At 42.4% G+C, this 144,179-nt stretch overlaps 1 protein-coding gene across 1 annotated transcript; it reads right to left on the reverse strand.

The window, feature by feature from the left end:
* Positions 1 to 1,349: 1,349 nt before the first annotated feature.
* On the reverse strand, positions 1,350 to 66,128 carry HAPLN1 (hyaluronan and proteoglycan link protein 1). Its single transcript, XM_054652589.2, is given in 8 exon segments — positions 1,350 to 1,848; positions 9,731 to 10,033; positions 21,211 to 21,585; positions 35,609 to 35,734; positions 65,894 to 65,974; positions 65,977 to 66,005; positions 66,038 to 66,074; positions 66,077 to 66,128. Coding segments are annotated over 8 exon segments (1,293 nt in total). The 3' UTR covers positions 1,350 to 1,558.
* Between the last annotated feature and the right edge of the window lie 78,051 nt (positions 66,129 to 144,179).

Consider the following 144,179-nt stretch of genomic DNA (forward strand, 5'->3'; position numbering starts at 1 on the left):
ATCCAAAGTGAGTTTGCATTGGAAATCCCAAATTCCCTCAAACTGGTACTTAGGGAGGACCTAGTGCTTTAGGCAGCTCTGAAAATCCTAGGCACCATGCATAGTGAATGTTTTTCTCTGACACTGGCAGATTTAGGTAAACATCTTCCACCTAGACCACTGCAGATTTAGTGAAAAGAAGTATTTCAATAGCTTTATTTTCTCTTAACTCTAAGGAGGACTAACTAAATAATTCAGGGCTAGCGATACTATATTATCTCACTGATAGTTTAAAAAACAGATGTATTTTTTTAGATACAAATTAGATGAAAGGAAATGAAGTGTTTTTTTCCTTTTTCTCTTCTGAAACTTAATGGCTGGTTTCAGATTTTTTCTAATAGTCTAAGACTTCACCATTTTAAATATTTTTTTTTCTAATTTTTGTTTCTTGTGATGTGTAAATAGCTAAGAAATATTAAATACTGTAATGTTCTTTAATTAAGACAATAACATTTCAAAGGCTAATGTAAAATCAAGCTGCTAAAGTTTACAATTTCTCTGTCCAGCAGTTCATTTATACAACTGCCCTGAGTAGATGCTATTATGCTGCTTAGCAAATGGCCTTTAAGAGTTTAAAAATAGCTCAGTAAAGCTACTCAAAGGTAATACAACACTTCTCAGGCATCTTTAATTGGAGAGAAGAAGAAAAGAAGAGTTTTCTCGTCAGTTAATTGTTCACTCAATGATTTATACACAACAAAAACACAATTGAAATGTTCAGGAGAACTAATTGTGCTTCTTCCTATGCATGGGACCATGAGCTTATTTTTCAGAAAGGCAAGGTTTGAAATTGTAAAACTAGTCCTATTTTTGTGGACTGTTTTAGCTGCTTTTGTTAAAGTCTCTGTTGTTCCCATGTGAACCAGTGAAAACAGTTATTTGCTAACATATATTGTTGTGAGATTTCTTTCCGAAACCTCACTGATCCCCTTTAACAAAAAGATTGTTTTATTTTAAAATTCCTGTCATAATCAATTTGCAGTGTTTCTCAAACTGGTACAAATATGTAAAATCTGTGCTTTTAAAAGCTTCTGCTTTGAGTAGCCTTACACTCCATAATTGTGCCCTAGCAATTGTCAAGCTCTATTGCATGCCCCATTCATGAAAATTATAATTTTTTTGGGATGACATAGCTTAAAGAATTTGAATCTAAAAAGTTCCTTACCTAGAGCTCCCATTAAATTATATTAATTTAAAATATCTATGGAAAGATATTTTCACAAAAAAAAAAAAGAACAAAACAAAAAAAACCCCTAAAAAAGCAAAACACTAAAACAAAACAAAACCCAAAACCAAACCGACGGGTTTGGGGGAGGGAGTGTCTACGAAAATGACTCTTTACAGTAAGTAAAAGAGGTTTATCACAGTTTTGGCAGCTTGCATGAGTTCATACCAAAAAAAAAAACCCCAAAAACCCAAAAAAGAACCAAAAAAAAACCCAAAAAAAGACATCTTTCACACTTGAAAAAAAAATACCAAACCAAACCCAGGAAAGCTTTCAGGCTCTAGGCGTGCCCTCTCAGTTGTAGGCCCTGAAGCAGTAGACCCCGTAGAGCTTGTGCTTCTTGTCGGGGAAGCCGACGAAGCGCACGGCGGCCTCGCTGGGGCTGCAGCGCTTGCGCGGCCGCGAGATGGGGTAGCGCACGCTGCCGTCCGCCAGCCAGCCCGCGTCGCAGCGGTCGTAGCCCAGCAGCTTCCAGGCCGCGAAGATCTGCCCCACCTTGGCGATCTGGGAGCCGTCCTTCAGGCAGGCCTGCACGGCCTCGTCGTAGGTCAGCTTGGTGGGGTGGATCAGGTAGTAGAAGCGGCCTGGGGAGAAAGGGGGAACACGGAGTTGTTAGTGGTGTGGAGGTTGGGCGTCGGCGGTGCTGGAGGTGTTTTGCGGGCTTAAATCTTGAAAGTCTTAAATCAAAGGATCATGGGGAATCACAGAATTCCAGGTTGGAAGAGACCATCAGGTTCATTGAATCCAACCACAGAATGACCAGGTTGGAAGAGACCTTGAAGATCATCGAGTCCAACCACAGAATTCCAGGCTGGAAGAGACTTTCAAGTTCATTGAGTCCAACCACAGAATGACGAGGTCGGAAGAGACCTTGAAGATCACCAAGTCCAACCACAGAATGACCACACTGGAAGAGACCTTCAACATCATTGACCCCAACCACAGAATGACCAGGTTGGAAGAGACCTTCAAGATCATTGAGTCCAGCTGAGCCCCAACACCTCACCTAACCCCTGGCACCCAGTGCCACATCCAGGCTTTTTTTAAACACACCCAGGGATGGGGACTCCAACACCTCCCTGGGCAGCCATTCCAGAACTTTATCAGCCTTTCTGTAAAAATGTTTCCTATTATCCACCCTATATTTCCATTGGAGAATCTTGAGACTGTCCTCTCTGGTTCTGTCAGTGCTGCCTGGAGAAAGAGACCAACCCCACGTGACCACAACTTCCTTTCAGGTGATTCTGTGACCTCAATGGTGTTGCCTAAAGAGTTTTACTTTTTATGCAATTTCATACACTTTTCATACATACACAGCTCTGTGTACCAGTTATACAGCTCCTGGTATTTTTCCTACCCTTCCTCTAAGATTTTAGAGTAATAAGCTGACCTTTTAGCACATTCCTGAATTACTTCTTGGTCTTATTGTCAAGTAGAGAACCTATAAGAAGACATAACAGGAATTGGGGCATAGAAGCCCTTGCACCAAAACCCAAGGGGCAACTGAATCTCCGATTGGATGTATCTCTTAGATAATTAATTAACCTTATAAAAACTGTAGAAATTCAATACCATTGTGCCCATAGCACAATGTGACTATGGATACACCTGGAAGCTTCCAATAAGGAACTTCTTTTTTACCTTCTTTTATCTTTTTTATTTTTTTTCCATTTTAATACTGTGGCAAGGCTTTTTTTCTGCTTTGATTTCAGGCAACAATACAATAACTCTGACTTTTGAGGAAAAATGGAGATATTCTGTTGAAGGATCATGTGAACATGTGGTTAATCTGGGTCTGTGCCAGTTGGATGTTGTGTTGTTGAAAATATTGTGATTTTTTTGGTATGAATTGATAAGTATCAGGACAAAAAAAAAAAAAATCCTTACTCAAAAAACAGCCCAGGTACAGAAAACAGACTATTTGAACAAGAAAAAAAAACCCCAAAACCAAAGACCCAAAAAACCCCACCAAAAAAAAAAAAAAAGGCCATGCTACATTTATTCATTTATTTCTTCTAATATCAAAGGATGGCCTCTCCACCTGAAGTCACATTCAGCATTAAGTGATAGCATTTTAGGGGAGGGCAGCTGCAGGTAACACATGCTCTTTTGCTCTCTGACAAGGTGGTGACCTTGTCTCTGATTAAATACAAGCAAAAAAAAAGATTTTTTTTTAAATTTTTTTTTTTTTTTGTGAGAAAGCCAAGGTATCCAACAGCTTCTCAGAAGGATAGCTTGAGCCTGTGGTGGAGCAAAATTATGTCTGTTGTGAGTCTTCACCAGCAGTTCTGCAGCTCTGTTTCTCTTTAGGGAATCAAAGGGAATATCCTCACCACAACACGAGACCGAGCTGATAGTGCTGCTGAGAAAAATGTTCCCTGTCTCAAGGTAATGAAAATATACGCCAGAAAATAAAACCCAAAAAGCAAAGTCTACCCGACTAATCCATACGCAGCGATAGTATTGGTATTGATTCCATTCATCAAGGCAATAAACATTCGTTGTGAGCATTTCATTCATTGTACTTGGGGTTATTTATCATCACTGCTTTGACAGCCAAATGGACTGCAGAAGAATCGTGTTTCTTTGAAGGCATTCAGTAATTTCCAAATAAATTCACAACATTTCCAATCTGCCTGCTCCTGAAGAGGAGAGTTAGGTGAAAAAAAGGAATTTTTTTCTTTATTCTTCTGGGCACCTTCTAATTCCAGAGCACATTCTTTACTGATTAATTAAGAATGTACTCCAACACAATATCCACTTTCTGCCTCACAAAAATCAGGTAGATACACAGAACTATGCCTAGGATGAGATTGCTTTCTTGGTGAAGAAAAAGTGCTGAGCAAGTTAAGAGTTATATCAGCTTCATATTCCTGCACAAATCAAACAGGATTTTCTTTTTCTAAATGAAGGAAAGTCAGGTCAGATCATGATACAAAGGTAATTGAATTAACCCTGTCTAAAGGTTGGAAATTGGATATCAAGACAACAACATTTTAAAAAAAGGAATTTACATTGCAGCTGCAGTGGAAAAGAGACTTTTAAAAAAATTCATTGATGTCAGAGACAATACCTACATAATTTCCATAACTCCGAAATTCTAAAATTTCCATAATTTCCAAAACTCTTGAGAACAGGTAATCATCCCTTTGTAGAACACTTTTTAAAACTCTGTTTTGGCAAGCTGAGAGCATTTACAACGTGCTGCTAAAGGGAATGTTTACTAAATGGAATCCTGTTACTGATACAACTCTTAAGAGGTTTCCCCAAAGCAAACAGGCTTTCTGATTTAGGGGAACAGGGGTTTGGACTGATACTGGGTAAACTTCACCTAGTTTGTGAGTTCCTCTTCAAGCCATATGTCAATGGAATGTAATTTCCTAGGGATTTGCAGTAAGGTCAGGCATTTGACATATGACATCAATAATAAAAAACTCCTATACTCTGCTCCTCCCTCAATCGAGAGAAATTTAATAGTAAACCCCGCAGGGGTGCAATGTGTATCCAGAATGTCTGATTGCATAAAATTCCATTAATAAACTCTGTGCAGTTTTCCCCCCCATATTAGTTGGGAAGGGTTCCTGACTGTTCAGTCTCAGAATTTGTTTAATTGATGTGGAAGGGCAGGGAGGAATTTTCTGTCTCTCTCTCATTAGTGCCGGGTGGTTGGGTCACCTCCACAGAGGATCCTGCCTGATTTGACTCCTCACACCCAAACCGTGGGGCAGAGGGTTTGTGCAAACCTGCCCAAACCCCATCTATAACAACTATTTTAAGATTTTGTGTGTAACAGAACAGCTGAAAGAGGAAAACTCCAGCCACTGACCTACACACCCCACACCCTTGTGACTGTGGAATTTTGAGGGATGAATCACACTTGGAGATTTCTTCAAGCTTAGTGTTCAATTGAGAGGCTTATTAGTAAGTTTCTCTTATTTAAAAATAAAAAAAAAAAGGAGAGAAATATTTAAGACCTGGTAAATATTTTGACATCCAGTGATCCTCTCAAATAACTGATTTTGAATTAAGTATGTGAGGAAAAAATAAATTTAAACACACCAATACCAGTAATGACTCTGGTGAGTCAGAAGCAACCACTGCTAATAAAGGGCGTGTGATTTTATTTTGGGTTCAATTTCTCTCTTTGGAACAGTTGCTAAATGTTCCCAGTGATAAAATACTCTGAAATAGTCAAATGAACAGTCAGCATTATTCAGGCAGGACTTTCCACAGCTTTCTCCCATTTAAATGGCAGAGGTGGCTTGCTTGTCTCATGCACTGCTGTGATCAACAGGTGGCTCACAGCTGTGCTTTTAACATGCTCTCAAAAATGTATTCCTCGTGTTCTTAACTCTGTTAAAACAAGATTTTTACTTGATTCTCCTGGAGCTGATGAAAGATCAATTGTGCACTATGGTTCTGTGGAAAAGGTATATAACAAAATGCATGTTATTGAGGGGAAAGTGTGATGCAAGCTGTACTTGTACTTTATTTTCTTTTAAAATGCTTCATTATAGAGGACCTGATAAGTACATGTACATTTAGCTCTTTTAGCACTTTTCAGTGCAAAAGATTCTCAGGGATTTTCCTTAAAAAAAAAAAAAGAACTGTTGTCCTTCAGAAGACCTTTGAAAAGAAATAAAGAATAACCACTCAGCTCTTCCATTATACATTCCTTGGTTTATGGCTGTTAGGCTCAGTGGGGAAGATTGTAACAAAAGGATTTATCTGCATTTATTTCCCCAAATTGATCATCTGGAGAGATTGCATAGGGGAGGAGCATTTTCATTCCTTGGGACAAGGGAAGGAGAGAAATTTGAGTGATCTGCAGCCCTGGAAAAACTTTGGATCAGCTCAGCTTTTATAAAGATGTCATGGACTAAAGTGGTTTCCATTGGGCAGGACAAATGAAGGAGAAATTTGCTCTGAGAGAGCAAAGCTGAGCCCTCAGACACCAGGAAATTTCAATGTGGAATTTTCAAATTTAGGTTAGAACCCTCCCCACTCGTGTACACTCATTTTCAATAGACTTTATCAGCACAAGGAATGTAAAAACAGATTGGGAAACATATTGCCATCCAGTGCAGGCAGAAAATGTTTTGTTATCTCAAAATGTTTTGATGGATTTCTCAGACAGCATCAGGTCTTTGCTTTGTTTTATGAAACACATGGCTATATATATCTTTATAAACTGGTAGATTGCTGGTACAATTAGATATAAAAGGTATGAAATGATTTCATGTTCTTGGGTGCAAAACATGAACAAATCTCGTGTGAACCAACAGAAAGATTTGAGTATAAATCAGTAAAAAACAGGCAGAACAAAATGTGTGTTGTATTTGCCTTATTCTATGAAAAGTCATCATGGAGGGTAATTTCATAAAGTAACAAGATTATTTGATATTACTTGAGCTTTGCTCAAGCTATTTCCTTGTGCAGGTAACAGAAAAGCATGTAAATGTTTTTTCTAATGGTATAATGCCTTCATTTTTAGCCATTATTTTTTGTGTATCCAGGTCATCACAGTTGGGATCCAATAATTCCACAGGGAAAACACTGAACCTGGATTTGGATTCACTGCACTGATGATTGCATTTTAATTTTTTTACCCAAATGGCTAAATACCATGGCTTTTACCCTTCTTCTTCAGGTAAAAATCAAGATATTTTTCTTTTACAGCTGAATTATTTGAAATTGAACCTTTTTTTAATAATCTCTGAGATCATAATATATTTGGGGATTTTTTTTTCCCCTACAGAGAAACCATTTAGAAGGTATCTAAACCTGACTCTTTTTTTATAGAAGCTCCCACAACTTTTTTTTTTTTTTTTTGCTTTAAATTCTCCCTATCCTTCCCTGCTCCTGTGGCCCTTGGAATTTTCCCATCTCCATTACATAAAGTTGAAGGCTCCTCTGTTTCCTACTATCAGGAGACTCCAGCAGCCACTGGGAATGCGCCGTGTCCCAACCACCTCTCATTTTCCTTGGCTGTTCCTGAGCTGAGAGAATCAATATTGGGTCTTGAAGTAATAGGGGTTTGTTGTTTTTGTTGGGGTTTTTTTTTCCCTTTTCATGTTTTTTTCTTTTTTTTTTCTTTTTTTATTTCTTCTGAGTTTTGGTGTTTTGTTTTTGGTAGGTTTTTTTTTCTTTTTCTTTTCTTTTTTTTTTTTTTTCCAGTGGATTTTTTTTCTTTTCTTTCTGTTTGGTTTGGTTTGGTTTTTGTTGGGTTTTTTTTTTTGTTTGTTGTGGGGTTTTTTTGTGCCTTAAGCCACTATCTTTGCCAAATGCTCACCCCAGCCTGGTGGCAAATTGTGCAATTTTCACCTTTTCCCTCTGCAGTGAGAGAGCCAACATATGCCATTAAATACACTTTATCCAAAATGCTGTGCTGAGAACAGGAGAGCTGGCAGAGTGTCTGGGTTAATTATGGTTATGGGGGTGAGCCTGGGACAAGGAGCAGTGGAGAACACGGCAGGGACATGTGAGGAAAATGTAATCTGGTGAGTTAAGGGAGTGGAAGCTGAGAGAAGCAGAAATCTGGATTTTCAGCTGATGTCATGAGTGACATTTGACACTGAATTGTGGGGATATCTATATCTATATATCTATATCTATATCTATAATCTATATCTATATCTATACCTATATCTACACCATCTATATCTCTCTATATATCTATAATGTATATCTTTATATCATCTGTATCCATATATCTATATATCTATATATCTATATATCTATATATCTATATATCTATATACTTATATATCTATGTATCCATATATCATCTATATATCTATATCTATCAATCTACACTTTCTCTTTCTCTCTCTCTCTCTCTTTTTCTAATATTTATCTTAGTCAGTACTTATTATTTTTTCTTTTCCCCAGAAATTATGCGTTTTCTTCCTTAAAAGATGCTGCTGCTCAGCACCTGGTGTGTAAAAGGGTGGGGAACACTGAGCAGCAGTCACAAGGTTTCATTTTGCAAGGGCTGGAAAAAAGTGCAGCTATCACATTTTAATTATTGCTGTTTGATTATTTAATACCCTGGTGATATTTCTACAGCACAGGGTTAAATCTGTATAGAAAAGATGAGTTCATACAGGATTTCAGCTCAGATAAACGAAGCAAGAAAAATTGAGCCAGCTTTTAATGGGATGAAGCAGTATGATAAAGAAATCAGCCAAACTTTTGTTTCAGATCACTTTGAACCAAATGTAATACTGTCGGCTTGAGGATTTGTTTGGGTTTTCCTGTTGTATTTTTTTTTTGGTGGGGGTTTTATTCTTGTGTGTATTTTTTTTGTTTTCTGGTGGCTTTTTTTGTTTGGGTTTTTTTTTCTGTTTTTTTTTGTTTTGTTTTGTTTTGTTTTTATTTTTTGATTTTTATTTGGGAGGGTACCTTTTTTCGTTTGCTTTTGTTCTTTTTTTTTTTTTTTTTTTTTTTGGATGGGTCTTTTTCTGTGGAGGGTGGTGCAGACTTAGCACTGGAGCACATCTTCTGAAACCAAGGCTTATGTTTATTTTTTGCTCTGCTGTAGGCCAAAACTGCTTCACTGTGGCTGAGCAATCTGTGCATAAGTATAAAAAGGACACACTCCATGGTCTGAGTGGGCTGCAAGCCAAACCTGTGCAGAGTTATGTAGGAATTATCCACAAGCAGGATGCTGTAGAGGATTGGATGCATTCACAAGCAATGCTTTCTAAATGTTTTCCTGACACTAGGTAAACCCTGAAACGATAGCAAGCTGAGACTGGGTCCTTTAATTTCATTTCATACCTAAAAAAAATATATCAACTAACAGCAAGAAAAAAAGCTTGCAGTTGCTAAAGTAAGGTATACAGAAGTCCAACCTCAGAGCAAAAGTGATCAGTGACTTGGCAGTGTACTAAGATTAGAAATCTAAATTATGAATAAATCTAGAAATAGGTCTGCTGATAAGGAACTATTAGTCATATTAGACCTGGTACATGAGCAGGAGCTACTGGACATGGCAGAATAGGTGCAGTGATGATCAAAATTTTGTTTTGCTGACAGATTTTAGCAGGAGCAGAATTATTGGCTTCAACAGGAAACCTTAATTAATGAACTGCAGGTTCAAAGGCCGAACTGAATTAAACTGGTTACACGCCAGCATTAAAAGGGTGTGTAGAAATTTTGATGGGGTATGTATAAAGGGTATGTATAAATTTTCAAGGGGTGAAAGGGGAGACATTAGAAAATCCTGCCAGTACAAGTCCTGAGTTGTAAAAACTATCTATGTGGCCATGTGGCAAACACGACTTTACTCCGCGCGCATACCGTTGGAAATCCCACAATTATTTCATTACCTTGATTATTTCATTCCTAGCATCTTCCAGGTTTAACACGAGCTTTGACAAACCAAGCACCCTTTCCTACCCCCGGAGCACCTTGCCTAAGCACAGCCATTTTACGAGGGAAAGGCCAAGGAAACGCTCTCACCGTTGAAGTTGGACGTGAAGCAGAAGACGTCGTAGCGGCTCTTGTCCTTGTCCCAGAAGCCGTAATTCCTGACCCCGGGCACAGTGTTCCTGCCCCCACAGGGCTCCCTGGGCTTGGTGATGGGGTACTGCACGGAGCCATCGCTGAGCCAGCCGGCGTTGCACCAGTCCAGCCCCGACCTCCAGGCGTCGTAGAGCTGGTCGAAGGAGGCCATCACCGAGTCCTGCTCCGCGCACGCCCGCTGCGCCTCGTGGAAGTTCAGGTTGTACCGCCCCAGCCGCGGGGAGTAGGGGAACACCACACCTGGGGCAGGGGGAGAGGAGAGTTACCAGGCACTGAGACTGAGGCATAAAGTTTAAAGAAGTTAGGGATTTTATAGGAGCTGAGGTTTTCGTTGGAGATAAGCTTTATTGGAGTTAATCAAAAATAAATGGGTAGGCCTTCATGGGTGGTTATTAGTTAACTACTAACCCTTAACTTCATGAAGTTAAGAGTTAGTAGTAAACTAATAATTGATTGCTTGTCAACACAATGTTTAGCTAGCTAGGTTAATAATGAAGAATATAGAAACTGATAAATAGCTTTTAGGAACATAAGACAATTTTAGGCTTCCTCTGTTCTGAAACCAATTGAAGATGGCAATGGGAGGTCTACCAAGGGTTCATTTGTCATATTTGCATTGAAAAGGTAGAAAGGTCAGAACGAGGAAGACTTCATTTACTTCCTCATTTTGGGACCCCTCCCCATGAAAGGGACCACCGACCCATTTCAAGGAACAAACTACGCATACTTAATAGCTTTTGAACTAATTACCATATGAAGCGAGGAATGAGATGTACCAAAGTGATGAATATGCATTTGTATTTTGGGTCTTCAGTAGTTGTACAGATAAAAGGACTCTGTAATCACCTGTAAATCACAGTGTGTATTTGGGAGCTATCCTGCACGCTGCCTGGGCATTGCAATAAACATTAACTTTTCTAACTTTAAACTGTCAGAGAGTCTTTGTCCGTCACAGTTGGATATCGCTGCTAGATCAATATCCATATTTTTAATAAATCAAGGTGGCAGGGAGAAGGGGAACAGCTTTGGCAGCCAGCAGGAGGAGGAGTAAAGGGGAGCTAAAGGTTGGATCCTCAATGTGTGGCAGTGTTGATTTTTTTTTGGTGGAAAAACGCCCCATTGGCAGCACAGCAGCTCTGGTTTTGGGAAGAGGTGTCACTGTCATATTTTCTGAAAAATCCCTTTGCCCAGGATTTCTTCTCCTGGGAAGCTGAGGAGCCTCAGAAAAAAATGAAAACAATAATTATCTGATTTGCTTCTCCTGTGTTTTGCTGCTTTGGAATGTGGTTGGAGATTGTTCATCCAACAGGTGCATGTTTGATTGGTTTCATGTGAATTGTTTTGACTTAATGACCAATCACCAACAGCTGTGTCGGGTCTCCGGAAGCAGTCACAAGTTTTCATGATCATTCTTTGAAACCTTCTTGTAACGTTTCTCTATTCTTTAGTATAATTTTAGTATAGTACTCTTATAATATAATATAATAAATATAATAAATATAATAAATATAATTAATATAATATAATATAATATAATATAATATAATATAATATAATATAATATAATAATAAATTAGCCTTCTAAGAACGTGGAGTCAGATTCATCAATTCCTCCTTTGTCCTGGGGACCCAGCAAATGCCACAAAGAGGTTAGGGCTGCTTGCTGCCTTACCTCTTCCGCTGTGCCAAGGAAAATTTGGGTCAGATGTTACAAAGAAATTCTTCACTGAAAGAGGGACTGGGCACTGGAATGGGCTGCCCAGGGAGGTGGTGGAGTCACCATCCCTGGGTTGGCTTGAAAAAGACTGGATGTGGCACTGGGTTGCCAGGGTTTAGTTGATGAGGAGGTGTTGGGTCATGGGTTGGACTAGATGGTCTTAAAGGTCTTTTCCAACCTGGCTCATCTTGTGATTCTGTGATTAATTCTGTGATTCTGTGCTGCCTTACCTATCAGGACCATCTCCCCATGGCCTCATCCCCTTCCCAATGGGAATCCTGCCAGGTCTGCTTGCTGCTCCCACCTGCACCTTGCTGTCACCAAGGTGGTCTCAGTGCCCTACTCTCACCATGCTTAAGGAGGAGCAGAGCTAGCTGGAATTATGCAACTACATGTTTTTCATGGAAAATTTCCATTTATCCATTGTAAGGTCAATTTCTCATTTTAAAAAGAGTCAATTAAACCCTAGCATAGCTTTACTTTCTGAATTTGTTTGTTTGTTTGGGGCTGTTTTTCTTTGCTTATTTAAATTTTGTTTGTTTGGGTGATTGTTTCTTTGTTTTGCTTTGTTTTGGGTTTTTTTTTTTTAGTTTGTTTTGTTGGGTTTTTTTGGTGGTTTTTTTTTGCTTTTTTTTTTGGTGTATGTTTTTGTTTGTTTCTTTGTTGGTTTGGTGGGGTTTTTTTTTAGTGTGGAATGGGAATAGGGGAGTTCCTGGTAGCAATTCAGAAAGAAGACATTGTTGAATTGAATAGCTGAATTTCTATGAATTATTTCTTTTGAGTCACAGACATTACAATGAAATGTTTTGATCTACATAAAAGAGTGTTGTGTTCTTTGCATGAGCTCTTGCCAAGATTTCCTGAGATGTTCAGGACAATTGCTTTTTGTTTGCACTTTTTGTGGGGTTTTTTCGGGTGGCTTTTCTTTTTAAAAATTTTTTAAATTTCACATTATTCCAGGAATAATGTCTGCCTTAACAACAGTGTTTCAAGGCTAATCTGGTAGGAGGCTCAATTTTAGCATCCTGAGGTTTTAAAGCAGGAGCAGCTATGGGGAAATGAAATCAGTGAAGTTGTGTGGGAGACTTTTCTGCTGGTTTCGGGCTCCTCACAGAGGACAGGTTTCCCCTGGCACAGATGGTGGCACTGCCCTGGTGGGAAGCCATGTGTGTCACCACCTCCCCTCTCTGCCCCTGCAGCAGTGATGGCTCACCCTGGGACAGGGTCACTGTGCAGGGAGCATGGCCCTGCCAAATGCTCTGTCCCCACCAGGGGACAAGGACACAGCCTTGTCCCCAAGCCCTGTCTGGTGCTCATCCCTGCCCAGACAGGGTCAGCAGAGAGACCTCACGACAGAGGACATCCAAGAGGGGCTGGGAAACCTGGGGACACCTCCAGGATGGTTTCAAAAGTGACGTCTAATCACAGTCACTGCCCTTACCTGACACTTTTTTCTTTAAATTTTTCTTCTGCTTGTTTTGTGGAAAATATCAGAAATTAAACATTGTTCCTTGGAGCATGAAAGACATTTCAGAAAGCACTGAAGAACCACCTCCCCATGTGGGTTTGATAAAACAAGAACAGAGAGACTTGAAACAAAAGTTTGGATCAGACCACCCTAATCTTTGGCAGGGCTTGGAAACTTAACCCAGACCTAAATTTTACAGTTGGCTTTAGCCCAATCTCATAATAAGCCGAAATAAAGTGGTATTAGAGAAGATCCAGCTCAGAATGTTTAAACTCAGACATCTCTGCAGAACTAAGTGCTGTAGGACTCAGGGGGACTGAAGACAAGATAACACATGAGCCAATAACTTTGCACTGGTATAAATATCCACCTTCCTTTTTACTTTTTTTCCTGCTGTTGGATCCTCTTGCCTACAACAATTTCTTTGTCCTCAGGGCAGTGCAGAATAGGATAGAGAAATTACCCTGTGGTCAAGCAAGGCAGTCACCATGTGATGAAGCCACTCTTCTTTCAGAACATTCTAAACCATTTCTGTATCTATTCCACCAGTTTCCTAAAGTCCCCTTGCTTCCTCTTCTCTCCCTCACCCTTCTGTCGTCCAAGTGTTATTTTTGTTTAACAAAATCTTTGCTATTACTAAACCTCAGTGACTTGGTCCAAGAAAATAAAGCATGCAAATGTAAACTTGGCAGGGTAATAATAAACAGTGTTTTGCTCTGCTTCATCAATTAGCTGGAGAGTCTGCTTCAGTTCTTTCCTTTTGTAAATCCGTTGTTAAAGGGCTTTTCTGTTATGTGACGTTCTGAACTGCAGTGTATGAATGTAATGTAACACGTGTGTTAAATTCAGCTTCATAAACAAGACACAAGAAGATATTTCCTATTTTTCTGGATTTCTGTTTTTCCTTCATCATATCTTTGTTAAAAAAATTCCATTCCTCGTCAATGCTAATGGATTGAAATATTATTTGGTATAATAAAAATTTAGCAAATTCAATAGGAATCCAAGCCCTTTTACTTTATTAGAAATCTAATACTTATTATGTTTTTCAGAACTGCATTTCCCCAGACAACAGACTCCTTTTCCAGTACATGTGTTTGATTTGCATATACATTAAAAAAACACCCTACAAGTAGGAAAGATCAAGATATAAACTTACATACTTCTAAAAACTGAGCAGCAACTAGTTGATAACTATTTAAACAGATTCGATTCCTTGAGGTTTCCAAAATCACTTTTCAAAAGGGGCTAAACTGTGTATGTAAATGTGTTGCAAATCTGAGTTTGACAGTTTGGGACATAATGTTTTTATAACATAAATATGCACTAAACTGTAATATTAGCTTTGGGCTATATTGGAGCGGACTGCATAGAAGCTGATTTTTTGTTGGAGTTCATCTGCAGTACAAGCCTGGAACTGATTAGCATTAATTTCACCCTGCAGCTGGGGGTGGCCAGGGCTGATTTTGCTGAGGAAAATGTACTGGGTTTGTGCTTTGTGCAGCTTTGAATTACCTTGCAATTTTGTTAAAGTTTTTTTCCCTTCACTTCCCTATCAAACCTTGCTGAAATTCACAGTGAGAGCTCGATGTTCATCTCCCTTTCCTTTGACACTTTAGCAGTGCTGATCTTCAGTTAATGGCAGGGCGTCTTCCTCAGTCCTGGACCTTACAAACCCATCAAGGTATAATCCATCCCATCTGTTCCTGAATGGACAAAAAGCTGTCCTGAGGCTCCTTGCTGTTCCCAAAGCACAGGCTGAGCCTCAATTTCTGACTCCAGCCCCGTGCTCTGCCACTAGACAAAACACCCGCTCCCAAACCTTAACAAATTCAGCTTAAAAAACCTCCAGCCTCAGAAGGTTAAAATCTGGTTACTTTGTGGGAAGGCAGAGCTGAGGAGCCTTAGCTTGACCTTGGTGATTCCAATCCCTAGCCATGTGGAGGCTGGGTGGGGATATTAATTTCCATTATAAGGAATCATGGCGTGGCTGCTCTCCCAAAATCCACGATTCTCTGGAAAAGGTTCTGCCCCAGGGAAAGACCTCCTTGCTCCCAAAAGAGACAGGAAGAGCCTGAGACACATCAGCTCAGCAGAGAATGAGTCTGTCAGTGAGAAACCAGGGGATGCATGCACCTGTGACCAAGCAACTGCAGTTTGGAAAATGAATCCTGTAAAGGAAATTGGGATTCCTACCAAAAATAGATGTGTTATATATCCTCCTCACAGCATCCTACCAGTATGTCTATGGATTTCTCATTCAAGTGAGCAAATGTCCAACTCTTCTCCACTTGCTGTGTTTTTTCTGGGACTGTATTTGTCTTATTTGTCTTATTTCAGAGTCTTTTATGTACCCCTTACACGAGCCCCTAAAATTCAGGGCAAGTGAATGCACTTCACACACACTGTCAGGGCAAGGAGCTGGAGCACTTACCCAGGGCAACAAGGTGAGGAAACAACCTCAGAAAGTTCAACCCCTGTCATGATTGATGAGTGTTAATTAAGCCAGCACCACACACAATTAGCTGTTTCAAGAGTATTGACACGTGGAAACAGAATAACACAAATTTCTGTTGATCCACATGGGAAAAAAAAAAAAAAAGGTTTTTTCACAGCCAGTAAAGAAATAGGATTTCTTAAGTTTTAGCCTAAACTGAACAGTAATTTTTCTCACAGCCAGTGCAAACATGGGGCAACAGTGGATTTGGTCTTTTCTGTTCTGTAGGGCACAGTTTTGTACTGGCAGGTTCATACACTCAATGGCAAAATTTTCCTTGCTGGATTCCTAAAATTCCATAAAAACTGGTGACCCCCCCCCATTTTCACAGAGTCTCCACCTCCATTTTCCTGCCTGTCAGAACTTTCAGATGTCTGATCATCCAGCCACTGGCTGTCAATGTCAGGTATCAATCTCCCTAAAAATAAAACTCAGCCCTGAAATATTGTCCCTCCAGCATCCCATAACTGTCAGTGGGGTTGCTTACTTCTAACCAATAAAAACATAATAAAATACACTGATCTGGCCCAGGGTAGATTATTCCCTTGTATTTCTACAGCCTTTACAAAAAATTTGGGGACTGTTGCCTTTCTCTGCTCTTCTTAGCGTAATTACTCCAAATTTTTTTTGACCCTTTACTTTTGACACTTTACTTTTACAATTTCTGCCAATTTCTTTTAACTTTTTGTTTCACCTGCATCATTCAAGGACCATTTCTTGGAGCATGTGCAACCACAGCTCTGTCTGCAAAGCCCTGCCACAGAAGGAATTACATTGGTCTGCCATGAGTTACTCTTGACAGCTCCTCTTCGGTTTTTGTTCCAGGCACCCACAAAAAGTGTGTCCTACAAAATCAGCTTTTCAGAGAGTAGAACAGATCATCACACAGAGGATATTAGAAATATGTGGGGTTTTTTTTGGTTTATGTATGGATGGAACAGCAGCACACAGAGGAAACAAATATGACATTTTTAGTCTAAATCTGATTTCTCCTGCTCTGGAGAGCACAGAGCTGATTTCCTGTTGGTTTCAACTCTGCATTCCCCATTGCTTACATCCAATCCAGCTGAAGACCAAACGAACAGATTAAAAAATTATTGTTTTGACAGTTTGAAAAAATTTGTTTACATGAAGCTTATGGATCTGCTTGAGCCATTTTGAACTAAAGAGTCTGGTTTTGAAAGGGATGCCTGTTTTTGGGGGTTTTTTTTGTTTTTTTTTTTTTTTTCTTTCTTGGACCTAAAGGCCAACATATATCAGAGCAAGAACATGAATACTGGTGGTTTCTGGTTCTTGGGGAGCCACATGAAGAGTTAGCTTCTATCTAGAAGCTGCTTTCTACAGAGGCTTTTAATGATTTTACCCAGATCTTCAAATTCCCAGTAGCGTTGGATGTAAAAGTTAATTATTTTAGAGCCTTTATAGTGTTGCAAAGTTACTGTGCTCAACTCTCACCTCCCTTTGAAGAGAGTAACTATTTTTAAAAAAAATATTTATTTATTAAAAATAATTAATTCATTTATTTTTAAAAATATTTAATTATTTAAAAATTACTTAATTATTTAAAAATGACTTAATTTGATAAAACCCTACCTTTGTCTGTTTAGCATTGTCCCACTGTCTCTGCCACCCCTGCCCTGTCTCTCCTGCAGGGAGGGCACACAAAACCTGTGCCTGAGCAGCACCTGAGGGCTGGAGCCTGGGAGGCCAAACCCACAGACCTGGAGCAGAGAGATTCATCACACTGCCAGGTATTCATGAGAAAATAAACTAGCAAAGCGCAAACATAAAGAAAATTTAGTGTGGGACCGTGAAAAGCTGCCGTAAATAAAATTTAATGTGAGCTGAGAATTCTTTTTTTTTTTTTTTTTTTTTTTGCTCACGACTCGGACAACAATATCTGGCTGCTGTCAGAGTCCTTTTAATATATCAGGCTTTTGACTTGAGGGCACTGAACAAAGAGTGTAAAACTCATGATCCATATTTTATGGCAGGAGGAGAGTAGGGCCATTTCAGAGAGAGATGGCTTTGGTGAAGAGGTTGGTTCTCCATAAAGAATATTCTGCTTTTCTCAGTACTTGACACTTCTTGCTGAGCCCCGACCAACCCTGACCAGCCCTCAGGCCAGTCCTGGTGCTTCAGGCTGAAAATCAGGACGTGATTTAGGACATGAACAGATCCTAAAGCTGGTGGTTGTGGAAAAACTGCAGTGGGTTCCAGTTCTGAGCTTTAGCTGGCACTCAGCACAATCTCTCTTGGTCTAGAGAAAAAATGCTGTGGTTCCCAATTAATAAAAATGAAGAAAACAAATCACAAAAATGTAAGGTATGTAACAAATTCAGACTGACTCTAGCTTCAGATTTTTTCAAAGCTAAAAGTGCCCAGTTATTATGAATGTTTTATTTAATAACAGCCCTGAGAGGCCTTTAAGGCTGGAAAAAATAAAATGCTATCACAGTGGGAGAAGAAAAAAGGTCCGTGGAGGTCAAGAATTTTGGTATTGATACAGGCCCATGGGTTTTGCACAGGGAGCCATCAGCTGCTTTGCACTGCTCTTGGGCATTCCTGGGTGTAAATGGCTTTTTCCTGCTGCCAATTAACATCCTTGAGGCCACCAGCTCAGTGGACATCAGGCTGCTGATGCAAATCACTCCCACTGTGAGATTAACCTGATTATTTGCACCAGACTGTAGAATGTTGGAATGGGCTGATATACTTTAATTTTTGTCCAAATATTGTGGGTTTTTTTTTTCTTCCCCGGTCTCTTCTGCTTTGCACAAATACATGAAATGAAAATTAATGCCAGAACTACATAAAGCTGCAAGGGTGTTGAAAAAGTAAGCACAGGGCCATGCAAACAGAGGAATATATTCTATCAGTTATAAATCTCCACTGTAATATTATTATATTTTAGTACATATCTTTTTATTAGGAAATTTCAGTGTGCCATGGACACAGAATTACTGGATTTAGGGAACACAGGCAGCCCTGGCACTGAAACTCTCACCACTCTTATCTTACTTGAAATGTTACATTTTACCATGCGGTTTTGCAAAGAAATTGTTCCTTCCAGTTTAAGAAACACCACTCCACAATGTCAGAAATGAACATTACACCTGTCCCATGTGCGGCAAAAATCACTGAAAAACCATTGTTCCTTAGGTTAGCCAGACACTGATTAAAATATATAAACTTTCATTTGAGAGCAGGTTGGAACACACTTGGCTGAGGAAATATGATTCCTCCTCTACTTATGAATTGCCTTATTTTGGAGGAGGGACCCTGACCTTGCATCCAAGGCTGGTGCTGTATTACGAAACAGTAAGAAAGGTAGAAAATCTCCTTTTTTAAAACAAATCCCCCTTGTGTTTACTGCATGCAGCAAAGAAATGGCTCCTCACTGCTTTCTCACTGCAGCTTTAATCCAAAAATGAATTTCAGGCACGGATTTCTGCACGTGCACAAGCATTTGTACCAAGCTTCAGGCAAACTTGCTCTGCTCCCACGTCCATCAGCATCTCCCCTTCCCAGGCACAGCAGGAAGCACTCACAGCTTTTCACAGCAGAAAAATAATGAACTTTTGCTGCAGAGGAAGCAAGAGCCTGGGCAGGTGGGGAGAGCTGTTTCACTCAGGTAGAGCTGAGCCTGCCAAGAGGAATTTTCTCCCTTCAAGGGCTGAGCAGAGCCTGCCCCAGTGGAGGGGAGGCTGAACACATGAGAGTTTGGGGTCAGCAGAGAAAACCAAAGATTTTTATCCTCCAGCTGATTTCTGTCTTCACTCATAACTGCTTTAGAGAACTGAAGCTAAACATGTAAGTGTCCAGTTCTCTTTATCTCATAAGTTTGAAAAGAACAGGGTCCATTCTTGTTAAAGATGAATTATGTGGGGTGGAACAACCTACTTGCACTACCCCACTGGCATGGAAACTGGGCAGGGTTTTCCTGCAATCCAAAAGGGGAAGTTTCTGTGGCCTCCAGCCAGCAATGAAAGAATAGATGTAAAGAAGTAAAATAAGCCCATTATGTTTTCTTGGTTCCAAGAACCACTCAGACATTCTTATTGTGCAGGGCAGCTGTATCCTTTTTCCCTTTTTCCCCTTTTCCCCTTTTCCCCTTTTCCCCTTTTCCCCTTTTCCTTTTCCTTTTCCTTTTCCTTTTCCTTTTCCTTTTCCTTTTCCTTTTCCTTTTCCTTTTCCTTTTCCTTTTCCTTCCTTCCTTCCTTCCTTCCTTCCTTCCTTCCTTCCTTCCTTCCTTCCTTCCTTCCTTCCTTCCTTCCTTCCTTCCTTCCTTCCTTCCTTCCTTCCTTCCTTCCTTCCTTCCGCCACTTCCTTCCTTCCTTCCGCCACTTCCTTCCTTCCTTCCGCCACTTCCTTCCTTCCTTCCGCCACTTCCTTCCTTCCTTCCTTCCTTCCGCCACTTCCTTCCTTCCTTCCTTCCTTCCGCCACTTCCTTCCTTCCGCCACTTCCTTCCTTCCTTCCGCCACTTCCTTCCTTCCTTCCTTCCTTCCTTCCTTCCTTCCTTCCTTCCTTCCTTCCTTCCTTCCTTCCTTCCTTCCTTCCTTCCTTCCTTCCTTCCTTCCTTCCTTCCTTCCTTCCTTCCTTCCTTCCTTCCTTCCTTCCTTCCTTCCTTCTTTTCCTCCTTTTCCCTTTTATTTTCTGCTTTTTCATTTCCTTTTCTCCTTCTGCTTTCCTCCTTTCTCCCTTTCTCCATTTTCCCTTTCCTTTTTTCCTCCTTTTTTTGTTTCCACCCCTTTCCCCACTTTCTCTTTTCCTCTTTTTCTCTCTTTTTTTTTTTTTTCTTTTCCCTCTCCCTCTCTCAGGGTCCCTCTGGCATACACTTGCTGGTGAGTGTTAGAGTATGTGATATGTCCTCATGAAACTTTTTGTTTACCTCTGTGTTCAGTGCAGTACTTTGGGAAAAAAAAAGAAAGGGTCGAACACTATTTTACGTGTATTGGAACACATAAAATGTATCTGAATTGCATAAGAGGTAAGGGAAGCTGAAATTTTGTCCTCTTTAAACCTGTTTCATTACTTTTTAACTCTACTGTTTTCAAGAATAGTGCTGAAGAAAATGACTAGCACTACATGTAGGAATGGCAGACAAAGTAAAGAACTAATTTATCTGATTATAAGGCTGGAAAAATGCAAACCCACTGTCTCTGGGTAACTACTGTAACTTTTTTTATCCTTAAAAGAAGATTTGCATTCGCTTGATCATCTAAAATATCCCAAAGTTTCGTAAAATTAACGTTGGGGGTGAATTTGATATAATTTCACCTAGGTAAAAAGATGCAGCTGCCTATGCAAAATGACAGGAGAAAATCAAAAACACATGGAACTCCCAACACTGTATTTGCTCATCCTTTCTTGGCTCCTCTCACACCAGGTCTGGCTGGAATTTGGATACGCCGTAGGCCAGCGTAAGTTATAGTAGCCCGGACGATGTTCCAATTTATGATTGTGGTCAGGCCAAGATTCCCCAGAGCACAATGAATCCTGCTTCCTCAGCTTGCTGTTATCACTGATAACACACAAAACCAGTGGTGACACACTCAGTGGTAACACAAAATCAGAGTGATAAGACAAAATCAGTGATAACATCACCAATAACGCAATGTCAGCGATAATGCATCATCTGATAACATAACATCAGCAGGAGGGAAAAAAACCCCCAGGAATTCCCTAACACCACATCAATCCCACTCAAGGCACGTCCCAGGCTGTCACCTACCTTCCAAATTGAGGGTCACCACTGCCGTGTCATCCTCCAGCCCCTCGATCACCTCGCACTTGTACCTGCCGTAGTCCTCCAGCCTGATGTTGGTGATGACGAGCGAGGCGTCGTTCTCGCTGCTCTCCCGCAGGGACACCCTGCCCTGGTAGCCCCCGTAGCTCTTCCTGTGGTGCCCCATGGCCACAAACACGTCCACCTCCTTGAGGTAATCGTAGGTGAGTTTGGTCCACTTGACGCGGATTTTGTGTGTTCCTGAGCCGGCAGCAGTGGAGGAGTGCTCGTGGTAGAATTTGCACGGCAGCGTCACGTTGCCGCCACGGTGGGAGAAGATCTTGGCTTGCTCTGCTACCACCAGGAGACGGGGCCCGTTTTCTGTGGGATTTAAGGAGGAAAAGGTAAAAAAAACCAAGCAACAAAAAACCAACACCTGCTGTGGTGGTGTTCGCAGGGGTGCCAGGACGAGGGAAGAGATGAGGATCTTGCCTCCGTGTTTCAGAAGGCTGATTTATTATTTTATGATATATATTGTATTAAAAGAAAATGATATACTAAGACTATACTAAAAGAAAAGAGAAAAGAGACATCAGAAGGCTAGGAAAAGAAAAGAATAGAATGATAATAAAATCGAGGTGTTCGCAGGGGTCCCAGGATGAGGAAAGGGATGAAGGTCTTGTCTCCGTGTTTCAGAAGGCTGATTTATTATTTTATGATATATATTGCATTAAAAGAAAATTATATACTGAGATTATACTAAAGGAAAAGAGACATCAGAAAGCTGAAAGTGAAAGAAAAGAATAGAATGATAACAAAATCTTGTGACTGCTCACAGCCTCGACACAGGTGGTTGTGATTGGCCATTAATTAAAAACAATTCACATGCTGGGTAAACAATTCTCCAAATCACATTCCAGAGCAGCAAAACATGGAGAAGCTGAAGCTTCCCAGCTTCTCAGGAGAAAAGATCCTAACAAAAGGATTTTTTCATAAAATATATCTGTGACAACCCACTCTCCAAGAATTGGTTTGCAGTCTTCCTTTTACAGAATGGGTCAATCTGTGGGTGTCTTAAGTTTTAGTTTTTATATTTTTCAGATTTTGTGCTGCTTTAGTGTGTAGCTCTGAGCTTCATGTTTAGTGTTAGCAAGTTCTCCTCCCAGGGTAGGGAGGAAAAGGAAAACGATTCCTTGAACTTGTTTTTTCCTTTTCCTCGGAAAAGGAAAACAATTCCTTTTCCAGCTTGACCAAAGACAACAGTTACAAGCTCCTGGCCCAAAAATTATAAACAACAGTAAATTGAAGAGAGAAAAACAAGGGCTAAAAAGGAGAAAAACATGGGCTAAAGCTGGAATTGGACAATGAACTGCAAGAGGCAAATGGAGCAGAACTGATCCCAGGGACAGAGCTCGTGCCCGGCCGTGCATTTTGGGGCCATTTTGGTTCATCTTGGGTGCAGCCCTGGCTGGGCTCTTGTGCTGCCCAAGGTGGATCCATTGAGATCTTTTTAATAAATCTCCACTTTATTCTTTAGCTCTGTCCAGCCTCTACTCTTGATCAGCCTTCACCGGCTGTAGCTGCAGGATCACTACCCTGCAATCATTTTGGACCTGTTCAGTATAAGGTTTATAAACCAGTTATAAATAATTATTTGTTATTATTATTTAATTATGATAGCAAAATATTAAAAATTATAATATATATATTAAATATTCTAATTTATTATTTAATTATTTGTGCACAAAGCATCTCAGTGCCCCTCACACAGGCAGAGACTGTCCTACACTCATGAAGAGTGAGTTGTGTAAATAGATTTACAGAGTTGTATTGCTGATGAATGAATGCCATCACCCATAAAGGGCTCCAACACACATTCCCATATTTTCCTTGTTCAAGAATTGTATATCAATGCTTCATTTTTTATTTTCATAATTCAGTTTTTCTGGAGGAATTCTGCTTATTCAGGCAGCAGCACACAGAGCTCCTCACAGTCTGGGATGCAGAGAATCCCACTCACAAAGCAGAAAAACCATCAATGCACCAAATGGTATTATTTATACTGACATGAAAAGTGTCAGCAAAATTCTAAAGTAGATATTTTAGGCATTTTTATCTGTATTTTATTCTAACTTTTGAGTGTAAGTTCCTCTTCTGACCAGAGTAAGGAAGTCCAGTAAAATCTGTTCCTCCGCTGCCCACCCTCTTCATCATCCCAATGTGGTTTTTTCCTCCTTAAAACTTGTCACTGCTTTATCTTTTATATTTTGATCACACTTTTCATGCAAACCTGTATGTGACTGCCTGTCTCCTCCCCTCCTCACCCCAGGTTTCCCACTTTCCTTCCCTCTAGCAGCAGATGTTGCCCTGTGAAATAATTTTGCTTAGGACAGTCGGCTGGGGCAGGTGCTCTCTTCCAGCCCTGAGTCTTTGGGGATTTTACAGGCTGTGCTGCCTTGGGAAAACCCTGGGAAATGCAGATTTCATGTGCTAGTCAGCAGACGTACCCAAAAGTGAGAGTTTTGCCTCCTTTCAGTACCTCCTGCCTCGTTCCTCATGCGAAGTTTGCAAAACTGGCTGAGCAAGCTCAGCGCTCCCATTGGGTTTGCTGTCCTTGACCCCTGAGACAGTGACCAAAACCCCCAATAAATCACCAACCTCCTTCTGCACTCACAAGCTGTGAAAAGAGACTTTGCAGCCCCCTGTGCATGTTCAGCAGGTCGATGTGGCTGCCCAAAATTGCGATTCCCGCTCTGAACCTCAACCTGGCTCTCTCTGAATCCAGCAAAAGCTGTGGGTGAGCTCCCAAAAAAAACACAGAGGCTGCTGAGAGGGTGGCCCTGTGAAGGCTAGCAGCAATTTTCTGGGTTAGTTCAGACAGAACTGATGAAAAAATGTCATCAGCCAGGGAGATGTGGGTGGCTGGAGGAGGGAAGGACTGGGATGGATGCGGCGTGTCTATCCCACCCCTCCAGCCGTCTGTCCACAGCACTGCAGGAATCTGTGGTGTGCCCACAGCATGAGGGGCCTTCAGGGAGATTCTTTTGGATCCCTCCAGACAGTCCCAGGCTTCTGAGGCCTGGTGACAGGTCTGTGGTTAAAGGAAATATCTGCCCAAACTGCAGGCTCAGCTGGATTTCCCTCTCTGCTCACGGCTGCGCTGAGCTGCACCCCAGGGAATGCAGGATTTTGTGTTTTTGCAAACACAAAACGAGGGTGGTAATTGCAAAGACAAACTTGCTGAGTGCAAACGTGCATCTGCTTGGGGAAAACAGGTATCCCAAAGGTGCAGCTCTTTGCTGGGAGGTGCTGTGCCCAAAGCATTGCTGCTCTCTGCACTGGTCAGGGCTCCAGCTTCCTCGAGAATGAGCAAATTTGAGTGCTGTGAGGTGTTTTGCCAGGGTGAGAGACCTTCCTGCCTGGTGAAAAAACAAAGCTGCAGGGGAGGTCGCCTACAGCCCCTTTTAAATGATGTTCTTTTTCACTGCCCTCCTTTCCAGAGGCTCAGGGATGCTCCAATAATCCATTCCCGAGGAGAGCATCCAAGGAGAGAGGTGATCTGAGGCAAGGCACCATGGAAAGCTTTACCAGCAGTTTCCACAGGAGGAGGAGGAGGAGGAGGAAAGTGAAGACAGCCAGCACAGTTAGTCTGCAAATGTTCCTGTTTCCTTTGGGGACAAAGACGTTCCACAGTGCTCTGTCCACCTTGGGAGGAGAAATGTTATGCTTTGGGGTGGTTATTACCAAGAAATCTGACTCAGGGCTCAGCTATGTTGGGCTTTCAGTACTGAAATAGGTTAATAAATGTTTAGCAGAAAGGGCTGGGAGGCTGTGACTCAGGCTGTTAATGCTCACTCTTTCTAACAACTGTGGCTGTGCCAGCAGGGCCTGGAGGCTTGCCCAGAGCACTGTCACCTCTGACTCCAGCAGCAGCACCCTAATTTGGGGATGTTCCTCCCTGCTGGCTGCCTCCCACCTCCTCTGGCCCTCTGCAGCCGCCGCGAGCTGAGTCTGAGCAGGTGTAAAGAGATAGAGGGGATGGTAGCCTGGGAAAGGAAAAAGGAAAGGGAAAAGGAAAGGAAAAAAAAGGAAAGGGAAAGGGAAAAAAATGTAAGGGAAAAGGAAATGGAAAGGAAAGGGAAAAGGAAAGAAAAAAAAAGGAAGAGAAAGGGGAAAGGAAACAGGAAAGGGGAAAAGGAAAGGGGAAAGGGAAAAAAGGAAAGGGAAAAGAAAAGGGAAAAGAAAAGGGGAAAAAAGGAAAGGGAAGAGGAAAGGAAAAAGAGGAGAAAGGAAAAGGGAAAGGAAAGGGGAAAGGGAAGGAAAGGGAAGAAAAAGGGGAGGGAGGGAAAGAAAAGTTCAGGAAGAAGTTCAGGAAGGTCAGGAAAAGGAAAAGGAAAAGGAAAAGGAAAAGGAAAGGGAAAAGGAAAAGGAAAAGGAAAGTTCTGGGAAGGGAAGGAGAGGAGAGAGGAAAGGAAAGGAAAGGAAAGGAAAGGAAAGGAAAGGAAAGGAAAGGAAAGGAAAGGAAAGGAAAGGAAAGGAAAGGAAAGGAAAGGAAAGGAAAGGAAAGGAAAGGAAAGGAAAGGAAAGGAAAGGAAAGGAAAGGAAAGGAAAGGAAAGGAAAGGAAAGGAAAGGAAAGGAAAGGAAAGGAAAGGAAAGGAAAGGAAAGGAAAGGAAAGGAAAGGAAAGGAAAGGAAAGGAAAGGAAAGGAAAGGAAAAGGATGGCTTTTCTCATCCTGGAATATCGCCTTTGACCCTGGAGGTTCCAAGAGAGATGTGACTCTTGAAATGTGCCTCCACTCCCAAGTTTTCCAAAATCCAGTTCTTTTTTTTTCAGAAAATGGGGTGATGTGCCCTTCTCACTGGAACGACAGTGAGGCAGAAATGACATTGCTGCTGCTGCTGCTTCTCCCAGATCTGGGAGAGGAGGAAGAAGGATCTCTGCCTTTTGAGGAAAAGCAGATGTCAGGCTGGGGAATGAGGCACAGCTTAGGCAGCAGGGAGACTTGGGACTGAAAATGAGATGACAGGGGTTTGGCAAGAGGCCTAGAGGTCTTCATTATCCAGCAGCCAGTGAAAGCCAGAGCCAAATCTACCTAAACTGAACATTTTTGGGAGTGTGGCACAATGAATGGTCCCGCTCTTCCAGGAGCTGACAAATTTAAAAAAAAAACCCAAGCCCCCAAGAAACCAAACAGAGGGCAAAGCAGAATCCCTTCATTTAAAATATGTGATTGTCTGTGGTTTTACTGCTGAGCTCAAATAAGCAATGCATTCTTCTTCCTGGGTTGTCTTAGTGAAACAAGGACTGATCTCTTGTGAAACAGCGATGGGAGATGGAGGAAACACTGGTTTGAAGGGTTTTAGCTCCCTGGCTGCTCCCCTCATGGGCATTCTGACAAGGCTGGTCCTTGTAAATAAAATTATTTCTGTCTCTAAATGGCAGGAATATCTGGAAGGTGATTGCAAGAAGGAGAAAGGACGGGACACCCAGGTGTGGTCATTTGAGGGGGATGACACTTCCCCAGAACTGCTCCCTTCAGAAATGCCATCAGAGAACTTGTGAGGTGAGCAGACAAACAGCTGTGAACTCTGAAACCCCTGGATTAGAGAGGGTTTGACCCTCGTTGAGGAGTTGTCCTTGCAAACAGCACAGTTTGCATCGTGGCTGGGGACAAGGCAGCTCAGGTGTGCCACTCCTGAGCCTCAGGTGGTGCAAGAGCAGAGATGGGCAGCTCCCAGCTGCTCCTTCTGCTGGGGACAGAGGTGGCAACACCCTGGTGGCTGCCTCTGGGGGTGGGAATCCACAAAATCAGAGGGTTTTGGGAGAGCAGCAGAAGGCAGGCCCCAGAGACAGCAGAGCTGGGATTGGAGCTGAGCAGCAGCCATGAGATTGGTCAGCAGAAAAATTATGTAAAAAGTAGAAAGGCGACGACAAATAGAGCAATGGTCTGTGTATTAATGCTTGTCTAGAATAAATCCCTAAGCTACAGAAAAGTTTATCTAGCAAGATATTAGGAAGGTTGAAGCTTCATAATGGAGCTCTGTGCATTGTGTTTCAAGGCTCACAAGCAGGTATTGTATTTGAAATAAGCAGGCATTGTTTAACCACAGGTACCTGTGCTTATACTGATTGGACAGAACTACTGTCAATATAGAATATTTACTGTACAGATATAAACACTGTCAATGTGCTTTTGCTTTGTGGGATTGGGCAAAAAACTCCTAGAGTGAGTTGTGACATTGAGTTCTGTGTCTGCTGCCTGGGATGTGAGCTGGTGGCATCTTCCCATTGCCATGGCCATGGAATGAGGCTGATGCTGGGAAATCAAACAGCTCCAGGCACGTTCCCAGCAGCCCTGTCCTGTTTGGGGTTTGTACACAGACCCCGGCTGGTGATATCTGGACTCAGCTCCAAGGGCAGAACTGGGAGGACAAAGATTTCCCAGGTGGGGCTTTCCACCCTTCCAGGCACATTTTGCATGGTCAGGCAGGCAGCAGCCAAGCTGTTAGCACAGAACCAGGCCCCACTGGTGACTAATTTGCAGCATTTTTTTCCCACTCCTGCTTCCCTGCTGTTGATTCTGACAGATTGTGGCCTTTTGCTAATCCTCTTGGAGCAGTTGGAAGGATGGCAAAGGCAGCACAGGGCACAGAGCTTGTCCAGGACAGAGCACAACTCTGGGAGCAGCTTTCCCCAGGCTGCAGGGAAAGGCTGCTGAGCAGAAACCAAAACTCACTCAAAAAGTTGATTTTGGGGCTGGCTTTGCTGTATCTCAGCGGTGCCAAATCTGGTATGAGCTGCAAGGGAAAGGATATTTTGCTACTTTAAATGAAAAGGCACAGGCTGAGCACCTGTTCTGTCCTCCTCCTCATCCTCCTCATCCTCCTCATCCTCCTCCTCCTCATCCTCCTCATCCTCCTCTCTGCTCCCCCAGCCTGAGAGCTGCACAATGAGCACTCCTGCTCTGGTGGTCATTGCTTTGTCCATTCCTAGCCCTGGTGTTGGTCCCATTTCAAGGTGCCCATTTCAAGGACAGCAAGGGGGATTTGCTCTGCTGGAGCTCTCACTTCAGCCTCACCTGCTGCCTTATTGGTTTAGCTCCAAATTTTACTGCTGGGCATGTTTTAAGGTTTTGTTTGTCATTTTGGTTGTGGTCTGATTGTTGTGTTGTGTTGTGATATTTTGGGGCTTTTTTGTTTTTTTTTTTTTTTTCATGTTTGTTTTTTGTTTGGTTGGTTGGGTTTTTTGTGTTTTGGGTTGTTTCTTGGAGTTTGTTTTGTTTTGGTTTTTGTCTTTTGTTTGGTTTTTTTTGTGTTTTGGGTTTTTTGTGGGTTTTTTTGTTGTTTTTGTTTTCTTTTTTGTTTGTTTGCTTTGGTGGATTTTTTATTTTGGAGCTTTTTTGGGGTTTTTAATGTTTTTTTTTTTGGTTTTTTTTGTTTGTTTGTTTTTTGGGGTTTTTTGGTTTTGGTTTGTTTTTTTTTTTTTTTGTTTGGTTTGGTTTTGGTTTTTGTGTTTTTTTGCCTCTCTTTTGGCGTGTTTTAACTAAACTTTTGCCGTGGGGTTTTCTCCTGGCTTCCTTTTCTTATTTTCCTCCCTTAACTGGGTTCTGCACACCAGGACGGTGGCAAGCCAGGCTTGGGAGGGGGCTAAGAACACAATGTGGGGCAGAGAGGATGAGTCACTCCACAACCCTTGGCAAACACCTTTGTCTGCTTTGTCCACCAGGAGTATCCACAGTCCTATGCTGAGCTGGCCACAAAAATCGATTATTCCAGCATTTTCATGGAGTGCCTTGCAAAGTGACAGTGGAGGAAAAGATGTGCATTTTTACAGACAGGAAAAACAAAATCATAAGCCATTGTGATGGCTTTATAGAAGTGTTTTTGTCAGATAAATTCATGTATTCCCTAAATGTTCCACACTTTTAGCAAGCCCCTAGCTTAATATTATCCTGTGCCATTATGTTTTAAATGAACAGAGTTTTTTCTGGCTTACCTGTAGTGTTTCCAGGGATTTGAGCTCATGCTAAAATATCCTCACTCTTCCCACAGCAGTGGCAAGTTGTTACGCTCAATTTTTTTTTAAATCTAAAATGCTACTTAAAGTTAATAAATATTTTCTGTGACAAAAATGGTTCCAGTTTTCTGTAATATGTAGAGGAGTGCAGTATTGATGAACTCTTATATGGGTGTATCACTCAAAGAATACTGAGGGAAAACATGAGGGAGAATCACACACATGTTTTGCACATAGCGCACATTTTTTCTATTTGTATTTTAACTAATTGCCTTTTTCCTTCTGCTTTTGGGGGGGGAAAAATCTAAAGTCTTTTATATATCATCTGCAGGAGTGGTAAAATATGTTTGTTTTTTTTTTTTTTTGGCTCAAGATCTAATGCAGTTTTGCTGTGTCATGAGAAAGAAAAGACAAGGATCCACCTCCCTCTGAAGAGACAGGACAGAACACCCCCAACACACTTTTAAGTTTTGATATAAAACTGGTAAGAGAAATGCTAGATAAATCTTATTTAGAAGCTTCAGATTCCAAATAATAGTACAGCTAAAAAATAGTAAAGCTGGTTTATATATAACAGAAAAGAAATCAGTCTTTGTAAAAAAGACATTACCAGGCGGAGATAAAACATTTTTCAGCTGATTCCATCTCCTCAGCTTGGGGAAGGAATTGTTAAAGAGGACATATTAACTCAGGTTTAGGTTTCTAGGAGACCTGAGAGCACATAAAACCATCAGGGAAATAACAAACTTCATCTCTCCTAAATTATTGCCTCAAATAACTTCTAAGTGTGTTTTGCTTGGGTGTAGATAAATTTCATGGAGATCAGGTGTCGCAGAGCAGAGCAGAACAGAAATCAAGGCAAAGTCTCTGCTCTCCTTCCTCACAGAAGTAAATCTTCATGGGTGGCATGAGGACTGTTTGACAAAACCAAAATATCACACAGAAACTGCATGGAGCCCTTCCAGTCCCTTAATCACCCCCAAATGCTATTTATAAATGTGGAATTCCACTGACGTAACCAGCAAAGGCAAATTAATGATTTAAATTCATGTTCCACGTCAACCCTTCTGTAATTATATATTTTTTTAATAACCCAGATAACCTGGCGCTCATCAGTTAAGGTCTGCTCCAGAAGATGCAGGTCCAGGGTGCCTTCAAATAAAGAATATTTTTGTTTTCATGGGTTTTTTTTGGTTTTAGTATTTTTGGGGGGTTGGGTTTGGTTTTTTGTTTTTTGTGGGTTTTTTTTTTTGTTTGTTTGTTTTTTGGGATTTTTTTTTTGTTGTTGTTGATTTCTGTGGAATTTCTGGAGGTGGAATTTCTGCTCTCTCCTGACTTTTCTATCCCCTGCAGTTGCAACAGGCCATGATCTGAGGAGGGAAGCAGGTTGTGTGGAAATCAAAGGAAAAGCTTTGACTTTGTGGAAATCAAAGAAAATTGCAAGAAGAGACAGGAAAATGCGTCGTAGCACCATCAAAATTGTCCTGAATGGCAAAAACAAAAGGGCAAGAAAAAAAAACCCATAACAACAAAAAAAAGCCAAACATAAAGCAGAAAACACAAAGGCAAGGAAATGGAAAGAAATGTCAGTGTCATGGAAAATGGAAAAATGCAGAAAGGTGGAAAGAAGTCAAAAGTCAAGTGGAAAAGCATGAAAAGCATGAAGATAATCAAGATTATCTTGAGCAGATAAGAAATAAATTAAGAGGTGAGATGAGCAGTGCATTTAATCTTTTATGAGGTTTTTGACTGGCCCAGAAACTCTGTTAAGATTCTTACTCTCTGTTGGTGCTGACTTGGTTAGAAGGAAAAGAAGTGGACTGCAAATAAAACCCATTATACTGCAGAAAGAGCTGGACAAAGATTTCCCCTGCTTTTGTTATTGGTTAACTGATTTGGCTCATTTGTGTGTGCTTAGGGGTTTTTTGTTGTTTGTTTGTTTGCTCCAATTTTGCAGCATTAAAAAGTTTTCTGTTTGTTCCTTGCTGAAATATTTTTTGGGAATGCATAAATAAATCTGTGCAGGGATCTTGACAGGCAAAGGGGTGCATACTTTCACCTCAAACACACCAAAATGAATGAATATGAATATGAATTTCTTATGTTCAGAGGAAAGCTAAAATGTTAAATTTGATGCTCCACAAACCAAATTTTCTGTTCCCATCTCTGCTTTTTCTTGTGCTTCTACAGCCTGAACAAGCTGGAATAGTGTTAAAGGTTTGGCTCTCTTTAGGTAATTAACTCAGGAATTACTGTGGTGGCTTAGTCAACTCTGATTATTTTTCAGAGCAGCTACACCCAGGGGAGAGCCTGTATTTTTTTGGATAACTTATCTCTGAGGGGAGCCCTGTAATTTTTTTGGATAATCAGGGTCAGTGGGCAGCACCACGAGCAGCTCAGGGAGATGGACAAAATGAGCACTGAAAGGAGCCATCCTCTCTCAAAACTCAGGGAGACTTTGCAGGTGTTCAGGAGAAAAATCTGAGTTTCTAATTGCATTTCTGTGCTGGGGGAAATGTTGTTTTCTCGTGGGTGTCCATGTGGTGTGGGGACGCTTCAGCCCCATTTTTACACTCACCAGATTATTTCATTTGTGGCTGTGGGTTTTTCTGAAGAGTGAAACAACTGGTGTCTCCCTGAGGCACTCGGGGTTTTTCTGGGATGTGGGGTTTCTGGGGTTTTTATTTTTTTTATCCCCAAAAGTGAGACTGGAATGACAAACTGGAATGACAGGAAGGGGAGAGGGTCAAGCAGCCTGGATAAAAGAGCAAAACCATGAAATCCACCACAGGCTTCAGCAAAGAAAATAAAGCCACAGAATACACAAAATTCAGCTTTTCATACAAAATATAAATTTTATAAATTGATGAATTTTGTGCGTAGCGGAATAAAACCCAAGGAGAAAGAAAATGCATTAAAAAAGCAACTGGGACAGAGGAAATAAGCTGAAAACTAGGCAGGTAAAACTGTCTTGCAGTTGTTTAAGTTGTGACTTAAGTCCAAATTAACTGTATTAACCAACAAGGAGATAAACCAAGAGCTGGAACAGACACTGTCAGCAGAGCTGCTGATGAAACCAGTAAATAATTTCTAGAAAAAGCATGAAATATTTAAAAGTGAACACAGACACAGAGCTATGTATGTTGCAGTGTTAGAGGTTGGGAAAGTGTTTAGTAGAAATAGAGAAAACTCTCTTTTCCAGAGAGTGGACACTTGAAAGGCAGAGCTCTGTGTCCTTGAAAGCAAAGTATAATTTCAGAACAATAACAAATTTATGAAACACTGTTTGTTCTGGTTGACAAGTATTGAGTTTGAGGGGGCTGTCAGGAGATTTCACACTGATGGAGGGGCAGAAAATTGGAGCACCCAGACCTGCTGGCACTGCTGTGGCCTCACCTGTCACTTTAGGACAGTACCTAAAGTGTTTCTGGACAGCAGGAAAACAACAAATTCACGTAAAGAGAGTAATTAAACCATTACCCAGTTAATCAGTCTGACCTCAACAGCAAACAGGACTTTAGAACAAATTTGGAAGGAAAGCTTTTGAACAACAGGAATAGGGTCAGTACTAGAAAGAGGGATGAGGTTAAGCAGAAATTTGCCAAAGAAAGTCAGAGTAATCTGATATCAGGTATGTAACAAAAACAAATGTATAAGGCTGAGGAATGTGAGGTATCATTTGCTTGGAGCTTAGGGAGTTGAATGATGTGAAAAAAAATGTATAAAAAAGGCCAGTGAATTGCCTTCAGTACAACTGCTCTTATATTTTCACTAATTTTATCTTATAAGGAATTGTGACTTTTGGATAAATAAAATTTTCACATGGCTTATCAAGCAGCACTGAAGGGAGAAGAGTGGGCATTTAAAATATTTGAAGAGAGAAGGGTGGAAAAATTAGGATGACACTTAAAGCTGAATGCAAAACTCAGCTTTTTGTGGTCTAGTATGAAAAATTCTTGATACAGAGCTTGTAGATGTTAATTTCAGGTGGCAGGGAGGGAGACAGACTGCTAAATACTGTCTATCACCACAGACTATTGATCAGCACTGCAGCACAGCTGGGAGCAGCAGATTTGTTCTCCAAGGTCTGGAGAACAAAGCATGGACACTGGAAAACAGAAACACTGAGGCCAAATGAGGATTTTTATCTGGAATAAAATAAATATTTATCTGGAATAAAGTCCTGGATGGATGCACTCAGGGAGTGAAAATTCAGATGAGAATCAGTGCAAAGAGGAAACCCTGATATTAACAGGTGGCAATATCCAATTAGGACAGTAATCAGGAGGTGATACACTTGGAGAAGGATTTGAAGAATCACACTCAAATGGTAGCTGTGGGGATATGGTGTTATTGATGCTTTAAAGTGAACCTCAAAGAAGAAAAAAAAAATATTATTGGAAGCCAAAGAATAGCAGCGTTAGAAGAATAAGACCATAAAATGTACTTGGAGGATTAGGAGGGTGTTTTCCATGTCAGAAAAGTAGGGTGCAGAACCCTTTTGCAGTGAGAAGACCTGAAACCCAGTTTTTCAACAGATAAAACTCAGCCTACAGGAGATTACACGATGTAAAGAATGGGGAATATAACACAGTTTGCTTCTCTGCCTCAGTAAATCCCTTTCACACCTTCTGTAATTCCAAGGCATTCCCAGGCAGAGTTTAGCCACACATCTCCTGGATTTCAGCTGTGGAGAGGGATGCTGGGTTTTGTTAATGTGATTAAAAACACCTGAACATCTTCTACAGCATTCCCTGATCTCCAGCCATCTCCAGGTATAGATTTTTTAATATTTTTAATTTTTTTTTTTTTTTCAGCACTGGGCAGAGAGGGATCCCAGCCCTGGTGGGGCTCCACAATGCAGAGAGGAATGGCAAAAATCAGAAGCAGAAATGCCACATCCCCAGCAGTCTCACTCCCTTTGATTTGTGGTTCTGTGCATTTCAGAGCCTGAACCAGCTTGTGAGGAGAGGGTTTGTGATACAACTCAAATTTACATCTTTATCCAGCTCTCCTTCAAGGAATAAACTCTTGAGGTACAGGTGAGTTTTCACAGGGAGGGAGAAGGGTTCACCTGGGAGCTTCTGTCAGCTTTGAACTGTTTGACATGCATGACTCCTGAATTACACTAAAGTGCTGGATATCGCACTAACTTCATTTTCCAAAAAACTCAAGCTCAGAGACAAAAAGCTGCATTGCACAAGGGAAGGCAAAATATGTGTTTATTACACATGGACATCTGATTCGAAATTTGCCCTGGGAAACAAGTAACATGAAGATCTATCACTCAGAGCAGTGATAGATGCTCATTTTACATTTGATAACACATTCCTCTGACCTTCATCCTCAGAGGGAGAGCAGCTGTCTGCTACTCCCTGCCTGACCTTGACAATCCCTGCTTTAATAGGTACAGGGTGCCTTTAACTTCTCTGCCTCTCCTGTGAACTCCTGAGCATTCAGCCCTTCCTGGTACCCTGCCCTAGCTTGGTAATTTATATTTACACAAACAGCACGATTTTCTGGCTGTTGAGAGAAATAAATCAAACTTTAAAAAAGAGAGAGGGGGAGTGAGGGAGAGAGGAGGGGCAGTAATTCTGCATTCCTTAATTTTGCAAAATTAATTTTAGCCAGGCTCGGGGGAGGCAGGGGTGAAGGCAGGAGAATCCCTGCTCATTCTGCCTGTCCTTACTGCATAAACCCCCTGATTTTTCTTGTGCAGGATAACCCTGAAGGACTGAAGCTGGGACTGGAAAAACAGCTGCATTGTGCTGCAGGCTCAAATCCTGCCACAGCTATAATCTCTGGGACTCAAACAGGATTCTGCAGAAGGCCAGGATAATATTTAGTGTGAATTAAAGGTATGAGGAAAGGCACATTTCTTTCACGGTAAGTTACATTTTTTATTTTTTTTTACCGGTTTATGTTGCCCAGTTATGGTCTCTGATGTGCTGAGCCTTTTTAAATGAACCACAGCAATAAATATCTGTGCTGTGGAGAGCTCTGTATGGCAGACCTCTTAAAATCAAATCTATTCTACAATAAACTGAAGTATTTCAACCCACTGCAGTTGTTTATTACTTTAGGATGCATGCCTTTTCTCTTTGTCTTAAATCATGCTGTACTTTACTCACTACCTTTGCAAGGTTGTGACTAAGTGCTATTAAACAGTGCAACTTTCTTTTTTTTTTTTTACTTTTCTTAGGAGAAATAACAATGCAACAGAACCAGAAAAGAAAACATTTGGTCAGCAGCAATACAAGTATTTTAAAAACAGTGTGACAGCGTAAAAATAAAATAAAAAAAAGTTAAATAAGGATCATTAAGCACATTATTCTGTTTCCCTCAGCAATATGAAGATATTGGTATTTTCTCACTTATTTCCTTACCTTGAATATGAACAATTCGTTCATGCTCCAGACTTGAGTTGCCAGGATGAGGTTCAGCCCCACAGGCAGAGATCAGCACCAGAAAGAGGAGAGTCTTCATCTTTACAGCCAAAAGAATCTTCTTCACTGTAAGGGCATCACACACAAGAAGAGGATTGTGAATTTTAGGAAACCTTTTACAGTGTTGCACTGCTCAACTTGTTAGAGCAGTGATCTTAGGAGGTTTTGTTGTTTTTTTGGTTTTTTTTTTTTTTTTTTGTTAATGTATGGAACCCACTCAGCTGGCAGAAGTTACAACAGCTGCTAATCTTTTTGGCATCAATATTGGACCACTTTATTGTGGACTTTAACTAAGTGAAACTACAAATCCATATTTAACTCTGCCTATGCAGAAATGCAACAAGAAAAAAAAAAATAAAAAGAAAGTGCACAGACCAATATTCCTAAACCAAACTCCTTGCAAGACCTCACATAAGCAGTACCTGCGCTTCAAAAGAGGTTCTGGTGTACTTTTGATTTTCAAGACCTACTCTATTTCTGGTCTGCAAATACAATTAAAACAATCAAAGCTCTATCACTGTATCTATATCCACTGCATGATGCAATCTGCTGGTGACAGGTTCTCAAGATTAAAACAATCTTCTTGTAGGTTTTGGCATTTCAGTCAAGTCTGCAGCTTAACTTAGCAGTCAGGGTGGCAAATCTGCTCGAGCTAAGCAGCAAAGATGACAAAACATTTATTAGGCTGACTAAGGAAGATCAATTTTACTTCAGATCCACTTACCATTAAAAAAAAACAAACAAAAACAACTGAACACACAATGAAATGGTTGAAACCATGCACAAAGTAGGTTAGAGTTGAAAATGCTACCACTGCAGCTGCCCTGATTGATTTTTCATTCATTTCCACCCAGAATGCTGACGCACTGGCTGAGTGTGCCAGGTAGGGTCTCTGCAGTCAGCAGAGCCCAGCGCTGCAGGGAAAATCTCTGCCAGCCTCTGAGAAGTGATTAGGCAAATGAAGACCTGAAATAGAAAAGGAGGCATAAAATACAAGAGGGTTTTGTGTGGTTTTTTTTGGGGGCTGCTGTTGTGTTTTATGGCTTTAGTTTCAATGAATCTGACTCCTTGAAATAAAAGGTCGCTATTTCCCAACTTTGCCTTTAAAGAGAGTAGGATTTCCCCCTCCCATATCAAATATGTGATATTTTTTTTCTCAATTGCACAGAGATAATTCTTTCCTCCTGTTTTTTTTTTCTCCATCAGAGCTAGAAACACATAAAATTTGCACAATACTCAGTCAAAACCAGGGTCTAGGTGTGAGTCCTGAAAGCATTCCCCTATCCCTAAACAGACACAAACCCTGAAGTGCTTCAAGTCCAGATCTAAACGCTGTAACCTGAACCAACCTCTGCAGCAGACTGGAAAAAAAAAAAAAAAAGCCATTTTTTCCATATCAGAACATGCACGTTTACTTGCCTGCCCTTCCATTTCTTCACAGCCAGCTTTGTGGTGGGGAGCTCAAAACCAGCTCAGCATCCCTGAATCCTTCCTGTGCAGTGCCTAGAGGTGGAGGACAAGTGCTGGCTGCACTCTCTTTCCCAGGTGGTCCAGGCTCAGTAACTCCAGCCTCGGCCACTCCCTCTTTTCCTGGAAAGCCTGGGAGGATGGTGACCTCCATCTGGGACAGCAAGGACAGATGTGGCTCCCTCTAGAGCACATCAGCCCCAGCCTGGGCTCAGGGAGGGTCACCCCAGGGCACCTGGGCGCTCCTTCTGATGCCTTAGGATTTAAGCATTTATGTTTTTCAGGTTTTGTATTAGTATTATATAGTATTTTCATATTTTGTATTAGTATTATATAGTATTTTCAGATTTTGTATTAGTATTATATAGTATTTTCATATTTAATTGTATTGAATTAGTAGATAACTCTACTAATTACTCTGAATAGTGTTAGTTGCTCTCTTCACGTTTTGGTCAGAAAAAGTCACTCTAGGCCTGAAATTCAAGGACAGCCTACAGCCTCAGGCTCCAAAAGTATAAACAAAAGTGGGTCTGGGGGGGAGGAAACTGGGAGTAAATGACTTCATTACCTGAAGCTGTAATTGGAGGATTAACCCCTGACATGCAAATAGACCAAACTTATAATTGTGTAAAAAACTCATGACCATTGTCCATCTTGGGTGTAGCCTCTGGGAGGTTTCTGACCGTGCAAGATGCACCTTTTGAAGGTGTATTTAATAAATAACCACTTCATTTTCTTAATTTTGTCCAGCCTCTGTTCTGGGCAGCCACTCCAAGGCCTCACCCTGCCCTGTCCCTCACAAACCCCACACCGTGTGTTCCCTCTCAGACTGCAAAATCCTGTAAGTTTGGGGTCTGGGGTTGGTTGTTTTTTTTCTTTTCTTTTTGGCTGTTGGCTAACTTCTGACAATTCTTTTTTATTAATGATTTCTATTGATTTAGACGTGGCCTGTTCAACAAAAGAGCTTTGGTTGGGAAGGCGAGGCCTGTGGGAGTATTCCAGCTCTGAGCTCTGTGAGTGAGGAGAAGCCCACAGGGGCTCTGCAGATCAGCTCATTTTGACTTCTAAACACAAATCTGCCCTTTTCTGTGACAAAAAAAAACAATCACAGGGATTTTTTTGGGGGACAGCAACCCCATCTATTCCAAGCACTGTGTGCACAGGCCCTGCTGAGGAGTGAGGAATATTTCTCCTTCTGGGAACATGGTTGGAGAGCTCTGTCGGGTCCGGCTGTCTGTCTCTGCCCCGACACGGGTAGAGTGGTTCTTTGGTGGGCGCGATGCAAAGGACGAGTCTGGACTCTTCAGCTTTCGGTCTTCAGGTTGTTTATTATTTCTTATCTACAAAAATTTTCTGTCTGCCCAACAGAGGTCTGATCTGCAGGCAGTCACAGGCACTCTCTGACCACCCACGGGGCGGTCATGTCTTTTTATACTAAAACCTACGTATACAATATTTACCTTTATTTCCCAATGCTTTTCGCCCATGTTGGCAAGTGCACCTTCACTAGAAACCAATCTCTAAGTGCCAACATCATCACAGGAGATGGAGGACAAGAAGAAGAGAGAAGAAGGACAAGACACGCCCCGATCCCTCCATCTTGTCTCCATAACCCCCCTGTACCAAAAACCTTAAAGTCTATATCTCACCCTCTAAATGTGTCTCTTTTACACCTTGTACTCTAAAGTGATTCTCTTGTCCTCAGACTCTTGTTACTTCTGTGGATGGATCAAAATCAAGCCACCAAGCACTCTTGGCAACATTCCAGGGTTTTCGAGACCCCCAAGGGTTCTCCTGGCATCTCTGGACATCGGGAACGATGTGCTGAGATCCCACAGAGCTCCACGTGTGCCTCCCTCTCCTTGCCTACACTGATGGGAGAAACTCCTCCATGCAGCATCATCTGGGGATGATTTCCAAAGCAAATAATTTCAGGATGAAGGTCACACTTTTTGGGGATATTTACCTGGTACCTCCAGGCAGGTATGATCTGATTTTGGAGCATTTATGTGGCAGCATCACACAGGCAGGGTGAGAGGCCAGTGCTGACCTGGAATTCTATTTTTCCTTTTCCTCAGTGTCCAGCTGACCAATCCCACACATGTCTCAGACATGGCTAGAGATCACCACGCCGTTTTTTTCTGAAGGGGGGATTTACCCAATTTGGTGGCATTTTTAGATTTGTTAAAAGGCAGAATTTGTCAGGAATGACCTGGTACCTCTCTCCTCCTGGGATTCCCCATGATGGGAGTGGGGGCACTGAGCCAAGGCAACGTTACCAGGCCAAGAATCTGACCCCTGGTGCTTTGTAGGTTATCCAAAAAGGCAATTAGCCAGAGGAATTCACATCCTCAGCCTCTAGCCAAAGCAATAGAAGTCAGACTCCATTTCTGCAGCAGCCTGGGAGGACCTCAGGGGAGACATGATAGGTGTGGATGTTTTCATATTAAAATTAATAAAGTCTTGGCTGGGATTAGGTGATTTTTTTTTTTTTTTTTTGGGTAAGGAATGGTAAAGATTAGTCATACTCAAGAAATTCACACTGGTTTCAATTACTGCAGGTTATGAATCTGCTATCTCCCCGGACAGGCACACAAAGAAGCTGGGAAGGGAGATTTAAAGAGAGAACCTCAAGGCTCAGGGAAGTGCTCAAGGTCACTCAGTGTTTAAATTCTCCAGAACTGCTCATTCTCAGATACATTTTTAAGTTCTGACATTAAATCACCATTTTCCAATACTTACGTAGCATTAATTAATCTACTACTGGCATATCTAAAAGTCTGTAAAGCACCAATTTTTTTGGATTTTAACACAATAATCTGAGAGTTTACAGAATGCTTTCAAGCAGTTTGGCTGCTTTAGTGACAAGCATCTCTCTGAAGGGCAGAGCACTGAAAAACAGCATTACCCACCAATGTCTGCTTTGAATAGAATAACATATTTCTTATTTCCTTTTGCAACTGCTGCCTAGCTGCAGAACATGCAAACATCCACTGTGTGAGGACAAGGGCCACCTACCTCAATATTCTCTCTCTCTGGCAGTAGTTAAAAGCCTTTAACGTGGAAAGATTTTTTTGTTCACAGGAGTTAATTTTCATCTGATGTGAGGAGGTGATGATTTCTTACAGCAAATGTTTGGTTCCCTGAGTTCCAAGACCTGTGGAAGCCTGAACTGAAAATGGCACAGGAGAAACCCAAACTTCTTGGGCAGAAACAGGAGGCTTCCTAATAAAACTTTCTGCCTTTCTGTGGGCTATTCTAAATTTAGTAAAATGAGGCTCAGCAAGTAAAAGAATCAGTGGCACCTAAAACAGGGGACAGAATACATACAATCAGTCCTGATAATTTGGGGTTGAAAAAAACCCCAAAATCTGTTATCATTCACACAAACCTACTGTATAATATAAGCCTTTACAGGCTCCTCTCTGTGGAGCTCAGATCCACCTGGGAGCTGGTGTTAAACAGAGAGAAATTATCTATTAACAGAACAAAATATGTGTATTTTGAGGGAGCAGTAATGAAGGGTGTCTCATCTTTAGGCACTTCTGGTGGGTAATGGAATAAGAAGAGGACCAGTCCAGGCAGTACTCGCACACTCCCTTCAGCAGCTTTTCTTAAAACTGGTGACTTGGAGCAGAGCACTTCAATCCAGCTGATTAAACAGATTTTCTGCTCAGTCCCAAGGCTGCTAGAGATCAAATCTTATCTGTGTGTGTAAGCCCCTGGGCTTTGGCAGCTGAGTCAAGCCATGAAAATGGAATTCAGCTCCAGATTGTGGGCACCTGGGCCATTTTGTCTGGGCACAAAACGTTTACGCCCCACTCAGACCATTGTCACAGTCAGTTTGTACCTGGTCAGCATGGTCAGTGGAAGGGAGGTGTGTGTGTTTGACTGCCCTAGGATGACTTTTGTCCATTCATTTTTGTTTTTTTTTTAATAACCTCCATCTCCTCCAGAAACCTTCCATTCTCCAAAGGCAAAAGTAAAACATTTATTTCCAGCTATAGACTCAAGACCTCAGTCCCCCAAATCTGATGAAAATCCACTTCTTGCCATGGCTACCTTTACAATGCCACTCTGGATTCTGCCTGTCACTCATTTTGCTAAGACAGCTGTTTTCTCCTTGTGAAATCCCCCAGAGTGATGGAATCAAGGCAGGGCAGACTCAGCAGAATGATCCCCAAATCGCTAAATTTTTTCCTTGCAAAATGAAAATCTGCTGGGTGCCGTGGTGGAACAGAAAGAGCAATTTGGTGGCGTGCGAATGACAACATTTACGTCCTCTATTAGGATGACTTAAAGGTCACATTCCAAGGCATCTTCCTCCCTTGGCACTTCAGTTTTTAAGGCAATTTGTGTGGGATCTGGGGCCATCTGAGGTGGCAGACGGTGGCTGTCTGGAGAACAGGTTGTGCTCGTGGCTCTGCAGCCCTGGGCAGAGCAGCTCGGCGCAAAGAAGCAGCACGACACCCCGAGCACGCCTGGAATCCCCTGCAGCCCAACAATTTCCCAGGAGGAATGCTGATAAATGGCGTGCAGGGAGAAGGAAAATGGCCTTTACGTGCCTTTGAAGTGCCTGCCCTGCACCAGATATGGAATTTATTCCAGAAACCAAGGGTAAAAGCAATTCTGTCATTACTGGTAGGGTAGAGTCAAGGTCATGTGGTGTAGAAAATTTGGTACTCTAGGTTTTAAATGCAATCAGGGATAAAGCAAATGTGCTTTAGGATCTATCCTGGAAGGAATAGTGTTCACTCAGTGACTCCATTAGTTTTATTTCTTGAGTTTCTTGAGTTTTCTTGGAGTTTTTATCTTTTATTTTTTGGGGTTTTTTTGTTTTGTTTTGGTTTTTTTTGGTTTTTTTTGTGTTTTTTTTTAATTTGGTTTTAGTTTTTAAAATTTTATCTTAATAGTGCTCTGAATAAACATGTTTTCAGTTCAGGAATTTGGATTCTTTTGCTTTCAGTATTGCAGTGGGACGTTCTTTGATAACACAGAAAGGCAAATTTGCTTTTCGTGTTATAAACTGGATATATTTTTTTCCCCCATCCCTTCCTTTAGAGAAAGCTTTTACTTCAATCTCCACTTATCAGTGATCTTCAAAACAATTGAGAGATGTCTTTCCAGACAGATTGTGTTTGTATTCTGACACCTTCTTCAGCAAAAAGCTCTTCTTGAGCAAACAAGCATGGAGGTCAGTGAGAACCAGCAGAAAACTTGATCTCTCCCCCTCAATTTCTTTGCCTTTTGGCCATATTTACAAAACTGGCTTTTCCCCAGGGCTTTTTTGCTCCCCAGGCCCTGTACAATTACCCACACTTTTTCCTCAGGGTGATTTCTTGGTGGCAGGAATATTTTCCTGCTGCAAAACTTCTGCAAGGCCTCGGCAATTTCTGCCAGGGGGGTTTTGGGTGGTTCTGGTTCTGCCTGTTCTTTCCTGCATGCTTGGATTTCTACAGGGTCATAAATGTAATTTTCTACTGCTCTATCCCCTGCCAAAGGTGAACATAAGCTGGGTGCCTGTCTTCTTGAGACAATTAAAAAAAAATCTCACCTATCAAATAACATTAGGCAGTTTCCCACAAAATGTTCTTTTAACTTCTTTATAATATGATTATATTATTAACAATAATATTATTCTTATGTTATCATTATAATTGCTGTCTTTGGGAGCTTGAACTGCCTTTCTGTACCTGAACCAGTTGTGCCACATTTCATGCTTTAAATTGAACGATTAGTCCAGTCCACCCACCTTTTCTAATTGGTCAGACAGAATTTTTGAAGTTTTTTGCGTGCATTGAAAAGGCAAATAATCTACTCGAAGCCCATTCAGCCTGGTGGACATTTGGAAATTTAATTAATTAGGATGAGACTGGGATATTTGAGTAGGGAGGCTCCAGGGTTATTTCCCACTATCAATTTTCAGGTAACTGGGCACCAAAGCAGCACCACTCTCTAGAATCTGCCAGGCACAGCACCCAGGATGACAAAAAATGGGGTTTTTCTAAATTGTAATTGCTCATCTCCCCCACAACCCATGCTGTGTCTCCCCTCAGAGTCTCCCCATGCCCTCCCAGCCACTGAAATTATGATGGGGCTTTGAGCCAGACCTAAAAGATGAATCTACACAATCCAAACCTTCTCCAGTTCCCACCAAAAATATGTAAATCTTTGTTGGAAAAACTAATATTTCACGTGGAAAAGACAATGAGCCTCAAACACCAACAAGCCCCACTCCCCCTAAAAGGACAGAGGAAAGGTTATTTTCTGGAAATGTGGCACAAATTAATTAATTCAAAAGCAGGCAGGTAGACCACCAACTGATACTCTGTGTATAAATTCTGTGTCTGTGTTCAAGGTCACTCAGTGTTTAAATTCTGTGTTTAAATTCACTGCAGGCTGCTGGTTTCCAAACCCATCTCTGATCATCACTTCAAATTTAATCCTGGATTTTTGGCTTGGGAAATACTGTAAAAGTCATAGGAATGTTGGGGAACTGTCCATGCAATGATATTCATCTGAGATGTGGAAATGGGCCAGGTACTCTCTGCTCCCTCCTTTCTGACCCACATTTCATGTGGTGGAGTCCCCATTCCTTCCCCCCCAGCCAAGCCGGCTGTACCAGAAATATAATATAAAAATATAAAAATTGAAATTCTGAACATCAGCAGTGCCTTCACACCCTTCAAGGATGCCACTCTGTGAGAGAACAGATGCACTGCCAGACTTCCTGAGCAGGGGCTGGTGCCAGCCTGCTGCAAGGAATTACGGGCAGTAAAATATTTTTGTCATGGGTCCTGGTGCAGAGCATAAAACAGGGCTCCTTGTCCAGCCAGCCATGAGAACTCAGCCCTGTCCTCCCTCTTTATATATATATTTTTTTTTTGTCTTGTGGCCTCAAAACTGCACTGTCTGCACTCTCAATGTCATTGAGAACGACTTTAAGAAGCCACTCACTCTCATGAAGAAATAACAGCAATGATACAGTACCCTGCATCCTTTCACATTGAAAATTTGAAAACATTTCCATGTTGCCAATGCAAGCCCCAGCTGAATCAGTGCTTCTGAGAAGGCAAACGCTTTAACTTCACAACAGGACTGTTTTCATCAAACATCTGCAAATGTACTCGAGTTTTCTTTGGGTGTTTGGTGGTGGGGAATTGGCTGTGGGTGCAGCCAGATCAAAGCCATGTGGGTATCACTTGTGAAAGCACAGCTCTTCCAGCAATTTCCATAATTGAATTAATCTGCAATTGATGGCAAAACATACTTTCTACTGAGATCAGTGGCTTTGCAGATGGGGGAGGTCTCAGGGTCAGGCCATGGGTTCAGGTTTTGGGGGGAATTGAGTTCAACCCTTCACGGGGGGAAGGAGGAAGGAGGATTAATTTTCTTCCCTAAACTCCCTTTTGGTGGCACCATGATGATCTTTTTTGTTGCTTAAAAATCATGAAAGTGATTTTTTGAATGTTTTTAGGGTTAGAAGGAGCTGCAACATGGCTGCAATGAGACTTTATCAACACCTATAACAGATTTGGGGTTCTTCACAAGCCTACCACTAAAAAAACCCCAAATATTTCCACATGCTGAGGCCCTGTGTGATAGCTGACCATGTGTTTACACACAGGAGAACATTTGGATGTCCACTTGTGCCATTTCCCCTCCTTCCCTGCTTTTCTTAAGTATCTTTTCATTGCAGTGTCTTAGGCCTGAGAACACTGGAAAAACACGAGTCATATGATTGTTTAGTTAAAGCCTTGTTAGCTAAATTCAGTTGAAAACAAATAATAAACAATAGTAAGACTGTGGATGTCTGTAAGAAAATATTTCCAGATAAAGACAAGCCTTTCAAACTTTTAAAGTAAACAGTGTCACCTCAGTATTATGCATACACCTCTTTTTTTTTTTTTTTTTTTTGGGTTTGATTTACAAAAGAATCAACAATACCAAGAAAACACCAAATTCAAACTATGGTCTGAAAACCACTTTTTGTTTCTGGTCCAGAAATGTATGCATGACTCATTTATTTAAAAGGAAAAATTAAAAAAAAATTTAAAAAAAAGTTCTTTACTGGTTTACAGCAATGATAACAAGAGATTTACACAGCCATCCTTGGTCAGTCAGATGTGAGAAAGATGACAGAAATTAGTGTTTTTTCAAAGGTCCAGACTCTGTATCTGCAGTTGCAGATGCTGACAAGAAAGACTGCAGTTCTGCACTTTGAAGTAAATAAGTCAACAGCAACACTAGGGAGAAATACGAAAAGGATTTACTGGGCTCCAGAGGAAAGGACAATAATTTGAAAACTGATGCTGCAAACTGACAGTGCTGCAGAAATACCTCTGTGAGGGAATTTAATAATAAATAAACAAATATACTGCTCGTGACACGTGAACAGTCAACGTGCCAGCAGTGGAGAAAAGCTTCACCAGAGGCAGATGGCACCAGAAAAGTTCTGATAAGGTGAAAAAGGTGTCTAGATAAGGACTTGAAAAGGGAAGCATCGGAACATTGGTGGTGACTCAGCATCAGGAATTATCACTTGGGATAGAGGAGGAAGGGACTGGGTTTAAGGAGGCAAAGAATTTTAAAAATAATGGGTGATTTTAGCTGTGCCAAATCTCAGAAATTTTCCTCAGAGGAGTCCAGGGGAGGGAATCAGCAATGTGGCACTGGAATAAGTGGGTGGGTGGCTACCTGGCCTCCAGAGGTGCTGAAAAAGAAAATTTTTGGCAACAGGGAGGAACATCAAAGAGCTGGAGTGGCCACTGGGTTTCACCACCACCTTGGCAACCTCTCCTCCCTCTCCCAGCCACTGGCAGCACCCTCAGGCAGAATTCCCAAGCTCCTGGTCCCTGGAATGGGAATGGAGTGCCTTAAAACTGGACAGGGCAAAGGGTTTATGGCTGCAGCCAGAGGAAAGGAAAATCCGTTTATAAAAAGAGGCCAAAAGAGCTTGACTTGGTTACTCTGGCAAAACACACCTCAGTAAGATTATAATTGCTCTCTATAAATATATCACAGAGGAAAAGCCTCAGAAGCTAAAGGATATTTCAGCTAAACCTGGGAACAGAACTGGTGGGGCCATAAATAAGTTTAAGTTGGAAATGATATAATTTTAAGCTGTAGAAAAACTTCACAGCCTCCATAAAGGCATTTTTAGGGTGGAGGAAAGAAACACAGCTAGTTTTAAATCACAATTTGCCTGCTCTGAGAGAAACTGTCTTGGATGAAGGGGAATGTGGATAGGAGAGGACTAGGTTATGACAGAGGGGATCACTTTTTTTTTGTTCCTGTATGCCTGATTTTTGGCAAAAACTTCAACATAAGTAGGACAACCGATTCCTAAATCAGGCAGAATTTTTTTCCTTGCCCCTCACGGCAGGTCCAAGCTCTCCTGGCTGATGCTCCTAATGACAGAATCCAACCCATTCGGATGGAATAGCTTCCTATTGATCCTACAAACCTGCTCCCAGTAACTCTCAGCACTGCCAGCAAAGCACCTTTCTCATCTCTGAGCTCCTCTCACGGCGCCTGACTCCAATAATTTCCTAAGTGGACTCTCTGCTTTAAGCAGCAGCAGCAGCAGCAGCAGCTCTGTTCCCCCCTGATAAGGATCGTTAAATATCTGCAAATGAAATGGAGGCACTTGTGGCTGGCTTAAATGGCTTGGCTGCTGAAATGCTTGGTCATGCAGGAGGTTTCTGCCTGCCTGCCTGCCTGCCTGCTGCAGTGGTTATGTGCAAAATGTGAATTTTGCACCCTTGCGTCCCAGGGATGTGGCAGAAAGAAAGGGAAAATGGCAGCTCTGTTTCCACTCTGGATGTCTAAGAGTGGTTCAGGGTGTTAAGCTGTGAAAATAATGATAATTTCAGCACGTGCTTGTAAATCAAATGTGTAACATGAAAAAAAAAATGGAGGAACTCCCCTGAACAAACCACCCTGATGAAAATGGAATATTGGAAATAATGGAAAATCACAATGGTCTGGCGAAATCTGAGAAAATGCAAAGAAGACGATTGACTGGGCAATTTGCAACTGCTTGATAAAATCATGATGCAGAACACACCATGGCAAATAAAAACCTCTGAAGCTGTGTAAGCATAAAGCCTTGCAGAGCAGGCAGTTCAGTGCACCTTGTACAATTACAAAAGTGCATCATATTTTAGGTTCATTCAGATGTAGGAAGGCATGACTGAAGAGTCTGTGCCTTGGAGACCCATTCTGAAGAGAAAAGTGACTTGTATTTGGAGAAATAATGAGTAGAAATCCAGAAACAGGAGAGAATTGTGTTTAGCATACACAGAGTTTGAGAGAACCAAAGTCCAAGGACAGGGTTTAATTTGTAGAGCTGTGACATGAAACAGAAGACATTTTTTAAAAAAACATTGATGTAATTGGTAAATGGACTGGCTTGAGACTTATTTTTGTCTGCCAACAATATCTGCTGGCTTGTGGTGAGTCCTGAAGATAAAGTAAACCTGTGCACATTTCAGTAAAAAATAAAAAACCAAAAGCAAGCCAAACCAAAACATTAACCCAACAGCAGGTTCTCTTGACAACCTCTGAACTGGGAAACTCAATTAACAAGGAAATTGTATTGATTTTGTTTAAGCCAGATGAAGTTATATGCTTGCTTAGTCAACAAGAATACCCGCGTTAGCAGGCTGAAAATGAGTTGTGTTTCAAAGATAAATTAATGGCAAATTAGGATAGGATTCACTTACTTTTTTTCTTTTTTTGCACGTTCCTCCAAACTTAGTTAATTACAGGGATCAGCAGTTCTACAATAATCCAGAATAAACCCCAGGCTTTCGTCTGGGCTTTCATGTGCTCAGGACTATGCAGGCTGTTTTTCAGCCTCACAGACATTATTCCAGGTGCTCCAAAAGCACCTTCCAGGGCTTTTGAACACCTCAAATCCACATCCTCACTCTCCTGAGGCAGGGATTGTCACGCTCTGGAGGGTGACATCCCTACAACAGACAGGGATCTCTCACAGAGATACATAGCACAGAAGGTCTGCACTCATCCTACCTATTTTTCTTTGAATTCTATCCTTAAAACAATTACAGGGGATCACTGGTCACAGGGCAAGGATGACTTTTGCCTTGATGCATTATGGACATTCTCTATTTTTTTTTTTTTTCAGTTACTAAAGCTTCACTGAGCTTTTGCACCAAATACCTGCACCAGACACAAGGAGAAAATTTCCATTATAAGCTCCACTGACTGCAAGCAGGACTGTTAAAACCGTGGCCTGGGGTAAAGAACCCAAAAGCAGTAAAAACAATGCATCTCCAAAACTGCCTGACAGGAGAATCCCTGCCCCAAAGTGCTGCTTTTGGGAAAAGAATTGGTTTGGTTTTGGGGTTTTTGTGGTTTTTTTGTTTTGTTTTGTTTTGTTTTGTTTTGTTGGGTTTTTTTTGTTTGTTTGGTTGGTTTTTTTTGGTTTTTTTTTTTTTTTTGGTGCGCTAATGGCAGGAGTTGTAGCCCCAAAGGAAAGAGGGGAGAGCAAGAGGATCTGCTGAGGATTTCCCTGAAAAGCTGATATTTCTGCTCATTTCTTCCCAGATGCTCCACAGTCATGGAAAATTGTCATTTTTCTCCATACCCCATGCAGCATCCCCTACCTCAGGTATTTGTCAGACCATGAGGGATCTGTGCACCATCAAAGCTTAAAATTCCCTTACTGCTTTTAGAAGTTAGGGTTGTGATTTTCTACCAGGACCATAAATTACCAAATAAATCACCTTGAGGTTCTGGCTCCTGCTTAGGCCACCTTTCATCTCAGTGACACACATAAATTCCCCAAGCCACAAAAAGTGCACGTGGGGCATGGGACCCCTGTTCCAGGATCTCTCACTTACCAGGAGCTTAAATCTTGTGGGGTCAGCTCAGCTTCATGTCAGGGCAAAGGCACAGATTCCCTTACATCCAAAAGTCAGGTTTTGCACTCTAAATGCTGACTCTCCAGGGTTTTCAAAGAGTCAAAGAGCAGGGGTTAAAAAAAAGAGCCCCAAATGCCCAAATCTATCCTGGGCAGGCCTAAATAAACCAAGCCCAGCACAGCTCCACCTCCCAAGCCTGAGGGCTGCCTGACGGAATTGGGAGCTGTGCTAATCCCTAATTAAGTTTAATCTACACTAGAGAGGGTTTGTTGATTTAGATAGATGGGTAGGGAGATGCTGACAGGTTAGTCCTGGTGTAGAGGGGGGAAAAAACCTTCCAAGAGCTTAATTGGTAGCAGTTGAATTAGTAGCCATTTTTTCATCAGAGTAGATAATAACATATATTGATGCTTCAAGAGTGGAAAAGAGAGGGAAATTATTTTATTATTATATTAATTTATATGTTTATATTTAATGCATTATATTATTATATGTATTATTAGGTTATACTATTACATTTATTATATTATAATTATATTATATTAATTATATTAATTATATTATATTATATTATATTATATTATATTATATTATATTATATTATATTATATTATATTATATCAAAAATATATAATAATATATTAATACATCATAATATAATAATATATAATAATTTATTACTATATTTAAATATAATAATAAAATACATTTATATTTATTTTATAATATTATATTTATTATTAGTTTTTATCATCAATATAATATTGTATCAATATAATATTATATTATATATTATATAAATTAATTATATATTACATATTATATATTATGTTATATGTTATATATTATATGTTATATATTATTATATGTAAAATATATAATAATATAATACATGAATATATTATAATATAATAATATAAGAATTTATTATTATATTTAAATATAATGATGATGAGATGATGATGATGATGATGATGATGATGATGATGATGATAATAATAATATAATATCATTAATAATATCTGTCTATTGTAGACTGCTAATTAGCAAAATGAATGCTCATTGTAGAAAACATGTTTACCTCTATATTACACATGTGTGGATGGCCATCCCAGCTTTGGTTGTTGATAACAACCTCATAAAGCAAGATATGTTTTTGATTGACATGACTGCACCAGTGAAAGCTGGTTAGAATAACCAGTGCTCAGGAATTTGTTCTTCCTCTCTCTAGAGGGAAATTACCCAACATGAAAACTGCAATAAAATAAATTTCCCTCTGTTTTTCACTCTTGAGGCATCAATACATGTTATTATCTGCTCTGGAGAAAGAATGAACTGCTCATGCATCTACTCTGGGTCCCGGGCAGAAAGTGAGCACTTATTTATAAACTTATTTATAAACTTTATATCTATTAACCTCCTGTTCTCTGGGACTGGAACCTGGCCTTGAGCAGAGCCTCCTTCAAACCTGGCTGATGGTTAATCTGCTCCTGAAGTGGGTTATTCATGTGGAACAGCCACTTCAACATTCTCACAGGAGCTGCATATCCAAGCGGAGAATATCTGCTCGTTTCAGGGGCCACAGCTGTTAATGCAGCAAAAAAAGTAGTAAAGAAAATGTCACTGACAACAGAAGATTAGAAAATAGGATTCCATTAGCTGATACATCAAGGGAATAATGGAAAATATTCCTGAGTTTCGGTCATTTTGAGGAAATGGATACTTTAAAAGGCAGTTTCCTAGCATCAAAATGAACTAATCTGAGAGGCATAAATATAGTTGATGAGCTTTTTAATGGTCTAGTCTCACTGGAAGGGCTGTAGACGGTACAAATCTCTTCCCCAAAAAAATCAGGTCGTTGCTCTAATTAGATCTGACACAGACATGAGAAAATGCCTACAAACCCTGCAATCAGTGAAGATAAATTTGTCACCTCCAACGCGCCACTTGAAGATTACACCAGATAGAATCTATGCCTTTGAGCCCTGCTGTTTTAATCTCAGATTTATACCACACATCTTTTGAGATGCAGCCACGGGGGTGTGTTTTGTGCAAACGCAGAGTAAGGGACCATTTCCAAAACACCATTTCCCTGGTGCTTCCAGGATAACTTGAGGCATTTGGCTTTGATCTTTGCTGGTGCCAGGCTGGGGCAATCCCTGCCTTGAGGTACCAGAGGCATTCCAGGCTCAGGGAGTCACAGAGTCCCAGATGTGCTGCAGGGAAAATCCATTAAAGAAACGCGACACCTTCCCTGCCATGGGAAGGGGACAGCAATTGTGGCAACAAAAAAAAAGTTTTTTGGGTTTTTTTTATTTTTACTCCAAGAATGTGGGTGAGGAGCTTGGGGGGGGGAGAGGAGAAGAACAAATTTTGGGCATCTGATTGGGACCTCAGTTCTCATTGTGGGTTGAGAGCAAAAGAGGAAAGCCCAAACCAGAGGAACTGGGGATGTGCTGTGGCTCCTTCCCTCACAGTTCTTGTCTGAGGTACTGGGTGACCTTTATTTCAAAGGCTCTAAAGTCTGATGCTATTTAAAATCCCAGAGATTCCCTTCATTATTACTATAAAAGGACTGGCACACATATTTTATGAAGGATTTCGCGTTGGTCATCAGAAAAGGGAGGAAAAAAAAAAAGCTTTTGATGCTAGTCCTTAGTCTTCCACTCCAAGCACCTCTGTTTAAATGTCTCAAATTAGATTTTGTTGGGAAAAAAAAGGCACTGGCACACTCATAACCTGACATACTTTCCATTATAAACTCATTTCTACTATAAACTCTGAACATAGAAGCTATAAATAGCACCTCCACCACAACTCAGATTTTCCCTACGCGCTCTGAATTCAGAAAAAATATTTGGACTTCAGCTGATTTCTTTCTTTGTAATTCTTTATAAATAGATTACAGCACTTATTTTATTTATTGTTTATTTATTTTTTTAACAAATAAAACTTTGTAAGAAAGAATTTTCTGTCTTGTTCTGGGCATAAGAGATTTGCTTGCAGCTCAGGGAGGGACACAGAGCAGTTCCCTCCTGTCCCAGGGTAGAGCAAGCAGCAAATCCCAGGGGAAAAAAAAAAAAAAATCCAGGTCCATGGCCCAGGATCCAACCCCTCTGTGCTCACTTCAAACTTCTGCAGCTGTTAAGCACCTTTAATTTCTCAGTTAATTTCAATTTTAGCCAAAGTGATATTTTTTTTACCTCTCCGCAGGTTTCCTTCCCTTCAAGAGAAGTTGTAAATATTTCGCACTGTCCTCCCACCCGTGTGCTCCCCTCCTTCCAAAAGGACATTTCAGCTGGAAGAGATTCTCAAAGATCTCATTTCTTGTGCTTGGACGTTAAGGATACAAGAGAATGGGATCTAACAACCTGGCATCCACCAGGACATCTAGAAATGGTTCCTCTAGCTGTCCTAAAACACCTGGGATAATGCTGAAACCTGAAAAAAACCCATGAAAACCTGAAAAAAAATATTCAAAAAACCCTCCAACTGTATGAAAAACAAATCTGCCAAAAAATCACAAACACCAAAAAACAAACCAACAAAAAAACCCCAAATGAATGAAAATATTTCTGAAGTATGCAAAGTTATTTGAGACTTCTGTGTTTTAATATTTTTAAATTTTTAATATTTTAAGGATAAAGCTGTGAAGACCCAGTTTTCCTTTTGCTGGTCATCAGAAAAAGAAAAAGGAAAAAATGACTTAATTTTGTAGCACTGGCAAAACAGTGCAGTGGGTGCTGCCAAAGATGAATATTGTTTGGTTTTCAGCAGGCAAAATGAGAGGTTAAGCAACACTGTCTATGGTTCTTGGTCACTGGAGAGAAGATATTAATTTCACCAGAGAGATCCACAGCTGCAAATTCAAGAAACACTTTCAGCAGTTGAAAGGTAGCTGGGGGGGAATATCCTCACCTGGAAATGTTTTCTGGCCCAAAGTGTTCCTTGCTGGGCTTTTCCTTGAGTCTATACATGTGTATTTAGGGTTCTCTGCATTGTAGGTATGTACAGGAAAAAAAAAAAAAGTCACAAGATTTCTGTTTGATTTGGACTGCTAAAGGTGTTCCAGAACATCAGTTTTAGTTTTAAATAAATAAATAAATATATTTATATCTATATTTAATTTATATTTAATTTATATTTAATTTATATTTATATTTATATTTATATTTATATTTATATTTATATACAATTTTATATTTATATACAATTTTATATTTATATACATTATATATATATTTATTTATATATGTATATAAATATAAATCTATATAAAAATATATATATATTAAAAATATATATATATATATATAAAATCTTAACTTTGAGTCCACTTAGATTACTTGATGCTGGCTGCCATCTCTCTCTTTTGGCATTTAAGATGCAGGGATGAAAATCTATTTGCAAGAACCACATATTATGTTCATGGTTCCAAAGGAATCCTCCTGAGGGTGAGCTATGGCAAGGAGGACATTGCAGTACTCTGCCATTTCTCAGAGAGTCCCACAGCTCCTATTTGTTATAAAACCTGAAAATATAATGTCAGAAGTGTAGCAATTTGCTGTTAAAATGCAACATAATTGATGCCTTCATGGGGAATATCTTTTCCAAGCTGCATGCCAAAGTTCATGTTGGCTTTCCTGAAACCCCAAGGTCAGAAATGTGCCTAAATCCCACGTGCCAAAACCTGGAAAACCCCAAATTATCTAAAATCTGTGGCCTCTCCTCATGCTATAAATAAAAGTGATTTTTACTTTGTGATATCTCTTATCAAGCACATACCCACAGAAAAATCAGCAGAGCAAGGGGCCAGCACATGAAATAATTTTACCTGCTGTGAATAAAAAGTGCCTAAAATCCTTCAGATGATGCCTACGGATCTATAAATCAGTAATTTCAGAGGCTATCCATAGTTTAACAGGAAAATGAAGTCAGAAAATCAAATGAAATATTATTGGCCTCTGAGTCAATGAGTCAGAAGACATTAGCACACACAGCCCGCACTGTAATTACTCAAGATTTTTCAGGCTGCTGTATTAACCTTTAGAAAAGTAAATAGTGGAAAGCTGCACGACAGTCTTCAACAGAGCTGAAGCCAGAACTGCCTTTTTTGTCTTCTGCAAGAAGAACAATAACCTCATTGCTCAAGGCGTTCTGACCAGATTTTTATTTTCCTTTGACTCATGTAGACATTTATTTATCTTGGTAAAGTAAGTGCGCAGCGTTCACATACAATAAATCTTCAGCAAAGTGAATAAGGGAGGGTTTTCCTTGAATTCAAAAAGATGCACTGATTTCCATATATAATTTCTATTATTAGATGCATTTTTAAAGTTTTAATTTTGCTCGCTAAAATGTGTCATTTATAAGTGACAATCTGTATGATTTTTAGGTCGGTTTTCTCTTTGTTTCTACACCTTCCCCGTATAATTTGTATTTTTTTCCTGGAAGCAAGTTGGAAAGTTGAATTAGTTGAGTGTTTTTTTTTTTCTCCTAGATGATTCCCAGTACTTTCAGGCAGTCTAGATCCTTTTATTTCACTCCCATCCACTTTCACTGCAGTCTGCAGCACTCAGACATCTCTCCTGAATTTGAAATAACGCCTACTTGAAGATGGTAGCCCAAAACTCCATTTTCTAAAGGAATTGCTGCTTTGGGCTCAGGGGCTCAATGTCTCACCAAAGCTCACAAACCCTGGTGGAACCACGAGTTTGAATTTAAAAAAAAAAGTGAGTTTGTATAAAAAAAAAAAGAGTGCTATGGTACCAGGTGAGCAGAGATTGACGACAGAGATGCACTTCCCACGCAGCTCCTCTGGATTCCTCCCTGATAATCCCTCCCAAAGCCATTGGAGGTGGCCAGGACCAGACTGGCTTGCATGAAGAGGACGGGATGAGGGACAATGCCATGAGAAATAAACATTTCCCTGAGGTGAAAGGCACGACTGCCCTTGCTTGACCCAGCTGGCTGCACAGACACATTTCACAGGTGACACCGCGCCAGGCAAACTGCTGAGGCTGCCTGCAGGAATTATCTGCACTGTCCCCACGCCATCCCTGTGAGCAGGGGAAGTTTTATCATCTCATTTCGGTGGGTGGAGGGATGGAGAACTGAGAGCCTCCAACTTACTCAAAGTCACAGAAGGATTTAGGTCTGAGCAGGGGACTGAAGCAATGCTCCACCAGCAACAGTAAAATATCCTCACAGGAAAGTGTCCTTACTACTCAGCAGTCCTCTCTCTCTCCTATTAAAAGCAATACATAATTAAAAGGCAACAGTTAATATTGGTTTTTCGGGTGCCTGAATCTCAAAATGATGCTGTGCCGTGTTCTCTGCTGGCACAGCAAGTTCTCTCCTTGGAACAGGGAGGAGTTAGGATGGCAGAAATCATCCCTGGAAATCCTGGCTCTCCACTATGCATTGAGATGTTGTTCTGATTGGCAGTGAGATATTGTTATTATTATTATTATTATTATTATTATTATTATTATTATTATTATTATTATTATTATTATTATTATTATTATTATTATTATTATTACTGTTTTTAATGAAGGGATGGGACTACAATTGGGTTAAAAATGATTTATTGCTCAGACAAATATCAGTTTTAAAGGCTGGGGGATTTAAGAGGATGAGTAGCTGGCTGTAGCTTAAAGCGGTCATAAGTCCTTTGTTACAATATTTGACTTTTTAATCTAATGGACAGTGGCTAAAAAGCTTATTTTGGTTTTCTAACCTATCACTTAATTCTACTGCAATTAAGTGTATACTTTTATTCAATAGGCTACAATCACATGTACATATGCTTCTATTATGATCTCTAAACTCTTAGCTTACTCCATATAATTACATTACAACATTTTAAAATATGTTCACCATCTTTCACCTAATAGAGTTTCTTACTGAAGGCATAATCTTACATACAACTATAGAAACATAAGTTTATCATTTTTCTGCTTAATTTCTGTGTCCTTTTATTTTTACATCAATCCAAGCCTCTCCCAAGGCTGCACATCAAACTCCCCTGTGTCAGTGGAAGTTTCCATTTCTTTCCATTTCCCACAAGACTGAAGCAGCAAAGTGCTGGGATTCAGCTCCTCAATGAAACTGCCTGACTTGCAATCACCCCAGAATTCCTTTAGGAATGATAAAACTGCATTGGAGGGATGCAGCAGGGATTTATTCACAATTCTGTGCACCTCTGGCTGTTCTCCCTGTGGTTTTATTTCCGGAAAAGGGAAGCGAAGGTCAGCACCACAGCCTGCTGCTGGCTCATCCCTCACTGTCCCAGCAGAGCACTCCCTGGAATTGATCCCAGGTGATTTTGGGATGAGATGCAGCACCCCAAGAGGCTCTCCCAGCACTGAATCAAGCTCCCACATCTCCCCGAGCCAGTCTGGAGGAGATGATCGGCTCAGGGCTGGAGAATTGCACCAAAGGTCAAAGCCAGGAGCAATTAAGGGCTGGGTGGCAGGAAATGGAGGACTCTGCAAATGAGCCCTGTGTTTTCTGTATCCTGTCCTGCCTTCCTTGCTTCTCTACATCCAGTTAAACACAGTTCTGATAAGACTTTAAAACACTTTGCAGCAGTGCCTACCATGTACTGAAGAGCTGAGCTTCCCCCTCACACCCCTCAGTTCTTGTTGGAGGAAAAAGCAATACCACAATTTTGATAAATTTCGTTTTTCCCCACTATTTTTACCTTCCTTTTTCCTTAAAAGTCTCTCAAAAACACAGCTAAACTGGAGCTTCGGCCTCATTTTGTAATATCTCCTCCTTTTTTAATTCTTCATTCTCTCCAGTTTACTCCTGCAGTTCATATATTTGAGCTTTCCATTGTAAGCACAAAGGCCAGAAGACTTTTCCTACTGGGAGTCAAGGCTCTTATCTGATATTATGGCTTCAAAACTGATGACTTAATAAAACAAACCCACAAAATGTTATGAGAATTTTTTTTTAATTTTTTAATGTTTTCTAGGCCACCTGCCATATTTAAGCTTCCATGACAGAGGAACATGAACCAAATTTTCCTTGAGGTAAACCCACTTGTATTTTCTGTGTGTTCTGCTGTCCTTAACAAAGTCTGGGAAGAGCTTATGTACCTGCAGAGAATCAGAATTGCCTTTTTCGTGGCAATATTTATGAGAATAAAAAGAGAATAAAAAGTTATGGCTGTTGACTGGAAGACCGTTTAATTTGTCCTTTTGCTCACTTTTATTTGCACATTTTAACTGAAACTGCAAATATTTAGTTGCAAAAGAAGAGGAGTGTCCTTCTTCTGGTTTTCCTCCAGATAACAAATTTCCACCTATAAATTTCCCTGAGAATGGGGCTGTGAGGTCATGGGCAAAAGAGCCATTCCTCATAGGTGGCACCAACAGAAAGCCAAAATAGATAGAGCTTTAGGGAATATTCAAGGCAGAAATAGATAGAGCTTTAGGGATTATTCAAGCCAGATACCAAAAAAAAAAAAAAAAAAAAAAAAAAAAAAAAAAAAAAAAAAAGAAAAAAGAAAAAAAGGGAAAAAAAGGAGAAGAAAAAAAAAAAGAAGAAAAAAAAGAAAACTGAAATTGGCTGTTTGGTGTCAAAGGAACTCAGATATGGTGTGGTTCCACATTAGAGACCTCCACCTCCCTCTCTTCAGGTATTTTTCAGGGTGAGCTCTTGCCCTCCACCATGTGGTCACCATTTTTATACTTAAAATCATAAGATTTTGTATTACTTTGTGTGGTAAACTTGATATAGATGTAAAGTTGCTACATATATATATACATATATATATATATGTGTGTGTGTGTATATATATATACACATATATATACACATATATATACATACATACATATATATATACACATATATATACACACACACAGAGATTTTATATATATATATATATATATATATATATATATATATGTATATATAAAAAACACCATAAAATTTGCCAGTCGTCATTCCATTCCATAACTCTGCAGTTATAATAATGAGGAGTTGACGAATATCATTGTGTGTGGAAGGAGGGTCATGGTCTGGCCTTGATCATTTTGCACACTGCAAGTCACAGGGATAAACACAGATTTACAGAAAGCTGTAATCAGCTGGACGTAAAGCCACATTTCCCCAGCACCATGTCAGGGAAAGGCTGAAGTCCAAAAAAACCAAAAAATTGCAATAATTCAGTAATGGTGCAGAGATCAACCAATGTTCCTCAGAGAAAATAAAAGAATGTCTGTCAATCACCAGATGCAGCAAAAATAAGTCACTTTTTGATATGTGGCTTGACAGAATCTGTGTCTCCTGGTCTGGAAATAAATGTCTGTGCTTTCTCTTGACACTTACAGAGTTTTCCCTGAGTGTGGCAGTTTGACTTTTTATAGGCAACCATTATTCCTTGGAAAAGTCCTATTCATGGGACATTATCTCATAATTCTCTGCATAATTTGCTGCCTGATAGGTCTTGAAAAAGAGTAAATCTGAAACTTCTATCAGCTTGGTATGCAAAATGGATCACTCTGCACAGCAACATTCACAAGTGAGGATGCCTCTTCTGTCTCAGATTTGCAGAATGTGATTGAAAATAAATAATTTTGAAGTTTTGAGTGCCCAAATGAGTTTTGAAGTCAGATTGGGGTGAAGTGTTCCTGTATTTGAATTACTTTGTTCAGGAACAGAGTTATGATTTGGGCTGCAAAGTGTGAATTGTCATTTGCCTCTTTGGATTTTGTTAAATATTTTCCTAATTTTTAGGTGCCAAATTGTCTTTGTAGGTTGTTCTATTGGTGTCTCAGTTTACCCCTTTTTGTTTTGTTGAAAACATGATTTTCCTTTTTTTTTTTTAATTTATTTTATTTCTCCAGTCAGGCAAAACCATTTGAAGGAAAAATAAAAAAAAAAACTTCAAAGCAAAAATAATTTAGTCCCTTCCCACTTTGCAATTTCTAAAAACCTTTGCATATTTTCTATTCCCTTTTCCAAGGAATAGAAAATGGAAAAACCTTGAAGGGCACCAATGCTGAGCAGCCCTGGCAAAACCCCATTTGAAACGTGCCTCCATTGTCACAGTGAGCCATTTATTTCCTAACCACTTTTGAAAACATGTCACACTAGTTTTGCCAAGAAAACATCTCCCCAGCTCCCTTATGAAGATGTTAAACTTGCCACTGCTGTTCTTCCATCCTGCTGGGGAAATGCCCTGCTGGGCTGGAAAGTTTTTCTTTTTGTCTGGTTTGATCAGAGCTGAGCTCACATTAAAATGCAGATGGAGCCAGCTATGGGGCTTGCTTTGGGGAAAAAAAAAAAAAAAAAAAAAAAAAAAAAAAAGTATATATCTGCATGTTTCTCTTGGTCTGCTCGTGGTGGGAAAACAGATGAAATGGCTGGAAATTGGGAGCAACAGCCCAAGAATTGTCTATATTTTCTGCATCAGCGACAACAGCTGAATTAGTGGTCTCTCTATCTGCTTTTTCAGCTGGGCAAAATCTAGAAAATGCTCGGGACATCAACATCTTTGCTGTTTTTCCCTGGATCTTGGCTCACAGAGAGGGCCACCAAGTCCCCACAGCACAACAAAGTGGCACAGGATGATAAATGTGACCAGGCACAGCCACTGCATTTACACAGCTCTCAGAATGGTTTAGCTTGCAGAAGAACTTCAGGACCACATCAAGTTTATTTACTTGTGAATGGGTTCTAATGGAACCAGACAAGGAATAAATACAGCAACAGCTGGAAAAAACCCAACCCAACCCAAAAGATCTCTCGGCCTGATGTACTGATAAAAGCTGAGTCATGTTTTGTGCAAGTATTTTAGGTCTATAAAATCAAAGCTACCAGAAAAACAAGTCACAAAGACTCAGCAGGACCTCACATTTTGCTGCAGATATGTGAAAATCCAGAAATGTAGCTTTTCTGAAAATAACAGTGTGTGCATAAATCCTCCAGGTCAAGGGTGAAATTAAAATCCCAGACCTTCCCTGCTGTGCGTGCAGCACCTTGGGGGTTAAAAAAGCTGAGCAAATCACCTCAGGCCATGAGCAGCATGATCAGAAAGTGGTGACACCACCATGGTCTGCTGCAGTTGCATCTCATGTGAATCACTGAAATTTCAGCAGGGAAGCCACCACACATCCTGTAACATTATTTTTCTCTGATATGGGTCCTATAAATATTTTGACAGGGCCCAACACTCCAGTGTTTTCACATTTTTCACTGTGCTTTTCCTATTTCTAGGCAGTATTATTTTTATATGGCTCAGGGGTGGTTTTCTTTTTCGCCTGAAAATAAGTTTATGGGAAAAAAAAAACCCAACCAAAACCCAACCAGCAATCACATAAATATATTGTGATGCAGCATGTTAATGAATGGGTGGGTAGTTAGTTTTCAGTTGGAGAGTTTGGGAGGTTATTTTGGCAATGAAAGTTCTTTTTTCCTACGTTAATCATGCCCTCCTTCCATAGGTGCAGGCCTTGGTTCCTCTGCTCTTTGCAGATGTGCAGAGTTTTGTTGAACGCTTCACTGACATCACCTCGCAGGTACTCACATCTATAAAATCTGAGCAGATTTGGGGTTTTATGAGCTGCTTCCTGATCAGCCACGTGTGTGTGCAAATAGATGAAAAGTTTTATTCACTGAGGGCTGTTTGAGTTTCCGTTGATTCCACCCGGTCTCTGACGTGAGCAATGTTAATTATTTGTGTTTTCTCTGGACCAGAATCTCCCAGAGCAGAGGATGCGCACGGGCTGCCGCTTCTCCCTGCGTGCAGGCAGCGCTGCAGGAAGGGGATTCTGAGCATCTGAAAGGGTTAATCACAGCAGATTTGGGGATTCCTCGTGGCAGGGCTCACTCGCTGACACGATTCAGGCACCAGCTGAATAATCAGGCACCAGCTGAATTATCAGGCACCAGCTGAATTATCAGGCACCAGCTGAATTATCAGGCACCATGGCACAGGCAGTGCAAATTAACACAAGGGCATGCAAAAACCCCTCAATGCACCCAGAGCAAAACTGATCAAACACAAACTTGAGCTATCTCTGAGTAACCCCATGGCAGAGGAGCTGAAACCAGGCCACCTTCAGCTTCCCCTTCCAACCCAAATAATTCCATGTTTCCAACTTTTCCTTCTTTTTGCGCTGGAGCAGTTTGAAACTTTTTGTTTCTTACCACCTAACATTTCTGCCAAGCCCATTTCCATTCTAACCTGTCTCCACGCCCCACATTTTCCTTGCATTAGATATATTTCCTTGTATTTCCTTGCTTGAGGTAATTAGAAGCTATTATTAATGGAAAGATGTCACAAGATAATGGTCTCCTGCAGCGAGGCAAATGCCAAGATGACATTTTTTGCAGCAAGACACATTTATCCAGGGACATTCTTCTGTCTCACGCCTCATTTTATTTTTTATTATTTTTTATTTTTTTCTGCTATGCCAAGCCATTAACGATGCAGATTTTGCCCTGATGTGCCCTGCAGTGGCAGTGACTCTGTGTGCCAGTGGAAAACTTGGTCCCAGGAGCCTTGCAGAGCCCCTCATTAATAAAGTTTGTGTTTCTTTCCCCTGTGATTCACAGCACCAGGCTGGGCAGAGCTGAAGGGGAAGGCAAAGCCACCTATGAAGCACAGGACTGAGCCAATTAACTCACTTGCTGCTGTGATATTTTGCCTTCCTACTTTGTAATTCATAAACTTTTCCTGATTAATGGGAAAGCAGGCTTTAGCCATTAACTCACGATTTTGTTAACAACCTCCTGTGGCAATATTTCATGTGAGCCTTGGGAAGAGGTTTAAATGTTTGGGGTTTTTTTTAATTTTTTTTTTTTTTTTTGTAGCTATTGATCATGTTTGAGACACCCAGCCTGTTGTCCTAATCTAAATAAAACAAACAAACAAACAAAAAAAAGTGTTTTCAAAGCTGACAGAAGGAGAAGGGCACAGGAGTTGTCTGTTCTGCTGAGCGTGACGTTGCCATTTGATTTCCAGCTCAGTGATGAAAACCAGGAGAAAGTTAAGCACAGGGAGCTTGAATTTGCCACGTATTTTAACAACCCTTTTGCTCCAGTGGCCACTGTGGCACTTGTTTTAAATTTGTAGGATCAGAACCATGCATTCCCCTCGCTTGGGTGATGTGCAGTGTTGATGGTGGCATTTTATAAACAAAAAAAAGCTGAGGAAGTGGAAGCCTGTGAGATGGCCAGATTCCATAAATCCCATCACAAAGTGCATCCAGATGCACGTTTGCCTGCCTAAAACTCTGTCGGGGATGGGATCATTTTTAGAGCTATGAGAACTGACAGCATCTGAATACCTACCGCCGAATAGACAATTCTTACAATGGTTAAATAAACAATTTTCCTTTCCAATAAAAAGAAAATTTAAATAAAAAGGACAATTTAATAGTAAGTTAATAAAGACAATTTAAGCTATGAGTGCGTCTGACATCTGAGGAAGGTGGGGATAAACAGCAGAAAAGAAGAAAAGGGAAAAAAAATGTTTATGAGCTTTTATCGAATATTAGAAATAATACATTTTCTTCGTCTATGCTTATCATTGACAGAAAATTTCAGAAAAAAATATTCAGAAAAAAATAAAGGGGGTTAAGAAAAACACATCCTATGTGATCAAGGACTTTTGGAAGGAGCTTTGAAATCCTTGCTGCTGGACACAGCTTCTCCTGACACAATATTTGGGCAGAAATTTCCTCACTTGTACACTAACAGCCCAACTGATTGTTAAATTGTGGCTTTTTTTTGTTTTTCTTTTTTTGACAGAGTGGTTTAAAAAGTCTCAGCAAATACACGTTAGTGGCAAATTATAAATAGAAGCCAAACTGATTTTTGTCGTATCTAATGGGCACTCAAAACACAGACATAATCTCCCCTTAAAAATACAAAAAAAACCAACTGATTTTGATTTTTTAATGGTAAACGTGAATAAATCTAACCACTTGCAGCTAAACTGCGCCTGAATTTGTTACAGATGTTGAGAATTTAAGAAAATTCTGCCAAAAGAGTCGGCGATCTCCACTAGGTGGCATCCAGCGACCGCGTTTGGGCCGCCTTATCTCCACAAAACCTCCCATTCATACGGCAGATAAAGAGCTGCATTATTAATTTATACCACTGCATCCACTCTACACCTAATATTTGTTTAGCCAGCTGCTTCCTCTAATCCTCCTTAAACACCGTTGATTGAAATCCTAAGTATATTCAGAGTTTTTAAATTTTTTTTTCTTTTTTCTTTTTTTTTTGAGTTTTTTTTTCCTCCTTACCCCAAAGAACATTTTGTTACCTACAAGTTACAAGCTGCCTTTTCAGGCGCAGCACTGTGTGCTACAGTTCCTACCAGAGGAGACAGAATGTCTAATACTTCCTCACCAGCAACAGAAGCAGCTTGTCATGTGAAAATAAATTTATATATATTTTTTTTTTTTTTTTACTCCCCACAAAAAATTTTTCATTTCCATAGAGTTCGAGCAACGAAACACACCGTCAGGCTCGCAACGAAACAGAAATGCTAAATATTTCAATTTCCAGGAATGGTTTAAGCACTGCTTCAGTGAAAAAAAAGCAAATGAAAAGCAGAAAACATTAATTCCAGTTTTCGCTCCTTAATCCTTGCAGCGAATTGGAAAACTTTTAATAAATTTAAGTGCAAGCAATTGCAAAGTCTCCCTCCACCTGAGGATCTCAGAACACCTTTTAAGGGGTGGCCCACACCGATTCCAGATTTCTTACTGAGGGGCAAAAGGATGTTAAGTGACTTCATTAAATATTGATAACTGTCCTTTTGGCTCCAGGCTGTGACAAAAATATTCCTCCTTTTAATCACACATCAGCATAAAAAGTCATAAATGTTGGGGGCCTACGGTAGAAAACACTCTTCTTACCAATTTTACAAACTCTAATTCAACACAAGCCCTCCATCCTTTCCTGAAACCTTTTCTCCCTCTGCCCCAAGTTTCTGAAGCTCTCTGGGGTTTTGTTTGGTTGGCTTTTTAGGGTTTTGTTTTTTTTTTTTTTAATTTTTTGGGTAGTTTTAACCAGGCTCAGTGGCATGGGAAGGAGCAGAACCGCCCAGGGTTTGGGATGAGAGGATGCTCTGCTGTGGAGTGTGCTCTGGCAGGGACAACACTTTTCTCCCTGATGGGCTTTTCTCCCTCTTTCCTATTGGGATCTGCTGGTACATCCGGGAATCTTATCACAAAGATTGGCCTTTTGGCAAAATTTCAGTGAGGACTGGCAGTATCTTCATTATTACATTTATTTTTCAGGGGGGTTTAACTTGTAAAAGCTGCTCTCCATCCACATCTTTCCCACCCTACTTCACTTTAAAGTGCTGAAAACCATCACAAACTGGTCTTTTTTTAATTTTTCTTTTTCTGTTCCCTCCTGCATTCTTCCTCCTTCCCTTTCCCCTTGGCAGGTGTGTAAGGGTTGGGGTTCTCAGGACGATGCACTCAGAACAACTTTGCTGAGCTGCTCTCTACAAGACTGAGCTTTTGGGGCCTCAGCAGACCCAAAGCCCCAAGAAAGCTGGAAAACCTCATGCCTGTGCATGTGGCAGGAGGGCTTTGCCACACCTTGGCACTGCAGATCCCTGCCTCACAGCTGCCTGTGATGATTTTTGCTGACTGTGGTCTGTATTTCCCCACCTGCCCCCACAAGCTGTGTTACTGAGGGGGTCTGTACCCACATCCACACAGCCTAAATTCATCTGTGCTGTCAATTTCCACATCACACACACTCCTGACAACAGCAGGGCTCTTTCCAGAGCTCCTTCTTCCCACGTTTAGGCACTGAAACAAACATAAATACAAATCCATTGCTGCTCACCACCTACATGACACCAAGCACCAACATATATGGCAGCGCTTTCTGCCCTGAAAGACCCCAGCAGCAATTCAACCCTCTCTAATTATACACAAACAGCAATAAACCTCCTTAATTCAAGCACACAAAGGCTCTCCAGCCCTTGCTATCTAAACCTACCACACAGGGAGTTTTGCCATGAAAAAAAAACCCAACGTTCTGAATGGCACCTCTCTGTGGGTTCGACCCCAAATGAACAGGCAGTGAAATGATGCAGCTCTCAGAGCCCTGGACCAGCTCGTGTGCAGCTACATCTGTAAAATGCACATCTGTAAAATGATAAAGCTGAGGCATCCCAGCTTTACCAGGGAGTGGAGATGGTGCAGGAACCTGTGCCAAACCTTGCTCAGGCTTCCCTTGACAATAAATAGCCAAATATGACATCAGTATGTAACATATCACATCTTATCAAAATCCCTTTGCTTCTGACTGGATGGGCAGAACTTTGTGCACATTCTGCTTCCAGCCCTTGAGACTTTTTTTTTTCCCTCAGTCTACCACGCTCTTTTTCCCTGAAAACATCCTGAAAACTTGTAAAAGCATCTGAATGGATGGAGAAATACTTAAAGAGCAAAACAGAAAACAAACAAACAAACAAAAAAAAAATAAAAAAAGAAAGGACAAATGTCTGTGAGGAGAACAATCCCACAGGAGGAAGCCACAGAGCAGAAATTTTTGTCTTTCTGCAGCCTGCAACATGATCCCTCCTTTGGTAACACAGAGCGCTTAGAAGTCAAAGACACTGAAGTTAGCTGCTTTCAATCCGCCTTTCACCCTCCTCAGCTGCCAAATCAGAGCTCCCAAAAACCCCTCCAGAGCAGGCAGCCCCGCAGCTGATGCCACAGGCGCTGCTCGCCGGGTCCCCATCCCGCTCGGAGCAGAAAAACAGAAAAAAAAAAGAAAAAAAAAAAAAAGAAAAAAAAAGAAAAGAAAAAATTTTCCCAAAAGTTTGATTTTTTTTTTCCTTTTTTTTTTATCCCCCCCTCTTTACCTTGCTTGGAGCTCCCTGCGAGTCGAGATGCTCTCAGGACTCTCCAGCGGCTGGGGACGGAGGGCAGAGAAGCGCAGGAGGAAGTTTTTGGTGCTCACCTTGAGTCAGAGTTCTGCGTCTGTGTGTGTGTGTGTCTGTGTGTGCGTGTCTGCGTCCCGGGTGTCTCTTTGTGGACCCGGTCCAGGCAAGGGAGAGCCACTTTCTCACCGAGAGGAAAAGAAAAGCAACACGTCATGAGTTAAGTACGCCTCCAAGATGTCTTAATTACAGCCCAACGTGCTCCCAGGAATGAGAGGGGGGGAAAATGAACCCGCAGGATCGCGGGGTTTTTTTTTTTTTCCCCCTGCGGTTCACACACACACCCAAAGCCCCGGAGCAGCAGGATGCCCCTCTCCCCCTCCACGTCCCTGTCCTCGCCCCTCTCGGGTCCGGGTCCGCACCTAAAAAAGCCTCTCTCAAACTCCACTGCAAGTCCTGAGCTAAAAACTACTCGCGACTTTAAAAATAAAAAAAAAAAAAAAAAGAAAAAAAAAAAAGGGAGAGAAAAGAAAGAAGTTAGTTGGTAGTGTGTTCCTCATGAAGAGAGCATTGAGTTTAGGGATTCAGGGTGTGTGACACCCGGGGAAACATGACACTTTTCTGACCACTTGCCTCCCAGCCCCCGCTCCTTTTTTCCCTTTTTTACCCCCCGCACTCCCATTAACTCCCAGGGAGTGATGCAGGAAAGCAGGAGTGCAAACAGCTGGACCCAACAGGATCCCCTTCTGTTCTTCCTTCACCCCCAACTTCCAGGAGAGTTACGAATCCAGGGAACAAACCCACCTTCTCTTATCACACCCCAAAACCAAAGCACACCTTGCTCAGGGCCCGGGCATCCCTAAATCCCAAGACTTTATGCAATTCCCGAATGCCACCCCAGGCCAGAGTGTTCCTCCAGCACCAAAACTTTCAGTGTTGTTGCTCCCCTACAGCTCATAGGACACACAGCCCCAGAGGGATCTGCCAAAATCCACCAAGTGCGGGGTTTTAACCCCTTAAATGCCACGGCATGGAAAGCACAGACGCCAAATCTCACACCTGACAGCTGGAGGCAGAAGGTGTGGATGGTGCTGTATCTCTGAGCGTGTCTAAATCTAAAAAATCTAAATCTAAAAAAGCAACCAACCAAAAAGCAAAACCCCGAATCAAACAGCAGCAGATGAAAGGAACAGCAGGGGAAAAGGCCAAGCCTTGCTGGTGGACTACATGTTGGCAAGTTTGGGCTCAAATCGTGTCACTTGTGTAAAGCAGGTGTTGGTTTTTACTCCGCTTGAGAAAAACGAGGTTCTTGATGTCTAAATCTCCCAACACCAGCAGGAAATAAACGTGGAGCTCTTAACCCCTTAAATTTGCTAGGTTAGGAAGCACACGTGGTCCAGCCAACTTGGTCCTGTGGATGGATTTTATCCTTTCCCCTTCCCCTGCTCCTTCTCCGATGCTGAGCAGAAGAATGTGGCCGTGTCACACCCACTGCAAGCCCCCAGCATCGTTTTCCAGCCGGGACCCTGCTCAGCTTTCATCGTGGTGGGTGTCAAAGCCCTCTCATCAAAAGAGGCTGCAGCCCATCAATCCCGCCCGAGCAGGAAATGCCAGAGCCGGACACATCCCGGGGCCCAGGCACATCTGAGGGGACACGGGCTCCATCCAGCACAGCCCGCTGGAAGGGAAAAGAAAACAAAAATAAAACAAACCCCGGGCAAATAAACACGGCTCTGTCTGGAATCATGGAGCGTCCTGAGACGGAAAGGAACCATAAGGATCATCAGAGCCCAGCTTGACAGGACACCCCCGACAACCCCACAAAGTACCAGGGTATCGGTGTGAGGTTATTAATAAACCCCAGGTTTATTAATTGAAGGTTAATTATTAGATTTTGGTGGGGCAAGGGGGTGTGAAAGGCGCGCAGTGCAACTTCTGTGCGGTGAAATATCGAGGCGCAGGTGGCCTCAGGGAAGGTGTTTAGGGACCAAGGATGCTCGGACACGGCCGGGATTATTGTCCTACATGAAATTCATAGTCCATTTTCTCTGTGCAACTGCTTTTAGCACCTCTTTTACCGCCAGCTGTCTCCAAATTCCACAATTCCTCTTCCTGCACACATCTTGCAGACCAGTGGTGGACCTGCTGCTGGTCCCCCAAGGCACCCCAGACACCTCCTCCTTCACCCTTCCTTGTGGCCACTCACCCTGAATTTCATTTTCAGGGAGGTTCTCACTCTGAATCCAGGAAAAGGGAAGGATTCAGGCCTGAAATGAAGCACAACTTGATCCCACTGGGGAAGACGTGAGGTAGAACCGGGGGTTGGGTCCCCGTCGCGGGGACACCGAGCCAAGGATGCTCGGACCCGGCCGGGGGTTGGGTCCCGATCCCGGGGACACCGCGCTGGGGCACCAAGCGGGGTTCGGGCAGGGCTGCCCACGCTCCTGGCGGCCGAGGGCGTGCGGGGAGCCCCGGCTGAGGCGGCACCGGCCCCTCCCGGCCCAACAAAGGGACGTTTCTTCGGGGCGGCGGGAGCGCGGCCCGCCCGTCCGCCTGTCCGTCCGTCCGTCCGTCCCCGCCTCCGCCGCGGAGGAAGCGGGCTCGGATTTCAATAACAGAGGGGGCTTTGATGGGGCACGGCGAGAAAACACAGCTCCGGCGGCGGGGCCAGGGCCGGGCGGGCGGGAGGAGCCGCGGGGGCCCCGTGGGCGGGCGGGAGGAGGGCGGGATGCGGGATGGGGAGCGGGGAGTGAGGGATGTGGAATGCGGGATGCGGGATGGGGAGCGGAGTGCAGGATGGGGAGCGGGATGAGGGATGTGGGATGGGGAATGCGGGATGCAGGATGTGAGATGCGGTATGGGGATGCGGGATGCGGGATGGGGAGCGGGATGAGGGATGGGGAGCGGGATGAGGAATGTGGGATGAGGAAAGTGGCATGCGGGATGTGGGATGAGGGATGTGGGATGCAGGATGCGGGATGGAGATGTGGGATGCAGGGAGGATGCAGGAGGCAGGATACGCGGCAGGATGTGGGATGGGGAGCGGGATGTGGGATAAGGGTGTGGGATGAGGCCGGGATGAGGGATGGGAGTGGGACGCGAAATGGGGAGCGGGGTGTGGAATGTGGGGTGTGGGGTGCAAAGCGGGATGTGGGGCGGGATGCAGGCAGGATGCAGGAGGCAGGATGTGGGATGCGGGATGGGGAGAGGGATGCGGGATGTGGGATGCGAAGCAGGATGTGGGGCGGGATGCAGGCAGGATGCAGGAGGCAGGATACGGGGCAGGATGCATGGCGGTGTGAGGGGCAGGATGTGGAGCAGGATGCAGAGCGGGATGCGGGATGAGGGGCGGGATGTGGGATGCGGGGCAGGGTTCAGGGAGGGATGCGGGGCGGGATGTGGGATGAGGGCCAGGTGTGGGGCTGGGATGCGGGATGTGGGATGCGGGGTGGGATGTAGGGTGCGGGGCAGGATTCGGGGAGGGATGCGGGGCGGGATGTGGGATGAGGGCCAGGTGTGGGGCTGGGATGCGGGATGTGGGATGCGGGGTGGGATGTAGGGTGCGGGATGCGGGTGGGATGCGGGATGTGGATGGGATGCGGGGTGGGATGCGGAGTGCAGGATGCAGGATGTGGGATGTGGGTGGGAGACGGGTGGGATACGGGATGTAGGATGCGGGGTGGGATGCAGGTGGGATGCGGGATGTGGGATGCAGAGTGAGGGATGCGGGTGGGATGCGGATGGGATGCAGAGTGAGGGATGCGGGATGGGATGCGGGTGGGATGCGGGTGGGATGCGAGGTGAGATGCGGGGTGGGATGCAGAGTGAGGGATGCGGGATGGGATGCAGGGTGGGATGCAGAGTGAGGGATGCGGGATGGGATGCAGGGTGGGATACGGGGTGGGATGCAGAGTGAGGGATGCGGGTGGGATGCAGGGTGGGATGCAGGCAGCGGTGCCTCGGCGCAGAGCTCCGGGGACCCCGGGGGCACCCGGGAGAGCGGGGCTGGGACAGCGTCCCACTCCTCCCGTTCCTGCCCTCGGGCTCTTCTCGCCTCGCTGTCCCCACCCTGTCCCTCCCCTCCGAGGCGAGAGCCATGAAAGTGACCAGAAATGGGCGTTTCGCCGAGTTTTTTCGCTGCCCTCACATTTCATGATGTTTGTTTCCCCAGCACTCTTCCTCGAGTTGTTTACTTGTTTTATTTGCAGCGGGTTTGGGCTGAGAGACTCCAGGTCATCCACACCCTGTGCTGTGGGGTTTGGGTCAGCAAGGCTTTTAGGAGCCCTATTTTTGGTTTAGAGGCTCCCTTTTTGGTTTATTAGACAGAGTAAACCAAAAGGAACTGCAAAGTGAACCTGTGTGGTTTCTGTTACAAGTCAGGTTCAGGTAACTAAGAGGATGAAACATCACAGAGTCTTAAAATAAAGCCTTCTTGTAAATCTTAAAATTAATTCTAGCACCCTATGGAGGTTTGAAGACCAGCTAATGGAGCTGCTGGATATCAAGAGGATAGATCTGTGGAAAGTTCATTTTTTCCTGGCTTTTCCATAGTCATCCTTCAGGCCCCCACAACTGAACATTGCTGAGCCAAATTCTGGGCACAGGAATGTCATTTTTGGGGCAATATGTGTGTTTCCGTGCATTAGGTGCCAGAGAGATGTTATCATTTTGTTGACCAAAGGCACGGGTTCAAAACAAGCAGAATGTTAATCAGGAGCTTTGCTTGAGGAGAGAAATGCAATTGTGCATGAGTTTTGGGTTAAACCCAGAAGCTCTGCTCAGCATGACACGAGCTGCTGCGCTGTCTCAAAGGAACCTGCCTGATTAGCACTCGACAGAGGTTAAAAAAAACCCAAAAAAAACAACAAAAAAAAAACCCCAAAACCCTGATTTCTCATAGTTCTGACACTCCTGGGGGCCTAATCTGCATATCTTGATGGGGATGTTTCAGTATCAGCAGAGTTCACTCCAGCTGAAGAGCTGCTCCACATGCAGAGCGCTGCTCCGCGCGCATCCCGAAACATTGAACAACCCTATCTATAATAGTGATCAGGGATGATCATTGCCTTTATTCCAAGCATGGTTTAGGTGTGTTTTTTTTTCCTTCCCCCTCCCAGTATCTGCACCATGGAAGGGTGCAGAGTGAAAGCTGTTTGCTTAAACCCAGCTCAGATAAGATGAATAGATATTAGGTTTGCTTTTACCTAAGAGCACTGTCACCACGGGCAGATTCACAGGCCTGCTGATTATTATTCCTGGCACCTCAGACCACAGCAACAACTCAAAAAAAAAGAAAAAAAGAACATTCAGAACCATTTTGTGAAAGATTTTTGAGTTTTCCTTTTTAATATGGTTGCAAAGATGGTATTCTCTGCCAAAGCAAGTGTTGTCATCCGTGTTGCACTGGACTACAATGGAAAAACATTTTGGAAACTCCCACTGTTGCCACTTGAAACTGGCTATTTTTCAGGTTTGGAGGAGAAGGACATTAGGAAAACAGCACCTAAAGCATAATATTCCAAATAAACCTAAAAAGTCAGGGGAGGAAGGGTTTCAGGGGTTTGCTTTTAACAGGTTTATCACTGAGTTTGCATTGCTCACTTCTTGAGGGACTTGCTTTTAAACTTGTCAAAGTCCTGCCATCCAGAAACCCTTAGAAATTTTCAAATCGTAGTAGCTGGTGCTCATCAGGGTTTTTTTTTTTTTTTTTGTGGGGGTGGCAAGACAAAAAGGAGATAAAGCCATAAACATACACAACAGATATAAAAATTAGGGTTCTTTAGTGCCACGGTGAGGTGCATTTAGGATTTGTCAGAAAAATCAGGTGTTGGCAGGCACGTCTTCCTGCAGGAAGATTATTGTCCTACATGAAATGCATAGTCCATTTTCTCTGTGCCACCGCTTTTAGCATCTTTTTTATTGCCAGATGCCTTCAAATTTCACAATTATTCTTCCTGCACACATCTTGCAGACCAGTGGTGGATCTGCTGCTGGTGCCCAAGGCACTGCAGACATCTCCTCCCTCACCCTTCCTTGTGGCCACTCGCCCTGAATTTCATTTTCAGGGAGGTTCTCACTCTGAATCCAGGAAAAGGGAAGGATTCGGGCAGCAGAAATGAAGCACAACTTGATCCCACTGAGGAAGATGTGAGGTAAAAGCTAAGAATATGATGAAAAATGTGAGTTATGCACTTCCTCTGCTTGGAAAATTCAGCAGGGTGGACGCTATGAGTCACTGGTATAAAGCTACTGAAATCTGCAGCAGAAAAAAAAAAGGCAGCAGAACATACTCTTTTTATTTATCTTTTTTTTTCTGGAAACAAGCCTACACATTCATGCAAATTTTTTTTACTGAAAAGAAGAGAAAACCACAGAAGAGGGATACAAATATGGTGACAAATAAAGTAACACCCATTAAAAATTATTTAGTCAGAAGAAAATGTATGAAAGGACTGGTTTTCCAAACTGACTGAAAATAAAGGAAATTATTTTATGCCAGCTGAACAGTCAGCTTTCCATTTGAGATTATTTATAGATTCTCAGTCTACAGAGTTTTCTCCTTCTTTTTTACAAGTTGGGCTTTTTACACTATGAGGTTGTTTTCTTCAGACTGGTTGTCAGGTTTCAGTGAGATATTTGTAGCTCTTTAATACTCCTTTCAACATAATCTTTTCCTTTTTCACAGTATTCCCATTCCTACAGCTTAAGAAATGGAACGCCAACAAAAAAAACCCAAAAAAAAACCCACGGAAAAAAATTCGGATTATCTCTCTCCTAACATCACTTTCTCTGGAGATGGATGGATGGGCTCTACAGAAGGAATTTGCATGGTCTCCATCCTGCCTGATTGCATCAGGAGAATGATTTTCATATAAACACACTTCTGACTCGGGCGGGCGCTTCATCGCGCGATCTTTACGCGGCCCTCCCCAGAATATTCACTGATTTTTGTCTCCTGATCTGCGTTATCTCTGCCTTGCCCCGGAATCTGATTGGGTTTATTAGCACGCTGTTGGGCCCGCGTCCAGGGCTTTCCTGAGAACTCTTTTGGTGTTGATTCTGCATCTCACAGGTGGCTGGGCCTCTTCCTCGTGCCAGGCTAGGAGCGCTCCCTCGGCTCCCGCAAGCCCAAAATGTCAATTGGGTTTCTGTTCTCCTGATGGACCCCGGGGGTGAATTGGTGGGGCAGAAATGGAGAGTGATCCTCAAGAAGCCAAGGAGGAAGAAAAGAAGGAAGGTGAGGGAGCAAGGATTTAGAATCAATAGTGTAGGAGCAGGAGCAGGAAAGTTTCTGCCACCAGTCAGCAAAATTCTTGGCATTTTCACCGTACTTTCTGCAGCTCTTACAGGTGTCACGAGTGTTTGTGCTCTGCACACCCCAGAAATGAGAGAGTTTTATTCCATGCGACAGCAGAAATCTGGTTTAGGAAGTGATAAAAGGAAAATGTTGAAGGCAATCTTTGAACTGAACAGGTTCAGTAGTGGATAAGATACTTTTAAAGGCAAACTACCAACTTCTGTTGTCTTAAGCGCTGGTTTTTCAGTTCTGTTGAAAGAAAATAATCAGTTCCTGTAAATTACTTGATTTGCCCTTACTGCTCTCATTTTTAGCTACACCTACGACTTCAACGCCAGCTGAGTCTCAGGAACAGTGAATGCCCACTGTGCCGGCTGGAAAATCAGTGAATTCTCCATGTGTGGGGCCTGCACCGTCCCACAAAGATCACAGGTACCCTCCCACACAGATTAGGTGGCGTTTTCCAGTCTGCAGGAACATGACTGATTTTTGGTGCTTAACACCACAATCCACACGATTTCAGGCAATTGTGGCTCCCTCAAAACTAGAAGTGGGTCCAAGGAGTGACATTTTGACGTGGAAAACAGAGCTAGTTTCTACTCAGCGTTGGGCCACCACCAACAAAATGCTGCTAAAACTGACTGTGCTGCCATCCTTCAAGCCATTCAGACAGAAAAAAAACCCCACTTTTTATGACTGAACTAAGGCAGCCCAAGCCACTGGAAATGAGACCAGGACGTTGCTGCTGCCTGTCCACCCAGGGATATCTTTTAATAACCATGAGGAGCTCTGATATCAGTTCCTTATCTGAGTACTGCTTTTACTGGTCTCTTATGGGATGTGCCTCAAATGAGAGGTCTTAACACCTGAAAAATATTTTATGAGAGATACCTTGTGAAAGGTTTCTTAGAGGTTTTTGCCATTTGCATAGCTTAAAAGGCATTTCTGATTGTTGTCTTGAATTCTACTGAGGTTTTTGTGTCCTGGATCTCCAGGAATATTTTCTCTGTGCCTCCTGGGAGGGTCCTGCAGGGCTTGCAGTGCTCTTCTCCTGTGCTGGGTGGTGTTTTCTGAGCCATGTGGAAACGTGGGGAGTCGTGGTTGCACTCACATTGTGGTGCCTCCAAGGGTTTCAGCTTTGGAGGAGTTTGGATCAGGGAGGCCACGCAGGAGCCAGCAGCCACTTGGCTGCCAGGAAGGACACCAGGGCACCAAAAACCAGCTGGTATCCAGAGGCAGAGCCCTCGAGGCTCACACTCTGAGGCCAGCTGGCCCAGGGATGGGTGGCACCGACACTGTCACACGCTTTAGGGTCGCTTTTTCTTAGTGAGGGGGTGTCGCAGAAAACTTTTATGAAAAATCCTTTCCTTAGGACTTTTCCTCCTGAGAAGCTGAGAGGCCTCAGGAACAAAATGTGAACAATGGTTATCTGCTGCTGTGGGATGCAACAGGTGCATCTGGGATTGGGCTCATGTGGTTGTTTCTAATTAATGGCCAATCACAGTCAGCTGGCTCTGACAGAGAGCCCGAGCCACAAGATTTTGTTATTCATTCTTTTCTATTCTATTCTTAGCCAGCCTTCTGATGAAACCTTTTCTTCTATTCTTTTAGTATAGTTTTAATGTAATATATATCATAAAATAACAAATCAAGCCTTCTGAAACATGGAGTCAGATCCTCATCTCTTCCCCAATCCGAGAATCCCTGTGAACACCCTCACAATGGGGGTCACTGGGTTTGCGGATGCAGCCCGAGGTTTGGATGAGCGAATATTTTTGGCATTCCCACTGCATCCAAAAGGCTCAGACGTCTGCATTTGCAAGCAGGAGATGATCCAGAGACTTCTTTAAAGGGTCACTGGCTCTCCCTGACTTATTTTACAGCTTCCATGCCCTGTAAGGAGCTCTTGTATTAAACATGGCGACACACAAAACCCCATTCCTTCTGCATCTGACTCAAACAAGGGACAGGCTTGGTGTCCCACTCATTTTGGGGAAATTATCAGCACTTGCTCAGGCCCACTGCAGCAGGATTCCCAGCGTGAGTGGAGGAGCTGCCTAGTCCCAATTATCTGCTCTTTCAGCTGGATATTCCGCGCAGGGAGATGAGGAAACGTGAACTGCAGCGCTGTCAGTGTGTGACTGGTGCACCTCTTACATCTCTGAGCAAGGCTCTTCATTATTTCTGCTTCCCAGGGGTTGTGAGCAAAATTTAAATTTCTGTAAGAACACATTCCCTGGAGGCCTAGGGTGACCTCTTTTCTCGTCTTGCGTGATAGGGCCTTAAATCAAATGCAACAGTTTTCAGTTAATATATTTCCATTGCTGACAGCGTGACATTGTTGGTATTTAGGCTTAAATTCACATTCTGTCAAATCTCATTAGTTTATTTTAATAAGGATCATCTTGATTGCAGCTCCCTGGCTTCAATTATAGCTAGGATATCTTTTAATAACCATGAGAAGCTCTGATATCAGTTCCTTGTTTGAGTGCTGCTTTGTGGTTTCTTATGGGATGTGCCTCAAATGAGAGGTCTTAACACCTGAAAAATATTTCATGAGCGATACCTTGTGAAAGGTTTCTTAGAGGTTTTTGCCATTTGCATAGCTTAAAAGGCACTTCTGATTGTTGTCTTGTGTTCTGCTTAAGGTTTTTGTGCTCTGGATATCCAGGAATATTTTCTCCAAGGAGTTTGATGGGTTGTCATGAGCTGTCCTGGCAATTCCATACCTACTGTTGGAATTTATTGTGCTCATGCTTGGAAGCGATGGATAGCATGGCTCCCTGCAAAGGAAGCAGTCACTTTGTCTTTTGAGCCCATTAACACATTTTCTGTGGGGAGGTTTATGTGGTAATAGAATGCTCCTTTTTTTGGGTTTTTTTTGACAGCAGTATTTCTACCTGCAGGTGTGGCTTTCGTGGTGCTTTTTTGGGATTTGCTAGAATTACAGCTCGTTATTTGAGTAGATTATATAAATATATACAAATATATATATATATATAGGTCAACACAAATAACTTTGCTTGTCCTCTGTGCAGGGTTTCCACCCCTGTAGCTGAGGGAAAGCTGGATGTAGTTATTCTCATTTCCTGTTTACTTGTTCTTGGAAGAAAAAAAATAAAAATTGTCAAAAGGGATGAAAACCTCGTCTAACTTGGTGACAAGACCCAGTGAATCACTTGTGATACCATCTTGTGATCCCTATCTGGTGGAGTATTTTGAAGTGGAGTCCCTGTCAGTACAAATATATTAAACATATGCACACACAGGATAGGGCTGCCAAGAGCTTAATGAATTTAAATGTTCAGGAGTGCAGCAGTTGTACACTGGGGTGTGTTCTCACCATGATTTTAAATGCTGTTGGTTTTAATTTATTGAATGATTCAGTGTGGAAAATATTCATCAGGTTGTAAAAATGTGTTGACTTTGATCCTTCTTTGTTTTCTTTTTAGGAAGACTGAAAAATCTTTGCCGTCACAGTAAGTGGAAAATCAATATAATAAGAAAATGATGATTTACCTTTTCATATGGAAATATGTCTTCTGAGCACAGTTAGGAAAAGAGCCTTAAAGAGAGCAGATTCAGAGAATTTCCCCTTTTTAAATGAGGATGGTTATTTAAGAAAAACAATTTAAACGGGAGAAAAAAAATCTTATTCACCAGTGCTGAAATTAACTTCACCTGCATAAATTCTGAGTTCTAATCTATGAAACCATTCATATGAGGAGAACCAAATGCTGCTGGAATGCTGAAGTTTTACAGTTGTGAGCTATGCCACAAAAATCAAGTCCTACACAGTAAAAGTCTTTCTGCCGAGCCCAGCCTTCCTCACACTTTTGCCATAAATGCAAAAGGTATATCCTTAGCAACGTGAGAATTTATCTGCTTTAAAAGGCACATTATTACTCTGCAGAGAACCTAGAAGAAAGGGAAACGGAGTTAAACGCATCAAAACTGACAAAATTTAAAATAATGGTGGTGAAGCCTTGCTGGCCAAATCACAGGATGAATAGAGGGGTTGTGTCGCTTGTGGAGGATAAAAAACTAAAATAGCAGTTTCAGGATATAACCCCGTGGAGCTCCAGCCACAGGGACCCTCACCCTGATCTAAAAAGAGGATTGGAGTATTTAAAAAAAGGGTTTCCTATCTTCAGAGTCTCTGCTCCTTTCGAGCTGCACCGCCAACCATTCACCACAAGCAGCAAATAACTGGGGATGAACTGCAAAAAAAAACCTGCTTAGATTAAAAAAAAACAACAAAAAACAACCCACCCAAGCCAAACAAACAAACAAAAAAAAAAGTTTCTCTTATGCTACTTTGTGTCAGTGAATAATCACAGTGATGCTTTCATAGCATCACAAATAAATACCTAAACGCCTTCCTAAAATACCTAAAAAGCCAACTTTAAGATTTTTGTTTCGTTTGCGCTTTCAAAAGGAGCTGCTGTGTATATGTGTGTGAATGTCTTTTTTTGAACTTGACAGTATTTCTGTCCCCACCAATGAAATATTCAGTGGAAAAATGCCACAATCAATAAAAAACCCTTTCTTCAGTTTTTTCCTGCGTCATATACTAATTTTTGGGTAGATCTAATATTACCTTTTTTTGCATTTTACCATTTTTGTGCATATTACCAATTCTTTGTGCATGGTTGGGTAATACCAAGAGAGGTTAAACAATTTATTTAACAGTCTTCATTTTCTGAGGGGGCCTTTGTGGCAAGAGAGCACCACCAAAACAATGGGTGAAAAGAATTATCCCTCTTTCCAGCAGTGAAAAAATTTTATGGTCACAGCAAACTCTTAAAATAAGGATGAACAATGAGGGCAGCATTGTTGTATTTTAAAGTATTCAGTGAATAATTTAACTATTACATTATTTTCTTCTTGCCAGGAGATTTTTCAGCCCTGCAGATTAAGGCAGCCGTGCAATGCACTGGGCAGAAACCCAGTCTGAAAGAAGTAGGTTTCTGGATTCTGAATTTTTTATTTCCCACGTTCCTTTCACATACAATAAACCAAAATTCTTCTGCCTCTTTTGGTCAGAACACTTTGCTGATCTTGGTTGCAGCTTTCCAGTGTTAGGGACTACAAAGGGAAAGATTAATTAAAAAGAAAAATAAAAATCCTTAGGTTACTTAGGAAGTTCTTTATTAATTTCCATTTTGGGGAAGCAGAACATTATGTTGTTCAAAAAAGAAGTGTTTATGAGGCACTGGGTGCAGCAGGATTATTAAATTTTATAGGCAGATCCGACCCGGTGCGGTGAAAGAATTCAGTGTTTTTTGCGCACGTAATCTAAAATTTCCATGTTTTCCGTAGATTTGCCTAACTATTTCCTCATTAAAAACCAGGTTTTTACTTCTGAAGCCACTCAGCTCCTTGTACAGTACCCTGAAAGAGTTACAACAACAAACAGAGAGGAAAGTACACCTATCTGTGCATAATTTGATTCACAGTGAAGTGAGAGCGCACCACCAGTGAAATGCACCCTGAGTAGATTTAGTGGTAAGTTCTGTGATGTGATCCAGACAGGGATAATTCAAATGCTTGAATCAGGCAGCAGAAAGTCAGAATGAGGGCTTGGGCAGGTAGAGAAGGTAGACTTTGCCATCTAATAGGCATCTGAATTTGAATTTAGCTACCTGCATTTAACCTGTATTTTATTTTTGGACCTACAGCGCTGACTTGGGACTTGCTTTATCACATAATCTTATATCAAATATCCCCTGCTCATACAATGCTTTTTTTTTTTCAAGGTGACGAGCAGATTGCTGTTGTCATCTTTAAGTATGGAAAAAAACCAAAAATGCTGTAATTTTGGTGCCACAATTTCAAGGCAAAAAGAGCAATTGGTGTGGGCTGGCTAAGATTAGGTTGGTGCTCCCATGTTTTTTGTGAGACCTGCATAGATTTACTTCCTGTAAAGGGTATTGATGCAAATTGAACTTATTTCACAGGATAACATAGTGCTTTCACAGAACAGGACAAATTCAGTCTGAATAAAATTTCCAAAGTATGGCCTCAAATACACTTAAAACAAAAAAAAATCTAACAAATTCACACCTTAGTTAAAAAAACTAACTTAATTAAACACGGTATCTAAAATCTTTGTGTATGAGAAAATATTCATCCTTCCAGAATCAGCCGGTCTTGAGTATGTGCTGTGAGTAAATTTATGGTCTACAGTTGAAAAAATCGTGGTCTGCAGGTGAGAAATTTATGGTCTATGGGTGAGAAATTAAGGTGAGAAATTAAGAACAGCTTGGTTTGAAAAAGGAAAGGTAAAAGAGCAGCTGAAAGCCAACAGAGGAGTGATATTTTCTTGTTGGAACCCTGGATATTGAGAATTTTGGGCTTTCAGTGCTGACCCCCAAGAGAACACTGCACTGACCTGAAGCAGTGGAGAAGCTTCCAAAATGGAATGATGGAACTGGGATTGTGGGTGTGGAGCTTGGATAGAAGTGTGTGATATCACATGGTTCGAAACTTAAGAGTTTAAAGGTTTGGAAAATAGTAATATATATAAGGCAAGATGGAGGTTTTAGGGCGGAGTCTGGTCCTTCTTCTTCACTTTCTTCCTCACCTTCTTCTCCATGGGTTTGGGTGGTTTTGTGTAATTGGATAAAAAAGTCCTCATTGTGGGCCACAGGTGGTTGGTTATTGGGTTAAAAGTAAAAATAATTTAGGTGTCATGTCTTAATTGGACAGTTTATCCTTAAAAGACCTTGTATAGGAAGATAGTTAGCCATTTTGTAGCTTTTTAGTGAAATGCTGCAAAACTCACAACTTGTAGGACTGTAATATGGATAAGAAATGATAAACATTTGAGTCTGAACACCAAATACCATCTCTAGCACCTCAACCCCAGCCCTGACAGAGGCAGAAGGGAGAAGCCAAGAACCAGCAATGGACAAAGAGCCAGAAGGTGATTTCTCCTTAGGCTGGCTGACAGAACTGCTGCTGAGCAGGATTGCCTCTTCCATTTTTCCGTTTCAGCTCCCTGGCTCTCTCCTGAGGGAGGGACACCAGCAGGGTGAGCTCTCGTGGAGCAGCACACTGCCAAAAAATTCCAGGGGACAAAGGAGGGAAATGTGCACCTCTGGCTGGGAGCTGGAGGTCTGTGCTCGCAGTGAGCCAGAGTTTGTGAGCCCAGTGTGGTGGGGAGGCCACTGAGCCAGCTCCTTCCAAGGATGTGTTGGGGAATTTTTTTTTTTCTTTTTCCTCATGCATGGGACAGGGCTGCTTGGAGATGTTCCTTGAGCTTTTGTTGCAGCATCAGCTTGATTACATGGTTGGGACAGTAAAAAGATGGCAAAAGCTCATGTACTGCCAGCAACAGCCAAAGATTTCTTTGCTAGAGAGCATTTAAAAAACTTTCTAGCCAATAGCACATTGCTGAAGCTTACAGAAAATTGTTCTGGCCAATCACTAAAGACACACATACACTTACTTCACACAATGCTTGTCTTCTTTCTATTAACAATACACAATACTTCATTATTAAACTTAAAACCTTCTACTATCTTACTAAACATATTTTTCTGCAGTCATAAAACTCAAGCTATTGTTTAGTATCCTCACTTACTACACTGTTGTAACTTTTTCTACCTTCAGAGTTTGCAGCTGCAGCTAGTTCTAATCCCAGCTTTCTAAAAAACTTCTTACCTTTACTATTACTTTACTATTTCCCACACTCATATTTTGCTGAGCTGGGCATGTTAACCAGCAGAAAAAAAAAAAAAAAAAAAAAAAAAAAAAAAAAAAAAAAAAAAAAGAAAAAAGCTGTGTATGCCATTGTGGAGGGAATTCTACTTTGGAGAGAACGCTGTAATTAAACTTCTCCCAGCACCTGGAGCATCTCATGTCTGTGCCTAGCTGGGTGGACATCCTTGCCCTGCTACAAGTGCCTGGAAATTCCAAGATGCACTTAAAGATCCTGCTTTATGTCAAACAGCAAACTCCTAGACAGTGAGGTTTGAAGCTCTGCCAGATCTGGGTGCCGACTTAGGTTCACCCAGCAGGGCGTGCTGGAAATTAATAATGAGCAGCATGATGCATCTCAGTATCAGTCAGAGGGATTTTCCCACCCCTGCCTTCCCCCTGCTTTGTTCCTCCGAGCAGTTACTCCCTCTCAGGTCAGATGTTCATTTGAAATATATGTGGGCTTTTCTGGATCACCAGTCTTAATCTTTCCCAGTCACTTTCCTGGCTCATTTCTCTTCTGTGCTGATTTCCCTTGAAAACATCAAGCCCTGTTCTGTTCCAGTGCTGAATTTACCCTTTTTCCTCCCTACCTTTCTCTTCCCCCAGGCACTTCACCAACGCTTTGTGTCCCAATTGAACAGAAAACTTCTTGCATACAGCAGTTAAATAAAAAAAGGTTTTTAGTGTTTGCATGCACTGAGGCTTTTCGCAGGCATCATTCACGACCTTTTCTGCCGTTCCTGGGATTGTGCTTTGTAATTATTCAGGATATTTTTCACACCAGGTCCATTTCCCCCCCCCCTACTTTCACAGCTGAACTTACAACATGCACTGGTTGCCCTGTGTTGTTGTTGTTCATCTGCTTCATGCAGATAATAACATGGATTTTACAAAGGATCCTTTTTGGCTACCCTGTATCAGTTAAATATTATTTTTGATTGCAAATTCCATTGCAAATTCCATTCCATACTTCAGCAGATCTTAATTTTTGATTAATAAATCTGCAGCTGCTTTTGTTAGTTTAATGGGAGAGGGTGGAAAAAGAATGAGCAGTGGCAGGGTTAAATTTGACTTCTGAGGTGGGTTATTTGAGCAAAAAATAAGCCATGGTGAATGAAGTCATAATTTGTTACATTTTCCCTGGAGGAAAAGGCTCCACTCCCCCAAAACGACTTTATGAAGATGTGGTGGTTTTAGTTTGAAAACTGGGGGGAAATACTAATTTTGTGTGGTGGTTTTGGTTTGTTAATTTAAGACTTTCTTTAATTCTCAACTAATGTGTTGACGAGTGTGGTGGGTTTTATTGTTGGTTACTTATTTATGTACTTACTTTTTGTTGTGAGATAGGAAGATAGGATTAGGAGAAAGGCAAAGTAGGTTTAAAACTTTAAAAAGGTATGAAGAAAGTTTTATTAACAGTAACTTAAAGGAAAAAAAGTAGCAACAATCAAAACAAACCCTCCATAACACTTCTCCTCCCCCCACAACTTTTTCTTTCCTACTGACAACGTAAAGAAACAAAACCTAAAATTTTCAGGCAGTAATGCCTAAAATGTAAGCAATGCCTAAATTTGTAAGTAATGCTTGCCACAAGTGCAAAAAAAAAATTAAGAAAGAAATTACGAAATAAGAAAGAAATTACAAAAATAAAAAAAAAATTACAAAAATAAGGAAGAAATTACAAAAATAAGAAAGAAATGTGGGTTTAAGTCAACAGGTGGAGATGCCAAGTGCTGCTGGGGTAGAGAAAATGCTCAGGTGGAGTTCTCTTATTTCCTGGAGGATGTGAAATTTCCTGCATTTCCCTGACCAATGTCTGTAACCTGCCCCAGAGAGCAAGGGAAGGGGAGGGAGAAGAGCCTGCTCAGATCTCCCATTGAAGTCCCACTGCTTTGAATAAATAATTAATCTTTCACACCTCTCAGGCGAGGGTTCCCGGCACAGCTAACACAATCCCATGTGTGCTCTCACTAACTGTTTCAGTGTTTTTTTGGGGGGAAAGAGAAGCGTTGCAGTGTCAGAACATCGATGAAAATGGTTGCACCCCTGCACAGATGTGGATCTGCCTCCATTTTCCAGTTTTATTGAAAAAGGACAAAGTTTTCCTGGCTCTTGGGTGTCTGGGTGAAACCTCTGGGTGCTGGAGTTTGTCCTGGCGGGTGTTTGGTTATTTGTGCAGCATGGGATGGTTATGAAATGAAGGGCAGAGCTCCACTTTGGGCACTGTGGTTTGTCCCCACAGTCACAGGAGGAAGGTGACTTGGAACAGCTCTGCAATTTCCAATATTCCACATAGTAGCTGGACTTCAATACAGCTGGGATTTAACAGAAATTAAATACTTTGATTTTTTTTTTTTGTTTGTTTGAAAAACCTTGAAAGCCAGCTACAGCACTAGAAATGGCTCAGTTTTAGTTTTCCTCTGTAGGTAGGCACTGAAGTGGCATCAGTTTGGTAATAGACTGAACAGATCCTATGGGACAATGACTGACCTTGAAATATTAAAAAAAAATCAAAATATGAAGCCTTGTGCAATTAGACCAGAAAAGTGGAAGCCAAATCCTCTAGTGAGGGCAAATGGCATATATGAAAATATTAAACAGCTGCTGGCAACGTGGCACTGAAATATCAGATAATGCCAGTTCTGTTCTCAGGTGAATTCCAAAGGCATTTCCTTCTTGGAAGCTTGCTTAACACTGGTTAAGAACCGTCTGAATTTTTCATACGCCTTGATGGGTTATAAATTAGCTGTGATCACTCTGGAGGGAGACCTGTGCCTCACAGGAGGAAAAACTCAGTGAGAACATCTGCTCAGCTGTGCCGTGGTGGTCAAGGAAGCAAGGAGCTCACTGGGTTATGGCAGGGAAAATGTGTAGAACAAAGCTGAAATTTCAGCGCTGCCGCTGCTGCGCGCTACCTTCGTTCCTCCTGCGCTTAATGCTCCAGGAATTCCAGAATGTCAGGGAAAATGCTACAAGTGTGCATGCTTGGTGTCTGGCTACCCTTTGTTTGGTTTTTAAGGTGAGAAATGACAGCTCGTTTTATTTTTATTTATAGCCTTGTTTTCATTACGTGAAAATAGTGCTTAAAGCTTGAGCAAGTATTAACTCTCGTAGCCCTATCATAAATAAAAGTGAGAGAAAATCTTTATATTAAGGTCATCCTGTCTTAAATAAAGATTCAAGTACAAAGCACATCATTTGAGATGTCAGAGGATTTTTCACATGGAGAGAACTTGAAACAATGGAGAAAGTTTGAATTATTGAGTGTGAAGAGGAATTGTGGCCATAGTAGGAAAAAAAAAAAACCCAGAAGATGGAGCAACAGAGGGAGCTGAGACCCTTTCTTTTTCTCACAAGAGAATTGAAGGATGCTCAGTGAAATGGAAAGATGGCAAAGACCTTTCAGGAAGGCTGAAGGTGTTAATGAACCACTACCCTGGTCAGGACCTAGCAATTGCTCCCTGAATTTCTGGTGTTCTCAGGAGATCTCACTGTCCAAAATGGCATCTGCTCATAAGTCACTCACCTTTTATTAATTTTTTTTTTTTTCAATTTATAAGAGGAAAAAAGTAAAGACGCAAAGAAAAACACATCAATGCAAACCAAAACAGCTGGTATTTGCCTAAAATCAAACTTCTGGTAAATGGCAAATGTCTTGGTAAATGTCTCCATTTCCTCTGGAGCAGAGAAATCAGGATGATCTGAAACTTGACTGATGACATTGTGGGCTAAAGCTCTCTGCTTGCCATTATTAAAAAGTGATGTCATATCTAGAGACAATGAGGAACATTTATTCTGCCTTTCAGAATATTTGTGAGGGTTGTCCATCCCCAGCCATCACAAATCTGTCTTGCAGTATTTTGGTGTGTGCTGCATGATATTTTCCATTAATAAGCCCTGGATTTGGGGCTATTTCTTAGTATATGCTTAAGTTTCTAACTTAATAATGTTTTATTTTCAGCATGTTACCTGTATTTTTGGCAAGGTACTGGAGGGACTGATTTGAGCAAAGAACCTTCTGCTGCTCAAACCTTCCACATCCCACTTCAAGATGCATTTTTAGACACAATTAATTCTTTGGAAAACTCATAGGATAAAATCATACAACCTTTTAGGCTGGGAAAGACCTTTAAGCTCATCCAGTCCTATGTTATTAAGAATTGGTCACTGGAAGGCAGTAAATATTTCAGCTTGGTGCCTGTGCCAGCAAGGTGGGGAGAATGGTTTTGTAGAGAACGGGCACGGCAGAATTGTTTCCCTGTATACTGAGGACAAAAGATAAATTTGTAAATCATTGTTATTCAGTGGAGAGACAGAGTTTGAACTGTTCCCTTCTGTATAATTCAGGAGCATCCCGTTACGGTGGGGATGGCTGCCTAAACCCACATGAATTTTTCACCTGGCACGGGAGAACTTTGTTCTTCCCCTGGAATCCGTGCATCTTTGCTCTCCCAGGAGATATTGGCAAGGATGAGAGATGGCAGCTGCACATCCCATGGGAACTGAGTGCTCCTCCTCAGCTGGCTGTGGCTTTGGAGCTGTCTCATTGCAGGAGGTGATGCTTTAGGATTTTGGCTTTTACAAGTTTCATGCATTTGTGATCCTGCAGTTCTTTAGTGTGTAGCTCCAAACTCCACATTCAGTGTCAGCTGCTGCTGCCCCATTTTGGGCAGACACAACAATTCCTCTCCAGGCCTGGCAGCCAAGGACACCTCACTGCCCCAGGGCCCAGAAATGCAAACAAAAGGGAGTTAGGGGCAGCAAACTGGGGGTAAATGACTTCATTAGCGGAAGCTGTGATTGGGAGAATAACCCCCAACATGCAAATGGATCAAATTTATAAAAGTGTGAAAACCTGTGACCCATGGTCCATTTCTGGGTGAAGCTCCTGGATGGGCTTGTTCTGCCCAAAATGTACCTGAAGGCCCATCAATACATAGAACAGCTTTTTATTCTCTTAATTTTGTCTAGCCTGTGATTTTGGGCAGTCCCAACAGGGCATCAGTGAAATCAAAAGGCCAGACACCCAATTCTGTTCACATTTCGGGGACATCTCACACAATTCCTCTATTTGCACCCATTTTGGTGGGGTGGAGGGGCAGAGCAGGTTTCTTTCTGATCTGCTGGTTTTGGTGGCTCGTCGAGAAGTCAGTGTGTACCTTTTTTCTGGAAGAGTTCTGCCTAATGCTCAGCTGGAATCCCTCCAGGGTGTCATTTTCCCCAGTGAAAATGAACGGGAAGCTGGCTGGGGGCTCCCCAGCTTTTGCTGTGTGCCATGGCAATGCACTTGATGCTCCACAGAGCAGTGGCCCCTGCATCTCCTGCTGCCAGTGCTGTCACAAACCAAAGAGATCCCGAGGGAGATAACAGATAAAAAGGACCTGGGGGCAGAGAGGAGGTCAGCAAGGGACAAGAACACTCACTGCCACTTTTACAGAAACAAATGGCAAAGGCAGGAGGCACAAACGTCCCTTTGATGTTTCTAAGTGACCAAAGAAATCAGCCACCAACCCCGAGACAAGTTCGTTATTGACTTTCTTCTTTCGGGTTTTAAGCAAGCAGTTTTTCACCCTCGACAAAGGAAGGGTGGAGTTAGTATTTATAAATAATTGTACATGTTAAGCAATTGTACCAATAGTGAGAAGGGACTGTTGTAATCTGAAGATCAGAAGCTCTCCTGGGCAGATAAGGTAGTGCTGACACATGTGGTATCATGCTAGCTGCTGCTATTTGTTGCCACAAATTCAGTTATCTTGAATTTGTCGTGTCAGGATGATGTTAAAAGTACTGCCAGGCCCCTGAGTCAGAATAGATTTACAGCATTGAAAAATTCATGTTCAAAAAAGTCAGTCAAGTGACCTAAAATGAAGTAACTACTTCATATACATATGAAGATTGATGAAGGTTGATTTTCTGTGATTAAAAAAAAAAAATAAAAAGTGGGTTTTTTTCTAGTTTATAACAGGGACATTGCAAATTAGTAGAGTTTAAGTGTCAGAGTGGAGGAAACCTATTGAGATTAGAGACAAAAAAAGGAAAGAAACAGAAAACAGCCACACATGTAGCTGAGCTGTGCCCAACTACCATGCACTAGAAAATATATGACAATTATATAATCTCTCTTGGGGGTGAAAGTTAAAGCTTGCTCTTGATCCATGAATTACAAAAAAAAAGGTGAAAGATTGTAAAGAGTGGACTTTCACAGGAAAAAAAAAAAGTGAGGAAACTTAAGTAACAATTGATGAATGCTGTTGGGTAGTAGCCCTGGTCCAGCTGTTCTGAAGGCAGACATTAATACAATTATTCCAGGGGTATCTGGAGCAGTACTCAGGCAGGTTTGCTTAGTAAAAGTTGAGGAACAATTCCCAAAATAATGCAAAATACAGCAAATTAAAGATAAAAATTGTTCAGTATTTATTCAGATCTGTCTCCTCCATTTAATGGTTTTAGTGGATACGTTTGTACAGGTCTGTACATCTGTTTCTGAGAAGAAGACTAACACCCTTCCATCCCCAAATCACTGTTCCTTCAATTAAGAAATATTTTAATTATTATTAATCTCTGTTTCTGAGGGAGAAATAAACAGGCTGCGGTCTCATTTGTTCCGTGGCCGAGTTATTGATGCTGTGATTAAGACGTTAATTGATTTTGTGTGACAGCAGGCACAGAAAGCAGGGGTGCTCAATCACAGAGCCACAGAGCCATGGAATGTGGAGGGGTTGGAAGGGACCTCAAGGAACACCCAGTCTCAATTCCCTGTGCCATCAGCAGGGATGCTTCCCACTGGACCAGGCTGCTCGGGGTTTGGGTGAGCATTGAGCTGGGGCGGCTGGAAACAACATCTGGCTGGAGACAACATCTGGCTGGAGACAACATCTGGCTGGAGACAACAGCTGGCTGGAGACAACATCTGGCTGCAGACAACCTCCCCCAGGTTATTGGGATGGGATGGATGGACAGGATGGATTTTATCCTGCAGTTCCTGTGCAGGGTGGGACATCTGTCACCTCTGGGACACCCACGGATGACCCTGGTGGCCAAACAAAGGTGAAGGTTGCACCCATATTCCAATAAATCCCAAAGGGCAGCTGAAGGGGAAGCTCCAGGCTGGGCAGCCTTGCTGGGAGAGCCTGGAGCTCATTCCTGGTGTGGGGTGGAGAAGCCTGGGGCTGTCAGCAGGGCTTAAATCCCACCTGGTGTGCTGGGGAGAGGTGGCTGCAGGGTCTGGGAGAGCAGAGGGAGCCCTGTGCCTGGGCTGGGGCCAGGGCTGGGCACTGTTGTAAGAGCTGAAATGGGGGATGTGGGACTGCAGGGGCTCTCCAAATGCAGTTTGTTCCATCCAAGGCATTACAGCAGCCCAGGGTCATGGGGACAGAGCTGTGCCCACAGCTGTCAGCTCCAGCTGCAGGCAGGCCTGGAGACCCTTTGGGTTTGGTCACAGTGCATTATAGACTTTTCTTTTGGTCACAATGCATTCTATACTTTTCTTTTGGTCACAATGCATTCTGGACTTTTCTTTGCTGAGCATCTTCATACAGCAGAACCAATCTATACCTTAACTTTTATCTACAGCCCATCATAACTACTGTAATTACCATATTCATGTTACTGATCTCCAGTCACTAACAGTCAGTACATCACAGTTTAAGCCAGAAGTTGTTTTTCAGTTTTCTTGCAGGGGAAAATTCTGAGACCTTTTTTCTGCTTGCCCCATTTGCTGCCTTGTTTGCCTGTGCTCTCTTTGTGCTTGGTAAAAACATCTTCTTGTTTGGGGTGGGTTTATCCTTTGCTCTAAGCCATAAAAACCCCTTCTAACTCACACACCCTTTGCCTCCTTGGTTATCCAGTGAGACTGGCTCAGCAATTCTTTTCTTCTAGATCAAAACTTGCTTCCATCTCTATTCCTTCATCAGACTCTACATTTAAAAATCTTTCTGCCAGGCACACACATATCTGTGAGACTTTCTTGTCAAACTTTCATCCTTCCCAATACATTGTCACTGCTCCCACATCCCCGTGGACGGAGATGTCTCAGGGATGGACAGGGGGACATTGGACAGATGGACAGGGCTTTGGTCATTCATATTGGCCTGGCAGCAAGAGGGGCATCACTGGGCAGAGTCTGAGACCTCTCTGGTTGAGCATCTGCCCTGGTTTAACCCTGGCCAGGAGCTCAGCCCAGCCCACCTGCTCAGGCACTCCCAAAGTGGGATGGGGAGAGAGTCAGGAGAGTCAAAGTGCTAAAACTGACCATGTGTGATGAAGTGATACAGATTCCCTGAAATAAAAACCAAATTTGCATCTGAGAAGTCTTTTCTCCCCTTTTTTTCCTAACTCTGCTGGTATAACTGGGGTATTTAATACACTGGACTTGATGTGATTTTTCCTGGGAGAAGATACTTCAGTTTATTTACCAGGTCATCTACCAATAATTCCAAATGAAAGCAGAGATGGAAGAAAGCCCTCTCTGGGCTGCTCTCCAGAGAAAGTGTAGGAGGAAGCTTAATCCTTATTTGTACTTTGAAATACTTAATTAAAAAAAAAGAAAAAACAAACCACAGCAAAGCTGTCTTTTGTATTTGATAATTTGTTCTTTCAGCAGTGCTCCAACTTGATGGCAAATGACCCTGTGCCACTACAAATATCATATTTTATTAATTACCAGGCCAGTTCCTATAAGAATAGAAATCCTAATTTCATGCATGTGTTGCGCTATCCACCTGCACTTTCAAGTACTTTGTTGTGGGCTTTCACAGGGTGTTGAATTGTATTTTTTGATTAAAATGGTGCTTTCTGTTTTGCAAAGATTTCTACCTTGCATTCAGGGTGTCACAATTAAGAGACAGGTGACAGAGGCATAATCTGGAGTCTGATCAGCCTGAGAGGAACAGACTTTGTGGACTTAGGTGCACCAAGACCAGAAGTTTAAATCTTAATCCATACTGAAGATGTAAAATTTTAATAAATTTGTTGGTATTTGCAGGATCTCATTACTTTTTCATTCTGCCTTTTACTCTGGAATGGTTTCATTGTGCGTAACTTCATCACTGAGAAATTTGTGGGGCTCTGCGTTTTCTCTTTTCTTTCCTCTTCTTTCTGCTTTGAAGATGCGTGCAGATCTCAGTATCTGAAATACCGAAGGCAAACCCAGTTTATTAAAATGACAGGAAAATCTGATTAAAATGCCTGTAGGTTGCAGAAAGCAACCATAAATGGGGGACTCTCTTGGATGGCATAGCACTGAAAAATCTTGGATGGGCTATTCATCTGTCAAAACCAAAACCCTGCAAATAGATCCTCATTTGGCAAATCATCCAGAGCTGGTACCAGCTCCTGAGTGGGAGCACGGATGTCGTATTTCACCCTGACCTAAACACCTGTCAGGCTGCACTGAGCTGGCCTCTCAGGCACCAACAAATCAACACCTGGCTACAAGCAGCCTGGGACATTTTAATGCACTTTCTTATAGCTGTAAAACAGATAATGACTTCAGTATATAACAGATAAGGGTTGATTTTTTTTTTTTTTTTCTGATTCTTTAGGTTTTTTTTTTTAAATCCAGTTGGCAGATTGCCATCTTAACCTTTCCCCTTTGGCTCTGTGATTCTGCACTGGAAGCATGCTGCTTTCAGAACAGATACCCTGTGGAAAAAAAGTGAGTGGGCATCTCGCTGATCACAGCACGAAGGGTCACTGTAATGAGGAGACTGAGATTCATCTCGCATCACTGTCTGCAAAAAATTTAATTTGACAGTCGCAGCACATAATGAGGAAACTGAGGGGAGCATTTTGAGGCTCACATCAAGGCAGTCTTTCGTTTTAAAGACAGGGAAGTTCCACTGGTTCCACCGGGGGGTTGGGATCTGTGAGGTTAATTTCAAGCCCTCTCTCTAAAACAGGGTGCACACCTGAGCTTAGGCAGTGCACTTAGGTCAGGATTTTCTGAGGGCACGACGGACAGGAAACACTGTGAGCTGAGCTTCAGCATAACCCTGGGGATTTGGATGCAAAGGCCCCAAAACCTCAAGCCCTCTGCCAATTGCTTTCATTGAAGTGACCAAGAGAACAGGGATTGAATGAGGGCTGAATTATATCTTGAGAATTATGCTTCAATTAGGTTGTCTTTTGAGCAATTCTCTGCTTGAGAAACATCTCCACCCTTCCCTGGGAGCTTCAGCATGCTCAGCAAGGCAGGAGCCATTAAGGCCAGGCCTTGTGCCACCTGCCAAGGCACACCTCACCCACAGCCACAGCGTCTGTGACCACCTTGGGATGTCCCCAGGTGTCAGGACCCAGGACATCCCTCTGGCTGACCCATCCCAGGGACCCAGGACACCCCTCTGGCTCTCCTGAGCAGCCCAGACCCTGCCAGGGGGCTCAGAGACCCTGGCACAGAGCCCAAAATGCCCCTGTGGGTTTGATTGTGACCCATGGGGCAAATTACCAACCTTAGATGAAGATCTGCAAGCCACAACAGTTTAAGTAAAATATTAGTGAAATTATCACGGGGTGGAAAAGTAGATTTTAGGGTTTTTGGTGTGGGGGTTCAGGGGGGCAAGATGGAGGGATCTGGGTGTGTCCAGCCTTTCTCCTTCTTCTTCTTGGCCCCCATCTTCTGGGTGATGTTGGCACTTTTGGATTGGTTTAGAGTAGAAGCTCACTGTCTAACATAGGTGACAGGTATTGGAAAGTAACTGTAAATATTGTACAGGTAGTTTTTAGTATAAAGACATAACCCTGCCCTGGGGCAGGCAGAGTGCCTCTGACTGTCCTGCTGAGCGAACCTGGGCAGGACAGGAGAAAGAATTTTATAGATAAGATACAATAAACATCCTTGAGACCGAGAAATGAAGAGCCCTGACTCCTTCCTCAAGCACCGGGCTGGGAAGAAGAGAATTTTTAACATTTCTCGGGGTCACTGTGAGCAGGTAGAGACCCCCACACCCAGGGTGGCAGGCAGGAAATCTGGCACCAGGCTGCCAGCACCCCCAGCTCCTTGCAAGGGCCAGGGACACAGGTCTGAGCTGAAAGGCAGCTCCTGCCGAGGGTGGCAGCCCCAGCTGGGGTGCCCAGAGGGATTTCTGGCAGCACAGCTGTTTTCACAGCAGGCTGGTCCCCAGGTTATGCAGCTGTGCCACACCAGAGCTGCTTGAGCACAGCTGAGACCCCAGGGAAGGGTGTGGGAGAAGGGTTTAGCTCTCAGACCCTTAATTAAAACACAGATCTTCATCTTCCTCCACCTGTAAGCCCTGAGTGGAAGATGCTGCACCTGGGTCAGGGCAATCCCCAGTACTGGTTCAGACAGGGGAAAGGATGAATTGAGAGCAGTCCTGCAAAGAAGAACCTCTGTGGACACTGGTGAATGAAAAATTTGGCATGACTCATTTTGCCCAGCTGCAATGGGCACAGAACTCCTGTGACCCTGAATCACAGGCTCCATGGTGCTTCCTCTGCCAGGCACGAGCAAAATAATTCACAACAGAATTGCACTAATGGCTGGGGTATCTCCACAGCAATTCAGAGACATTAGAGTTGAAAAAGACCAATTTGTACATAATTCTTTTTTCCTCCTCCTCTATAAAGGCAGGGTTAAACCCTTTGTTCAACCACTCCAGTTTTGTCTCTCCAGCTCTATTTGTCTCAGCCCATAGGTTTTTCATCATACCCGAGGGAGTGCTCCATGGCATGATGCATTCCACTTCTAGGAGCTTATCCAGACACTTGGCTTAGATTATTCCTTGCTTAATTTTCATCTCATTAGTTTTGGTTATTCTCCTTTGTCGTACCTAGATATATCTTTCTTTCTCTGCTTAGTTTTTCATATCCTTCAGCTATTTGTTAATGGTTATCTTGATGCCTTTAAAGCATTCCACAGCCAGACCATGTTTATTTAGATCTTTTCATCTTCCTTCATAAGTCAATGCCTCCAGCCCACTTTAATCATATCAGTGGCTTTGCAGTGACCTCTCTCAAATTTACAACTCTTCTCAATAATGAGAGTCTCAGGGCTAAACACAATTTTCTGAGAACAGCCATACAGTGCAGGGAAATGATTCTACCTGTGATTTCAAGTGTGATGTATTTGCAGCTGCAAACTATATTTTCCCCCTGCAGTTTTGCATTGAAAGGTCTGTTTGCTGTCAAAATTACCTAATTTTCTACAAGATGTCCACTCTTTTTTCTCCTCCTTCAGATCCATACACATCATGAATGAAAAAAAATGTTTCAGAGGAACGTGGAGATCAAGGGCGCATGGAAAATATATATGGAGGGGTTTTTGTATTTTTACTGAAGAAGTCAGAAAAATGGGCATAGTTGCTACATCTAAGCATCAGACTCAATGAATTTTCGCTGCATATAGGAGAGCTGAGGAGGTCTAGTTTCTGCATTCGCGGCAGTTTTTGGGTTTTAGAATTTTTACCCAAACTGGTGATCTGCATCAAAGTCCTTGTCCATGCCAGTGGAGATGGAAGAATTTAGTGAACCTTGTAAGCCACCCTTGAGAAAGGCTCCCACAGTGAAAATCAGCAGCTTCAATTCAATGTGACAAAGGAAAAAAAGCCAGCAGAGGGTAGCAAACAATAAAAGGATCAGGCACAGAAGGCTCATTTTGAGATTGCTTTTGTTAGGGGCATATCCTGAGCATGAACTGAGAGGAGTTTTTTCATATGGGAAAAGGTTTGCTGCTGCTGAGAACGCCAGTGATGCACATTTTTTATTTAGAAAGACACCCACACCAGCAGAGGGGTGAATGGAGTGGAGATCTGGTTTGTCACTTAATGAGTGATTTGTTGTTACTGTGAGCTCTACTTTTCTATTATTTCTGCCTTCCCTCGTGGAGCAGTTTTGTTGTCAAGGTTCTCTCAAGTTCCTGGATAAACTGGAAGGGACTTTTAATGGGGAAAAATCCTGACTATGGCGAAAGTGGTAAGTGGAGAACAAATCATGCTCTGCAAAACTTCAGGCAGGATTATGAGGAAGAAATATTGTACTTCTTTATGATCCAAGTTAAAACCCACATTCATTGCTAACATGGCTCAGCAAGCATGCCTGTTATTTTTAGCTCATTTTTTCTACAGATTAACTACTGCAATGATCACACTGTATAACTTGTCACAAGAAGTACATGTTTCTCTTGAATACAGAATAGTGTCGTAAAATGTAGATGACAGAACACGTAAATTATGGGTATTCTCACAATGTGATAAAATGTAGACTTTTCTTTTTTGGTGAAATATTAGATATTCAGTACTTTATCCAGATTGTCTGAATATTTATCTTGAATTTGTCTTCATTTTGCTGCGTCCTCCAGTGGAATTCATGTGATGAACTAAACGGTAAAAAACACAGGAGTCACCCCAGATTTATTTAGTGTAAAAAAAGGATATGACTGAAGGGAAAAGGGGACTGGATGTTTACTAGGTGAGTACTCGCAGCACAGACTGTCCTTTGATCTAATTTTCATCTCTATTTCTAACAACATGGAGAGACTGGGTGTGACAAAAAAGGCCTTTAGAAATGCCACGTAAACTTGAACATTATAAATAGAAATAGTAACTCATATATTTTGGGTTCTCACCTCTGTTTGACTAATGATTCATATGAATAATCAGCATTCAGTCTAGTGGTTTTTCTGTGGCTCAGTTTTTAGACTAAAAGAGTGTATCCTTTCTCTGTTTAAATATATGTATGTTTATCCACGATGATTTAGCCATGGCCAGAACTATAATGTGGAAAATACTATCATAAAACATTAAGTTTTTCTTTTAATGAGCCTGGTTTTCTTGGAGGAAGTCTTCATTTTGTACGTGATTCCACTGCAATTAATAAAGCTTCAGATTCTAACCAGGATATAAATGGATGTCTGATTACTTATGTATTCAGAGCAGTTATTTCTAATTTAAAATACAGAACCTAATCATGCCACTTTCTTCATTTTGGGAGCCCTTGCTCTTATGTTTTGCCATTCATCACTTTCTTTCAACTTCCTGCAGATGCACAGAGATAAAGAGATGGTGAATTTTTCTTTTATGTTTCCTTAATGCATTTTGATGGGTAGGAGTAAAAAATTGTCATCCACATCAGTGTATATAATAGCAAAACGATATTTTCAACCTCTGCTAGTTGAAAGAAAAAAAAAAAATCCCTGAAAATCATAAATGAGTGAAACTTACGAGAACAGATATTTAATTGAGACAAAGCCTAAGTACCCAGGACTTTGATAGGTGAAAAATTGAAGTCTCTTTGCAGAGTTAAAGAGTCAAGGAGTAACCACACACAATTCAGGTAGATAAGTTGGTTGGGCACTAAGCTACAACCTTTGATCTCCTGTGGTCCTCACCTGCCTCTCCTGGGGAGCTGCAGCCTCAGCATCGCTTTAGGGCTGTGACCTTTCCTGTAAAAGGTCTCCAGGCTTCTGAAGTTTTATCTCAGTGCCCACTGGAAATCCTTTAAAGGCAGCTGAACAGCATGTGGCTCTTGTAGACACTCATGTGTCCTGCTTATTGATGTTTTTAGAGATCCCAATAATTTCGAATAAAGGCCCTCCAGAAATTGCCAAAGTCAGAGGAAGACCCTGAAGGCTTTTAATCCAAGCTTTACTGCATTGATAGAACTCTACAGATTTTATGCCAGACAGAGAGTTAATCTGTATTTAACAATTATTGCGAAAAATATCCTTATGTGGTGGTTTTTTTCACCCTTTCCTCTTTTGGTCTGATTTTTGAACAGCCAAGTGTCAGCTCTGATTGCAGGTGACACAATGCCCTTGATGGCCACAAGGCCACTGTTTCACCCTGCCAGCTGTGGGTAGCATCAGCTCAGCATCGTAGGGTCCCACAGACACAGCAGAATCCCAGACTTTTGTTGTCATTTCAGCTCAGCTCAGCCTGGAAGGGAGTGACACCAGTGGGACCCAATGCATCACCAGCACTGCAGAATTACCACCCGAGACAACCACACGCGGCACTCCTTTAAGACAGGCCCAGAATAAAAAGTGTAATAAATAAAGGTGGTTATGATTATTCTAGGCTAAGTCATAGCAGCTTTTCACACACAGGCATCTTGAAAAAAAAAAAAAAATCAGTGAGATATCCACACAGGAGCAAGGATACGCTTGTTATAAGAGAGATTAGTTTGGCTGTGTGTGTTTATGAGACACTAATCAAAGAGAATTGAGCTCTACAGTCTTTCCAGGTAGAAGCCTTCCTCTGACTTCAGCAGGACCTGTCTTGTGCATAAGAACAGCAAGACTGTGATCCACACAGTCTTCTGCCTAAACTGGAGCTGTCATAATCAGGTACTAAATAGGATCACTGAGAGGTGAACCTGAGTCTGCTGCCAGGCCATTACAAGTCAGTGTCTGATTGCTTCAGAAAGCACAAGCTCAACTGACAGAATAGCTTTGTGCTCAGATAATAAAACTGATGTCATTCCGTGACATTTCTCTGGATTTATAGGGGCTCTGTGGGCAACTTAAAGAAATTCAACCTGTTATTTTTAGAGAACATACAAATTGAGTCTCGAGACAAGTCTATATTGTTCCTGTTTAGCAATCACCTCTTCTCTGAATGCAGCACCTTATTTACTAGTTAAATATATTTTCAGAGTCTGCTGCAGCTTTGCTGAAGTAACAGACTTTCTACTGACACTAAAAAAAAACTATTTGCGCATTTAATTGCTCCTTTGCTGAAGAATAATGTTTCATGAGTGCTTTCCATGCACCTTTCAATGCAGTTGTTTTGCCTTCTTTCTGCTTCTCCCCTTCTTTTCTGACTTACTCTTTCTCAGTGACACTTTAGATGTTCATAAAAGTACGAAAAGTGTGAATTGTCGCTGTCATTGTTTTGTTCTTCTCTCTCAAGAACTGATGCCTGTGATCTTAGTTTAGCAGCTAACTAATCACAACAATAATTATCTTAGCAGTGCTCTCAACACGAGGAATGATTGGTAAAGATGTGTATGTCCACCGAAACACCTGTATTATCCATTTCCTAAAGGCCTATAATGGCATATAAATCCATATTTTTTTGTAGGAGGAGTGCAAGGAATGGTACTCACACTGCAGTAATTATTTTCACCTGTCAAGAACAAACACTCAAATTTCCAAACTCCACAGGGTTTCAACGCTGGACTCATCCAGAATGAGATTCAGACAGTGAAACTACCACAGTTGTCTTGCTCTTGGTCCCTCCATCAGCAACAGGAGTTTCACTGTGCTGCCCCTGAATCTCTGACATTTTGAGCAGCTGAATGTCCAGGCTCTCAGGGTGAGAAGGGACCTGTGGCACAAACCCTGTGCTATCCAGGACAGGACAACTCCGACCCAAGGGCAAGGAGAGGAGAGAGGAGTGGGGTGGGGCCCAGAAATTTACTAGAAGCTTAAGTGCACTGTGCCCAGCCCCAAGCCAGGGTGGGAAAAGCAGCCTCCCATAGCCCAGAAGTTGAGCTCTGGCTGCTGCACCAGAGTTCTCTGCCTGGCACTTGGAGGAGAAATACTGGAGCCTTGATTCAGTGCTGCCCTGCAGCTTTTAGTCCTCATTTGTTGTTGCAGCATAGTAAATCTGCACTGTACCATATCCTATCTGCACCAAATTAGGCAAATGCTGGTGCCAATATTCCTTCAAGCTCAGAGAAAACAAAATTGAGGTGCTGAAGGGAATGTTGCCCTGAGATATCAGGGAGGCAAATAATAATTACACGCTGAATTCAAGTGACATTTCAGTGCTGTTATGAACAGAAGTGCAAGTGCATTAGGAATTCCTGGATGTGCTCCTTCTTTAACTCCTCATCTCCAGTAATCACTTTTTCCTGTACATGTGTACTCTCTCACACATGCTGTTTTCAGAGAAAATTTTCAGAAAGTCCAAACACGAAACTTGAGTCATCCTTCAGTTTTTGGGCTGAATTTGAACTTTTTACCTAGTAGTCAAAAAAAACTGCCTGAATATACTGTCGCCTTGTTCCATCCATCAGGTTTCCACAAAGGGACCATTTTTGTTACGGGAGCATGAGCACACTGCGGTGGGATTAATCATAAACCTGGGCCTGCGAGTGTCTGTGCGTGTGTGAATGATGCTTTCTGTGAGTTGAGCTGTGACCAAGAACAAAGTTAAGGCCCGAGCCTCAGAAAGCAGCCTCTGTGCTCTCCTTTAAATGCCCTAATTCATCTCTGGGCAGAGGGGACTAGAACATACCAGGCGGGTCCCCTGAGGTACCCGGTGCCGTTTGTGTCGTGACGAACGCACAAGGCCAGGGCTTGTGTCAGGTGTACTGTGCACCCCATTGACAGCTTGGGAAAACTCTTCCAACATTTCCTGCTTTCCTGTGTGGATGAAAAATATTTCACCTCCAAACGGCGTGTGGCTGGGTGTGTGGATGTGTCAAGGAGAGGAAGAAAGAGGGAAAAGCTCGGCAGACTCCCGTCATTCCGCCTCGGTTCAAATCTGAGCACGAGCTGGCGTTTCAAGAGGAAATGTGGCAAAAATTATCATGCCTTGACAGTGTTCCTGAGTTTCCAGTCCATGGGGAAAGGGCCATGGCGAAAGGTGTGCTGTGGAGTGAAACTTCCTACCCTCTGATTGAGCCCTGCTTGCTTTAAGGAGCCACTCAGCCACTGAAAGGCAGCCCCAGGAAAATCAGCTCCAATGGGCTTGGCCAGGGCTAAAATAAAATACTGTGCTGCACACAGAGTAAAATGTTACTAGTATTACTATTAGTATTATTACTATTATAATTATTAATATTTCTGGCTGTACCCTAAAAATGAGTCTGACTCTGGCCTCTTAGACACAATGAAATACTACTAATTTTTGGCTTGCTGGAACAAATCAGCAAGCTTTCAAAGCAGATTTTCTGAATAATAAAATTTAGAAAACATAAGAAGGTAGCACAGCCCCAGGGACATCTTTTGACACGTTACTTCTGGAAGGTTCCCTAGTGTGTCACCACTTGTTTCTCTTCTTACACGGAACAATTAAGCCAGCAGATTTGAATCTGAATTTAAACCTTATAATTCAGACCAAGTTACATAAAAGTTTCATCTCAGCCTCTTGTCTGAGGGGGCTCTTTGTGCCTTTGCTGGCATGGGTTGTGCCCTGCTTGTGGTGAACTGTGTGAGGAAAAAGCATGTTCCTTCACTAAACTGAGCTGTCAAATTTGAGTGTTCTCTCTTGACAGCTCAGGTGTGTTGCCTGCTCTGGGAAGGTAAATGCAAAGTTGCTCCCCTGGTCCACCTAAGGCAGAAATCAGCCAGCCTCTGGCATTCCTTTTCAAGTCAAAACCTTGCTCCAGATGAAAAAGGAGAGGTTTGTGTGTTTGTGATAGTTTCTTTAGTGCAGAAAGTATTGACTTCTATCACCTTTGTGGGCTGTTTCCCAGCACCTCAGGTTTCATTATGCTCCAGAAGGTAATGATTATGTGACACTGTTCAGTGAACTTGGCTTCCCTGAGTTCAGTAATACTATCCCAAACATTACGAACTAATTTGATAGTTGATTAAAGCTGATGAGAATAAATTCATTTAAACTGCTCATAGAGGTCATCTGCTTTTCCAGATAGAGTGTGATGTGATTTTTGCAGCAGTTAATGGACATTTGTCATTGTGATTAAAGCTTCTGTAAGAAGATGAGAATAATGGCCTAGAATAACACTCATTCTTGTTGATACTTGAATAGCCAGTCTCTTATTTCAGTTAATGTCATAAGGAAATTAATTGGTAACAATCACATTTCTGGATTAACTTTTTGAGTCTGAGTTTGGCTTTTTTTTTCCCAAAGTGAGGTCACTTTTTCCTCCATGGCTTGAGCTCTCTTTTTTTTTTTTTTTTTGAAAAATATGACCTTCATTATCAAAGTGCTTGAAGAATGATGAATTAATTCTCATATTGTACTCCAAGGCTGACCAAATGTCCTTCAAGTTCGGGAGCCTTAAGAATATGCAGAAAAATTAAATTAATGCAGAACACCACCCTGCTTTTAATGTGTGTTTATTCAGATTTTATATAATAAACCGTGCTCCTCAGGAACTCAGCTATACATTCCTAGTGAACAAAATTCCCCCAACACCAAATAAATGCAGGCTTCAGTCATCACAGTTATAAAAGGCCTCTTCATAGCAGTCAGAAAACTCACACATTCCCCACTGAAGGCAAGAAAAGTCAATTCACTCCAGGCTTGCACCTACCCCACCCCAGTGAGAGGAAAAATAGAGGAAGCTGGCTTCTTACCTAAAGGCTTAAGGCATCAGAGCTCTCTGACTGTAGTAGGAGACAGCCTGTAGGTATTTTAAATTTACTTTGAACCATCTCCACTGCTATGAATTATAGCTGTGGAGGGTGAGACAAGAGGCAGTCCCTTAGCTTGCCACATCTGAAACCATGTTTTAGAGGTTAAAATTCAACACCACAGGATGCATCTGCCAGGACTTATCCTGAAACAGTGGAGCCATGGCTAAAATACGGGACATTTTGCTCTACTTTTACTCCTTCTAGATTTAGAATGTGTAATTTTAAATCTATAAAAGGCTGAAAAAGGAGCTCAAGGAGAGATCCAGTCTGTTTCCATGCACTGAGATTAGCTGAAGTTATTTAAACCTCCCAAGACAGGTATTTCCCTGCCACAGTGCAGTGGTTCCCGCTCTGACATGTGTCTAACTCTTCTTTAATGCAGGATACGACAGCCAGCATCCCATCTGAGAGTTTACTAATCACTCTAAAGCAGGGTAATTGGGTTTTGCATCCTCTGCAAAAGAATGCAATGTTAGTATAAAACATAATTTTAAAGCATAGTTTTAAATTTGTGGTCTGCCTATAACCCCAGGGACATTTTCTGCCACTTGACTCATGGTAGTTGCTTTGCCCTCGTTTGGTATTTGTGAATTTGGGGTCCTCTGCCAAGCTGAATTCCTTCCTGGATTTTTAAAAGACTTCTTATTTGATATAATTTTGAATTCTGACTTGGTCTTTCAAAGCACTTTCACCTATTAACTGTAACATGCTCCACCTTTAGGCATATCTTAAAAATAAATAAGTAAATAAATTAGTAAATCACAGGGCAGAGGGGAAAATTCCCCATGACAATGAGGCTCACATTCACACTCAAGAGGAAAGTTTAGAGCAGGTCAGCTGGGTGATTGATTTTATTCTTCTTTGGTGATTGTCAAAGTAGGAAGCAGAGCCAGAACACAGGTAGAAGCACATGCACCTGTGAGAGGAGAGATGAGACTCCCACACGGATACAGAAGGGAAAAAAAGTTTTAGAACACAAGCAGAGAAGCCAACATAATACCCCCATGAAAAAACTCTTGTCAAAGGTTTTGAGCAAATTTAAATCTAGAAATAATCAAGGGGATGACACACAGTACATCCTCTATAAATAAGTGCTAATGGGATTCATTACTCAGCGCTACAATTTTAACCCTCCCTGTAGGAGACGAAACTTTAAAATCCAAACTCTTTGGTTCAAAGAGGCATCACAGGCCAGGAATTTCTGCTGTGAGTAGGGTAAGGTTATGGCAGTGATTGCAGTGAGTGGAAATTCACTACAGGCTGCTGCAGAAAGGTCCTTTGGTACAAGTTGCAGAGAACCAATTAAATCAAAGTTCATCAGCCAAAGGTTACATCATAAAGCTCTCTGATCTTCACATACTGCATGGATACAGCTGGAGTGGATTTCCCTGGGCTTTCTGGTATTTTTTTATGATCTGAATTGTATTTTTGCCCTGAACATATTACAAGTTATTTAGTTTTCCTTGCATCATGGTCCATTTTTACTGCCACTGGCATTGTGACAGGTATTGCCACCTGCTGCAAACAGCAGTGCATTTCAGTCATGAATATTTGGTTGCATATGGTGCCAGAATAGGCAGATTGGGAAACTTCCTCATAGCAAGAACAAAATACCAACTCTAAACTGTAGGGAATTGGACACATCCATTTTTAGCAGCTCCGGATATAAGAGTGATCCGCTCCTGCATCCTTGCAAAGGTCTTTGGGGTTACATGACTGTAAGCCTTTGTGATGATAATAGAATCATGTGGGAGCAGTCATATCTCCAGATGTTTGGGAATTTGTCTTTGAATCTTATCCTGGCAGCTTTTGTTGCCTCTTTATTCTCAGGCCTTTCTCATCACTGGTGGATTATCCTTTAAAATTCTGTGGCTTCCATGGAAGGCTCAGTTGAAGGAAATGCCATTTTTTACCTTTCTGAATTTTTCTGTAAAGAGGCTCTGACAAAAACAGAAGAATGTGTCGCTGATTTTAAAAGAACAGAGACAATTATTAGTCTTACCTTTCTGTCTCCCTCCTCACCTGTCTTGTGAGAGTGGCTGCTCCTGCAAACAGCCCCAGGGCTCCGGAATAATCTCAGTTCCCAACCCAAATCTTCCTGCTGCTTTTATTAAAGGTGGTTACTGGTGCTGGTGCACTCAGTCTCCAGCTGTTTCCTCCACACTGGAATTAAATGACAACAGTATTTATTCTTTCTTAATAAGAGTTCTGCTTCCTCATTCCTTAGGCTCTGATTTGCATCAGTAGTATGTGAATAAACCTTAACTATTGATTTTTTTTGTTTTTCAGGTTTCTAGTTTCTGCACCTCTCCAGCCTCGTGTACCCTCATGTGGTGAGGTAGAACACAGAATTACCAGTCACCAAATTTTATTGTGGGATGCAAAGGAAGAAGGGCTGTTTTTTTTTAGGTCAGGAAGATTCCATAAACCAGACTTTCTCAGGTGCAGGAGCAGATGTACAGGTACAGCAGAGGGGACTCAGAAGGTGCAGATGGGAGGCAAAGAGGCACACAAAAAGACTAATGCAGAATTACTGCCATGGCCTTATGGCCACTCAATTAGGTCCTTTCCTTCTGCCCTCCTGCATAAGAGCTTTCAATTAACATTACTGCTACACACCTTAATTGATGTATTCCTGGCTTCAGGCTGCTTTCCCCAGTTTGCAGCTTCCTTAAAGTACGAAATTGTAATTTTATACATGTGCAGTTTAGATATTCAGTGTGCAGCCCCTTCTTAAAGTGTAGAAGTTGTAAACTTGTGGCCTTTCCTTGGGAGTCCATTTATGTAACTTGCAAGCACATAAAAATTGCTGATCTGAATACAAAATGACCCTTTGTACTTTATAAGATTTAAGACCCTCAAATTATAGGTGTTGAGCTAGGCAATAGCCCAGGTAATTAGTAGTATTTAAATAACTGATTAGACAAAGGAGGGTTTAACCTATTATCACTTAAAGCTTTCTTTGAAGTGCAGAATTGTTCCCTTGTGCTTATCCCAGCTTCTTGCCAAAACTGGATGCAGTCACATTCCTCTGTGGCTGCCTTTAAATGACTATGCACTTTTCTTTCTGTGAGTGGGACACAAATTCTGATTATCTCTGTTTTTTTCACACCCGCGGTGCAACTAACTCTTATTGCATCTTTGTTCTGTGAATAAGTGCAAAGTTACCTTATTTTAATGGAGAAATTTATAAGGTTCTCTTCTTTTTCTATGTCTTTTTATAGGAAAGTAAACTCAACTTACTGAGCATACCAGAATTATTGCTTTCTGTTGATTCCTCTCTAATTTGGGTTTCTTTGCCTTTATCTAGTTCTGTAGTCCAGACTTTGAAAAATTGTACTATGATCCAGGAAATCTATTTCTCTTTTCTTCCTGACACGTTGATCCCTGTGCTTTAGGAAGGTATTAACAATGCATGAAAAAGAAGTCATTACTCATAAGTAAGAGAAATGGTTGTTACAATTGGATTGTCTCAGTTCTAAATCAGTGTTTTGTATTATTGTTTGTAAGTTCCCTTCTTAATCCCCTGCCATCAACAAAGCAACCTAAGGAACAGGTTTAGCATTTGCAAAAACCGCTTCATGGCCAGAAATAGGAAAAATAATCTATGGAGTTTCTATTTACTGATAAGGCTGGAATATGGGTTTGAATCACGAAAAACAGATTGCTGAATCTATTAAGCACTGAAAGAGAACTTGCAGCTGGACCAGGTTTGCTAATGGATACTTCTGCAGCCTGTGGGAATAACTGCAGGTCCAAACAAGCATAAACATGAAGAGAAAGAACCACCTTCCAGAAAGGCAGAGAAGGTTAATGAGTTAGCCTTCCATTTGCTGGCTGCAGAGCAAAGTAATTAAAAGGTATCTAAGTGAATGTTATGAGCTGGTGTTCATTTCAAAGATGCAGAGATGATGTCAGCTACTGAGTGGTGCATTAGTGTAGGTGCGACCTGCTATTCTAATCAATTATCCCTTCCCCACAAACATGGGGAAAACAGATTGATTTAATCTTGTGATTTTGTTTCTGTATACAGCCTAAATTGCTTTTGGCACCTTGAGCATGAGAGTAATTTACTCTGCTAATACCATGCTTCGTGGTCTCGGGTGGATTTGAATACTGCAATTTCCTCTTATTAAGCTTCTGCTCTCCCCTTCAGCCCTCCCCCCTCAAAAAGGTAAAAAAAAAAAAAAAAATTTATGCTTTTGCAGGTTACTCTTTTGGTCTCTGAATAATCACCTTGTAGATTTTCCATGTAGAAAGTGATTAAGATGTAGAAAGAATCTTTATTCTGCCTCTGGAGTCTGTATGCTGTAATTTGTGAAGTTTATATTGTAAATCTAACCAGTAATCAGCATAACAGCATGAGATTTTACATATCTCCTTCTTGAATTATCACACAGCTTTTGTCCTAAAATTTGCTGCTGCATGCAGACCTGGACCATTAGGATTCCTTTAATGGAAAGGAAGCCTCCATTTACTTTGATTTTCATGTGTGTTTCCTTGTCTTTTTATCAGTCAAACTGAAATGAAAATGCCTTTATTCTGACATTCTCTACCACAGTTACATCATAGTACTACTCCTTTTTGGTTTCAACTTCCTTTTTCTTCCAAACCTCACTTTATGCTGTTTTAACCTCCTTTTGTCTCTCATAATTTTATTTAGGGACCACAGCGATCCTTTTCCTTATCTGTCCCTCTCATCCACATACATATATTGTAGTCAGAACTTGAAAAATAAAAAAGTTACTGATGTCAGAGTACTTTTTTAAAGTTCTCCAATGATTTCAGCAGATCTAAATTGGTTTCATTTCAGAAATATCTCCTCTCTTATTGACACTCCACGATTCATGGTCCTCGACCAGAAAACCAAATGAAATGTTAGTGATCATTTATCATCCACAGATGAGAGAGAAGTCAGCATGCAAGGTGAGAACGCTGGGATGCATCCCTCTCCCCTGCACTCTTGGAGAGGCCGTCAGAGCTTCAAACTGAGGCAAAATGCACATTCCTATGGTGATGTCTCCTGTGAGGCTTTGGTGGGCTGCACATACTTCCAGGTGCATGGGAATGGGTAGACTTTTCCTTACCCCCCCAGAATCATTAGAAAGGAATGTGATGAGCTTTTTCTTTTCTTTTTTTTCTTTTCTTTTTTCTTTTATTTTCTTCCTTTCCTTTCCTTTTTCCTTTCCTTTTTCCTTTCCTTTCCTCTTTCCTTTCCTTTCCCCTTTCCTTTCCCCTTTCCTTTCCCCTTTCCTTTCCTTTCCTTTCCTTTCCTTTCCTTTCCTTTCCTTTCCTTTCCTTTCCTTTCCTTTCCTTTCCTTTCCTTTCCTTTCCTTTCCTTTCCTTCCCTTCCCTTCCCTTCCCTTCCCTTCCCTTCCCTTCCCTTCCCTTCCCTTCCCTTCCCTCTTTCTCTCTCCCCTTTTCTCTCTGTTATAGATGGATAATGAGATGATTGGGACTCACAGTTAAAAGTTAATGATTGCGTCAATATTAAGAAAAGCTTTAGTGGTGTGTGGTTATGTTATTGTAGTTCAGATGTCCTCTGTTCTCCCCATAGTTCCCTTTCCCCCCCTGTACTGTTGCCATCAGACAGCCTGGGTCATCTAGGACAGGTAAAAGAAGGCTGCACATGTGCCCCTTTCTGACCGTGTTCACAGGGGTCTTAGAGACAAGGACCTGACTCCATGTTTCAGAAGGCTTGATTTATTATTTTATGATATATATTATATTAACACTATACTAAAAGAATAGAAGAAAGGATTTCATCAGAAGGCCAGCTAAGAATAGAAAAAGAAGGAATGATAACAAAGGCTCGTGTCTTGGACAGAGAGTCTGAGCCAGCTGACTGTGATTGGCCATTAATTAGGAACAACCACATAAGACCAATCACAGATCCACCTGTTGCATTCCACAGCAGCAGATAACCATTGTTTGCATTTTGTTCCTGAGGCCTCTCAGCTTCTCAGGAGGAAAAATCCTAAGGAAAGGATTTTTCATAAAATGTGTCTGTGACATCCCTTGCATGGGGCACTTGGGAATGGAAAAGCTTGGTGCTCAGGGGGTGCGGCATGGCAACACACCTGACCTCCAATCCAGTTACAAGAAAGCAGTTTCCAGTGATAAATGGAAAGAAGAGCTGACTGACGGACTTTGGGAGGGGCCAGGGCTGGATGATGCAACCCCCCAGGGGTATAAAACCCTGAGTGTCCCGCTTGAAGATGAACTGGCCATGTGGAATGCATGAGGGGCAGTTCCCAGCACTGCAGCTTTTTCCTTATGCAGTCCTTTGCTGTATTTTTGTTAAGGTTTAAAAAACCTCTTTAAATTTTCAAACTGAGCAGTTGTTTCTCACACTCTCTTTTTCTTCCTCTCTCTCTCTTGCCCCTTGTCTTTGCCATGCCCATTTCAATCAAACCCACACCATTTCAATTGACCCAAGGTCTCCTTTGCCCCTTCCCTCGGGCACAGCCCTCACTGACCATTTCCATCAGCGCCTCACAACCAGAGGCTGCCAGCCCCGAGGCCGGGGCTGCTCCAAACACTCCCAGAGCCCTGGGCTGCTCCAGGGGTGCCGGGGCGGCCTTTGTGACTCGGGCACAAACCACCAGGGACTCTCTGAGTGGAATGCTTGTGTTAAGCAAGAGCTGCCCCAGGAAGAAGCCAGGAGCCAACCAGAGGTTTCTGCCACGGAAGAAGGCACAGAGCAGGAGCTGTTCGGATGAGAATCGCCAAGCTCCCCCAGAGTGTTGGACTGTGAAGAACAGAGCCCACAGGAGCTGTCCCCCAGAGAGGGCGGCAGCTGCGAAGAGCACTCGGAGTGGGAAGAGTGCATTTGCCAGGAGGTGCCCAAAGGCAAAGGAAGAGAAGACCCTCGGAGCAGTCCAGCAGGGAAGATGACAGCAACCGAGAGCTGTCCCTGCTCAGCTGGGAATCCAGCGGCGCCCTGAGGCCCTGGCTCAAGGCCTGGCTGCGGGAGGACGATGACTGGGATGAAATCGGCGTCCTGGAGCAGAATGAGGGAGGTGAGGAGGCCAAGCAGCAAAGACTGGCAGCGCTAGCCCGAGACGGGCTCCCTGTCCCACAGGAGGCTCGGGTGCAGCGCCAGGCTGCAGCGGAGCCGTGCCCCGGGCAGGGGGTGCCCCGCAGCAAACGCCGCTGGCCCTGGCACGGTCCCGGCATCAGCGCCCGCTGCCAGCAGCACCGCGCCTGCAGATGGCGGCCGGCCCGCGGCCCGCCCGGCGCCCTGAGGGAGCCGCACGGGCCGCCTCGGCCTGCGCCTGGCCCTGGGGCCCGGCCGGCCCCGGCTGCTGCCCGGCACCCCCGGGGCGGCTCCCCGAGGCCAAAGGGCACCCGTGGGGCCGGCCCCGAGCCCCGGCCCCGGGGGACGCTTGTGCCGGGGGCTCGGCGCTGCGTCCCAGCCCCTCCTGCGGCTGCCGAGGCGCCTTCAAAAGCGTCGCTCCCACCGCCGGCCCGGCACCGCCATCGCCGGCCCTGTGCTCAGGGGCCGCATCCCCGCGGCTCCGGTGTTCCAGGGACACTGACTGCAGCTCCTCCCTGCGGGAACCTCTTCCCAGGCCTGGCCACCCTGCCAGGGAACAATTGTTTATGATATTGCATCTGCACCTCCCGTGCTGGGATCCCAGGCCGTTTCCTGGCCTCCAGAAAGGATTCCATGCTGGGCCTTTGGCTTTTTCTCCATGAGGATCAGGCACAGACAGAAGGTGCTGCTCCCAGGACACAACTCAGACTGACAGACTGTGACACATCCAATTCCTACCAAACTAAATAAAGTTGGGTTTAAGAAATAGTAGTAGTAAAGAAAAAATAACCCAAAACCCAAAAATTCCACACCAAAAAAAGGCAGAACTCCCCCTCCCCCCAAAACCACAAAAAGAGTAGGGAAAAAACCTAATAAGAGGAAGCTGATGCAGATGAAAAAGTAGTAGTACTACAAAAAATAAGAATAGCTGTATGAGCAGGAATAAGAATAAGAACAGAAATGGGAATAAGAGTAAGAAAAAGAATAAGAAAATAATCAGACTAAGAGTAGAAATAAGGAAAAGAATAAGTGTAAGAAAAAGAAATAAGATTAAGAACTGAAAGAAGTAGAACAAGAAGAAAAAGAACACGAACAAAAAGTATAAAAAGACAAATATTACAAGATCAAGAAGAAGAAATACCAGATGAAAACAAGAATGAGAACAAGAACAAAAAGGAGAAAAAGGACAAGAAGAACAAAACAACATGAAAAAGAAGAGCAAGGCAAAAGAACCCCACAAGACCATGAAGTATAAAAAGAAGAAGAAGAGGAGCAAGAAAAAGAACAAGGCAAAGAATAATAAGAAGAAGAACAATAAGAACAAGAAGCAGAGGCAGTGAGGACGAGTCACCATCCCTCGGAGAGCCCCAGAGCTCTCCCCAGGCCCATTGCTGAGGCCTTGCAGCACAGCGCTGCACGGGATGCAGAGCCATGCAACAGGTGCAGAGTCTGCTGCAAGAGACGGCCTCAAACTTCCCCCAGGCAGGGCAGGGCAGGGACCCGGGTGCTCCCTTGGCCCCAGGGTCTGTCCCTGTGCTGAGCTCCATGTTCTGGGGGACCCTCAGCACCAAGGAGAGCTGATGGAGAGCTTCAACCAGACATGCTGGCATGCACAGAGGGGAGAAGGTTTTGTCTTATTCTGCCCCCCCTTTCCCTTTCCTTTCTCATTATTTCTTTATTTTTTCTTTTCTTTTCCCCTCTCTTTCTTTCTTTCTTTCTTTCCTTTTTTGGTTTCTTTCTTTCTTCTTTCTTCTTCTTTCTTTGTGTTTCTCTCTTCTCTCTTGCTTTTTCTCTCTTTTTTGCTCTCTTTCTCATTCTTTATCTTTCTTCTCTCTTGCTTTTGCTCTCTCTTTTTCACACTCTTCCTTCTCTCTCTTTCTTGCTTTCTTTCTCTCATTCTCTCATTATTTATTTCTTCTTTTCCTCTCTCTTTTTTCATCTCTCTCTCTTCTCCTTGCTTTCTTCCTTTCTTTCTGTTTCTCTTTCTTCTCTCTTGCTTTTTCTCTTTATCTCTTTCTCATTCTTTTTTCTTCTCTCTTGCTTTTGCTCTTTTTCACTCTCTTCTATCTTTCCTTTTTTCTTTCTCTTTTTCACTTTCATTCTTTCTTCTCTCTTGCTTTTGCTTGCTCTCTTTCACTGTCTCTTGTTCTCTTTTCCCACTTGCTCTTTTCTCTATCTTACTCTTTCTTTCTCTCTTCTATTCCCTTTTTCTTTCTCTTTTTCTTTCCTTTTTTTCTTTTCTTTTTCTTCTTCCTTCCCTTTTTTCTCTTTTTCTCTCTCATTTCCCTTTCTCCCTCTCTCCCTCCCTCCCTTCTCTTCCTTCCTCTCTCCCTCTCCTTTTCCCTTTCTCTGTCTCTCTCCCCCTGTGTCTCTGCCATGCCCATTTCAATCAAACCCCCACCATTGCCTTTGACCCAAGGTCTCCTTTGCCCCTTCCCTCAGGCACAGCCCTTCCTGACCATTTCACTGAGCAGCTCACAACCAGGGGGCTGTGGGAGAAACCACTGCTCACTTTAAACATTTTAACAAGTTTATAAAACCTTAACAAAAACACAACAAAAGGACTGAATAAGGAGGAACAGGCCCGGGAGCCTCCCTCATGGCTGCCCACCATGCAGCTCTCCCCATGAGAAATGCTTCACCTTTTATATCAGTTAACTCTGGCCCCTCCCACTGTCTGTCACTCAACTGTTCTCTGCTGCGATTGGTGGAGAATGCTTCCTGGCAACTTGATTGGCAGGTCAGGTGTTGTTATGCTCCACCCCTTTAGCACCAAGCTGCTGTGCCCCTCCTCTTCCTCCCTGCCCAGGATAGTCCAGGATGGCCCCTGAGCAGGGGGGAACCGGGAACTGAGGGGAGAGCAGAGGGAAACAGGGAACTGCAGTGGGGAGAGCAGGGGGGAACAGGGAACTGCAATGGGGAGAGCAGAGGGGAACAGGGAACTGAGGGGAGAGCAGAGGGAACAGGGAACTGAGGGGAGAGCAGAGAGGAACAGGGAACTGCAATGAGGAGAGCAGAGGGGAACAGGGAACTGCAATGGGGAGAGCAGAGGGGAACAGGGAACTGCAATGGGGAGAGCAGGGGGGAACAGGGAACTGCAATGGGGAGAGCAGAGGGGAACAGGGAACTGCAATGGGGAGAGCAGGGGGGAACAGGGAACTGAGGGGAGAGCAGAGGGGAACAGGGAACTGCAATGGGGAGAGCAGAGGGGAACAGGGAACTGCAATGGAGAGAGCAGGGGGGAACAGGGAACTGCAATGGGGAGAGCAGGGGGGAACAGGGAACTGCAATGGGGAGAGCAGAGGGGAACAGGGAACTGCAATGGGGAGAGCAGGGGGGAACAGGGAACTGAGGGGAGAGCAGAGGGGAACAGGGAACTGCAATGGGGAGAGCAGAGGGGAACAGGGAACTGCAATGGAGAGAGCAGGGGGGAACAGGGAACTGCAATGGGGAGAGCAGAGGGAACAGGGAACTGCAATGGCAGAACTGCCCATCAGCAGAGCTTCTCTGCATGGTCCCACAGCATTGATCTCTGAACTGTGAGCCAGTCCCCCATCATCCATCCAGAACAGCTGCCAGCCCCAAGGCTGGGGCTGCTCCAGCCACTCCCAGAGCCTTGGGCTGCTCCAGGGGTGCCAGGGTGGCCTTTGTGACACAGGCACCTTGTGTCACAGCCCTGGGTGACACTGCAGGACACTGCGGTGCCCAAATCCCTTTGTGACACAGGCACCTTGTGTCACAGCCCTGGGTGACACTGGGAGACACTGCGGTACCCAAATCCCTTTGTGACACAGGCACCTTGTGTCACAGCCCTGGGTGACACTGCGGTGCCCAAATCCCTTTGTGACACAGGCACCTTGTGTCACAGCCCTGGGTGACACTGGGAGACACTGCGGTACCCAAATCCCTTTGTGACACAGGCACCTTGTGTCACAGCCCTGGGTGACACTGCGGTGCCCAAAGCCCTTTGTGACACAGGCACCTTGTGTCACAGCCCTGGTGACACTGTGGGACACTCTGGTGCCCAAATCCCTTTGTGACATGGCAGAGCCCCCCCGACTGGGGCTATATAAGGGACACTGCGGGCCCTGGGCTGGCCGGTGCCAGCAGAGCGGCTGTGTGTCCAGGACCCATCTGTGCCAGGGGACATCAGACAAACAGACAGGAGGACAAGGCAAAGCCCAACTCCTATCCCCCAGCCCCTTTCCCATCTGGCTGCAAGAGCAGGCCCTCAGTGGGCAGTGGCTGGGGGCAGTGGGCTGCTCAGTCCTTCTCCCTGTCAGAGAAGGGGGCTTTGTCACCATGGACCAGGAGTGGGAATATGCCATGGATGAAGAGCTTTGCCACTGGGCAGATGACTGTCCCCATGAGCATTGCCTGTGGGAAGAAATGACACTGCAAGAGTATCACCAATGGGAAGAAGAAGTGGCATTCCAGGAACGCTGGGGAGCTATGACACATCAGGAGCTGTCCTCCTGGCAGGTAGGTGTGACAGGGCAGTGGCCACATGGGACACAGCAAGAGCGGTGCCCGTGGGGAGAATGCCTGACTGTGCAGGTACAGCAGGAGCCGCACCAATGGGACAGTGATGAGGACAGATGCCAAGAATTGTTCCTGTGGGAAGAAGAGGTGACAGGCCAAGAGCTGTCCCCATGGACAGAGAGTGTGACACTGCAGGAACAGGAGGAGCCATACCAACGGGATGACGATGACGACGACAGATGCCAAGAATTGTTCCTGTGGGAAGAAGAGGTGACAGGTCAAGAGCTGTCCCCCTGGGCAGAGAGTGTGACACTGCAGGTGCAGCAGGAGCCGCACCAGCGGGATGACAATGAGGATGGCAGATGCCAAGCGTTGTGCCTGTGGGAAGGAGAGGTGACAGGCCTAGAGCTGTCCCCATGGGCAGACATTGTGACACTGCAGGTACAGCAGGAGCCGTACCGACAGGATGACGATGAGGTTGGCAGATGCCAAATGTTGTGCCTGTGGGAAGGAGAGGTGACAGGCCTAGAGCTGTGTCCATGGGCAGACATTGTGACACTGCAGGTACAGCAGGAGCCGTACCGACAGGATGACGATGAGGATGGCAGATGCCAAATGTTGTGCCTGTGGGAAGGAGAGGTGACAGGCCAAGAGCTGTGTCCATGGGCAGACATTGTGACACTGCAGGTGCAGCCGGAGCCGTACCAACGGGATGACGATGAGGATGGCAGATGCCAAGAGTTGTGTCTGTGGGGACAAGAGGTGACAGGCCTAGAGCTGTGTCCATGGGCAGAGAGTGTGACACTGCAGGTACAGCCGGAGCCGTACCAACGGGATGATGATGAGGATGGCAGATGCCAAGCATTGTGCCTGTGGGGACAAGAGGTGACAGGCCTAGAGCTATCCCCATGGGCAGACATTGTGACACTGCAGGTACAGCCGGAGCCGTACCAACGGGATGATGATGAGGATGGCAGATGCCAAGCGTTGTGCCTGTGGGAAGGAGAGGTGACAGGCCTAGAGCTGTCCCCATGGGCAGACATTGTGACACTGCAGGTACAGCAGGAGCTGTACCGACAGGATGATGATGAGGATGGCAGATGCCAAGAGTTGTGCCTGTGGGGACAAGAGGTGACAGGCCTAGAGCTGTGTCCATGGGCAGAGATTGTGACACTGCAGGTACAGCAGGAGCCGCACCAACAGGATGACAATGAGGGTGGCAGATGCCAAGCGTTGTCCCTGTGGGAAGCAGTGGTGACAGGCCTAGAGCTGTGTCCATGGGAAGAGAGTGTGACACTGCAGGTACAGCAGGAGCCACACCAACGGGATGACAATGAGGGTGGCAGATGCCAAGCATTGTGCCTGTGGGGACAAGAGGTGACAGGCCTAGAGCTGTGTCCATGGGCAGAGAGTGTGACACTGCAGGTACAGCAGGAGCCGCACCAACAGGATGACAATGAGGGTGGCAGATGCCAAGAATTGTCTCTGTGTGGACAAGAGGTGACAGGCCAAGAGCTGTCCCCCTTGGAAGAAAGTGTGACACTGCAGATGAAGCAAGAGCTGTACCAACGGGATGATGATGAGGATGAGAGATGTCAAGAGTTGTCCCCACTGGAAGAAAGTGTGACAGTGCAGGTACAGCAGGAGTTGTGCCAACGGGACAACGATGAGGGTGACCAATACCAAGGGCTGTTCCTGTTGGAAGAAGAGCTGACAGGCCTGGAAGAAGAGGCGACAGACCTAGAGCTGTCCCTGTGGGAAGGGCAGGGATACCAGGATCTGTCTCTTTCGGATGAAGATGTGCGAGGCCTTGTGCACATCTACCAACGGGAAGAGGACGAGAGCGACTCCGAGAGCATCCTGCAGCTATGCCAAGGAGCAGACAGCAGTACTGAAGAGCTGCTCCAATGGGAAACAGACGTGAGTAAGGGAACGCTGTCGCGAGAGGAAAAATGTGCTGGCTGCTGCGCTGTCCAGCGGCCAGAGCAGCAGAGGCATCTGGAGCCGGCTGCACGATGCAAAGCAGCAGCTGCAGGATGCAGGAAAGAGAGCTCGATCTCTGCCCCACGCAGCCCCAGCAGTCCCCCCAGCCCTTTGCCCAGCCTGCAGGGAGGCCAAGCCCAGCAAGGGCAGCCGGTTCCCTGCGATGATGAGCGCCCCTCGCTCTTCATGCAGCTGTGCTGCTGCTGCTGCTGCTGCCTGCAGGCACAGCCCAAGCATTAGCACCTGCCTCCAGCAGCAGCAGCACGGCTGGCCCACGGCCTGCCTGTGCCCTGAGGGAATGTCTGTGCCTGTGCTGAGCTCCATGTTCTGGGGGACCCTCAGCACCAAGGAGAGCTGATGGAGAGCATCAATGGGATGTGTTGGCAGGCACGGAGTGGAAAAGTGTTTGTTGTAATCTGTCCCTTCCCTCCCCTCCCCCTCCCCTCCTCTTCCCTCCCCTTCCCTTCCTTCCCTTCCTCCCTTCCCTTCCCTTCCCTTCCCTTCCCTTCCCTTCCCTTCCCTTCCCTTCCCTTCCCTTCCCTTCCCTTCCCTTCCCTTCCCTTCCCTTCCCTTCCCTTCCCTTCCCTTCCCTTCCCTCCTTCCTTCCTTCCTTCCTTCCGCCACTTCCTTCCTTCCTTCCGCCACTTCCTTCCTTCCTTCCGCCACTTCCTTCCTTCCTTCCTTCCTTCCTTCCTTCCTTCCTTCCTTCCTTCCTTCCTTCCTTCCTTCCTTCCTTCCTTCCTTCCTTCCTTCCTTCCTTCCTTCCTTCCTTCCTTCCTTCCTTCCTTCCTTCCTTCCTTCCTTCCTTCCTTCCTTCCTTCCTTCCTTCCTTCCTTCCTTCCTTCCGCCACTTCCTTCCGCCACTTCCTTCCGCCACTTCCTTCCTTCCGCCACTTCCTTCCTTCCGCCACTTCCTTCCGCCACTTCCTTCCTTCCGCCACTTCCTTCCTTCCTTCCGCCACTTCCTTCCGCCACTTCCTTCCGCCACTTCCTTCCGCCACTTCCTTCCTTCCGCCACTTCCTTCCTTCCGCCACTTCCTTCCTTCCTTCCGCCACTTCCTTCCTTCCTTCCGCCACTTCCTTCCTTCCTTCCGCCACTTCCTTCCTTCCTTCCGCCACTTCCTTCCTTCCTTCCTTCCTTCCGCCACTTCCGCCACTTCCGCCACTTCCGCCACTTCCTTCCGCCACTTCCTTCCTTCCTTCCTTCCTTCCGCCACTTCCTTCCGCCACTTCCTTCCTTCCTTCCTTCCTTCCTTCCTTCCTTCCTTCCTTCCTTCCTTCCTTCCTTCCTTCCTTCCTTCCTTCCTTCCTTCCTTCCTTCCTTCCTTCCTTCCTTCCTTCCTTCCTTCCTTCCGCCACTTCCTTCCTTCCTTCCTTCCGCCACTTCCTTCCTTCCGCCACTTCCTTCCTTCCGCCACTTCCTTCCTTCCTTCCTTCCTTCCTTCCTTCCTTCCTTCCTTCCTTCCTTCCTTCCTTCCTTCCTTCCTTCCTTCCTTCCTTCCTTCCTTCCTTCCTTCCTTCCTTCCTTCCTTCCTTCCTTCCTTCCTTCCTTCCTTCCTTCCTTCCTTCCTTCCTTCCTTCCTTCCTTCCTTCCTTCCGCCACTTCCTTCCGCCACTTCCTTCCTTCCTTCCTTCCGCCACTTCCTTCCTTCCTTCCGCCACTTCCTTCCTTCCTTCCTTCCGCCACTTCCTTCCTTCCGCCACTTCCTTCCTTCCGCCACTTCCTTCCGCCACTTCCTTCTCCTTCCTTCCTTCCGCCACTTCCTTCCTTCCGCCACTTCCTTCCTTCCGCCACTTCCTTCCGCCACTTCCTTCCTTCTGCCACTTCCTTCCTTCCGCCACTTCCTTCCGCCACTTCCTTCCTTTCCTTTCCTTTCCTTTCCTTTCCTTTCCTTTCCTTTCCTTTCCTTTCCTTTCCTTTCCTTTCCTTTCCTTTCCTTTCCTTTCCTTTCCTTTCCTTTCCTTTCCTTTCCTTTCCTTTCCTTTCCTTTCCTTTCCTTTCCCTTTCTCTCTCTTTCTCTCTGTTTATTTTTGTTTCTTCCCTGCTTTCTTTTTCCTTGCTCTTTCTTTCTCTCTTTCTCTTTCTTCTCTTTCTCTTTCTCTTTCTCTTTCTCTTTCTCTTTCTCTTTCTCTCTCTCTCTCTCTCTCTCTTTTTCTTTCTCTCTCTCCATCCTTTTCCATTTTCTTTCCACCTTTTCTGTCTTTTCTAGTCCTCTCTATTAGGGCAACTTCTTTTTTTAAATTTCCATTACCAATAAATTATTCACAGATACCATATTGTCTCACAGATACAATGTTGTCTCGTTTGACTTAATTTCATCCTAGAATATCTACTTTCAAAAAAGCTCCTCACAGTTCCCCATAATGGATCCCTTCTGTAGTGGGTTTTGTGCTGGCCAAACCCACTATAATATATTTAGTCATTTCTTGCTGTGAGATAGGATTAGGAGGAAGGCAAAGCAGGCTCAAAACTTTAAAAGGGTGTAATAACAGTAGCTAAAAGAAAGAATAATAAGAATCAGAATAAAACCTTTAAAACACTTCTCATCCATCTACAACCTTTTCTTTCCCACTCACAGCGTGGGAAACAATTCACTCAGTTTATCACTTCTAGACTAGTCTTTCTTCAGTTCACTTAGGGAAAGGAGTCTCTCTTGCCATTTTATGGAGACTTCTCCGCAAGAAAACAGCTCTCTCATGGCTTTTAATTTCCAGAAATAGGAGCCGCCCAGAAAATCTGTAATTGTGAAGTCCCTCCATTTTCACACCTTTTCCCACAGCTGTGTTTATGAGCCATGCCAGCTTATGGGGTACTGTTTTAAAGATGAGCTGTTCAAGAGCAAAGGTTCTGTTTATCCATCTCTGAGACCATCTTCACCTCTGGGAACAGAGGTCTGCTTCTTTCCCTGGGGCAGAGGGTCTTCTTCACTCTTCTTGCCCTCTCTCTTCAAATTTCTCATGGGATCACAGCTACTTCAACATCTGCTCATATCTACAGTTTGAAAAATCCATCCTTCCGTACATTTCAATGGGTTACAGGGAAAAGGAGCCTGATGTATCAATTACATTCTTCTCCATAGCTTTACAAGAGGACTTCAGCCCCAAAATCAAAGCATCTCCTCAGTCCTCTTACCTGGGCCTTGACGCTTTCTTCACTGACCTTGGTGTTATTCCTCTGCATGTTTGCTCTCTGTCCAATCTGGCTGAGACAGGGGGGCTGGGCTGGCCTTGTTACCTGCTCTCTGGCTGGAAAAGGAAAAGAAAATTCCCAGGATTTTTCATTTTTAGCATGTGTTCACAGAGGTCTGAGCAGCTTTCTCATTAGTTAAACAGATTGTCAATTCTCAGAGCTCATTACTGGTTGGTTTTTTTGTCAGACATGAAGGAAACTGCTAGCAGCTTCTCTTAGAAACTTACTTTTGTGGGTGGCCCTAATGCAAAACTAGCACCCCTTCCCTTCCCTTCCCTTCCCTTCCCTTCCCTTCCCTTCCCTTCCCTTCCCTTCCCTTCCCTTCCCTTCCCTTCCCTTCCCTTCCCTTCCCTTCCCTTCCCTTCCCTTCCCTTCCCTTCCCTTCCCTTCCCTTCCCTTCCCTTCCCTTCCCTTCCCTTCCCTTCCCTTCCCTTCCCTTCCCTTCCCTTCCCTTCCCTTCCCTTCCCTCTTCCCTGAACTTCCCTTCCCTTCCCCTTTCCATGTTTAATTAAAATCTCCTGGTTTTTTTTGCACTTTGGAAGTGTCCCAGTTTCCCATCTAAGTGTCTTTCTTTGGTGTACTTCTACATATTTTTACCAAACTAATGTTTCGGTAAGCCTGGACAATGATTTAAAAATAAATGTTTCAAAATTTATCTACATGTGTGTACTAGGAATGATATTTTGGGGTTTTTGTGGGGTTTTTTGTTTTTTTTTTTTTTTTTTTTTGCTTATTTCTGTCTGCACAATTAGACTTTGTTAAAATATATTTGAATTATCAAATTTCTCCTCAACTCTCATGTATAAAACATATTAATAGCCATTGGAACAATGATTTGTCTATCACATATCCCTTTTCTTGACACTAATCTGTAGCAGCTTTTCAAGTCAGAGAATCCAATAGCAGAAGAAATAGGAGATTATGAATATTCCTCCTTTTGTGCTGAATGTAATCTGAGTTTTAGAAACTCTCCTGGACCATTTTTTATTCATTTTTTTTTTATCACTGCATTTATCTTACATTTCACATTTCAGGAAGTCGTTTTGCTCATTTATTTGTTTCATTGCTCTGGGAAATCTACACAGTGACCCTCCTTGACAGAAAGTTTTTCCTGGGATTTCCTTGCTGCACTGGGACTTCATCTAAGAGAACTTTAGAGCTCCTTATCGTTTTTCATTGTCCAGACACAGTTTCATTTCACTCACCCACACACACGGGGACACACATCAATACATTTATGAAGCTTAGGTATTTCTGTGCGTTTTCAAGAAAAATGATGTTCAAAAGCCTCCCATTGATTTTTTGATAAATGGTTCATGCAGAAACTTGCTTGACAGCCAACAGGAATGAATAAGCTTATTCCAATAAAATCACCACCATGTCTGATTACAATATTTTTCAATGGCCAGTTTTGTGCAGAGAAAGAGATCCCTACGGGGAGGTCATTTGTCAGCCTAAGTCAGAGCTTTAATGTTACTCTGAAATAGCTTAGGTGAAGTTGTGTGAGAGTTTCTCTTTCTCCTTTCAGAGGAATAAAAAAAAAAAAGGGTGTAAAGAAAGTAGAAGAAAAAAAAAATAGAGAATCACAGCAGTTGTATAAATCAGGACACAGCGGCCAAAGTGATTTCCTGCAAGCTCCTGGTGCCAGTGCATTCATTTTGTGTTCTAATGGGGCACTTATTTGAGAAAAGCCTCTTTTACATTTTTCTACATCTACATTTCCTTTAAATCTATTGCAGCCTATTTTACCAGGGTCTGCTTCAGCACATTTTAATCATAAGATTATCAGATTCATGTTTATCAGTGCAGTGGCTACAATAATATATACTCTGTCTCTAGGTATTAGTTTTGCTCTCAGCTCTTCCCTTAATTATTTTTAACTACACTATTCTGTGTCTGAAACAGTTTCTGCACTAAATAGTTTTTTGGTGGGATATGAAATTTAAATGGCAATAATTCTTGCTCTGCTCCACAGTTGCCAGCCAAATCAGATTTTTTTTTTTTCTGTGTAAAGTATGCATTTTTCTGGTCACATTAACTATTTCAACACCAGCTTAAACCTGCTATCCTCAGTTAACAAGGCCTAATTTTGGTGGAGTGAGTGGATGAAGAGTGAAGGAAAGCTTTTTCTTCAGTGTGCTTAGCAAATTCTAGGTGGGACTGTGAGAAGTGCAAAGAGGAACGGTTGCTGTAGGTTGAGAGTAAAGCTTGGGGGAAGAAGGATTTATCTTAGCTTTTCCTATTTAGTCTGATCTGCAACTGGAACTAAAAAATTTCATTATTCTTTGAGGAAAAGATCAAGCCAGGTTGGATGTGCATAAGGGCTCTGCTACTCTTCCAGTTCTGCTCAGGCAATAATTTTTGGTGTCCCTTTGCTTCCAATGAAAATTTAATTCCTAGCAGTGCCTACCCTTCACCTCTCTGTTTCTGAGAAGGGTAAATATTACACATTAAATTTAATAAAAAATATTCCAAAAAAACTAATTAATTGTTGGGTGTTGTCAGGTAATTTTTAGGTGGCTTCTTCCCACAGCAGAGGGGCTGGAATTAGGTGATCTTTGGAGCCCCTTCCAACACAAACTATTCTAGGATTCTATGATTCTGCCCAGAGGGAAATCCCAGTGATTGAGGCACTTCATGGGTGTGGAGTCTTTGCTTCATTTTGTCAGGGTCGAGATTAAATGTGTGAGACGGAATTTTTTGTTGGGACTCAGATGTTTATTATTTCTTATCTATGTTACAGCCTCGCAAACTGTGAGTTCTACAGCAATTCACTCTACCAAATTAAAAATGGAGCTCCATCTCTCTCTCTCTATGAGGCCTTTTAAGGATAAACTGTTCAATTACGAAATGACACCTAAATTATTTTTACTTTTAACCCAATAACCAACCACCTGTGGCTGCAATGTGGACTTTTTTATCCAATTACACAAAACCACCCAAACCCATGGAGAAGAAGAACAACTCTGCTGCTGACTAGATAGTTAAAGAAACAGAGAAAAAGCAAACAAAACCCTAAAATCAATCTATCTGAGCCCAAAATCAACCAAAAAAATATCTTTGTGGAGGCTGGGTAGTAGGCAAGGGGAAGAAAAGGGTGAGGGTAAGAAAGGGCAAGGATGAGAAGGAATAAAGAAATTCCCTTTTTTTAATCACAAAGTTCAGAGCAGATCCCAGGTTAAACTGAGCTCAGGGCTTGAACAACACATTAGGCCTAATGGTTTAACATAATTTAAACTTAACAGTACTTAATTGATAAGTGATAATTTTATCACTTATTTACAGGTTATAAAATTGATAATTTTATAGCCTATAAATCTTTTAACTTAACATAGTTTAAGCTGATAACTTAAACTATGTTAAGTTAAAAGATTTATAGGTTTCAGCACAACAGTAACTCATTTTCAGGCCTAAATTACTTACAAATCCAAGGTACTTAAGGATCTAGGAGAGGGACATTCCTGGTGTATTTGCTGTGGCGTTTTCATACACACCCACACACAGACCCCAAAGGTTTATATATGTGAAAAAGTGTCCTTGAATTCAGTGACTCATGCAGGATGCCTTTGCACCTTCTTAGGGGATGAAGGTTGAGGAGTGAGGGAATCAGCTCAGGATCTACTGTCATTGCCAGTGCTCCAGGCACATCAAACTGGAGAGCTCACTGGCTCTGAGAGTGCCCCATTCCCAGGAAAATGCTGCTCATATCCAGCCTGCTGCTGTCCAAGAGAGCTCAAAAGTCTCCTGACTGCTGTTTATGGGGTTGCAATAAGGTGGTTTAATCGTGATTTTTCACCCCGGCCATAATTCAGGTCAGTAACTTTCCTTGAATGTTCGATAACAAAAACATTATTTCACTTGGATTCAGGCAATAAAAAGCTCCAAGGCTGTTGGTGAAAAAAGCAGGGGCTCGTTAGACAAAATTCTTGGGAGCAGAAGGTGTTTCTAATGAGCTGGAGAGGGGCTCAGCCCAGGTGCTGCTCATCAAAGCCGAGGTCTAACGAGCAGTTCTGAGTTCATAGTGCAGCTCAAGAGCCTGGGGAGGGGGAGGTGAATGCAACCACCACATCCTCTCCTTAACCAGATGTGCTTGACAAGAAACCATGCCCGTGGCAGGGAGGCTGGGACTATGTCATGGCTTAACCCAGAAGGCAACCAAGCACCTCAGAGCTGCTTGCTCACCTTTGTGGGGTGGTGGAGAGATTTGGAAGGGTAAAACTGATACAACTCGTGGGCTGAGATAGATGTTAGTTGAGTTTAACAGGAAAATCAAAAGCTGTGTTAACAAGCAAGCAAAAGAAGGAATCCATTGTCCACTTCCAATGGCCAGGAAGGTGTTCAGACCCCCCTGGAAACGCAGACTCTGCCAGGTGCAGCAGTGACTTGGGCAGACAAGCACCATCACTCGAAACATCCCCCTGCCATTCCGACAACTTGCCCAGCTCTGCAGGCTGAGCAGGGCGCTAGATGGAATGTCCCTGTGGTCAGCAGGGCTCAGCTGTCCTGGCTCTGTCCCCTCCTTGTGCTGGCCTGGGTGAGCAGCAGAGCAGCCCCTGGCTCTGTGTGGGCACTGCCCAGCAGGACCAAAACATCTCTGTGCCATCAACGCCATTTCCACCACAAAACCAAACCAGCCCCAAACCAGCTTTCTTGACAAAAATTAACTCTATCCCAGCCCAAACCCAGCATTACCTGGATGATCTTGAAGGTTGCTTCCAACCCAAACCATTTTGTGATTCTGTGGAACGGGTGAATCTCAGAACAGAGGAGACTGGGCGAGTGCTGTAGTCTGATTTTGGGCATAAAAACTCATCCTCCATTGCTGCTGCAGTGCTGCAGAGAACACATTTCACTCAGAAAGGGTTTCCTCTGTGCTGTGGGGGAGTCGTGAGCAGCACCTTGTGTCAGGCCTTTGGAGCTGGTAGAGATGCTCTGACCCTGGGTACCAGAGCCTGCTGAAAGCCCTTGGGCTGTGTTGTGCCTTCAGCTCTGTCACCCTGAACTAAACACAAGATTTTTGATGTGAAACAAAATGAATTTTAAGCTGCTGAAGGGCAAAGTTAACAACGTGGTTGCTAGATTTGGATAGAGAAGGCAAAGAAACAAGGCAATTACAGCCCCTTATTAGCCAGCTGCACTTGGCTGGGGTTCCTGCCTCCACTCTGCTTGCTTGTTTGAGGGCTGGCAGGATGGATTCAAGCTTGTTAGGGCTAGGACCAAGCTCCTGTAATGAGCCACATCCATCTGGCATCATCTGTCCCTCGCTGGAGCCTCCTACTTAGGACAGAGTCTGTCTTTAATGAACTACTTTGCTCACCAAGGCTTCTGCTAAGTGTAAACACACCACAAAGGGAATTGTCAATAACCTCTGATCTTGTTGGTTAATTTGGTTACTGCTCAAATTTATGAGATGGCTGCTAAAGTAAATCTGTCTGATGCAGTGTCAGCTGCTGATACACAGACATCTTTCCAAAATAAAACTCCATACTGGGTTGCCCAGTGTCTTGGAAAAGCCAGGTGTCTGCTAAGGAAGGCAGGAGCATCCCCTAAAATGGAAAATGCAAACCCATTCCCTCTGAGTTATTATAATTTTGAAGTTAAGGGGCTCTCAGGAAAAGATATGAGAATAGGAATAACAGTTCTTAACTAGGAAAATTAAAAATACAAATGTAATAGTACAAAACAAAAAACAAACCAGTGTCAGAGTCAGACCATGCCCTGTCCCCTGTGTGTCAGGGGGTGGCACAGCCCCATCCCATGGGGGCTCAGCCCTCCTGCAGTGCCAGCTGTGGCTCTGCTGGAGCAGGGATCCTGCACAAGGGGGGAGTTTTCCTCTGCAGCTCCAGGGCTGCTGCAGATGGGCCTGGGCTCCCTCTGGCCATGCAGGGCAGCAGAAGCTGCTCCTCTGGCAATGCCCTGGGCAAAGGCTGCTGGGCTGTCCCAAACCTCAGATTGGATCCAGGTAGGAATGCTTGGCTCCTCCCCTGGGCGGAGCATCTCCCCATGGGATGCTGTAATTGGATCAGCCATGCAGGAACACTCAGTGGCCATGGACAGGAGATAATTAATAATTACTGGCCCATGAACAGAAGATAATTGGTACTTAATGGCCCATGGACAGCAGAGATCTGCTGGAGGGAGGATTGGCTGTGGGAGAGATAAAGAAAACTGCCTAATGAACAGAAAATAACTGCCCACTTCTAACAGGTGGAAATAGAATAAAGTCCCTTATTTCTAACCTAAGACACCCAGGTAGTTTGGTCACTCTCTTCATCAGCAGATGATTCATTAATTCCATATAAATGCCATATAAATGCTGCTCTCAATGCATGGCTGGTGAATGTACATGAAATCAACTGAGTTTGTAAGCCTTTAAGTAATTAATTCTGTTAGCATAACAGATTTATCCATAACCATATCACTCCAGGGACAGCTAAAATTATAGGCAAAACACTGGTGAACAAAGGGAAACAGCAAGTATAACATGGCTTTTTACTTGGGAAAATCTCAGTAAGCAAATAATAAGTTGTTTAGGTTTTGTGAATGGACTAAAAACTTTATACAACTTTCATATCGGAAAAGTAGGAATTTTTCAGCTTCTTGTGAAATAAGTAGAAATAAAAAAAGCAAAAAAAGTGAGCTGAAACACTTTCTTGAACAGGAAAATATGTGTAGTTTTGGTTTTGGGTTACATAACCTTTGAATTCACCTTTAAATTTAAATTTTTGTCAATTTTTCAGTGAAAATAGTGGTTTCAAAATAAAAAGCCATGAATGGTGAAATTTATTAAAATGCTGACTGCAAAATTGTGGGAATTTCAAAATACTTTTTTTATTTCATTGTTATGTTGACCTCTTCCAGGTAACTTTGATATTAAAATTAATCTTATGTTGGGAAAGTCCTCTTCATTGGGAAGGTTTTATCCTGCATCAGACCTTGGAGGACACATTGCTCTGAGTGACAGGTGAGACTGAAAAAGGTGCTCAGCATCTGCAACCTAATTAAGGCTAATTGTCTGTTGCTTCTTGATGATGTCCAGGGTGACCAACATTAATTTTTTTCAGGATGGTTACATATGAGCTGTGTTTTCAGGATTTGGGCATTAGAGCTCAAATTCAGAACAAATTTTGTTTTGATATCATTTGTGTCCATTTGCCCAGGCAACAGGGAATCTCTCATTACTGTTCTTAATCTTTCACACTTGCAATAAGTAGGATTTTACTTTTGCCTTTACTTTTGTAGCAGTACCTGCTGATATGTGAAGTTTTTTGTACAACAAAGAGCTAAGACCAGGTTTACTGAAAGATTCTTTTTTTTTTTTTTGTAAGGAATCCCAAATTTGCCAAGACTCCTGCTTGCAGCATATTTATGTCTCATGGAAACAGAGAATATCCTGAGCTGGAAGGGACCTAAAAATAACATTGAGTCCAACTCCTGGCCCTGCACAGGACAATCCCTGCAGCTGTCTAACCCTAACCCCCCCCCCCCCTTCCCCCCGCAAGGATACCCAAAACTTGGTTAGATGCTCTCTTTTGAGCTGCCGAGAAACGAGCACCCATTATGAAGATCTAAGAAAAGGGGCAACTCTGACCACCCACCACTCCAGAACACGTGAAATAAAACAACAAGAGCCCCGCACCGGCCCCTGTCAGAAAAAGGGCTGTGCAGCAGAAAGAGAGAGAAAAAATCACCTTGGCCCAACTATGGCACCAAGGGGTAAATTGATTAAAAAGACAGGGGGAGAAAAAAGTGAAATACTTATGAGAATCCAGTGGGGGTGAAAAGAAAATCCGGAGCGGTGATCCCTGCTGGAGGAGCGACTCCTGGTGTGCCAGGAGCTACTGTTCCAAATCCCCTGGGAGCGCCACCCGCTAGAACAGGGTCTGCTCAACCCGGGGATAGTTCCTTGGCCAGAGACACAATGCAGCCTCATCCGTGGGGTCTGGTGAAATGCTCAGGTCCACAGACGACCTGGATTCGAAAGCCTTCAGGGCCCCACGTTGGGCGCCAGGAACTGCAGCTGTCCGGCCAGAGAAAAGCGTCGCAGCTGGCTCGCCAGCACAGCTAGCAGCACAGGGGGGCACTTCACCCGATAGCCGGGCTTCGGGTCAGTGCCTCAGGCACACGCCCAGCGTTACAGCTGCAGGCACTGCCAGGTGCAGGACGAGGCTGATGAGTGGCTGCGGTCAGCAGGGAAAGAAGAGAGCGCGCTCCGGTCAGGGCAAAGTCCAGGTGTATTGAAGGTCCTAGGGAGGCCAGGAACCAAAGAGAGCAAAGAAGGGATTACATGAAGTTATAAAGGGTGTGGGAGGCAGGGGTGGAACCAGGTCGGGAGCTAATAGGTATCCAGGAGGGAGTGGGGAACACGGAATTGACATACAGAAGAGTCCAATAAAAATAACTTGGGGGAGGGTCCCCGGCCCCTGATCCAATCACTCCGAGCGCTAGACAGGAGTTTCTGGAGAAAAAGGTGGTGGCAGGGAGTGACTGGCAGGACACTGGGGTGGGGTTGAGGAAAGGATTCATTCGTTTACTAGGGAAACTGGGGTGGAGTGTAAAAAGATACAATGGTTGCTATAACAACTGGGGTGACAGGCAGAAACTGGGAGGGGAGGGAGAACGGAACAAACCAGGGGGGTTTGGAACAAACCCATTCCCCCTAGAGGGGGAATGGAACAAACCAACACAATACAACATTTCTCCACAATACCACCATGTGTGTGTTGTCCAAATTTTTTTTTTTTGGCAAGGGAAATTCATTAATTCCTGATTGTGACTGTGTCTTACCCCTTGCTCTACGCCCCCAGCCAAAATGTAGAGGGTGTTTCTTTGCGGGGCAATAAACTATTTTCACCTAGTAAATGTTGCTTCTTTCAGTACATGTTTTCCCTGCAAACAGCAAAAAAATTCACAAGACAAGCTGTCCTTATTTACACATTCACAAACCTTGCAGTGGTGTGCTCATTTTGCAGAGGAATTGATGCAGTGCTCGAGGCAGTGCAAGGCTGGCAGCCCTGAAAAATGAAGGGTTTCAGCCACTGCAAGGCCTCCAGACTGAGGCTTCTCAGGCTAATTTTGCCTGAACCTCTCCTGGACTGCCTGGAGCTCTGTTTTTTTCATGGTGTAACCACATCAGTAATTTTTCTAAAGACCAGATGGCTATACCTAATTTATTTTGCATTCGCTCATCTTTGTGTGATACAACCAGGTTTTTTTTTTGTGCAGATAAGTGTAACAAGCCATTATTCTTCTGTAAAATGAAATGTTTTTGAGTGAGATGTTGGTGTAGAGGAATGGAGTCCTCAAGTGGGAGCAGGGCTCTTGAGAAATGGAGGTGTGGGATGGGAAGAAGAGGAGCAGCCGTGGGGTGTGAAGACAGAGGCAGCACAGGAGACCTTAAACCTATAGACAACTCATCATTATTCAGTTAAATAAGTGAAAACTGGGCAAAGTCAGCTTTTTGGGGTAAAAATGAGAACAAAAACCAAGTATATAATGTGAGAAAGTGAAAATTATGAATTTGGACAGAAACTGACTCACGGGGTGATGAAGAAAGACCAAAGTGTAAAGGACATTAATAAACATAAAAAAACCCCACAAGCAGGTCCTGGAGTAAGGAAGGAGAAACTCCCACCATCTCAAGCTGCTCCAAATGAAGAACTTGGGGTGCTGACAACCTGCTGTGGTGAAAACATGAACAAACAGCTGGGAAAACTGTTAGAAGTGTGTTTACAGTGTTAACTATATTGTGATTATTGAAGGGTTTGAGTTTTGGTTTTTTGGGTATTTGTGGGTGTTTTTTTTGTTGTTATTTCAGTTTTTTGTTCTTGTTTTTGGCTTTTTCCTTTTTTTCCTTTTTTTTTTTGTAACACTTTTTATTCTTTTCCTTTAAATGACAGCTCTTTGATTAAGCTTTTATGGCTTTGCTTATCCTGATACTATATTCTTGATTCTGCATATAAGTGAATTCCTGTTCCAGGTCATGACAAAATTTTGAGTGTGACTCAGCTAAATCTGTAGTCAGGGATATAATCTTGATTAGATTCTCACAAAACAATTGGGCTGTTTTCACAGTGAGTGGATGGAATTTAGATTCCTATGCATTTATAGTTACCACTTATTTTACAATAATTGAAAGATGAATGGTAATAGAATTAAAATGGTCAATTGATGTTTCATGGAGGTTCTATTCCTGCTGCTCACCTTTTCCTTGTTTTACACAGGAAACACAATCAAGGCTGTTATCCCTGAGAGAGGGAAGGAGGAGCAATTGGGATTGCTCTGAGAAAATAACAGGAATTCTGGGAACGACCTCAACATTACCCTTCTGTATTTATCACCCCCATTTTACTCAATTAAAGAGATAATGTACAGCATTCTTTGCTTTCTTACCCCTCCCATTTAATCAGCAGCACAAAGAGGGATAATTTCACTTCAAGCCTGGTAGAAGGGATGATAGGGAGTGAAACAGGGGTGTGGTTCAAAGGCAAGGCCCTGCAGATGCAATTTGTTTTAGGGAAAGAAGTCAAAGAGTCAACAGAAATCCATTTTTCTTGGGTTTCTCCGTGACAAAGGTATTAAAATATAACCTGGTGCTCGTAGCTTTAAAATTTGGGACAGCAAGCTCAATGGAAAGGAAAGCTGAGAGCAAACAAGGTGGGGACTGAAGACTGGGAAAAACGTGGAAAATTTTGAGGGACCCACCCTGAAAGCACATCAGAAAATATCCCAACCAACCAAAAAGGAAATGAGGCTGAATTCTATGGCATGGATTCTTATTAACTATAAAGACTTGCAATTTTTGCTTAATAGAATAAAGGAAGAGGGGAAAAAAAGGAGATCTCTTGGAGGTGGTGAAGAAAGGAAAAGATACAGAGGTGGAAGAAATTGAAAAGCTCCCCAGAAGTTAAAAAAATATATATAATTCAGCTGTTTGTTGGGGTTTGTTTGTTGTTTTTTGTTTGTTTGTTTTTTTTAGTAGTTTGCTTTTCACTTGTAATTTATTTAGCCTCTTTGTCCATAAATATTCACTAAAGTAATTAATTAGGGCCTCAGTAAGCAACATCAACTTTGGATTCAGGTTAGTGGAAGAGGGATTATTCTTCCTTCTGCATAAAGAATTCTCTTTACCAAAGATGTGAGGTGTCTGAAAATGACCTGACAACTCTCCACACAGACATGATCTGGAGTTTTGCATTTCTCTCTGTGAAAATTTCATTTTGTGGTTTTTTTTTTTTTTGGTTTGTTTTTGTTTTTGTTTTTTGAAAGCTCTGCATGCCAAAGAAGAATGCAGTTGTGTTTTGAAGGTGAATTTGTTGAGGGGAAGGGGAATGTTCTCCTACACATGGTGGAGATTTATGGCTGAATGGTATCAAATGGACTGTGACTGTTTTCTTCAAGTTTTTGCTGGTATTCATGGATGAAAAAAAGTAAACGATAAAACATTTTACAGCCTGCTTTTTTTTATTTTTTTTTTTTTAATTTGGGGATTTGTTAGCACCAGGTCAATTGTGTCTGGTGGGAAGTGGTGTCCTAAGAAGTGAGGGTGGCAACTGGGAGAGGGTGTTGGTGCATGGAAAAGTTGTACTCAATTATGGCCTTTTCCCAATAGGAATTTAATGTAAAGGCACCAAGTCACTGCCCTTCATTATTCCATGATATAACTCATTGGTAATAAAGTAAAAAATAAAATTTCAGTGTTTCTAAGGGACATCCTTTCTGCCACAAACATCCTCAAACCACCATGCTGTATAAACTCAGCGATTTAGGGAGTCTGATGGACTCAAGAATTCCAAGGCAACACAAGGAGGGAGACGCAGAGGAAGCAAAGTGCAGAACAAGACAAGAAAAAACCCAAAAACCAACAAAACAAAACATCCAAATGGTTTATTCTAATATCAGGAAATTCTGATGCCATATTGCTGAACAGATAATGCTGACTGCACAGCTGTGAGGGGCAAGAAAAGTTGGCAAAAAATCTAGGTGAGGTCTTGGCAGTGAAAAATACCTGGAATTTGTGAGTGGAAAGGGAAAATTGTTCCACAATCCTAAAGTCAGTTGTCAGAAGCTTGAAAAGCTGAATATTTCGTGGTGAATACCTTATGACTAATATTATGATTATGTTTAAATGTGCAGGATGTCTTTGCTGCTGTCACTTCAGCAAATGAATACATTAAACCATTCTGCTAGAATGTAGGTTTCCTGATCTCAAATCCCCCTTTTTGAAATCTGTATCTAACTTTGTACATTTATTTTCTGTTTGCTGTGGCTTAATCCTGGAAGGCGACTCAGCTCCACAAAGCCACTTTCTGGAAAGGCAAAAGTGAGGAAAGTTTAGGGTTGAAATAAAGACAGGTCGATGGAGAAAGCCCAAATCAACAAGGTTTTGGTTAGGATGTTTGTTCTCAGTTCATATCTACATTCTGCAAGTATTCAGTGAGTGATCATATTCTCTTTAACTGTTATTTTCCAGGCTTCAAATGCAGTTTTGTTATCCTCACAGTGATAGCTGCACACACCTGTTGTCCTCCTGGTAGTGCTCTCTATAGGCCCAACTAAACTGACCTTAGTTTTGACTGGAAGTGACTTGAATTTTATTTAAAATTAAAAAATGAAACGAAATGAAACCTGCTCCATAATTTTCAAAGAGAACAACCTCAGTGTGGGCCAGGCATGAAAATACACATTGAACAGCAGCATCCCAAGCATTTCCTGGAGAGTTTTGCCTTCATGGAAGCAGTAGCACCTTTGTGAGAGATTATTAGGTGGACAATTTTGATTCATGAGGAGACTTTCTCAAGGAGATTTCAAAACTCACTCCTATCAGGCCTGATTTATTTGAGCAGTTTCCAGACAGTTTTGATTTTAAACAAAACAGACAGTTTTCGGGTTTTTTTGGTTTTGTTTTTTTTTTAATTTGTTATTCTTGTGCATTTATATATATATATGTGCATTTCTCTCCCCCCCTTAAGTTCTTCTTGCATTGAAGAAGAAAATGCCTAGAAAAATGGATATAAAAGTGGACTATCACATTCAACAACATTTTTCATCACATAAGGCACCAAAAAGTTACTACATTCAACATGTATTAACACCAAAAGTAAGAGGAAAAGCATTATCACTCAAAAAAGTTATTTTCTCTGGGAATTTTTTCCTCTTTACAAAAATAAGCTGAAATGCTGTGGAGAGTCTGTATTGTGACATCCAATATTTATTTTAGCACCTTCAGGGTGAGTGCATCCCCTGTGGCACAGTGCCATCCTGTGGGCCCCCAGGTGATCCAGGGCGGCCACAGGGATGTAACAGTGCCAAACCTTTTGTTTAAAAAAAAAATTTAAAAATCAAAAAGTCAGGTCTGACTTGTCTCAAAAGCCCCTTTTTGAGGGACAGCTTCACTGTTGGTGGTATTTTGTTCAAAATTGCTGTGAGTGGTTGCATGCCCGTGGTCAGGACCGAGGTCACACGTGTGTGATGGCCAAGACAAGGCTTGGCTGTGATGCATGAGGAGTTTTTTTTCCTCACAATTCATGCTAAACCAAGAAAAGTCACATCCTAAGGCAGATTCAGGATGTTTCCCATCTCCCCGGAACTTTTTCTTCCTTACTCGTTGTGCTTGTGAAATAACTTTGTTGAGTTGAAAACTTGTGCTGAAAAAAATTTCATCTGCCCCTGACAAAATTATTTTGACTTTCAGAAAGAACTCATTTCCTGGCAAGGAGCTGCAACCTTCTTTCCCCCCCTGAGGTGGAATCTACATCCTTGCTTTTAATTTTTTGAAGGGTCTTGGGAAACTTTTAAAACAGAAGAGGCAGGAAAAACCCTGAGAGTTCATCCCAGGGTCTGGCTGGTACCAAGCCGAACACTCCGTGACCCAGGTGGATAAAGGCAATAAATCTGATTTATACACCTGCAAACATAATGCTGCTCCATGCAGGAGTGGTGAGTGAATGCTCTCTGGTGACCATTTATGAAGGCAGAGTGTTAAAAGTGTTAATGTGATCAATAAAAAGGGAAAGGGCCTGGGAGTGGGACTCAATCTGAGCTGTCGAAGCTTTACAGAACATTGCCACTGAAATAAATATTTAGTAACTCTGCACTAAAGAAGGTGCTGTTCTTCTGACAGGATGAGTTTCATGCCTCACAGCACAAAAGTTATGAGATTTTTTTGGTCTGTAATCAAATAACTCTATTTTTTTTTTTTTTTGGGGGGGGATAAAAAGACATTGCTTCTTTTCCCCTGACTTGCTGGTGATTAAAAGACACAGTCCCACCTTTTACCCCTCTGCCCTCCATGCTTTCTATTTTTGGGAAAAAAAAAAAAAGTACAAGCAGTAGAGGGGGGAAAGAAAAGAGTACAAAGAGAGAAGAGGAATAGGTGAAACAATAGGAGAAAATGTGTGTTAACCACCTGAAATTGGTGTGGGTTTGCAATTGACGCCACTACATGGCACCATGACATGGTTTGAGGTGGAATTGTGGTTGCCTGAACCTCAAAAATGCTCCAGAGCTCATGATTTAGATCACAGGGAATGCACTGAGACTTAGACATGAAAAGTACTTGGATATGATATCAGTTTCAGTTGTGAAATAGAACAATTTTTTCCTCACTACTACGAGATTACTGCGTCTCTCACACAACATGATGTCGTTTTGTAGCTACTTTTTGTCATCAACTAATTTCACTAATTTATTTTTAGACTAAATCCAGACCACTTCACATGGAGCTTCCAGCTGCGACAGTGAGGTGGTGCAGAACTGTGTGTAAATAACACATAAATAATAAAACTGTGGCACGTTTCAGATGAGGGGTTGGAGATTTTCAGACAGCTGAGGACTTTGGCAGGGAGGACAACTCTGGAGAAGGGTCCATCCTTGGCAAGGTGTTCCTGCCATGAAATACCTCAATAATGTTGGAGAATAAAATGTTTCCTGTCTGCTGGAATCCTCCAGGTGAATGATGCTGCGCATGGACCTTGAATTCATATTTCCATGAGTGTTTCAGCCTCCAGGGACTACACCCACACCCACCAAAGGGGCATTTTTTCTTTTAAGTCATAAAATCTCTTTTTTTTTTGCCTATGAAGGGCAAAGCTGCAAGGGCATATTTACCTGACAAGAAGTTACCTGTGTCAGGTGAAGGGTTGGGGAAATGCTGCTGGAAACCAGCAGGAGGGAGATGGAGGGGCAGGGAAATACTGGGCTGGTGTGAAATAAATTACTTGACATCGAGCAGCCCAGAACTGGAACGTGCTCTGTGAGACAGAAGGGGTGATAAATTGGCATCTGAGTGTCCTTGAATCCCCACAGTGTGACTTCCTGGAGAGAGGGAGGGAATGCCTCAGAAAACAGCACAGAAAAGTCTCCACAATGAAGAAAAGTTTTGCAAATAAATAGCAGAACTAATTGTATTTTCAGTAATGTATGGGCTGCAACAATTGGCAAATTAGTTTGTTTCTCATCTAAACTCAGTGTATTTCAGATATTTAAAGTTCATAAATAGCTTAAAATGCCTTGAAATATATTATTCATGGTGCCTACGACAAGCAGGGAGGAACACTAAACACAGGTAGCATTTTTGGTAACAAGGAGGTGATTCTTTTCTTTTCTTTTCTTTTCTTTTCTTTTCTTTTCTTTTCTTTTCTTTTCTTTTCTTTTCTTTTCTTTTCTTTTCTTTTCTTCTCTTTTCTTTTCTTCTCTTTTCTTTTCTTCTCTTTTCTTTTCTTTTCTCTTCTCTTCTCTTCTCTTCTCTTCTCTTCTCTTCTCTTCTCTTCTCTTCTCTTCTCTTCTCTTCTCTTCTCTTCTCTTCTCTTCTCTTCTCTTCTCTTCTCTTCTCTTCTCTTTTCTTCTATTTTCCCTTTCCTTTTCCCTTTCCTTTTCCCTTTCCTTTTTCCTTTCCTTTTCCTTTTCCTTTTCCCTTTCCTTTCCTTTCCTTTCCTTCCTTTCCTTTCCTTTCCTTTCCTTTCCTTTCCTTTCCTTTCCTTTCTTTCCTTTCCTTTCCTTTCCTTCCTTTCCTTTCCTTTCCTTTCCTTTCCTTTCCTTTCCTTTCCTTTCCTTTCCTTTCCTTTCCTTTCCTTTCCTTTCCTTTCCTTTCCTTTCCTTTCCTTGAAATTTCCTTGAAATTTCCTTGAAATTTCCTTGAAATTTCCTTGAAATTTCCTTTCCTTTCCTTGAAATTTCCTTTCCTTGAAATTTCCTTCCCTTCCCTTCCCTTCCCTTCCCTTCCCTTCCCTTCCCTTCCCTTCCCTTCCCTTCCCTTCCTTCCCTTCCCTTCCCTTCCCTTCCCTTCCCTTCCCTTCCCTTCCCTTCCCTTCCCTTCCCTTCCCTTCCCTTCTCTTGAAATTTCCTTGAAATTTCCTTTCCTTGAAATTTCCTTTCCTTTCCTTGAAATTTCCTTGAAATTTCCTTTCCTTGAAATTTCCTTTCCTTGAAATTTCCTTTCATTTCCTTTTTTTCTTTCCACAAAGACAACCACACCACTAATTTTTAAAGCAATTTCTGAGAACGCTTCCACCACTGCGATTCCAAAGTCACCCCACCAGTGGCACCCAGAATTGGGTTCTTACAAAATATTCAGGTGGTTTTGTGCTTTTCAGCAGCACTTTTGACTCTCTCCAGTCAGGGTATTAGATGGAGGCCAGCCTCAGGTGTCCTGAGGGCTGTTGTCTTTTCCTGTAAGCAAACAAACACGCCTAGGAAAATGAAAACCTTGAAATATACCTGTTCTCAAGATGAGGTCTCACATGAATTCTGTGATGCAATAAATCTTCACTGATTTTGTGTTTTGTGGCTTATCTCCCAAAAAACTCCAAGGAAAAATCAAGAAAGCCGTGGTGAGGTTTCATGCATTTTTTTTTTTTTTCTGTGTATTTTTTTCTCAAACACTAAGAGAAACCCCTCAATATTATTTCAATATTTGTTTGCTGGAGATATTGCTTAGTTCCCAGGAGAAGAATTTCCAGTGGAGATATCCCAGTAGTGGAAATTGCTTCTTTATATTACGTCTTGGTACTTAATAAAAGTGTTGATTTATTCATTTTTTACTTTTTAGCTTCTTAAATGCTGATGTGAAGCCCTGATTTTAAATGTACTGGGCATGCTGTTTGGGGAGTGGAATCCACACAACCTGTCACCCTCCGTAGTAATTTATAAAATTGTTAGCTCAAGTAATTACAATTATTTTAGTTGTTTCGTTTATATGTTGTTGTTTTTTGGTTTTGTTTTTTTTTTTTGTGTGTGTTTTGGTTTTTTTTTTGGCGGGGGGAGAAGATGGGGATGGTAAGAAGTAAATTCCCCTGTAATAAAATAACACATTATTGCCTTCATGCCGTTCAATTTATTCCCTGCATTTTTTAAAATTATTATTCGTGTAGCTGTTGTGAACATGAGGTTTAATTACAAATATAGAGAAATACAAAAATATATTTTATTTACATAAAATATATCAAAACACCTTGGTTAAATGAATGGTTTATTATAGGATGAGTTATATATTAAGGTTGTTTTCTAGCAGCTAAAACTATTTTTTTCTAGAGTTTATTTATTCCATAAAATTGATAGTTGCAAGGAAAAGGTCTTCTGCTTTCTTGCCTTTCCTTTTTTTGGCTAAGCTTAAAAATCCCAGCTGTCCTGCTAAGGTAACCACTACCAAATATATTTTAGAACACAATTTTCTCTGTCCCTTTACTGTATTGACTTTTGTAGAGGGAAAAAGAAAAACACCAACCTGCACAGGACATGGCTAAATATCTGGTAATTTAAAAACAAACAAACAAAAAAATAAGAGGAGGAAGACTTATGGTCAAGAAGGAAGCTTTTGAAAGCAGAGAGTACTGGCCTCAGATTGCTCCCACTGAAAGTGCAATTATTGACTTCAGTGGATGCTGAGTGATGTCAGCACTCATACAGGTCACATATTTTTATTTTTCAAGCCTGTATGTGTATTTATATACATATATTTTAAGAATTATACTTACCTGCTATGATAAAGAAACATCAAAAATGCCTTTGCAAATCAGGGGGGTGAGGTGAACTCTGAGAATGCTGCAGCCAGAACCTGAGGGGCACCTCAGGTCCTGTGGGCTCCAAATTCTGCTGCACATGGTGGGGACACAACCTGGCCTTGTCATGCTGTAGCTCATAAGAAGGAGTTATTTACCAGACAAGTGTATTTCCTTTGGTTGACTGCACTTAAACCTTTTTGCAAGGACCTCCTCAGCTTTATCACAAAAGTCACGCAGGGCAAATTTCATCCCAGTCACATATTTTTGGTGTTTTTCAACTGTAAAACAAAGCTCAAGTAGAGGACTTTGGAATAATTTAAGAGCAAGCAGAAACTCCCATTTAAAACCCAAACTCCTGGGTTTTAAAATGATGTTTAAAAAAAAAAAAAGGTTATTTCAAAGGTTAAATCTCATGAAAGTCAGAGGAGCTTCTAACCCGTTCATGGCTACAAAATCTTTCATTCATGGCTACAGAGAACTTTCAGCTGCAGCTCTCTCCAAGGGTTTGAAATGCTGGTTTGTTTTCCAAAAATGGTGCAACAAACTAAAAGCCCCACATTTGGAGCCCTTATTCCAGGTTATATTGAGTTATTGCCTTGCCCAATGGCTATCCTTAATGGCTCATGTGTTTCTTTGCAGAGCTAAGAGCAGGTTGGGCATTCCTAATTACACACATTTGTTATTTGCACTCCAGTCAGCACTTCAGAAATATCCTGAATGCACATGTTTGCAAGAGAGTGGTAACATTTCTGTATTTTCTAACAGTTAAATGCTGTAAATTCATCGCTGTCCTTTTCTCCTTCTCATATCTGTGCATTGTTCCCTTTCACCAATATGTACCAGTGAATATATATTTCTGTAATATAACATTCTTCTACAGGAGGTTTCTAGGTGCTTCCCTTTCAAAACAATTCTTGCCACTTGTTTTTATATACAAACCATCACCAAACTTCTTTTAAGCTTCCATTTAAACTTCATTTCACAGCAAACTCATTCAAACTGAGCTTCCCAACTTTGCGTTTCACATTGTAATTATCAGAACCTTTTCCAAACTATTCAATAATTTTTTCCCCCGATCACTTTTTTTTTTTTCTTTCAACGAGGCTGGTCTCAACACACAGGGCTAAAAAATTATTATTTTTTTCTTCTTTTTGTTCTTGTTTTTTCCTGAGGCTGGGCACTGCTTGTGGGCTTGGAGGATAAAGGCTGTGCTCTGCAGGTGACACAATCCACAGGTCTGCTGAGGGGTCATTTTGCTGCTGGAGACAGTTTCCTGCCTTTGGATGAGACATAATGCCCATTGTGCAAAACACCAGGTGATCTGAATTCATTGGGATATTATCTGCTGCTTCACAGTGGCTCCTGCTTGTTTTGATGCTGGAGGTTTTTTATTTTCTTTTTTTTTTTATTCCCCTTCTTTTTTTCCCTTTAAAAAAAAAAATTATTTATTTTGTTCCTTTCATACCCACTGCTGAAGATGCTGGGTGCATTTTACACTTTCAGGTTTCCTTGGTGTCTTTTTTCATGGCCTTTATTGATGAGGCAGCTGGATTTCCTGCTCCAACAGATGGCCAATACACAACTCTGTTAAGCCCCATTTTATTCTTCCAAGGGAGAATAAATAAACAATTCTGTTTTAAAAGTTTGTCCGCCATTAGTCCTTTAAACTGTCTTTATGCTGAACTGCTTTATTTTTTTCAGTCATATTATTGCCCATTGCTATACAGCAAATTCCAAACTGGTGTTGAAGGATATTTTGATTTTTTTCATAGAGGGAGCTAGATTTTGCAAAATCTACTCGCTAGGAAAGAAAAAAAAAAAGTTGGTTCTCATTATCTTCACTGCTATTTTTTAAGTTTCTACCCATGATTCTATGAGGTGTCAGTCTTCCATGCTTTTTTTTTCCTCTTGGAATTGTTAGTTCCATGATCTCCTCAGAGCATAATCATACCTTTCCATCAAAAGTGTGGGGTTTTTTTTATTTTTTTTTTGTCTAAAGTCACACAGACCTTCATAAAGAAATAAAGTACAGGCCACATAATTCTTAAGATTCATAATATCTGATTTTTTTAAAAATCTAAAATTAATGTAACATTAATGCCTGCTTAATGTACTATTCATTAATACAAATGAATTTTCATTATGCATTAATTTAATTATTGCCTCAGGAAGTCGTAGCTGATACCTCTGTGCCTAGAGGGGGCACAATTATATTCAACTCAAACTTCACCTCCCTAGGCTGGACTTGCAGAGTTTCCTGCACAGCTTCTGAGAGATGCAGCTCTGTGTAGGTCACACATTCTGGAGAGGTTCTGAGCACACAGATCTGCTCAGGCAGCTGCAGAAGCCCACACTTGGGATTCCTAAATTAGGGGGGAAAAAAAAAAAATGCCCCGTCATGCAAATTTGTCTCCTTTATTTCTGTAGAAGAATGGAATTAGCTGTGAAAAAAAAAAAAAAAAGCAAAAAGCCCAGCAGCTTTGTGTCTTGTGGAATCACGGAGTCACAGAGTGGTCGGAAAGGGCCTTAAAGAACATTTTTTTCCAATCCCCTTGCTGTTCTTTCTGGTTTTCCTTTATTTAAAAGAAAAAAAAAAGGAAAAAAAAAGAAGTAATTAAAATTAATTTTTGCCTTGATTAGCTGCAAAATGGAGGATACTTATGCCTTCAAGGAACTTTTTAGTGTCATGCTTCCCTGCTTTATTATCAGGTCCTTATAATAATCTTTGTTAACAACTCAAAATTGCCACTGCGAATTTTGATTATTGTAATTTGTACAAAATAAGCCACGTATGTTTTTATTCAATCACCCCACTAGAGGGATTTTTTCCTCCATATTCTTCCTTGAGGAAAAAGATTAAATATATTTTAAAAGGGGCAGCTTTTCTTCCTAAGGATTTTGAGGGCTCCAATGAGCATCTGAAAAGTGGAATTCATTCCCTTGCCATTGACCACCCAAAAACGGAGGCATTTGTCAGCCCTGACATTTGTTTCCAGAGGATGGATGTTGTGAATACAGCATCAGCTATTCCAGGTGCTTATGAACAATTTCACCTTGTGTTTCTTATTGTGTTTCTGTAGAAAATAGACTTAAATCCAAATCCGCTGGTCTGGGCTTAGGCATTTAAAATTATATCCTTGGTCACTTCAGCCTCAAAAACTTTATACTTCCAGCCAAAGAGAAACAGATAATGCAGAAGGTCGGGGCAGGAGAAAGTAGCAACAGAAAATATCTATTAGTATTTAAAATTCCTCGTTACCAGGGATAGGCTTTATTTCCCCCACCCCCTTGTGTTTTATCAGAACCCAAATACAGCAGGACAAATGCTTGTTCTGAAGTGAAATATTCCAAATGAAACATCCACAGCACATCTACTTTTTCATATGCGTGCAAACTATTTTATAGTTTAAGATTTCACTAGTGGCCTCTGTTAAGACTTTTTGGGGTATTTTTTTTGGTTTTTTTTTGCCACAGTTGGTGTTAGCAGTTTGGCAGGATTGAACATGGTGCAGCACAAGTCCTGACTGTGTAGGATGCAAAACGTTGCACACAAAGGTGGTAAAACCCAGAATAAGCTTTGGGGTGTGGTCACCCTGATATTTTATGAAAAATCCCCTTGCCAGGGTTTGTCCCCCTAAGAAGCTGAGGAGCTTCAGCTTCTCCCTGTTTTGCTGCTCTGGAATGTGATTTGGAGGATTGCTTACCCAGCATGTGAATTGTTTTTAATTAATGGCCAATCACAGCCAACTGTGTAGGACTGAGTCTGTCATGGGTTTTTATTATTCATTGTTTTCCAGCTTTCTGATGTCTCCTTTCTCTTTCTTTGGTATAGTTTTAGTATGTCATTTCTTATAATATAATATAATAAATATAATAAAAATATAATTAATATGATATAATATGACATTATATAATATGACGATATATTATAATATGATATGATTAATATAATATATTATGTGATATGATATATGAGATATGATATGAGATATAACATAATAATATAATATAATATAATATAATATAATATAATATAATATAATATAATATAATATAATATAATATAATATAATATAATATATCAGCCTTCTGAAAACATGGAGTCAAATTCTCATCCTCACCTCGTCCTGGGGACCTCACACAGCACAACAAGGTGTCATGGATTGTGTCCCAGGCAACTTTCTGAGGCAGAAAAATTTGCAAAGGACAAAATACCTGCAGGGAAAAAAATGTGGAAAAATTGCTTAAAAAATTGTAAAATCACATTTATGCGCGTGAGTGGATCATTGCGCTGTACTTGTGCAAGATCCTGGCGGGTCAGGAAGGGGAAGTCTCAGGGTCAAGGCCAAGAAGGATCTCACAGAGGACCAGTGGAAGAAGAAATGCCTGCATTTCCTCCTCTGGAGGTTTCTTTGTGCTCCTCTTGGGATGTTCTCCCCACGAGCATCACGTCGGTTCTCCATCCCCTGTCCCCCATGCAGGTCCTGTCCCACAGGAGCCTCAGAAAATAATTCCAGCCAGGAATTATTCTCCAGGAAATAAGGATTCTGTGCCAGCACAGCAGCTCGAGTGACCTGAGTCTGTGAGTTTTCAACTCAAAAACTGTGCAGGTGCTCCATGCCCCCATGAAGTTGTGTAAAACTCTATTTTATTAACATTTATTATTTCTGCTGGTGTGCCACAGGCTGGGTGAACACGTTAATGATGTCTGCACATAGGAGGCTCCAGGCTGCTGCTATAAACTGTATTTCCATTATGGTTTTCAGCTGTGCACCCTCAGAATTCACCAGGATAACAAAAGCATTGCTTTTCACAACTTCTGTGTTGCTAAAGGAAAAAAAAAAATAAATCTGAAATTCTGCAATGCTCTGAATTGTCAAGACACTGCAGTTATCTGAGCAATGACCAATAATAATAATATCACCTTTCCAGTCCTTTCACTGTTGGGTGTCATGAGAATAAATAGTGATTGTGTTGGTTTTGGTGGAGAATGCAAACAAGGGAAATCATGTTTAAAATGAGATACTACAATTATCCTTCTTTTTCTCTTTCAATTTTCTTTGCACAGGCCTTGGGAGATATTTTTAAAGTCATCTTTTAACTGCTATTATTTTGGTCCATTTCATAATACATTTTGAAGCTCATCATTCCATTCTTCCTATTCTGTCATCCCTTTGAAGCTATGTAGTATAAATCACAGACTAATGTGAAATGAACTAATAAATTGGTACATAATAGGCAATTTCTTTGTGTCTGCTGGAGTATTTCACCCACACTAATAAATACATTATAGTGGATATTTGTAAGTGGCTTTTGAAGAATGCAAATGCAGAAGTCTGTTCTTCTGGAGAAATTTAAATTCTTGACATTCAGTGCTCAGAGAAGACACAGGAATTCGGGCCTGGATCGTTTTGTTCGATTTGTATTTGTTTTCCTGGTGATAGAAACACAGTTACCTGTAGCCATGGAAGTAATTTGGGGAAAGAAACTCCAGCTAAGCACCGCAGAAAATAATCTCTTTATGATGACCTTGTGTCAGTGCCAGTACAAAACTGTCTTCACAGGCGAGTGCTCTAGCCCTGGGGATTACTAATGATGGAAAGTAATAGCTTTTAAACTCCCAGTCACCTGAGCTGCGTGTCACATACATTTATTCCCGTCAGAATTTTAAAAATGCATTTATGCAGTATCTTTGGGGATGTTTTCAGAGCAGCAGGATCACCTTGGTGACAAATTTGCTTGGATTTCGGGCACATTGCAGTGAGACACTGTTGGTGATGAGCTACCTCCAGGGAGCCCAGCAGATCAGAAGCTGCACGTGGCAATCTAGGAAACGTTGGTCACTCTCTGCTGTGTGGCTGTTCAGTAAAACACTCCCTGGAAATGCTCAGGAAAAAGAAAAAAAAAAACCTGCAGAATTTCGGCTTTGTTTCTGTTCAGAGATACGGATAAAAACAATCACTTGGATAATGAGAAGAAAAACCCAAATATTTAAAAAAAACCCCAAGGTTTATCCTCTTGTGACCTTCAGTTCATTCCTCTCTTTCTGCACATCTGTTCCCTACTGAGCACTGGCCAGCCCAGGTTTGAGACATCCAGCCCTGAAGATGCCAGATTTTATTTTCTTTGAAAGGTTCTATATCACCTGACTCTGCATGCAGGAAATCAGTAATAATTTTATGTATATCTCTGGTTTGTTCTGAAATCTTGTCTCGGTGTGAAAACACAGGTGTCTGCTGAGGAAGGCAGAAACCTCCCTTGAAATGGAAAATGCAAACCCCCTCCCTCTGAGTTATTGTAATTTTGAAATTGAGGGGCTCTCAGGAAAAGATATGGGAGTAAGAATAACAGGTCTGTACTAGGAAAATTAAAAATACAAATGCAATAGGACAAGAAGAGAAAACTGCCAGAGTGAGAGCAGGCCGTGTCCCCTGTGTGTCAGGGGGTGGCACAGCCCCATCCCATGGGGGCTCAGCCCTCCTGCAGTGCCAGCTGTGGCTCTGCTGGAGCAGGGATCCTGCACAAGGGGGGAGTTTTCCTCTGCAGCTCCAGGGCTGCTGCAGATGGGCCTGGGCTCCCTCTGGCCATGCAGGGCAGCAGAAGCTGCTCCTCTGGCAATGCCCTGGGCAAAGGCTGCTGGGCTGTCCCAAAGCTCAGATTGGATCCAGGTAGGAATGCTTGGCTCCTCCCCTGGGCAATGCAGCATCTCCCCATGGGATGCTGGGATTGGATCAGCCCTGCAGGGACACTCAGTGGCCATGGACAGAAGGTAATTAATAATGAATGGCCCATGGACAGCAGAGATCTCCTGGAGGGAGGGTTGGCTGTGGGAGAGATAAAGAAAACTGCCCCATGAACAGCAGAGAACTGCCCCAGCTCTGACAGATGGGAATGGAATGTACAACCCCAGGTACATCTTGCATTTCCAACCTAAGACAAATCTGATGCTCAGTATTAATGCCAGACCTGAAAACCTGAATCAGAGAGCAGTGCTTTGCCAGGGGTGCTTCTACCAAAGAATGGTTTGGGTTGGAAGGGATCTTAAAAATCAGCTCATTCCACCCCTGCCATGTCAGGGACACCTCGCAGTGTCCCAGTGTCCAGCCTGGCCTTGGGCAGTGCCAGGGATGCAGGGGCAGCCCCAGCTGCTCTGGGCACCCTGTGCCAGGCCCTGCCCACCCTGCCAGGGAACAATTCCTGATTCCCAAAATCCCATCTACATCTATGACCTTTCAGCTTATGATGTAACTTTGGGTGAGCCTGAGGTGGAGGGTACTGCTAAGTGACTGCACTGCAAGATAGCTGTGTGATGTTAAATGAAAATTACTGCATGTATTCAGTCTTTAAGGAAAAGAAATTATCTACTTTCACTTGACTTATTTTGTTCTTTTTAGCTATTTTTGAAATTTATCAGGCCAGTGGGTTTTTTTAATCTCTAGCTGGAAGAGGATGATTAGTCACAGATGAACAATTGGCATGGAAAAAAAAAAAAAAACAAAAAAAAAAGTGCTTTAGCAAGTACAGAATGCAATAATGCAAAGAAGTGTATAATATGATTGTATGTAAAGATTTTAGTGAAGCATTTCGTGTAATGGCTCATAAAATTTGGCCTGGAATGTATAACTCAGGTCAATTGGGAAAAGCATGAAGAGAAAATTACCAGAAGATCATTAAAAAGGGCCATGATAAACAGTAATGTGCTAGGATGTTGGAAGGTTGCTGTTGGGAAATCAAAAGGATTAACACCCACTGTCAAACACTCAACAGCATGAGCTGTGCTCCTTTGCAAGCTTCTAGGCAATTTTTTTTTTTCCCTTCTTTCTTTGTAGGAGAAGTATTTCTGTGATAAAGAGCATTGAAAGCCCTCCCAGTGTCTGGAGGGTGCTGCCCAAACGAGCTAAACCTTCGGGTTTATCAGCAATTTATCAATAAACCTGGCTCCACGCTTATTTTCTTTCTCAAGCCACTTCTGTCTGTCAAGAATCAGATTTTGACAGCAATTAGCACAGTGCTATCACTGAACACTACCCCCTCCTTCGAATATTGAAATCTTGTCTTTTGGCTCTGACAATAAAGCTAAAAATAATCATCTGCTTCCAACAAAACCCATCTCGTGGGATTAAATGTGAAAACAGAGCAGGTACACTCTGCTGGTTCCTTGGTGAGCAAAACAAGGAGCCACCACAGTTGGCAAGTGACAATTTTTTTACTTTTATTTTTATTTTTTTTAATTTTTAAAATGTCCCCACGGCTGCTTCTGTCAGAAAGGGCTGATTATTCACTGCTGCAGATTTCATAATTTTTTTTTTCTCAGGCTGAGGCAGTTTAATTTTATCTGTTGGGAAAAGTGGTGAAAAGAAAAACAACCCACCTACTGGAACCAGCAGAAAGCACTCAGAGGATGATGGAACATAAAACAGCTCAGTGTACATGGTCAGGTGGTTTAATGATGCAGTTTTTTTATTTCGTGATAATTAGTGTCACTTGCATGAAAGCTCACCCCTAAAATATATTGATTTACTCAGAAATTATCTGCTCCAATGGTACCCTTAGGGACAGCTGTGAGTAATAACAAAGGGAGGGGAATGTTGGAGCTGGATGGAAATTCAGACAGATGGACAGGCAGGTGATTTACATGAGTGTGGGGTATATAGGTGCAAGCCTTCTCATTACAGAAGAAATTACAAAAAAAAAAAGCTACAAAATGAATAATTTCTCATGTTGTGTGACTGAAATGGAAACTCTCTCCCCTCTGCACTCATGCTTACACTTGTGAGATCATTACCTTATGATTCAATGTTGACTTCTCTTTCCATCTCAGATTTCTTACGTCACCAGCTTTGTTAATCTCAGTTTTTTCATTCTGCCCTCATTGCCAGGAATTAGAGAGGTATCTGCACCTCCAAGAGTAATTTTAGTGAAGTAGGGTTATTTCTCATCCTCTGAGGAGCTGCCAGCACCTTTCCTTGGATTTGTTGCACCCCAATATTTAAGTTGAAGAAAATTATAATGGGATTTTTATTTCTGTGCTGCAACAAAACAGGTGACAGAGGAGTTGTACACCAGATTCTGTGCTGACCTGGTACTGAAACCACTGGCAAAGTCTTGCTGACCTGGTACTGAAACCACTGGCAAAGTCTGCAATGGAAAATATTTTCAATTTTAGGCAGCTCTGCAAGGGGCAAAGGGGATGGTTCCCTGTCATTACAATGCTTTGTGCATGCAGGACCCTTTCTCTTATTGCTCTGGTTAAATGCACACTGGAATTTTTGTGTCTTATCCAGAA

This window comes from Agelaius phoeniceus, chromosome Z (assembly GCF_051311805.1).
Source record: "Agelaius phoeniceus isolate bAgePho1 chromosome Z, bAgePho1.hap1, whole genome shotgun sequence".
Taxonomy (NCBI): Eukaryota; Metazoa; Chordata; class Aves; order Passeriformes; family Icteridae; genus Agelaius; species Agelaius phoeniceus.